Source organism: Phyllostomus discolor, chromosome 1 (assembly GCF_004126475.2).
Source record: "Phyllostomus discolor isolate MPI-MPIP mPhyDis1 chromosome 1, mPhyDis1.pri.v3, whole genome shotgun sequence".
Lineage (NCBI taxonomy): Eukaryota > Metazoa > Chordata > Mammalia > Chiroptera > Phyllostomidae > Phyllostomus > Phyllostomus discolor.
In genome coordinates, this window is record NC_040903.2 from 143857888 (window position 1) to 144002066 (window position 144179).

The following is a 144179-nucleotide window of genomic DNA, read 5'->3' on the forward strand; positions in this document are numbered from 1 at the left end:
AGGGAAGGCATAACAGAAGCTGGACGAATTAGGTCAGGTAGGAAGCTCCTAAAATCCTAGTTTGTAGCATGAGAATGGAAAAAAGAAAAGGTCCACTATTCTGTATTATAACTGGAGCAAAGGCCCTTTCCACACAGAATCCACGGGAAGAGGTATGATCAATAAAACAAAAGGGCTGTGGCTGGTTTGTATCAGCGGACTGAGTGCAGACCTGCAAACCAAAGGGCTCCTGTTGGATTCCCAGTCAGGACACAGGCCTGGGTTGGGGGCCAGGTCAGGTCCCCGGTAGGGGGCTCACGAGAGGCAACCACACACTGATGTTTCTCTCCTTCTTTCTCCCTTCCTTTCCCGTCTAAAATAAATAAAATTTTAACAAAAAACAAACTAAAGGTTTCCCTGGTCTTGGGGGCCAGCTAATGGGTCTGTGGGAGGTATGTCAGGGATACCAATTCCACAGGGACTGTTTGGGGGTTGAGTACCTCCCTAGGAGGGCGGCCCTCTCTCTAACCAACCTCTGGAATTCAATCAGAACCATGGAAACCTCAAGATCAAAATCTTTAGAACATGCAACACCCAAGTCTGGTTCTTCCCATATCAGCCTTCCCAGTGAACGTATCCTCTTGGGCCTCGTGTCTGCTTTAGAAATGATACCAGTTGCTTGTGAAGAAATGGACCTCAGCTTAAGATCTTTTTCATCAAGATCTAAACATTTCATCAAAATGTTTATTAAAATGTGTAACTGCATGCAGACTGAGCCATATATTGGCTTTCCAAGTCTTGAAGGCCAAAGATGAAGGAAACTGCTGCCCCTTCTTCATGTTTGCAAAGCAGTAACTGCCCATAGTTGGGCCAGTCCTATGACCAGCAAAGGGGTTAAGTACTTTGGAGCAAGCTACCCCTGAACTGGAAGGGAGCAGGGGTTAGGGCATTGAACCAACCATTGCAGGAGTGCTCTTATAACCTGTTCTATGTGGCATTCAAGCTCTTTTGCTTTGAAGATGGGTGGGGAATTAAAAGATGGTTGGGATGAGGCATGAATGTGCCAGGCAAGAAAGCCAGAGAGAGGCTGGGAAAGGGAGATAGTTGCTTTTTATTGACTTGGTAGTGGGCTCTGCAGAGAAGCCCCTTTAGGTTTAAGAGCATTTTTCTGCTTCCTTTCTTCTTCCTGCAACTTCTCCTGCTGCCTGAGCTGCCATGCTTGTAATCCAGCATCCATTTCCTGTGACAGCAGTACAACTCGTCTCTGAAACAGACAGGAAAACAGTGTGGGTAACATCTGGGGCTTGAGCTCCGCACCATATATCCTTCCACTCACAGATCAAAGTCAGAGGTTTCAGCTGGAAAATGACACTGCTGACTGGGGAAGGGGTGGGGCCAGGTTCCCTGTCGGGAAGCACCAGGAAGATGGTAAAATGTGTGGCAGAATGTCTTACTACTGGTTCCTGCCCTAGGAGTACCCCACTCTATTCCTCCCTTCTCACAGTACTATTAAAACTTTAGTGTGAGGGGTACGTGTTAAATTAGGTGTCAACACAGCTCAAGACAAATTATGATTTAAACTTTCTCCTTCATATTACATGCAGCTTGCCCTGGCTGGGGCTTTAGCCACTCACTGCAAACTTCTCCCTTTGGGCTTTTCTTCGAAGCTGGCCTTTCATTGGAGGAGCAGGGCGGCCATCTGCAGATAGAAGTGAGAGAAAAGGCAAATATTAGGCATGGCCTGTAGTACTTTGTGAAAGCACTGACAGGAATGAGGGAGGAACTGATACACCCACTGTAAAGTTCTACTAAAACGTGCCCCTCACTTTTGAGGGTTAAGTATGTCAGAACCACCAAGAATAAGCTCCAGTCACGTTCCTACTCCATTTCGCTTACCCCCCCATTAGCCTGGAATTCAAGGTTCTTTGCAATGCTGAATTGCCTGTGTTGCCTTCAGAAACACTCCACTCAAGCACACTGACCACTGTGCTACTACTCACCGTGAGTCTTTGCCAAAGTCCATCTCACTCCATACTGAGCAAAACATTTCTTGCCTTTCCTTCCAGCCAAATTCTCATCCTTAGGCCCACCTCAAGCCCTACCTGTCCCAGAAACCTTCTCTAACCTCTTCAACTCTCTTATGAAAGAAGCACGTATCAATCACTTAATATTCATCTATTTGCCTTGGGACATTTATTGTACTATTGTTTTTAACCTTATTCAGTCATCTCAAGTCCTTTTGGAAACTAGCAGAGCAGTGGAGTATTATTTAATTTTCAAAATGTCCATGCTTCATTTCCCCAGCTAGATTTTGTCTTTTGCGACCAGGGACTGTGTCACTAAGCTTTCACTGTAGTGTAGGCACATGTGCACAGAACAAAAATTTCATAAATACCTGCAGATTTGCTAAGAGAATGCAGTATCTCAGATAGCTTATAAAGGAGTTGAACAGAAAGGGCATTTTCAACAAAGAAACAAATAGAGTGAAACTGTGTCCAAAAGTTTGAAGGCAAGACAGATAAGGGATATTATTTATTAATCAAGGGAGCCAATAGTATGCAGGTGTACATTTGTCATTTCATTGTATCTTTACAAGAACCATATGAGATAGGCGTTCTTTTACAGATGTGGAAACTGAGGTAAACAATTATGTAACTTGTCCAAGACCCACAAAGTTAGCAAGTAGAGAAACCTGGATTAAGAATCAATTCCAGAGTCTTTCTGATATTCCATACTACTTCAAGGAGCTCCTAGGCTTCCTACAGTAAATAACAAATAGAAAAGACCTGCATCATCCTCCTCAGACACTAAATATCTGATAAAGCAAGATTATACTTCTGTAAAATCCAATAGGACTCCTCTCTCTGAGATGCTCATTTAGGCAGCCTTTCAAGAACCTCTCCCTGAACTCGGTACCAAATTCTCAATAATGCACTCATCACACAGATAGGCAGTTCTTCCTAACTTGCTTAGAACTACGTCTCACTTTGAGAAACGTAGTGTCTTTTCACTACCTCCCCCGGGGGCCGCCCCAAGTCCCAACTGTCTTCTGCTTATCTGCACAAGCCAAAAGATCCTGTCTACCTTTATTTTCCACAGGAGTAGTTTAATTTACAAAATAAACTAGGGTTTCTTCCCCCTATAAAGTTCAATAGATTGTTTACCCAGACACAGTCCCACAACCCTGCTCTGTTCAGGCGCGTTCCCTCAGAGTGAAACTCTCCTAAGTAGGGTTAACTGTCAGGTCAGCGCTCACCCGCGTAAGACCAGTCTGGGAGCTCCGTAAGGGGCCCGTAGCCGGAGGGGTTGGCAGCTAGGCCCTGCCTGGGTGGATAAAAACAGTCGGGTTAGGACTCATTAAAGCTTCTGGACTCCCCGCTTCCCTAAACCGGCACTCACTGGAGTCTCCACTGGCTGCCCGCCCGAGCCGCTGCGCTGCAGTGCAGCCTCCGGACACCTGCTGGGAAAACGGGGCAGAGTTGGGAGAGAGTCCGTGCTGCCAGCTCACGGGTCCCACGCCCGCCTCCACCGGCTCCCGAGCCTAGGTACCCTACATCCACTTACTAGAGAGCAGACTACCTAACGCAGCCATGCTGTGGCCGAGGAACCGGAAGTGGGCGTGGCTTCAGGGGCCACGCGACGCTGCAGGGGAAGCAGGAGGCCGCCATCCTGAATCTGGTTTTGAATCACGGGCCCTGCCATCTTGGGTTATTGTACGGAAGAGAGGGACAAAACTGCGGCTTGGTTTTTGGACCGGAACGGTATTTCATCGTATACATCCTTATTGGTGGTTACATCCTCAGTGGAGGTGTCCCCCCAGACTGAACCGTTCTGAACTGTTTCTACGAGTTTCCTGCAGCAGTCTCTAGTCCTTTGAAATTTATCTTTTATCTCAGCAGAGTAACATACACATCACCGCATTCTATATTCTCCCTATTCCTGTAACATTTTTCCCAGCCCAAGAGTCAAACCTAAAGAATCAGAAAGTTTGGGTTTCATTTCTCACTCATTTATCCAACAAAATTGGAGAGCTATGTGACGAGCACTGTATTAAGTCTAGGAGACTGTAGGGAGCAAGATAGACATTAGTCTGATAGAGCTCCCAGTCTAGAGAGAGAAGACAGCAAATAATCACACATTACTGTAACATTACAGCTGAGATAAGGAAGGGAAGTATGTGATGCTTGTGAGCATATAAGGAAACTTGACCTAGAATAGGCTGGGAAAGCTAAGATCTGATTCCATTTTTGTAAGAGCTACCACCATCCATTGCCAAAGAATATAATCTTGGCAACAACTTTGTGAGGTAGATATTAGTAAGTGGCGAATCCACATCTGTGATTCCTTCCTCTTTTTTAATCATTTACTTGCTTTGAGTAAGTCATTTGTCCTTAATTTCTTCATTAAAAAAAGCTTAATAGCCCTAGCTGGTGTGGCTCAGGGGGATGGGCGCTGGCCTGTGAACCTCAAGGCTGGTGGTTCGATTCCCAGTCCGGGCATGTGCCTGGGTTGTGGGCCAGGTTCTGGGTTCTGGGTTGCAGGTGCACGAGAGGCAACTACACATTGATGTTTCTCTCCCTGTCTTTTTTCCTCCCTTCTCCTCTCTCTAAAACTAAATAAAATCTTTTTTTTAAAACAGAAGCGTAATATATAACATTTGCGCAAACATTTTCAGGATGATCATGTAAGTGAAAGTGCTTACAAATGGTGAAGCTCCTACAAAAGTGCCGATTACTATGTGCTAGGCTAGACACTTAAACACGTGCTGACAGAGGGAACCTGAAGGTATAGTGTAATGGCTTATTTGAAGTTTATCATTTCCTTCTGCAAGACTGGGAAGTTTTTCCACAGGAGGTGCCTCTGAGCTGTGCTTTGAAAGAGGGGAAGGGTGGATCCTAGTTTAAGAAGTAAAAGAAGTTATTTTGATAACAATAAGAATGGTAGAGGCTAGGACCAAACCAGAAGAAGGAATGGGAACAAAAGAAACTTGGTGGGTAGTCATGGAGGGGCGGAGGGATGGAGGAAAAAGTACTCATATGTAGACAACAGTGTGGTGATTGCAGTGGGGAGGGGATTATAGGGGGTTAAATGGTAATGGAAAAATACAATAAAATTTTTTTCAAAAGAAAAACTTAACTATAAACCAACAGATGGACCCAAAAAACTAAGCAAGGGAAATAAGACAATAGAGTACTATTATCATCTTACATTCATATGCTTCATTTTCACTTACCAAAAACACTTCTGTATGAATGATTTCATAAAATTTTCATAATAAACCTGTAAAGTAGATGAGACAGTCCAGGAGGCAGTCATTGTATAGATTGCTTGTAGTTTTCAGAGATCAAGAAATTGAACCCAAATGTGGCTGTGGATTTATTGTTTTATAGTTATAATAAGCACTGAGTGACACCTTTCTCAAGCTGGGCTCCATGTGCCTTTGGCTGGTTCTGAGATGGACAGCTGAGGCCGACAGAACTGGAATCCCATTACATAGTTTACACTTGGGGAATCAAGTAGCAGTAGAAGCCAAGGGTTGGAAAAATAACCTCAGTGTCAATATTCAAGATTGGCAGGAAAGATGACACTACCACCAATGCTATGTCTTTTTATTTTTTTAAAAAAGATTATATTTAGTTCTAGAGAGAGGGGAAAAGAGGGAGAAAGGAAGAGAAACATTGATCAGTTGCCTCTTGCATGCCCCCAAACCGGGACCAAGAACCTGGCCTACAACTCAGGTATTTTCCCCAACCTACTGGGAATTGAACCGGTGGTGACCTTTAGGTTTGTGGGTTTATGAGACGAGTCCCAACCCACTGAGCCACACTAGTCAGGGCCCAATGCTCCATCTTTACAGTGTTTATAGAACTGAACCAGCAACATTCCTTTATTCTAGTAGTAACACAGAAGGGGACACCAGGGATCTGCATATTCATAAAAAAGGGAACATGTGTCCTGACTGCTGTGGCTCAGTGGAATGAGTGCTTGTCTGTGAATCAAAGGTTGCTGGTTTTGGTTCCCAGTCAGGGCACATGCCTGGGTTGTGGGCTGGGTCCCTGGTTGAGGGAGTACAAGAGGCAACTAATCCATGTAACTCCTGCACATTGCTGTTTCTCTCCCTCTCTTTCTTCCTCTCTTCCCTTCTCTCTGAAAGTAAATAAATAAAATCTTAAAAAAAAGAACATACATTAAGGTGCACAAATAATGTGGACAATATGAACTCTACCTGCAGAAGTGAACACATGTAATAATTGAATAGCTGTGGGAGTCAAGGAGCTACAGCTGGAGAACTTTGGGGCAAGATGGGAAGTTTGACCATGAAAACCGGGAAATCTGGGAGGGGAAAGGTCTTGGGAAAGAAGACAAGTTCAGCCTTTGACGTGGTTATTTTGATGTGGCAGGGGGCAATCCATGGGGCTGCAAATAGCAGGAAATATGGGTTAGGATTTTGAGAGAGAGACAGAACACTAGTGCTGACAGCTAACATCATCAGCATTCTCAGGGACCTCATGGAACACGTGCAAGGGAGGGGTTTGGCACTTGGAAAGCTCTCCTCGATGACTTCATCAGACTCATAAGCCACAGGAAAGTGGTTTCAGCATCCCAAACTAGATGTCTTTCTACTTCTGGAGTTCATCTGGCAAAGGCTGGAATTAAGAGCAAGGGAAGCATCAGGAATCTGAGCTCCATGTCTCCCCTCTCTTTAACACTTTTGTCCCTCAAGGGCATAATGGCCTGTATTTGGTTTTAACATTTCCTTTAAAGATTTTATTTATTTCTGAACAGAGGGGAAGGGAGGGAAAAAGAGAGGGAGGGAAACATCAATGTGTGGTTGCCTCTCGCACGCCCCCTGCTGAGGACCTGGCCTGCAACCCAGGCAGGCGCCCCGACTGGGAATCCTGACAGGCCAGCGCTCAATTTACTGAGCTGCACCAGCCAGGGCTGGCTTTAACATTTTGTTATCCACGCATGTTTTTTTTTTTTTGTCCAACATGTTTATTTAAATATCCTTCTGCTCGGTTTGTATACAGTAACTTTTGTACAACTGCTTTGCTCTGGGAGGTTAGGTGCTTTCTTAACAGTTGGGATGATTAATGATGAGGCTGGAGAGAGCATAAGTGAAGCTGACTCCTGCCAGCGCCACCTCATTTTGCTTCCTCTTCCCCCTTTTGCATACTTGTGACCAAATTCTAAAATTTGGGAAGTGTCTTATTTCACATTCCTTCATTATCTTCCATCTTACGACAGCTAAAGATCAAATCACTGTCACACCCAGTGAGAAGTGTGAGCACTGATGGCTATAAACCACCCACTCACACAGTGCATTGCTTCGAATATTATTTTCTTATTATCTACATAATTATTGTAACGTATTCCTCTTCTTATCTCGTGGCTGTCAAATCTCTGCTAAATCAATATGACCTTGGGCCACACCGTTTTCTTGTATGGGGTTTTTGGGGTTTTTTTTTTTGCACAACTTTGAAATCTCTTAAGCTGTGGCTTTCCACCACACTGGTCTTGAAGGTCGGTGGCTCTCTGTGAATCTCTGCAGAGTGGTAACATTGGCTTTATAAAATGCCAAAGGGAGACTGACCAAAAGGTATATAAAAAGGAAATGTATGGTTTTACATACATACTATATGATTTACAAGTTATCTTTTAGCCTTAAAACAGGATGAAGCATTTACAGATCCCCCCCCCCCCTTTTTTTTTTAACAAGCCCAGCAAATTCCTTTACTGTTGGGTTGACGCTGCCTCTAAGACTCTTCAGGTGAAAGGTGCTTTGGTGCCTCCAACCTCCCAGGCACCCCCAGCCAGGGCATTTTTTGTTAAGTGCTGCCTCCTGGCGACGGCCCCCCTGAACGACACCTTTCTGGCCTAGAGGAGACCACTTGCCTTAATTTGGGATCTCGAAAATGATGCAACAGCTCCCCCGAGGGGGCGGGGAGTTGAGAACCTCCGGGGAGGAGACGCCCTTCCGGGAGACCCCTCCCCCAGCTCCAAGCGGGCTGCTCCTGCTGCCCTCCCCCACAGAATTTTGCAGTCCTAAACCCCTCCGAATTTCAGCCGAGCGTCTCGCAGCTGGAGGCGGGCCGGGGTGCCAGACCCCGTCGGGCCGCCAGCTCGAGCCGCATTGGGAGGGAGGGAAGAGGAAGCTGAGCGTTGCCGGGGCGGAGGACGCGTCGGAGGGCAGCCGCGGTCATTTTCATTCCCAGAGGCGGCGCAGCGGCGCCTGAGCCAGGAGAAGGCAGAGGAGCGGGTTGCGAGGTTTCTGGGTTCTCGGTCCTCTGTGCCCTTTGCCTACACCCACCACAAGCCCCTCTAACGCTTTCTGGAGCCCGCGAGGGGCTAGAGCTACTTGGCCAGGGGGAGGGACCTGAAGGGACGCCGGGTGGAGCGGGGTCCTGGCCCCCCAAGGCCCGAACCGGTTGGGCCCCCGCAGCCAGACCCGGAGAGCAAGGGCGACCGCACTGTGGAGATGGGCTCTGAGGGCGGGGAGCGGCAGGTTCAGGGTTTGGAAAGGCGAGATCTTAGGGCCGCAGACTCGGAACCTGGCCGAGAGGAAGAGGGAACTAAAGAGAGAAGGCGGGAACGACGTGAAGGCCCCGGCCCGGAAAGTGAGGCTGGGTGGGGAGAGTGGGAGGAAGGGGCGAAGGTGAACCCTGGCGAACCGGCCGGGCGGGGGGTGCGGATTAGGGGCCAGGGTCGCCGGGAAGGGGCGAGAGCGCTGAGGGCGCGGGGAGCGGCGTCTGGGGAGGGTTCACGCTGAGAACCTGAGCGCTCGCCGTTCTCTGCCTTCTCCTCCGCCCTTTCGCCTCTTCGAGACCGTCTCACTTTTCTCTCGCTGCATCCAGAAGTGTCTTCTGAGCCTGGGCGGTGGGACGGAGCACTGAGAGCTTTCCGGATCCGGGAAAGCGCGTTAGATGAGGGGCTTTTTTGTTTTTGCTTTCCCATTAATAAAACAAAAAGTCCATTCAGACTATTCTAGGCCTCCCAGTAAACCTGAACATTATACTTTCTCTTTCCATTAAACCCATTACTATAAAAAAGAATTACTATAAGAAAGAATACATATTTCTAAAGACTCCTTGCTTAGGACCAGAGCAGCAACAGCTGCAGCTGTAGAGGTAGGTCTGAAGGGCGACTACAAGGACATTCCCGGAGCCCAGCCAGCTGGCAAATCAGTCTAGGGGGACAGCGTTGTTCACTCCTCCAGCAAACATTTCTTTACGGTCCACATGTGCCCTTACTGAGAATAGGGGTAAATAAAGCTCTGGTGATACTTGCATTCTAGTGGGGCAGCTGACAACAACTCCAAATTTGGCGTGGTAATGAGTGCCCTTGAAGAAGTCAAACATGGTGAAGAGATGGAGAGGTTGGTGTTTAAGCACAGACCTGAATGGAATGAGTGTAGGGATTAACATCTCTGGGAAGAATGTTGTAGGCAGAGGGAACAGCAATGGCCAAAGCTCTTTCCCTGGAGCATGCTTGTGTGGCAGCAGCAAGGAGGCCCATATGGCTGGAGTGAAGTGAGACCAGGGGTCAGAGCTGAGGGGCAGTTTTAGACTTCTGGTCCTTATTTACAGCTTGGACCTGACCCCAGAGTAGGATTAAGGGGTGGACCAGCTGGGCAGCAGCCTGGGTCTCAAAGGGCACTAAATTATTCTTGGAGTAATTCGGACATTTGGTACCAGTGAACTCTGATTTCTGTCTGTGTCTCTTTGTGAATTGTAAGTTGGCTCCCACCCACTGAGAAATCCTTAAAGACTGCTTACCTGGACCATCTGTCTCCAAAATAATTTTGCAATGTGCAAGTACAGGTATAAGTTGCATGGTTTAGCCCTATGACCAGCTTTTAGTTGATTAAAGGCAGCAGTCACAGCTAGAATTTTGGGAATGTACCTTACACTGTGAAGTGCTACTTCCTGAGTGAGATTTATATCATATCTACATTTTAAATGGTTTAATATGCTTACCAAGAAGTTGCCTGCTTCAGAGAGTTGTATGTAATGAATCCATGTAATAAATTCTAATTTTGAGTAGAAAGAATGAGGCTAACAGTTTTTATTCCCAGAAAATCATATTCCCCTACTTTTATTAAACAGACATTCATCATTTTTAAATACTCCTGGTTTGAAGTGATGCCAACTCATTAGCCCTGTGCCAGGGCTGGCTCGGGCCCCCTTGGCTAGCCTTGGCAACACATGCATCACCTAAACCAGTTGGGGACCTGATCGTGAGTAGGCTTGCTTAGCATTTAGGTATGCACTCAACTGCACCCCCCAAAGTGACATTTCTTGGTATGGATTGACTTACATAGGGGCTGAAATGGTACTGAGACTCTGGAGATGGGACCACAGTGGTCCAAGGCCCTAACCATGGATTCTATGCCTTAAGCAGGACTGATGATAGTACGAGAGTGGGAGATGCAGGGGGAACGGAATTAGTGGGAGGAGTTAGGGCATGAGGGCAGTGTAAGTCACCGGGAGAGCTTCAATACTCAGTAAGTGTTGGGCAACAAGGAAGTTCGGGGGTCTGGGGGGTGTGCTGACGGGTTGCTGAGCTAGGGAAGAGGAGGAGCCTAGAGGCGGGCAGGCGTTGAGGTCCTGTGGGTCCCAGCTCCAGCCCGTCCTTCTGGCCCCTCCCCGCTGCTGCAGCCCGGCCAGAGTCACACATATGTTTTCCTGTTTTCCATTTCGGTCCCATTACCCTCTGCCTTTTCTGCTCCTCAGAGTCAACAGCTGCTGCAGCTCCAGCCATACCCTGGTGCCCCTTCCCAGCACCTTTTCCTCCCCAGACCCCCAGCGTGCTGGTAGCCCCTCCTCCTCGAACCTGCCCAAAGGTCACGGGACTGGTAAGAGGTGGGAGACGGGGGTCAGTGGGTGAGAGGGGAAGTACAGGAGGAGGATGGAGTGAGAGTCCTGAAGACAGACTGAATGGAGGGTCTCAGAGCCTCTTGTTTCCTGGCCCCAGTGCTGACCCTCCCGAGGCAGAGCCCTCCGCCCAGAGACTTCAGCCCTACATTAATGAAACACCTGGCCACAGGAGTAAACAATTTCTTGTTTCACTTTTTTCCTTTTTGGACTGTCTAGCCACAGTGGAATATAGAAAAACAAATAGAGAACTGGGGAGGGAGGAGCTGAGATTCCAGCTTGGGCTGATGGGGTAATCGAGCTGTACCAGAGTGTATTTGTTTTCTCTTTCTGTCGTTAGGGGAGGCAACACAGGCCAGTTGGAGCTAGGAAGGCAGGATAGGGGTCTCTGGGGGAGAAACAATCTGCTCACATTTAGCTCCCTGAGCTTGACTGAGGAGCCAAGACCCTGAACTGTGTGCGGGTTTCTGGAGAAAGGGTGTTTTGCTGTTGCCATTCATGGGTGGAGCTAGGGCAAGGGGCCCCACTGGCTCCTGCACCAGACACTGTGTCCTGGGGGCCCTGCTGACTGCGTTCCCTGAGCCCGAGAATCTGAAACTTCTCTCATAGGCTGTTGGATGAGTGTGTTGTCCTGTAATCTCCTCGTTGTCCTGTAATCTCCTCTAGGTCCTGAATGCACTTTAGGCAGGGGGATAGGACTAGGGGTGCTGGTATTGGGAACACCAGCACCCCTGTCTTGTGGGGTTCTAGACTCTGCAAAATTCTTCTGTAAAGTCTGGTGCACAAGAGCCCTTTTGGAGAGGTCCTGGCAGTCCCACGCTGCCTAACTGATGGAAACATTACCCTGTGAGCCAGGGTCTCAGGGAGGAAAGTGAGCTGCCAGAGACGGTGCCTTTCTGACCATGGTGCTGGTGCTAGATGGTGGTTGACAAGAGAGGTTCTCTTTCTTGTGAAGGACAGCCACTCCTGTCCAGTTTGTGTGGGCAAGTGCAGGCTAGGCTAGGAAGGAGGTTCTACCCTTAGCATTCCTGGTGAGGCCGCTAGGGTGTGCTGTTTGCTGGAGTGCGGGTTCTGTCTCAAGATTCCAAGAGGACTTTTCAGATAACATCAGGCAGGAACCAAACCCAACACACCTCTCTCCCTACTTGCCCTCACACTCTCTCTCCTTCCTTTGTCCCTCCTTCATTTCTTCTTCTTCTTTTCTCAATGTCCCATTAGGACACATGCCCACCCCTTGGTGCCAATGAATTGGGCCTTAAAAGGGCAGGCACGATGATGTATTTTCATGAGCCTTGTTTGCTTTATAAGTGGGCACCCTGGCAGTTGCAGTGCTGCCAAGAGGGCTTGTGTTTGCCCGCAAAGAGATGAGAAAGGGGAGGAACAGCCAGGAAGGAGGTGGATGGGCTTTGTTGGAGGGTCTGGGCTTCAGGCTGAAGGAGGGCGGAGGATTTCTTTTTAATCTAATGACACCCTCTCCTGGGTAAATCATTAGGAAGCCATCTGAAGTGTTTTCCTGTCTGCAGAAGGCCTAGAGGCTGGGCAGATAGGAGGGGGTAGGAGTGTTGGGAGGCAGTGCAGTGCCAGTGAAGAGCGTGGGCTCCGTTGGTTAGCCTGCCCTCACTAGTTTGGCACCCTGGCATGGGACTTAGTGCCTGCCTCAAGGGGCTACAGGGAGGATTAAATGAGGAAGGGCATTTAGGTGCCTAGCAGTGTGTCTGGCTCCAGTAAGTGCTCAGTAAATGACAGATATGATTATTATAGGGGAATTTAGGGGGCACCTGGGGGAAAGGACAATCTCCTCTGGATGGATTTGTGGACATAGGAAATGTTCAAACCTGTAGAGAATTTTTGTAAGAGTTCATTTGAGCCAAACTGACAACATATGCTGGGGGAACAAGATCTCAAATGCTCCTGAGAATAAGTTTTATAGTTTCTTTTATGCATTTGAAATTAAGCGGGAATGTAAGGAAGATTACAGGAAGGTTGGAAAAAGCAAGGTGGGGGGTCGGATTACAGCGTAAATTTATGTGCTCTCTTGAGGGTGGTCATGTATTAGAGGGAGGGCCCTGGGAAGGTGGGCATGTGACCGGACAGGCGCCTGCCGCTGAGCGGGTCTGCCTAGGCCAGCTGTAGTGTGTGGGTTCTTGACTTCATGTAGGAAAGATTTCACAGCACGAGTCCAGGTGACTCTGAGGGCACATTGATCAAAGCTGGAGACAGTAAAACGAGGGAGGGCTTAGCACAGAGGAAGCAACAGGAGAGCCTGGACTGGGCTGCCTGAGCTCACTGGGAAGTCAGAGAAAAGGGGCCTCGGGGACAGGTTTGGGGGTTATCCTGGGACAAGCTGCCTCTGCCCATTGCTCCTCTGGTTGTAGATCTTGTGGGGACCCTTACAAGTTTAGGAGATGTGTGCCTGTGGCAGAAGAAGAGAGGGAAGAAGAGGGGAAAAGGCATGGCCATAGGCTGCTCCCCAGAAGGAGAGCTACATGGAGCTGGGAGAGCTGGGTCCTTTGTCTTGAGGCTTTTATCTCTCTCTTGCGGGTGGGAATCTCAGGGGAGGTCTCAGGGAGGGTTTCAGCAGATATTCATCAGTTCTCCAGGTATGCTCTTTCAGGGTTGTGGTCTCTACTGATTGGTCAGTGCCAGGACAGGGTCATTAGTTGTTGAAGTTGATCCTGGTGTCACCCACCTGGTTTTGCAGCTTTTCTGGGCCTGGACCTGAAATACAATGGAGCCTAGATGTCATCTCTAGGGAGGCGAACTTCTGTGTCTGGCTGAGATTGCTTGGCCAGTTTGTTCAGCTGTCTGTCTCAGTTTCCCTGTTCCACTTGCCAAGGAATTTTCCCAGCTTCTTACTATCCTGTCTCAGTCATACACTAGAAGGATGGGGCATGTCAAAGGTGTGTTAACCTAGATGTACAGAAACAGTGAGCAGGGCTTGCTTAAGTCAAAGATAAGCCTTTTAGTAAAGAAGTTATATGCCTGGGGCATGACTACCCATCACAACCTGCCCAGTTAGGAATTTATAATTAGATCACCCTTCAAAGTTACTCTCCATAGCATCTATTTTTTTAGCTACAGACTTCAGACGTTTGTGAGGGTGACCTGGGAGGAACATGATGTCTGGGAAGGCTAACATCTGTATCTTTCTCTTGGTTTAAAAAAAATTTCAGGGGCTAGGATGAGAGGGAGTAGGGTAAAGACAAATACCTCTGGGATTTTTAGATCATCATTCTCTGGTTGTAGAATAGCCAAAGAGGGCTGTTTTTAAAAAGTTGTGAAAAAGAACAGATACTTGGATTTCAGAATGGATAGAATATATTTCTTTTGGTTAAAGAGACCCAAAATATCTGATTTAAGTAGACTATAAAGGTAGAATAATCTATGATTTCCAAAAAATACTCAACTTTTTCTTTCTGTTCTGTGCCTGTATGTTCAAAGTAGCTCACTGAAACCCTATTTCCCCTAATATTTTTAAGAGATTGTAGTAAACTTGTATTTGGGGAAGATGTTTGTAAGAGTTATGCTTACCCAAAGATCCTGGTATATTTTCTTAAGGATGAAAGGGCACAAGTGGGAGGGTGGGGCAGATGCAGCCAGAGGCTTGAGTATAATTTCTTGACCTTGTTTCCTTGGAAGTAGCTTGAGGCTCAGCCTTGGGGTAATGGCCTGAGTTTAGGGGCAGCCACCCCTCACTCTGTGCGGGAAAGTGTGAAGTGTTCTACTCTAGGACAGCTGATCTACTCACGAGGCACAGGGACTGCACTCACACTTCCTCTAATCTCAGTTTGAGACAAGCCTTTGTGTCACATTGTGCAACCTTTCTGGTTTGGAACGAGAGAAGTGGGCTAGGGTGGGACCCGGAGGGCTAGGAGTTAGGGCTGTGCAGTGTTTCTCAGCCAGCCCTGTCCTCATCAGGGCCAATTTGCAAGCAGACAGTTTCCTCAGGGCTTCAGAGCTGCACCCAGCTGACAGTCCTTTCTTCTGGTTCCTGTCAAAGGAGGTTCCTGAGGGAGTGACTTCTTATCATAGAAAGTGCTGAGCCCAGAGCTCCCAGTTGCCCTTTTTGCAGAGGTGAGGGACCAGTGAACCTTGGACCCAGACACAGTTGCTTAATACTCCTCTCCCCCGCCCTCAGCCCTCCTTGACTTCTTGATTTGATTTAAATCCATATGCCCTTGCCTGGCCATTCCTTTCACTGCTGGCTGAGAAGAAGGAGTGGTCAGAGCACAGCTCCCGACTTCCACTGGCATTGCTGCTGTTGCAGGAACCTGCTCACACCTTTGGCCAGGTAGTGAGTGCTTCCCTCTCTCTCCTTCAGCCCACCCTCTCGCATGACCCCACCCCTCTTTGCTGCTGTGCAGTGTCCACTTCATCTCCCCAGTGCCCTAGCCCTAGTACCTCCCTACTTGCTCGGCCAGCCTTGCACGTTTTTCTCTCAGCTGTCTCCTGCTTTGCGGGGGCCAGCATCAGCTGCCCCACTTCAGTTTTTTCTTGGCTTTGGCTTTCAGTGCTGCATCTCCAGCTGCAGCTCCTGTGTGGGGATCGGTCATCAGCTGACTCTAGTCATTTCTACCTTGGGCTGTACATTGGGATCATCCTTCCCTCATTCATACTGTTTGGGTGATGCAGCTATGCTGATGTGAGGGATTTGACGGCAGGGGATCTGGCATACTAGGGACTGGGAGAGGTCTCTTGGAAAAGAAAAGCAAAGAAAAGAGGACAACAGCCTGTCTTCCTTCAGGATGGGGTGAGGTCATTGGGGCTCTGCTAGGGTTGAGCACTTCATGTAAGCGTAAGCAGGGTGATGGTTGTGGGTTTCCAGCAAGAAATCACTGACGCCTTTAGGTTTGCCAGAGATAGAACCCTTGGGCGAAAAGAGCAGTGTTGTGAGGAGAGCCCACAGATTATGTGCTTGCAAGGTTGGTTCCTCAGGTGGCATCTCAGTACAGGTGACAGGTGAACCTGAATTGGAGGGAAGACAGACTTATTATTTTTTATCCTTATCTGAGGACATGCTTATTGATTTTAGAGAGAGGGGAAGGGAGGTGGAGAGAGAGGGAAAGAAACACTGATGTGAGAGAGAAACATCAATTGGCTGCTTCTCCTATGCTCCCCAACTGGGAATTGAATCCACAACCTAGGCATGTACACTGACTGGGAATTGCACCTATGACCTTTTGGGTTATGGGACAACACACCAACCAACTGAGCCACACTGGCCAGAGCCAGAACTTTTTGGGGTAAGGCTGAAAAATGCTGGCTCAAATTATTTTGGTTACATCTGGGAACTGCCAGATGACTGCCCTAATTCCTGTCCCTTATCACAGCAGGCTCAGGTAGAACCAGGTTTCAGTTTTTAATTTTGTAAATCACATAGGCAGCACCAGTCTCAGCACGGTGAGGGACAGATGCTTCCTGTCTGGGGAATGAATGCCTTTCCTTAAAAATTCAGGTTGGGGTTGTTTTGATGAGCCGGAGCCAGCAGAAGAAAAGGTGAATGGGAGGCGGGGGGCAAGAGAGAGGTCTCAGCTGTGGTGGGCAGGGCGGGTTGCCCATACTGGTCCCTATGGGGGAGTGTACTATGGTACTGCCCAGTATCTGATATATATTATCTTCATCATTCTTCCTTAGAGGGCAATGCCAGGAAGCTGGTGAAGTCTTTCTTTTTCTCCTCCACCATGGTTGACGGCGTTAAGTATGAAGTGGCCTCCCAGCACATGGGGGAGGCCTCCCCTTTGGCAGGGGAGGCCTGCCCAGGGCCCGAGCAGGTGAAGCTGAAGAAGGAGATCTCGCTGCTGAATGGCGTGTGCCTGATTGTGGGGAACATGATTGGCTCCGGCATCTTTGTGTCCCCCAAGGGTGTTCTCATGTACAGTGCCTCCTTTGGCCTCTCCCTGGTCATCTGGGCTGTTGGGGGCCTCTTCTCCGTCTTTGGGGCCCTTTGTTATGCGGAACTGGGCACCACCATTAAGAAGTCTGGGGCCAGCTATGCCTACATCCTCGAGGCCTTTGGGGGACTGCTTGCCTTCATCCGACTCTGGACCTCTCTCCTCATCATTGAGCCTACCAGCCAGGCCATCATCGCCATCACCTTTGCCAACTACATGGTGCAGCCCATCTTCCCGAGCTGTTTCGCCCCCTATGCTGCTGGCCGCCTGCTGGCTGCTGCCTGCATCTGTAAGTGGGGCTGGGGCCGGAGGTGCTGAGTGGAGCGCCAGGGCGGGGTCTGGATGTGAGTCTAGTTGGCTGTTAAGAAGTAGGTGGAAGGAAATGCATGACCCTACAAATGCTTTTATTTTATTAAAAATTAATGTATGCTTTGTGTGAAAATTTGAACAGTACCAAAGTATAAAAAACCTACCGATTTACCTTTCACCCAACCTCCCATAGTAAGCATCATTAGCAGTCCATGTGCCCTTTGTCCTTTTCTTTTTGCTCCTTCAAGGGATGTAGTTTTGTTCTATGGTTTACAAAAATGGGATCATATTCATATATAATGCTACAGTTTGCTTTTCCCCAGGACTTATCAGTGACATTCTTTTCTATTTACAGATCTATGTTTTAATTTAATTTAATTTAATTTTAGTTTAGTTTTATTTTATTTTATTTTTTAGAGAGAGGGTAAGGGAGCGAGAAAAACAGGGAGAGAAACATTGATGTGAGAGGGAAACATCAGTGTTAGAGAGGAACACCAATTGGTTGCCTTTTTGTACGTGCCCCAGGGGACTGAACCCAAAAGCTAGGCATGTGCCTTGAGTGGGAATTGAACCCATGACCTTTTGGTTTGCAGGACAACACTCAACCAACTGAACCACACTGGGCAGGGCTTGGCTAGATTCTTAACACTGTTATAGATGATCTGGTAGGTTGACTTACTGGTGAAACTAACTGGGGTCCCCTCAGATGTAGGTATAGTCACATATTTTGTGTAAGGCAAGGTTTATTCCATCTAAGTAAAATTTCTAAGATGGATGCATCCCTTTAAATGCCAGAATTCTCTCATTTCAACCATCTTTGTTGAAATCTCTTTAAAAGCAATGCTATTTCTACTTGCCTTAATAGCTTGACATTTCTTTTGGTGACCTGGGGTTACCACTGCACATCTTGACTCTTGTATGATTATGGGGCCTTCCCAGGCCAGCGGGGTGGGCATGAATGTTGGCTTCCCCAGTGGCCTCAGACTGTTGGCCTGACTTCAGTGCATCAGGTTTTATTGTTTTCTGGTTTTGGTCCGTGTCATCTCTGACAGCTGTCATTCCTTGATTCTGGCACTGTGCCCATCTCCATCAGTCACCCTTTTTTAATTTGCTGCTTTTAATTTGGGAATAGAGACGGACTCAAACTCTTGTATATCCATGTACACATAAATGCACATGTACTCTTGTATGAATACATGCAAAGTAGCTACAATTATGATTAGTTTGCAGAGCTCCCCAGTGAATAGAATACAGAGTTTTGTGCTGCATGGATTCATGGCATATATTTGAGACAACTCTGGTAGAGTGAAAAGTGCCCCAGATTTGTGTTTGAGGTAGGACTCAGTAACTCCATGGCCTTTGGCAAGGTGCAGTGACTATTTACTTCCAGGTTACTGCAAGAATGAAATCAGATTCAGTGAAAACCATAAATGTACCATATTAATAATTATATATTTAAAATTACTAGATCTCTTCACTGCTTATAGAACTTTTTTCTATCTCTAATAACTTCAGAGGCACATGGAGATCTGGGAGAAGGTTCTGAAGGACAATGAAGATTGTAAGAATTTAGGGACATATGATTCATTCATGAGTTCCTTCCTTCAGTTATTATTTAATGAGCACCCAGGACAAGTCAGATGTTGAGACCTCTGAGGACACTCTGCTCATATACAACCTGCAGTAATATCTCTGTTTAACCATAACCATTCAAGGAGAAAACCAAGAAGTATCCCAGGAGGGAGACATACACAGTAACAAATAATTGTTATGCAAGATAATAGGTGTGGTGATGAAGGCACTATAGGAGCAAGTGGGACAACTTTCTTTTTATGGGGAGGAGAGCTCAGGAAGATGTCACAGACATCACAGTGTCTCAACTGAATTTTGAAAAGACATGTAGCTCTGTTCTAGGACATTCTCATGGGGGTGACTGCATGTAATAATGTGTGGAGATGCAAAAAGGTAGACTGTTCAGAGGATTACAGGTAGTTGGTGGAGCTGGAATGTGGAATAAGAGACAGGGAAGAAGGTAGAGACTGGAAATATGGCCCAGGGTTGGCTCAAGGAGGGTTTTATATGGTACCTAAGCAGGCTAGACTTTATTTTGAAAATAGTGGGGAGCTATTGATTTTAATTGGGGAAGTAAAATCAGATTTGCTTGGAAGAACTCCCTTGGACATGTGGAGAGTGTTTTTGAAAAGGGGCAGAAGGTAGGGAGACAGGTTTAGGGAGCTAAAACCTGAGTCCATACGAAGTGTGGTGAAGGCCTGCCCTCTGGGTGGCCTTTGGAAGTGAGATGAGGGGGTTGATGCTGAAATAGTTATAAGATGGGATTTCCAGGACTTCTGGCTGTGGGGCTGTGTGGGACCTCCCTGAGGTGATACTAAGGATTGAAGCTTGGACAGATGGGAGGTGATAGGGTCACCATCTGGAATAGGGAAGGTGGTGATGGGGTGGAGGGGGCATCTGGGGCTTTGCTGGGCCGCTCGTGTGGCTCCTCCACGGGCAGTGCCTTCCTCAGGTCATCATCACCCAGAGTGGATCATTTTCTCATCAACTGAGTCTCACCGAAAAGGGAGGCTGATGTGTATAAATGACAATGTTTCTGAATGTGCATGGTGGGCAGACAGGTGTAATTTCTAAATACCAGAAGGCATGCGTTCACTTTCATGGCACCCCCTTCCTTATACTGTGGCCACTGGAAAAAAGAATGAGGGAATTGCTTGCAGGAAATGGAATGAGAATGAAGGAAGAATGTTTTGGCTCTTCAAAAATAATTTTCTGATGGTGATGGGGTCTATAAGACATGGAGCTGAAAGGTAGAGCCCCTGCTTGGTGGGAGCTCATAGTGTGGTAGAGACCCTCAAAAACAGTCAAGCATATTGTATATGGTAAGTGCTAGGAGTGGGGTGGCATGTGGCCTATTCAGGACATGATTTCTGCACTTGACACTGGAGGGGAAAAAGGAATCAGGGGTGGGTGAAACACACCCTTAGCATGACCTTCAAGGCCCACTTTGTCTGACTTCTTTGACTCACTTTAGACATCTCACCCTCACCCTCTATTCTCCAGCTACACTGTTTGTTTTGCTTTTCCTTCAACTTGCCTGGCTTGTTCCTGCCTTAGGGGTTTTGTAACCAGGAATGATTACTGAGTGTCTCTTTTGCTGGGAAGGATCTTTCCCTAGATATCCTCAGAGCTTATTACCTCACTCCATTCATATGTTTGCATACATGTTATCTTGTCAGAGACTTATCCTATTTAGAGTGAAATTTTACATAAAAAAGTGGCTGTAAGTCTTCTATCCTGTTTTTTTTTTTTTTTTTTTTTTTTTAATCATGAGAGTAGGTGTTTTGCTCACTGCTGAATCTCTGGCACTTAGAACAGTGCCTGTTTTCTGTTAGGCACTCAATAAATATCTATTGAATGAAGAAGGGGCAAGTACATTCTAGATACAGGGAAGGGCAATATAAAGGCATGAAGGTGAGAAAAAGTATGGGGTGTAGGGTGTGTAGGGAGGGTTGTGGGATGTGAGGGATTGTGGGATGTGAGGAAACAAAGGAAGCCAAGGGGCTGGAGCATGAGGCAAACCTTCCTAGGGGTTTAGATTTTATTTTAAGGCACATGAGGAGCCATTGAAGGGTTCTGAGTAGCTGGGGTTGACAGAAGAAGCAAGGCTGGAGGTGAAACACTGATTAGAAAGCCCGTTGCAGTCCAGGCAGGAAACGACAAAAGCCTGAACTAGGGCAATGGCAGTGGGGGTGCAGCTTATTTAGGAGATGATGTCTCCAGGGAAGGACAGATGGGAGAGCGATTTAAAAGGTACATACGGTCAGTACAACCAATGACATTTACTGTGATGTCTGGTATAAGAAAGAGGTAGATGACATCCAGCAGCCTGTGAGTTCTGTGCCATAGGGGCTGAGCCTGCCTTATGATCCATTGTATCCCCAACAAAGAAACAAAGGGAGGAGCTCAATACATATCCTTTGAATGAAGAAGTGAGGTTTCTGTTTTTGGGAACTGGTAGGTGCTGGCACAATTTACAAGAACGGGGAGGATGCAATCATGTTGAATTTGAGATTTATTTGTAGGGTAGTAGGCAGATGTGCCCATCTGGAGTGCAGGAAAGAGATGGGGCTGGAGACTGAGCATTCAGCAAATATTCCTGAAGCACTTGCCATTTTACTAGCACTGACTATTGTTTTTATGGGCTGTCAGTGTGTCAGTATGTACACAAGTGTATATGCTTGTGGGGGGCTAGGATAGGCAACCCGACACAAGATTACAATGGATTATGATGAGTGTTGTGATTCTTGGGTAAGGAGCTGTAGGAGGGGACCTGAACTAGTCTAGGAGTTTATAAACTCTCCATAAGGAAGTTTAACATGACACCTGAATGATGAAGGAAAATTAACCAAGAGTAGAGAGGGAAGAGGAACATCTCAGGCAGCAAGGACAGAATGTATGAAAACTTGTAGCCAAGAAAGAAGGACATCTTCAGGACACTGGAAGAGGTTCAGGGTAGGCTATAGTGTTGAGTTTAAGATTGGAACAAAATTTTCAAATGTTATTTATTGATTTTTAGAGAGGAGAAGGGAGGGAGAAAGGGAGGGAGAGAAACATTGATGTGCAAGAGATACATCGATTGGTTGACTCTTGGACGCCCCCAACTGGGGACCTGGCTGGTAACCCAGACATGTGCCCTGACTGGGAATCAAACCAGCGACCCTTCTGTTCTCAGGCTGGCTGGCAGTCAATCTACTAAGCCATACCAGCCAGGGCTAAGATAGGAAATGTTGAGAGCTGGATTGCAGAGGTAGATGGAGGTCATAGGAGAGGCTTTTCAGGGCTTTATAAACTCCTCTAGCTATTATTGCTGTGAGACAAATCATGGAAAACTTAGTGGCTTTGAACAGTAGCCAGTTTATTCTTATCTTTCATGGTTTCTGTGGCTCAGGAACTTGAGAAGGCATAAGTGGGCCAGTTCTGGCTCAGGGTCTCACGTGGCTGTTGTCACATGGTGTGGTGGCAGGAGCTGGAACTGGGGTGCTGAAGGTGGTGACTAGCTGGGCATCTTTTTCTCTTCAGGCTGTGTCAGGGCCTCTCCATATGGTCTCTCCATTGGGACTGCATTGAGCTTTTTCACAGAATGGTAGCCTCAGAGCAGTCAGACTGTTTACTTGGCAGCTGAAGGCCTCAAGAATAGGTATCCCAGCAAGCCATGTGGAAGCTGCATTGCCTTTTATGACCTAGCTTGTGAAGTCATATGGTGTCACTCCTGCTGTACTCTAGGGGTTGAAACAGTCACAGAAGATCATCCAGTTTCAAGAAGCACAGACCTTACCTTTTGATGGAGTATCAAAGTATCATTGTATGAAAAGCATGTGGGATGGGAGATATTGTTGAGACATCTTGGGGAAATATAATCTATCACAAGAACCATATTAAGGAGTTTGGTGGGCTTGTGATTTTCAACTAGTGTGCTGTGGCATGCTAGTGTGCTGCAGGGATTTTTAAAACATGTAATACCTGACTATTTAGTCCAGAGCACTGACCTCTTTTACCATAGATTGTTAAATAACAGCAATGACAACAACAAAAAAATGACAGCAGCCAACACAACAGTAGCCATCTGGAGTGAATTAATCAAAATTATACCTATTTTTTGTCACGTCGGCAAAAAATACATTTTTTGGTGTGCCACATAGTTTTAGTACTTAGTTTATGTGTGCCATGGGATTAAAAAAAGTTCAAAAATCACTGTCCTAAGGCAATGAGAAACCTCTTCAGGCATTTGAAGCAGGAGAGTGACATTTGTGACTTAGATTCTAGAATTTGTGGATTTTTAAAAAGATTACTCGTAGTGGTTTGCAGGACTGAAAGCAGGAAACCAGCTATGAAGCAGTTGCCATGATCCCAGTAAGTGATGACGGTGTCTCGGACTAGAGGCATATCTGGGGGATGAAGAAACAGGTTAAGACTTGGATCCTGACTGGATAAGGGCAGAGGTTGCTGATGATGATAAGGTGCCGAGGTTTCTGGGGTGGGCAACTAGGCGGATAGTTATGCCAGTTATTGAAAAGGGAAACACTGGAGGAGCAGTAGGTTGGGAAGAAATTGATGGGATCAGTTGTGGATAGATTGAGTTTGTACCTGGTGATGTCCAGTAGGTAGGTGGTTGGATATTCATATGTATCTGGAATCATGACACTTGTGCTGGTGATGTACTTTTGGGAATCTTCAGTATATAGATAACAGTTGAAATCACAGTAGCAGATGAGGTGATCTTGGGACGGGATGTAGAAAGAGAGGAGAGAAGGGCTTAGGACAGTGTTCTGAAGATACCAACATGAAGGGATAAATATGCTGCAAAAAGGTGGAGAAGAGCATCTAGAGAGAGGTGGAAAATATGAGTGGAAGAGGGCAATTTGAGAAGGAGTCAGTGGTCAACAGTGTCCAGTCTGTTAAAAGGTCAGGCTAGATAAGGAGTGGAGTTGCTTGGATTTATCAACATGGAGGTCACTGGTGACTTCGGAGAGGGGAATTTCAGGGCATTGTGGGTGGAGTCGGATTTCAGAGTTTATTCATCCAGTGAAACCTTAATGTCTGCTATGTGCCTAGTTCTGGGTAGGCCCTGGGGATACAAGGATGACTCTTACTCTGAAGTTCACAGTCAATGGGAGAGACAGGTATGTAAATCATTCTAGTGCCCTGTAGGTTAAATGCAGGGCAGGAAGGAGCCCAGAGGAGGGTCCACACAGCCAACATCATTTGGAGTTGGCAAGTAGGAGGTAAAGGGAAACTGTCAGTCTTTTCAATGGAGTGGTGGAGTGGATGTCAGACACGGGAAGGGCAGGGAGTGTAGCTTAGATATACTTTCCAGAAGACTGACAGTGAAGACAAGGAGGGTGGTCATTAGAGGGAGGGGCTGAGGTCAGGGGAGGAGTTTATGGGAAAGACTTAAGCCTGCTTTAGCTGGGCTTGGGGGTCTATTTCTGGAAAAGCTGGATGAAATATCCTTATTCTACAATAAGGTCTTCTCCATGGTTGGAATGCTGGGGGAGGGGGGGTGCCCTGAGCCAGCATTTCTCTCCCCGGAACAGTGCAGAGGACACCCTCATCCCTTTGGGAGGCAGCAATCCTGGGGTTAAGAGCATGGAATCAGGCAGAGTGAACTTATTAGCCTCAGTTTCTTCATCTCTAGAATGTGGTCTCTGTCTCATAGAGGTATGATCTATAATTCCTGCCATACTTTCATCCTTTTCTATTCAAACGATGACAATTTCAAGAGAGCAGATAAAGGTTTCTGCTTCTGTCGGAGTGGCTCGCTGTCCCTCTATAGGCATAACCTTCCTTTGGGACTGCTGTGACTTACAGCCAGCATTACTGATATTTCTTGAAATCATTTACCAATTATTGCTTAGGGCAGCGATTTCCAACCTTTTTCATCTAATGGAACATGTAAACTAATTACTAAAATTCTGCAGCACACCAGAAGATACATTTTTTGCCAATCTGACAAAAAATTGATGTGATTTTGATTCATTCACACCTGGCGGCTGTTGTTGTGATGGCTGTTGTCATGTTTTAATTTGACAACGTAAGGGAAAAGAGGTCAGTGCCCCTGACTAAATAGTCAGATACTGCATGTTCTAAAAATTCTTGGGTACACTGGTTGAAAATTGCTGGTTGAGGTAAATTTTTTTGTATGCGTGGGTGACTTCACTCACTGCTGATTTCATTGTCAGGGTAATATACATGTTGCCCTCTCTGCTGGGAATTCTTCTTCCTCTCCCCCAACCCCAGCACCAGCCTCTATATACTCAGGCCAGATAACAGCGGTCCTGGTACCCATCAGCACCCCCTTCGCTGCCCCAGACTGGATGGGTTACCTCGTAGTGACTTTCACACTTTCGCTCCTGTAATTGTCCACGTTCACTTTTCTGTGAAGGCTGGGGCCTGGGTCTTAATCACAGAGCCTGTGCAGGGCGTGGAACACAGTCGGTGCTCAATATATGCTTGTTGTGTGGATGATGATTGGATGGATGGATAATCGATTAATTCTGAGCTCGGAAAAAACTTGCTGTCCTGTCCAGGGTACTATAAATGGTCGTTCTTCCCAACCAGAGAGGTGTGCAGATGGCCCTTCCTGAGGCTGATGATTCTGATTTTCCAGAGGTCTTCAAGATTGCTCTAGCTCTCTGCAGCCAGAGCTCCATTACCCCAGGGGAGACAATGCCACTCCCAGTCTCACATCCTTGAATCCAAATAGGAAGGCACATGGGGTGGTGGAATGTATACCAGCTTTGTAGCTGGCCCAGGTGATTTCAGTTTTCTCAATTATAAGATAAAGATAACATACCTACTTTAAAAAAAAATGATTTGAGTGAGAGAGAGAGGAAGGTGGGGAGGGAGGGAGGGAGGGAGAGATTAGACAGATATGGATTTGTTTTTCTACTTTGATGCATCGATGGGTTGCTTCTTGTATGTGCCTTGACCAAAGATTGAACCTACAACCTTGGCATATTGGGATGACACTTTGATGCTTTAGCCCACTGTGCTACCCAGCCAGGGTTATACCTACTTTTAATTTTACAGTAGCTTCGGGGGCTGAGACTCTTTTTCCTCTTTGCAGGAGGTGGAACTTTTCTCTTGGCAGGGTTGGGTCTGGGTGTCCAGAAGTCCAGCTTCACCCAATGGCCCTTTCTTTGGAGCTGCCGTGCTTTGGCCCATTGTTAGCTGTGTTGGGTAATTCTGTTCCTGCATACACTTGCCCACCGTATGATCTGTTTTTTTTTTTTTTTTTTTAGTCTGTTCTTTTGCCTTTTGCTAACAGGATATTTTACCTCCTGTGTCTTCAGTCCGTCTACTATACTAGTCAGCCAGCAGCACATATTCAGGGGCCTCTGTGAACAGACAGACTACTGCAGTCTTTGTGTCCCTGACACTTGACCTTAGTGACTTGTATGTAGTAGGTGCTTCAGTAAATGTTAACTGGATGAATGAATGAACTCAAGATAAGGTTCCAGACTCAGCTTGGCTGAGAAGGGCACTGTGTGTTTTCGGCCCTCAGGGTGGTGGGGGGCTGCGGAGGGCTGCTGAGGGCTGCTGTAGGAATCAGTCCGAGGGGCGGGCACACATTTCCTACTGAGTCTGCTAAAGCTGCTTGTGGACTGTGAAGGACTTCAGATCTCTGTATATTTGTCTGAAAACTTTGGTCACATGCAGTTTTTCCTGGTATTAGAATGACTGACTTTATGAACTTGTGGCTAATGAGGTAGAACAGCCAGATACTGGGCCCCCAAACTGATTTTTGCTCTTTGAACTTTATGCTGGGAAGCTGGTTATCTCTCCTGGAGGGGTTTTCCCAAGAGCCATTTTAAGTTCATGGTGGGGAAACTTTCATTTCATGTCCCACATTCACAGCAACACACAGGCCTCAGTCAGAGCCGTGGGGTCCATGTGAACTTTGGAACAACCTTCATCAGCAGTGAGGGAGGTAGAATTCCGTGCTGCTTTGATCCTCAAGGCTCTTCGGGGGTTCACCCATGGTCTCTTCATTTATCTGTTCTTTTTCTCTCTGCTTCGGAAGAGCCTAGAGGAAGTGGGGGAAGGAGCCAGGGACAGTGAGTCCCATCCCTAGATGTACACTGAAATTACACAGGAGGTTTAAAAAATACTCACAGTGCCCTGGTCGGGTAGCTCAGTTGGTTGGAGTGCCGTCCCGTACACCCACAGGTTGCTGGTTCGATTCCTGGTTAGGCCACATGCCTGGGTTGTGGGTTCAATCCCTGGTCAGGGTGTGGTTGGGGCATCTGTGGAATAGACTGATGGGCATTTCTCTACCCTGCCCCCCCAAATCAATAAATAACACATCCTCTGGTAAGGATTAAAAAAAGCTACTCATGGCCTCTTCTTCTCCTTCCTTGTTCCCCCAACCAAATAAGTCTGTACCACTGGGTAGAAGAAGAGTGGGAATGGCTTGGAGAATGTGCATTGAAGAGGCAGAAACTTGCTGCTGAGGAGAGCTGATGGGGACTTGGGGAAGAGAGCTTCTGAGTTGTCACTGTGCTTTAGGATCACCTGGGGAGCTTTGAAAACTTACTGATGCCTTGGTTCCACCCCAGTTTCCAACTTCATTGCCTGGGTGGGGGCTGCTAAGCACTGGACTTTGTTAAAGTTTGTCAAGTGAGGCCAATGTTCAGGCAGGATAGAGAAGCGCTGAAGTAAGTGGCGGGTTTAGGGTTGTTCTGTGATTACTGAAGGCAGCACGCCCATAGCCGGCAGGTCATCGGACTTCCCTGGGAAACCCTGCCACAGACTGCCTGCATCAGGACTTCTGAGGTAGAACCCCAAAGCTGTAGGTGGTTCTGATGCTCACTCAGGCTTGGGGTCCTGTTTCTGAGGACCTGAAGTGGACCTAGCTGAGCAAACCAGAAAGGATCCAGTGAACAAGGACCAGCCAGCTTTGGGAAGGAAGGGAGCAGATGGAGGGGCTGAATACGAGACCCTCCTGGTACGCACTGCCTGCTTGCTCCCTGATGGTGCAGAACCGCGGTGACTAAAGTGCTGACTGAGTGTCAGGAGGCAGAGTACAAGGATCTGATTCAGTGACCCCTAAGGATTTGCTTGGTGTGTCTTGCCACATGCTCTCACCCATGATGCCTGAGTAAGCAAAATGCTTCTCTAGCCTGAAGAGGTAAGAGTCTGAGCACCATCTGCTCTCTGAGAGTTGTAACAGCACCTCGGAAAGGATGGGAGAAATAACACCTGAAGGAAGCCAAGAGGAGAAAGTGTATTTCACCATTTTAAGGTGTGTAGAGTTAGGCATCCCAAACAAAACAGGCAGTAGAGAAAAGGAGGAAAAACTCGAACTGTCTGGCTCAAACAGCTCTGAGGCTTGTTCAGAATGTACATCTGTCCTTCTGAGGAAACCGCAGTGGTAGAGTGTTCTGGACATAGATGGGTGTGAGCACGCCGGAGCATCCCAGTTAGGGAGCTTGGCTGCCCCCGAGTGAGGTGACTCTGAGTATATTATATGACGATCAGCCTAATGCAGAGACACGTGGTTTTTCTCGGGCAACATAGGACGAAAAGCTTGTTCACACCCGTTAAGTCCCACAGATCGCCATTTTTCTGCCAGCGCTGTGGGATGAGTGGCATCCCTGGTCAGAAGACACCTGAGATGTATTACTGATGACTTCAAAATTCAAGGCGGTGAAGTGAGTGGCAGGTGGAATTTCCATCTCACTGTCATTTGAAAGCTGTGTATGCGAAGGAAAAAAACACAGAGTATCTGGCTGTAAATGCCAGGGTACCGGAAAGACAGACTCTGGCAAGGGAAAGAGCAGATTTCCTTGGGCTAGAAGAGATGTGTTTAATAAGGCTTTAAATTGAAATTTTAAAGGAAAGGAAAAAGGCTCTGATAAGATGATAGGAAGAATAAAGATGGAAAGGTTGCTCAGTAATACACTTGGAGAAAATAGAAAAGAAGATTGGGAATGATGTTTTTGGGCTCCTATCTATAAACACTGAAGACTAAACATATTTATTTGATTTTTTATTTTTACTACAAGGAGGAAACTGTTTCATATTTGATTAGAATATGACACAAAAGAGTATATTTTGTTAAAAAATGATGGATTTGCCAAAAGACCTGAGATTAATGTAGTATAGCAGAAAGAGATGGGTTTGTATGACGACCTGCTGTAATAAGAGATGCCTGCTCCTCTGAGCAAGGTCATGTTTTGACTCTTTTGACTGTGGTGAGAGGGAAATTTCGGGATACTGAGATGCAGACCTGTCGAAGGATTTTACTTCCCAGTGAGTGTAACGAACAGTCCCACCCAGCGCCACTTCCAGCTCTGCCTGCAGGTCAGTTTCTTAGAGCTGAACGGAAGTTACAGGTATGTGCCCATCTCTTAGAAAGTACACAAGGACACAGCCTCTGTTAATCCTAGCTGCTTACCTTGGGAAGAGGAATTATTACATGGTGTAATAAGGAATTTTGGAGGTCTCTCCTAGTACTAGTGCATAGAAATAAATTCTAATCCTAAGCAAGAAGCATGGTGAAGAGAACAAGAGGATAAAAGCAAAAAGAGCCAGGAATGATGTCCCTGGGGACATAGACAGCACACTATCGGATCAGGGGGAATACTTTGCTTTCCTAATAAAGATGATAAAGTTTGTACAAAGGGAAAAATATGGTGGTGATGGAAGCCTCAAGTCCCTGAGCATCTTTTACTAAAGTCAGTTGCATTCCATTAAAAGCAGTACCTGTACACATTTTAAAAAGATGATTTATTATGGAAAATTTCAAACATATCTGAGAGTGAATAATATGATGAATTTCCAGGATTCATGAATGACAATCAGCATTGTTTTATCAACACTGCAACTACCCCACCCTCGCCCTCAGTAGAGGTTATTTAACATAACCAGGGGAAATGTAGAATCCTTGTGAGGATGTGACTATGCTTGTTCCTAGAAAAAGAAATGCTAGGTTCCACTCTGCATTTTACACTCTGAAATACACTCTAAATTTTAGGCAAAGAGGTTGCAGAAAAGTTCAGGGCGAAGAATTAACCTGGGATTAAAAAATAAAAAGACCAAGAGCTTCTTTAAAATGAAATTATTATTATTTTTATTATGTACTTGTTTTTAGAGAGAGGGGAGCGAGGGGGAAAGACAGGGAGAGAAATATCAATGCGTGAGAAGATACATCGATCTGTTGCCTCTCTCACGCCCCCAACTGGGGAACCAGGCCTGCACCCCAGGCATGTGCCCTGACCAGGAATCAAACCAGCAACCGTTCAGTTTGAAGGCTGGCACTCCATCCACTGAGCCACACCAGCCAGGGCTAAAATGAAATTCTGATAAAATAGTTGAAAATGATCTTACTTAGGAAGAAAAGGAGAGTCATCTGAAGAAACCAAAGTGATTGAACACATTGCTTTTTGATGGGCTTATATTTTTAAACACAAGATATACAAGAGCTGGTGAAGGTGACATTACTAAGACAAAATAAAAGGGTGACCCAGAACTGCAAGAAGAGTGTCCTGAAGCGTGATGCCCAGAATGAACTAAGATCTGAAGGACAGACTGAGGGCAATCAAAGGTTCTAGCAGGGGTGTCCAATCCACCACCTGTGGGCCACATCTGGCCCAGGATGGCTATGAATGCAGCTTAACACAGAATCATACATTTATTTAAAACTTTTTTTTTTTTTTGCTGATCAGTATTTGTTAGTGTTCGTGTATTTAACATGTGGTCCAAGACAACTCTTCTTCCAGTGTGGCCCAGAGATGCCAAAAGGTTGGACACCTCTGCCAGAGCAATGTTCAGAGTGAGAGTAGCAAGGGCATGGAATTTAGGTCTATGAAAGTAGATGGTGGTGAGAAAGAAGAAGGCCAGTTCTATTTTTCTTCCATTTTTTCCTAACAGAGGATTGCTAATCTAGAAAGGGCTTAATAAAAAAACCAACAGGCTGTCCTGGCTGGGTCATTCAGTTGGTTAGAGCGTCTCCTGATACACTGGGGTTTCGAGTTCGTTCCCCTCAGGGCACACCCACGGTCAACCAGTGAATGGATAAGTAAGTGGAGCAGCAAATTAATGTTTCTCTCCTCTCTGTCTCTCTCAAATCAGTTAAAGTTTAAAAGAAAACCAATAGGCCAACATATCTAGGCCAACAAAAAGGAAGACCAAGAGAGTTAAGGAAATAGTGATACATGTCATTTCTTTAAATGTTTTGAGCTGTCCACTTGCAGACAAATGGAAAGGGTTTATAATGATCTGAGATGACAGAATCACTACCATGCATCTCCAGGATCTTGGAGAACAGGAAGGGTGTAAAAGGAAGCTGTTGAGTGACATATTCGTTTTCTATTGCTACTGTAAAAAATACCACCAATTACTGGCTTGAAACAACACAAATTTACATTTTAACTGCTGCACAGGTCAGAAGTCTGAAATGGGTTTCGCTGGGCCGAAGTCAATGTGTCAGCTGTGCTGAGGGGAGAAGCCATTTTCTTGCCTTTTGTGGCTTTTAGATGCTGCCCACGTTCCTTAGCACATGGCCCCCTTCCATCTTCAAAGCCAGCTGTAGCTAGTCAGGTCTTTCTTGCATCATGTCACTCTGACACTGACTCTTCTGCCTCCCAGGGCCCTTGTTCTGTCCACCACAAAGGGTAACCTGTGATAACTTTCTTCCCCAAAAAGAAAGAAAGGTGGATTCTGAGCATTTTGCACTGATATTTTGAAGTTGATTTCTGCCCGAATTCTAGGCTTACTTGATTAGCAAAGTATAAGAAGAAAGGAGCATCTCTAGGAACCTGTATGGATTCTCTAAAAAGAAGCCATGCTCAGCTAACTGTACTGTTAGCTGAGCATGGTTTCAACTCTAATTTTTATTTAAATGTAATATACACCAAGGAACAGTACATATTATAAGTGTACAGCTTGATGAATTTCACAAATTGAACCCATATGTAACCAGTGTCTGCATCAAGAAAAGCAGCCCTCAAACCCTTCTTGTGTGACTCCCAGTCACTCCCTTCTGCCCCACCCCCTTCCCCCGCAAATGCACATGAAATCACTGTTCTGATATCCAGTAGCGTAGATTAGTTTCACCTGTTTTTATACAAATAGATATAAAGGGTATGTACTCTTCTGTGTCTGGCTTGTTCACTAGTTATAGGTGGCTCATTCTCACTGCTGTTTAGTATTCCTTTGTACTGATTTAGCTACTGTTGATGGACATTTGGTTTGTTTCTAATTTTTGACTATTGCAATGGTCATGAACATTCTAGTATAGATAGGTATTAATTTTATTTATTTGATAGCATCGTTAGGTTGTTAGAATGGAGACATGTGTGCAGATTTCAGAGAGGTTCTTGGCAAACTTTCATGGTATTCTTTTCTTTTTCATTTAAATTTTTAAATTTATTTTTTGAGGGAAAGAAACATCAATTTACTGTTCCATTTTTTAATGCATTCATTGGTTGCCTCTTGTATGTGCCTGACCAGAGATCAAATCCGCAACTTTGGTGCATCGGGACAACACTCCGAGCAACTACGCTACCCGGCCGGGGCTCTCATGGTGTTCTTGCTGACCAGGTGGAGAAAAGTGGACTAGATAAAAGGGTAGTTTGGTGGATTCTTGATTTACGTTCTAGAATAATTCCAGCATAGAGGAAGGTCTGCAGTGATAGATGATAGGGCTCTGCCAATCCTGGGCAACATTTTTATCAGTGACTTCCAGTGAAGTTAGTTCAAATGCCGTCAGTTTTGTATTGGAACTTGAAGGCATTAGAACTGACAAAATTAAGGTGGAAAAAAATCCATTTCTAGCTGATGGGAATGATTCCTAACAATTCACAAAGGAATGTAAAGTGCGATGTTTGTTTTTTTTTTTTTTTTTTAAATCACTTTTCTAGTCCCAAAAAGGGGGAGAGGGAAAAGCCCATCAGTCCGAGGTGGGGCAAAAAGGAGCTGTTGTTGGCGGTGAGTTCAAACTGCAATCCCACAGTCTGTAAAATGTCTGTGGTGTCCAGGGAGACACTGGCAGTGTGAAGTGCCGTGAGTGCATAGGAGAGGACTGCGAGGGTGAGTTGTCTAGAAGCCGCATTTGTCACGCTAGAGGCTGAAGAGACTGGGCTTTTAGCCTGAAAGAGGGAAGACTCAATGGGACAGGATGTCCATGTCTCATGATGAGAAGGGCCTCATGGAGAAGCGGCTTCCTTGATTCTGTGTAGCTCCAGAGGAGAGGCCTGGAATTACTGGATAGAAGTTGCGAGGAAGACATTTTGGCTCACTGGAAAGAAGAGCTATTGATTTCTTTAAAAATGGAATGAGTTGTCTACTAAAGTATTGAGGTTTTATAGTCCCTGGGCATTTGAAACAGAAAATGGGTTCAGTAGCATCCTGTTTTGTGTTACACTGTATGTATTTAAAACTAGTGGTGCTGGGAGAATTGTAGGTTTACCATTCTTTTTCAGGGACTTCTTCGTTTGGGCATCTAAACTGTAATAAATCTGGGCATCTGATCCTGAGTGGATCTGCAAGCTTCATTCTGTTCTGGATCAACCTAGGTGGTTGCTCTCCTGGCTTTTAGTTCCAGAGGTGATGCTGGGGCTTAGTGCTAGAACCAGCCTCCTACTCCAGGAGCCTAGGGAGGCTGGGTTGGATGACTCATTCAGGAGCATCTCTTTAGATGCTTATAGGAATGACTTCTTCGTAGCTTCTCCTTTCTCTAAAGTAGGTGTCAAAGCAGGAATGAAACTGACCCTTGGCCAAGGGTCCACAGTGATTTCAGGCTATTTCCTGTGGACTTGGGCCAGTGTTGGGTGGAGACCGAATTGTACCTGGAGGGAGGAGGATAGGGCATCTCTGTCCTTGAAGTTAACTTGCAGCTGCCTTTATATTCTAACTCCATGTTCCCCTCCTTTCCCTGCCTCTGAAGCAGGAGGTTGGGCTCCACCTCAATAGCAGTGTCCTTGGCTGGGCTCTGGTCAGCTGTATCTGCTGGGGGTGGGGACGAAGAGCCCAGTCAGCACTGTCACTTCCCATACTCATTTCCTGTGTCATGGCCAAGAGGCCCTTGAGGAAGCAGGGTGTGGGAGAAGGTGAGGGCTTCTCTTCGGGCAGTTCTTCTGCTTTTTTGTTTCTTTCTTCTTCTTTCAAACCAACACCCCCGACCCCTGCCCCATGCTCAATACAGAGAGCAGATTGCGGCAAGATGGGGGACTGAGAAATAAGGTTGGGTGTGGGGGGCTGGTGGGTAAAAGGAGGAATACAAGTGGATGGATATGGGTGTAGAAAAGCAGTAGGGATTAAAATGTGAACAATCTATGTGTTTTCATTTCAGAATTTGTTATAGTAAAAGATGATGAGCTGGCTTTTGCCTGCCCACTTGCCTGGCACAGGGCTGCAGACTGACTGAACCAAAATGAGTCCCTTAGTCTCTCCCAGTTTGGTATTGTGACCCACGGTTACTCTGAGGGCAAACTGTGAATTTTAATTAGGGGATCCCATTCCTTTGTGGCTGTGGCACCTCAGTTGTCCCTGCTGTTTGTTCTACTTGCAGGACAGAAGCAGAGCTCCAGGGGTTAGAGATAAGGGTTACAGGAGGAAGAGAAGGGGCACCAGGGCTGCTGAGTGGCTGGAGGAAGAAGTCCATTGGGGAGTAAAGGATGGGTGACTGGCTGAGGAGGAGCGACAGATCTGAAAGATTTGGGGAGGATGAGATACAGGTACTTTAGCCATTTTGTAGGGTGCTTGTGGAGAGTGTATACTTGTGTCTTTAATTATTAACTAAGCACTGGGATGGCCTGGAGTTATGGGTGCATTTTTGCCCAGCTCTATGATAAGATTTGATTATTTATTGTCTTGTTTATTAGGCAGAAAAGCACGTGCTTGTATGAGACAGGAATGTCCCTTTCTGGGAAGAGCAGAAAAGAATTTGGGCAGGGAGTAGAAAAGGAAGGGTATAAGAACACAGAGAAACAGACAGAAGAAAGGACTGCCATCCTGAGAGGCTGGTCTTTCCTGCTTCTCAGGATGAAGTAGCCTCAGGTGAGTATAATGCGGCCAGGACACAAGAAAATGGGAGAACTAGAGACAGTGAAGGACACACCACTGCCAGAACTGAGACAGCAAGTACTTCCTGATTATGTTGATGACCTGAAGCAAGCAAACCCAGCACTGGCCTCACTTTCTCCACTGATAAGGCAGGCTGACTCTGACCTTGCCCTGGGAACCCTTGGGAGAAGAACTGTTAAGCCATCTTTCCTGTGCTCCAGGTGCTGAGCTGGGAAGGAGGGAGCAGTGGCCGACATTCACTCTGCCACAGTGGGGAAGCTGTGGTGTGCATGCTTCCTGCTTGTTTAAGAGGCTGGTGGGGGACTGAGGAACATCCTGCTGAATTTCAGAATTGTTTCTTTTGACTTTATTCCCTGCCACATCCTGGAATTCTTATCGGTCAACCTCATAGCATGTGCGGGCTTCCCATCTTGAATTTCTTCTGAGGTGGATTGTAACTTTTTGTGGGAGGTAATAGATTTCTCTGAGGTTGTGACAAAAGTTGTGGACTTTTTTTAAAAAAAAGATTTTATTTATTTTTTAGAGAGAGGGGAAGGGAGAGAGAAAGAAGGAGAGAAACATCAGTGTGCTGGAGAAACACTGATCGGTTGCCTCTTGCATGCCCCAAACTGGGGACCTGGCCTGCAATCCAGGCATGTGCCTTAGTGGGGAATTGAACTGGTGACCTTTGGTTTGCAGCCCAACCCACTGAGCCATGCCAGCCAGGGCTGGACCTTTCTTTAGAAAAAGGCATATACTTTGGATGTATCTACATAACACTTTATAAAGAACATCAGGCCTAGGTTAAGAACTCTGGCTCTGAAGGGATTGCCTCTATGTCAGGGGAAGGACTTGAAGAATGTCTGTGGCTCTTGGGTTTTCATTGTCTGGTCAGGAAAAATGCCCTGTCCCCATTTTGTAGGAATCTTGGTTCCAACAATCTTTCCAAACACAAAAACAAGCAGCTGAGCTGGCAGGCAGTAGCAGGAAGTCTGGCCTCCATCCTAATCCTTGGCCGCATGTCCTGACCTGCTAGCCCAGACACTGGATAAGTCGTAACAGCACTCGTCAAGGTTAATAGAAATACCACAGCACTGTGCTACTGGGTCCTGGAGCCCAGATCGGAGGTAGGGGGTGGGAAGGGAGGAGAAACCGTGACTTTTCAGAGACAACAGCCTTAACACACCCTAATTCCCTAGAGCTAAGTTGCCTCCCCTTGCTGTGAGCAATTTTGTATGTAAGGAAATCCAATCACTTTGTGTCACCTGTTTGTCATCCCGCTGAGGGTCTGTGTGTCTGTGTGTGCCGCTATGTACACAGGTGCTCAGCAAGTTCCTTTACATGCTGCTGGTGAGGATGTCCTGGGCAGAGGTTTCCAGTGCAGCTCAGGTCTGACCCAACACTTGTCTTTGGCCACAGATCTATTTAGTGACTGGTACTGGAAAAATTGCTTGGAAGTCAAAGGCCTTCCGGATAGTACAGCCGGTTATCAATTGGTATTATTTTTCTTTCAGGTCTCTTAACTTTCATTAACTGTGCCTATGTCAAGTGGGGAACAATGGTACAAGATGTTTTCACCTATGCTAAAGTATTGGCTCTGATCGCCGTCATCATCGCAGGCATCGTGAGACTTGGCCAGGGTGAGAAATAGTAACATCATCATATATCTGTCAAGCATTTTCTACAAGTCGCCTTCCTCTAAGTGCCATTTGTGCATTATCTAATTTGGTAGATCCTATTATTCCTGTTTTATAGATGAGAAAACTAAATCTACAGAAATAAGTATCTTGCCTAAGACCCTAGCTGTTAAGTAGTGGAGCTGAAATCTGTACCCAGTTACTGACCCTAAAGCCCGTCCTTCACCTTCTATGTGTGCTGCTTCCCGGAGGGGGATGATCATGGCAAAAGGGCTGCCAGCCATTCACTGGGGGATAGCTTTTGCTGGCTGTGAAGCTCAATGCTGTGGCTATGGTAGAAATGAACTCCTTGTACCCAGTCCTCGTTTCCATATCTGAACACCTACTCTACAACTACTCTGTTGACCTGGGCATATTGAGTCTGGCCTTCCCTCTACCCTGTGTCAGCTCAGTTTGGTGTTAGAAAGGGAGAACAGAACTGCATCACTCCTATTCTCCAGCCCTTCTACTCCTAGGAAGCCACATTGGGGCCTTCCTGTCAAGACCCCCATGCCATACCCTGCAATCTGCCCATCCCTGCTCCTTCACTGACCCCTTGCTGCCAAAGGTGTTCTAAGCCACTTACCTCCTGTTAGCCATATTCTTCCACTCCTTTTCTGGATCACTTTGAAGTTGGGGAGTAGGTTACTAGTCCTGCCTTCCCATGTTCTCTGGGTTCCAGGAGCCTCAACTCACTTTGAGAATTCCTTTGAGGGTTCATCATATGCAATGGGTGACATTGCCCTGGCACTGTACTCAGCTCTGTTCTCCTACTCTGGCTGGGACACCCTCAACTATGTCACTGAAGAGATCAAGAATCCTGAGAGGTAGGTACCTCACCAACTTCCCTCAGGCAATGATAGACATCATTTACTGTGCTTCCACTGCATGCCAGACAGCATACCACAACCACTGAGTGAGGTTTTCATCAGCCCCATTTTACAGATGGGAGGCCTGAGGTCCAGAAATGTAACTTGTCTGTGATCACAGTAATCGCTGAGAAGTGAACTTTGTGTATGTTTAAAAAAATTTTTAAGAGGCCTTTTCCAAAATTAAAAAGGGCCTTTTTACATTTGCTTATTCATCCCTATATTAAGGCAGGTTGTACCATGTGATCGTGTGTGCTTCTAATACAGAGATTTTCCTTGATAGGTCTTTCACACACCCTTATCCCCACATGGACAACTTAAGTTCATAGATTCCCAGAAACCTTCCCTTTCTTTCTCAGATTCATGGCATAGTTTTCTTTTTTTCATTCAAAGGTATCACCTCACCATTGTTACTCTAAATTACCTTCTAGTTCTGCACAGTGAAGAGCAGTGGATGGGGATTCAAAGGGTCTGGAGCCTCTCTTTCCACTGTTTTGTTGGATGACCTTGAGGAAGTCCATCTGTCTGCTTTTTTATCTCTAATACAGTGGGTTGAATTATATGATCTCTAAAGCCTCTCCTGGCTCTGAAATTCAATGATTCTGGGAATTGAGACTTACGAGGGAGTGGGATTTCTATAAATTTTTAGCTAAAAGAATAATAAGTATTTTTCGGCTTTGAGAAACAAATACTCCTGGTACTCTTCCAGTGTTGCAACCCTGGGGGTGGGGGGGAGATAATAGAAGCAAGATGGGGCCTGGGTGGTGTTTCCACCTATCAGACAGAAGCTGAATGACTTGCGAGTGTTTCTTCCACCTCCTCCCCACAGTCTCACTGTGAAGTGTTACAAAGATCATGGCTTCATTTGGGGCAGGGGTGTCCAATCTTACTGTGTCTCTCTGTGCCACACTGGAAGAGTTGTCTTGGGCCACATATTACATTGTGACACATAATCACACAACGTGTCATGTTTTAAGTAAATTTATAATTTTGTGTTGGGCCACATTCACAGCCATTCTGGGCTGCATGCAGCCTGCAGGCCCCAAGTTGGACACCCGTTGCTAGAGAGACCTTAAGAGGTCTTTGCATCTTTCTCTTGGTCAGGGGTCAGGATGGTACTCAAGCTTCTCAAACTGAGTAGGGGTTGGGGTGGGCATATTTCTCAGGTTGCTTGTTCAGGTACAGATTGTTCTTCCTATTAAGGGACTATCTTATTCTATGGTGACATGAGACTTTACAATTTGCCTCCGTAATTTCTTATACAATATTTCTCAACTGTAAGACAAATTTGTCAATATTTACATTTTTTTTTCAATGTTCACAATTTCAAAGAAAGAATCCTTGCTTGGATGTAAAAAAAACCCAACCAAGCAACCCCACCCCCCAACCTCCCATCTTCCTTTGCTACTATGATGTGACACACTTTTTTGCATAGTAGCCCTTTCTCCAAATGTGACATTCCTCTCCCTTGATGCCCTTTAATTATTAAGAGTTCAAAGCTTAAGTCACTATCCTAGGTGGCAAAGGCACTGGGGAAATGATGCAAGTGTGACAGGGTCTAAGGATTAAAGAAGAGATGGGGATGCAACTGTGGGACTAATGTATCTATTATTCTATTTGGCTGTAGGAATCTGCCCCTCTCCATTGCCATTTCCATGCCCATTGTCACCATCATCTACATCTTGACCAATGTGGCCTATTACACCGTGCTAGACATGAGGGACATCCTGGCCAGTGATGCTGTTGCTGTGGTAAACAATCTGCACTAGCAGAAGGCTGGGGATGTTTGTGGGCTTCTAGGTATAGTGCTGCTCTTCAAAGTCCCAGAAAAGGGAGAGTCCTTAAGAGGATACTGGGATACAGGACCTGTAAGGAGGTCCTATTACCACTGTTGTGGAAGGGCTGGGTTCCAAGTAGTGGGAATCTGGGGACATGCTTGTCTATGCCTTTCACCCCTAATGACTCTTTTCCTTAGACTTTTGCAGATCAGATTTTTGGAATATTCAACTGGACAATTCCACTGGCAGTTGCATTATCCTGCTTTGGTGGCCTCAATGCTTCCATTGTGGCTGCTTCTAGGTATGAGTGGTATCTTTCACTGGTACTTTGAAAGCTATGGCAGGGGAAGGTAAGGCTTATAGGACCCAGACTTTAGTCACTGTGCTCCCCAAATGTCATTTACAACCTCTGTGCTCGTTTCCATCAGCAGCATCTAGTTCTTACTAATCTCAATACTGAACTTCATCTCATATTATCCAAACTCTTTTGGGGGGATGACAGAGAGGGAGATGTGTGTCTCATAAACTAGGCCGTACCCATTGCCCCACAAGTTTCTCAGCTTCTTCTATCTTACTCAAAATAGGCTTTTCTTTGTGGGCTCAAGAGAAGGCCATCTCCCTGATGCCATCAGCATGGTTCATGTTGAGCGGTTCACCCCAGTGCCTGCTCTGCTCTTCAACGTAAGTGATCCCCAGGATAAGGCTGAAAGCCACATGATGGGGGAAACAAGTAACAGCAGATGCAACTGTCCTAGCTTCCTGAAAGCTCTCAAAGACATTCTAATGGAAAAACTACTGACGAACACCTACTGTGGGCAAGACACTGTACTAACTGCTGCAGCAGTGCTTAGGAGAGAATTTACCTTCCCTAAGGAACGGTAACCTCCTTTGGTTCAGAATAAGGCATAAAACACATCGGATACATTGTAATGATATTGAGTGATGTAGTGTTTAAGCAAAGAAAATATCATTTACTTCCGTGGGGGTAGAGGGTGAATGAGAAAAGACTTTGATTAAATGTATTCAAAGTAGGTTTTTAAGGTTAGGGTTGTAAACAGGAGAGACAGGTTTCAGGTTAAGGCAAACAGCATCAGAAGCTTCTGAGGTAAAGCAGTGTGGAGTTAAATGCAGGTTGGAACCATTATGGGGAGGCTCATAGACAAAAGATTTTTGAGGAACTGTTTTGAGCTCTGCTTTATAGGGGGTTAACTTGGCAAAGGCTTTAAGAATGCACAGAAACCCCCTCCCCCCAAGGCTATTGACTTAATATGGGTTGGCCAAAAAGTTCATTTAATTTTTTCTGTATGATGGCTCTAGTAGTGCTTAGGTATATTTAACTTTATTCAAAACAATTTTGTTAAGATTGTACTTTGACAGCTGTCGTATCAGTGTGCATTTAAAAAGAAACATCAAAATTGGTGAATTTTTGTGTAGCCATTTTAATATTGAAGATGGAAGATGATGCACATTTTTTTTGGCACATTATGCTTTATTATTTCAAGAATGGTACAAATGCAACTGAAACACACAAAAAAGATTTGTGCAGTGTATGGAAAAGTTGTTGTGACTGATTGAACACGTCAAAAGTGGTTTGCAAAGTTTCTTGGTAGTATTGACATTTTACCCAAGTAATTCTTTGCTATGGGGCCGTTTTATGTATTGGAAGATGTTTAGCAGCACTCCTGGCCTCTACCCACCAGAAGCCAATAGTGGGAGATAGTGGACATACTCAAAATATCAAAGTTAATAAAGTGATTGGTGAAAATGAAAAATGCATTTTACTTTACAGAAAAAACTAAAGACTTTTTGACCAACCCAAGAGAAAAGGAGTGAGGTATTGAAACTCAGGTGCTAAATAGGGTGGGAACAGAAAAACACAGATGGGGAGACTGAGGACTTAAGAAGAGGGATTTGGTAACAGGGAGTGAAAATCCTTAAGTAACAAAGGGCCTGAGGAGCTGACTTGTGCTTACAGGGTATCATGGCATTGGTCTACTTGTGTGTAGAGGACATCTTCCAGCTCATTAACTACTATAGCTTCAGCTACTGGTTCTTTGTGGGGCTCTCAATTGTGGGTCAGCTTTATCTGCGATGGAAGGAGCCTGATCGACCTCGTTCCCTCAAGGTAACTCAACCTCTAACCTACCTGCTCCATCTGTTCTGAAGATGCTTACGAGATGGTTTATTCAGATTTTTGGTGGCAGTGTGCTGAGATGGAAGAAATGGGAAGGCAGCTCAGTGCTCTGATCTTCACCTGAGGTGGGGTTATTTTGGCTGTCAGTCCTGACCTGTTTAACTTCTAGTTGTTTCTTCTGTGCCCTTAGCTCAGCCTTTTCTTCCCCATTGTCTTCTGTTGCTGCACCATCTTCCTGGTGGCCGTTCCACTTTACAGTGATACCATCAACTCCCTCATTGGCATTGGCATTGCTCTCTCAGGCTTGCCCTTTTACTTCTTCATCATCAGAGTGCCAGAACAAAAACGACCTCATTGCCTCCGAAGGATTGTGGGTAAGACTTGGATCTTCAGGTTGACTTGGCTAATGCCCCCCCCACCCCATTTTTGTCTTTTCTGCAAATCCTGTCCCAAGTCACCTTTGCCATAGCCCCTTCCTGTTGTTAACTTTAAGGTTTAACTGAATTGTTGTCTCCTCTGGCCCAACCTCATTCCCTGCCACTTTAACTCACTCCAGTTGACCTCTTCTGAGTTTTGATTCAAACTTCTCTTTGTAGCATCTGCCACATGGCACCTCCAGGTCCTATGTATGTCAGTTGCTGCAGAGATGGATTTGGAAGATGAAGGACAGATGCCCAAGCAACAAGATCCCAAGTCTAACTAACACCCAGAATCCTGAGTAGTGAAAAGCAAGGGCCTTTTGTCTTCTACTGGCCAGAGCCAAGGAAGTGGAAAAGGAAAGCCTGCTTCTTTGGGGGCAGCTGTCTAGAAGCCTGGTCTAGGCAGCTTCACCATTTGAACTTGTTTTTTGAGGGATGGACTGTAATTTATTTGTTTTGCTACATATTGTTCCAGATTTTTAAAAAGGGATGATAAAGCAGACCGTGGTAGGATCATGTCAGGTGTGGGCTTTTTTGTTCCAGGAGCACATTCCCATGTGTTAAACTATCCATTCACCCCTGGGTGTGCCTACCCACTCATTTCCTTTAAAAGAGCCAATAATGCTCCAAACTTCCTGTCTCCTTTACAGAGACATGCAACTGTATAGGTGCTGGACAATAAAAGGGTTTTATGTTCCTAAGGTTTGAGTCACTTCATTTTATATAGTCTCTGGGGCAGTTCTTATTAGCCTGGCAGGAAGGCTAAAAACAATCTAATGCTTGAAAGTATCCAAGTATTTCTTCCCTCTCAAGCTAGTTACTAAAGGCTGATGCAACCAATCTCTATACCTAAGCTGCTGCAGTGAAATGTTAAGGTTGTTAAGTGATAGAAACTACCACTCTGAATTTGAGCACATCTTTGAAGGACATTTTAGAAGTAATGTTGGGGTAAATGAACATGGTTACTCACTTAGATATAATCTCAACTCATCAGGCATCCCTCTATGACTGGCAAGGTAAATGTGGCTGAACACACATGTACAGGTGGGACTCTAAGCTATTGACACCAGGCCACTACACTGAGACACTTCCAAAGAGCATGGGCCATCAAGAGCAATCACCACTGACCTGTTCTTTATCTCACTGGAGTACACAATCCAGCTCTCCATTTAATAAGTACCAGGAAGCAACATATAGTACAGAGGTTGACTAATTCCATGGATGGAAGCTCACTTGGCTCCCCAGTACTCTTTAACTTGGATGAAAGAGTTTATAGTGGAATCCACGTTTAAAATGAACATCTCCATGCCCCAGTTTCTCAGTCTGGGGCAAGGGCCCAACATCGAATCTTGTTCTAAGACCAAGTCTTTAGAAAGGCAGAGTTAACATCAGAACGAGCAGGTAACAGAATTCAGCCAAGTGTGTCTCGCCAGGGCTGCTTTGGCTTTGGTTTGTCACTGCTGCTATTAGAGGTGTTGGGAGGGGGATTTTTCCCGTGTTGTAGCAAAGGGTTGTGGGTGAAGGTCTGTCGTAAGGGACCTGGGGGAAGAAGAGAAGCTCAATGAATAAAGGAAAGGGAGAAACAATGACAGAATTTAGCCTGAAAGGATTATTTACCCCTGGCTGCTAGCTCCAAGTGATTCTGCATGCGCCGTTCACGCTCTTGTAGCTGATGAGTAATTTCAGCATTCTTCCAGCCTACATAACAAAGAGTAAGATAGTTGACCTCATGCTTGTTTTTAGACCACTTTCCCCTGGTCCTAATTCCCAGAGGACAGGCCCTTACCTTTTCTGAAGCTCTTTAGGAAGTTTTCTCGTGGAGGTAATTTGCTGGAGTCATGTACAACACGCTGGGGGATTTTAAGTGCAGTGCGTACAGCTGGAATCCGGAGGCAAGCCACCTGGACCAGGGAAAACATATTCGAGGAGAACCAATACACGAACACTGCCTGGAAGAGAAGGAAGAGAAGGTGCATCCCTGGTCAGCTTGCTGGGCTAGCTGGAAGGACTTGGAGCCAGCCTGGAAATCATTACCCACCGAGGGAAAATGCACTGTTATGGGCAAGACTGCCAGGGGCATCACTCTCATAACATTTCTCATCCACTGAAGGTCAGCACTTTGCACACCAGTCTCAGCACCTAGCTGGGGAAAAAAAAAAAAAAAAAAGGCAGAGGAAGAGCAGCAATTTTAGTGACTATGGCTCATATTTATTACTTGACTCTTACTTCTCTAGGGAGAAACCATTATAGCCCTAATCCCAGTTCACTTCGCAGACCTGGCACTTGGCCAAACTGGGCTTACCTCAAGAACACCCCACATTGTAGCAGTGACTACCAGTGGCAATATGTAGGTGGGGTCAGATAGTGTGAGATCCTGGAACCACCAGAGGCCACCTGTTTGTAGGCTGGGCACAGGAAGGTTGGCCATTTCTCTCAAGGCAATGAAGAAGGAGATGAAGATCGGTGCCTATTACACAGGATAAACAGTGTCAGGACCTCTTATCAGAGTGGACAAGTTCGTTACTCCATTATTGAAAACCATGTATAATATTACCACCACTTGCTTTTTGGGGGTCTAGGGCATGGGAAACAGAAGGTAATCTGAAACAGAAGGTTCAGGATAAAATAAGAATGTAAATGTTTTTGCTTACCTGAGTCAGAGGTAGAATGAGAGGTCTGAAGAGTTTAATATCATGCTTTTTCTGATACGACACCATCTCTGCGGAGGCCCTGTAAACTGTAAAGCGAGGGAAATTAGTGGCTGGGCAGACAGTTACATTGGTGGAGGTGACCATCCTCCTCAACTGGCCCATGACATTTCTAACTGACCCTGGCCAGTCACTGGAAGCACACCAGGGATAGTCACCTAATGGCCCAAGAAGCAGGCAAATCTTTAGGATGTGCCCCACAGTAGCAACTCCTGACTTAGATGATCAGCAGAATGTCAGGAAAAGTGTAAATGTGCCCCTCTCCCACACTCGTTCTGTAATTGACTCACACTCAGCATGGTCTCCCCCCAACTTGGCCTCTCTGACTCGAGTGGAAAACTTCTGGATCTCTGGCAAGTGGTTGTGGATTTTGGCCGCCTCTCGTTGGCCCTTCACAATGAGAGGAAACACCAGGCAGCGGGCGAAGACTGTACCTGGAAAATACACACTAGGATTGGAGTAAAATTAAAGCAGTTCAGCAGCTAGAAGGTTGAAGATTTTTAGGTTTTCTCTTATTCTAGTTTTTCCCACACTGTGACTCATACCCAAGGGGCCCAAAACAAAGGGTAGGAGTATGAGTTAGTTCCTTCAAAGCTCAGTCCTCTGCTTTACCATCACAACAGTCTAATATTAATTTCTCTAAGCAATTAACCAGGAGTCTCATTTGTTTCCTTGAACAAAAGGTGATAGAAGTTACTTTTCTAGATCAATGGTTTGCAAACTTTTCTATCATCAATGGAACATTTCTTGTCCCCCAAACTCTTAAGTGTAGTCCTAATATACTTATATTTTAATGGATAAAAATAACCTGGCTATAGGATTAAGTTCTGGCCTTTGCTCTGCTCAGAGGTACCCTTATAGAACTCTTGGGTTCCCAAGTATAAAGTTTGAAAGCTCCTGACTCAGAAACCTCTAAACCAGGAGGTAATATGATGTCCTACTGCTTAAGCTCCTCCTTATTTCTTTCCCACCCCCTAAAATTTTCATTTTTAGAGAGAGGGAAAGGAAGAGAGGGAGAGAAACATTAATGTGTAGTTGCCTCTTGCACGCCCCCTACTGGGGACCTGGCCCATAACCCAGGCATGTGCCCTGACTGGGAATTGAACCTTTTGTTCACAGGCCAGTGCTCAATTCACTGTGCACACCAGCCATGGCTCTTTCCTATTTCTTTTATTACACTTCACATTTCCTGATCATCCCAACAAATATTTAACTATGGTATCTATAGACAAGTGGGTGTAGGCTAAAAAGAGATGGGGGCTGAGGGGAGATACAGGTTTAGGCTTTACTAACATTATGATGGATGGTATGCAGTGGAAAGAGGGGAGCAAAAGATGGAACCCAGAATACCAGCACTGGTATTCTGGAGTAGGTAGGGTACTGGGCAATGGAGATGGGAAAAGTGTGGTCAGAAAGACAGGAAGAGCCCTGGCTGGTGTGGCTCAGTTGGTTGGAGCATCATCCTGTAACCAAAAGGTTATGGGTTTGATTCCCAGTCATGGCACATGCCTAGGATGTGGGTATGATCCCCAGTATAGGCACATACCAGAGGCAATCAATCAAGGTGTCTTAAAAAAAAAAAAAAAAAAAAAAAAAAGACAGGAAGAAAATCAGAAGACTGTCATAAAAGCCAAGAAATATATCTCAAAATCTAAAGTGTCTAACAGAAAGATGAAGTATAAAAAGAAAAGTGGATTTAGCAATGATGTGACTGGCAGAATAAAGTGGTACTAGTAAAAGTTAGATTGCTGAGGGTCAAAGAGTAGAAAGAAAGACGCAAGTCCATTGGATACAGAATACTCCTTTAAACAACAGGTATGAGTCATGGCTGGTTTGGCCTAGTTGGTTGGGGCATCATCCCTTAGCTTAACCAAAAAGTTGCAGGTTTGATTCCTGGTCAGGGCACATATGCAGGTTGTGGGTTTGAACTCTGGTCTGGGCACATACAACCCCATGTCTGGGTGTGTGTGGGAGGCAACCAATTGATGTTTCTCTCTCTCCCTTCCTCTCTTTCTAAAAGCAATGGAAAAGTATCCTCTGGTGAGAATTAAAAAAACAAAAACAAAAACCAACCAACCAAACAAACAAACCCAACAACACCACAGCTGTGAAAGGAGGGAGAGACAGAAGAATAGTTAAAGATGAACTAAGGATAAAGGGAAAAAGATTTTCCTGCAAGCACATGATATGCTTGAGCATGTCTGTATGTTCAGACTAGGGCAGTAAAAGGGAGAAGCTGAAGACACAGGGAGATAAGGGATGATTGCAGGAGCAAGGTGTAGGAAGATACAGAATTTGAAGCACAGTTTCAGCCTACAAGAGGAGCAATGCAAGAGAGTGTCTTCCCAATTTTGGGTTGAGGTGCTTGACCAGACTTTCTCTCCTAATCCAGGGAAGCTTCATCATTGCTAACAAGGTCCCCTTATTCTAACCCCATGCTCACATTCAAATATTTACATTTTTTGAATTACAGATGTTCTAGTGATTTTACAAGTCCTTTAGGAAATACAGGTAGAGTGCATATATGTATAATGACTGTTTATCCCTCATTTGAATCATTTTTTCTCTGACCCCTTAATCTTCTGCAACTATTTCCTGATATCCTCACAAAATTGCATTCTTTAAAGTTCTATCTCCAGTTCCCCATTTCCTCCACCCTTGTCCAGGATGCATTCCTCTTACATGCAGCAATGGCCCCCCACCAAGGTAGGCCTATGTTAACATGCATAAATTCCAGGAGGTTCTGGATCAATCCCACTGGAGTGTATGACCCCAGCCCTAGTTCACTGAAGGTCTGTTCTGCAGCAGCTTGGACTACATCTGCAGTCTCTCCAGAAGCCACTTCAGTTATTGCTGTGGGTGAGGGAGTTGCAGGAATGACTGGAGGGGCCTGAACCTGTGTAGCAAAAGGAAGCAATGTGTAATATTCAGTATGGAACACAGAAATTGAGGGTCTCCTTACAATACCCAGTACTAGGTTGTTCCCTTGACTCCCTACTTCTCATTCTCCCAGGTTAGCCTACATATCCACAGAACTCAGCTCTTAAAAAGGACATTTTATTTTGCCCCTAAGGGAGGAAAATAACTCACTTGTTTATAGTAAGACTTCATTAAAGTTATTTCTTGTATCAGTGTTTTCCAAACTTCAGTCATGTGAGTGTCACTGGCATGCACATACTCAAACTGTTATACTCATAATTTTCCTTAAAACAACTCAGTTTTGAAGACAAAATATCTACTTGGCCTAATCTTAAGAAATGTCAATAGCCATGAAATCAGGTAAATGATGTGGAATTTACATTTTTTCTAATACACACACACACACCTGGAATCACACTTCATATCACCATCAGTGGCTTGGCCCCACTCTGGGAAACAATGGTATGTATGTAACATAATTCTCTCCTCAATCATTCCAACTGATCTGAAAATCTATTCCAAGCAGAAATGCTAGCATTCTGGGGAACTGTATGGAGTGCGGATAAGAACTCTCCCCCACATCCTATTTCCCCATAGTCAAAACAGAAAAAAAATCAACCAAGAAGCACGGCTTCTAACACTGCAGGGACGAAAGGCGTCTTACCTGGGCTTCTGCAAACGAGATCGCTGAGATACTGAAGCCGCGCGGGCTCGGGGCCGCGAGGAGGGCATAGCGTGGGCGCCCGCAGCACCGGCCGACTGGGAATAGGACCCCAACTGTCCGCGGTTTCCGGGGCAACTGAGAGGGCCCTGCGATGCTATGAAACTGCGCGCAGAAAAGGAGGATGAAGCTCTTTCATCGAGAGTATAAGTCGCGTATTACGCCCATTCTTCCCGCCCCCTCCTCCGCAAGAAGCAGGCATCCCGCTACTACAGGTGAGGACACTGTAACTCTCCACGCGCAGAAGGCTGGCCCGAAGGCATGCTGACCTACCGCAGGCCCACCCCGGGGCCCAAAAGTGGAGGCTGAGGTTCCCTTGGCAGGGGTGAAGCCTGTTCCAGGAACAGACAGATACGAGGCCGCGGAGCCCGCGGGGTCGAAGAAGGTAACCCTTCTGTGTCCTCACGGGACCCGAGGTCATGGGAAGGTTTCGGTGAGCAGGTAAGCGTCTGCTCACGACTCCAGAACGAGGGGACCCTGGCTGGGGTGACAGGAACACGGCAGCATCTCGACGTTAGCCCTGGCGCAGCCTTACCTGACGCTGGGGCCGTAGCAGGCGGAGAAGCTCCCTGCGCCCGCACAGGAATACCACCGCCATTTTGACGGGACGAGGACTTTCCTTTGCGTCTGCGCACTCAGAACCGCAGTCTCGCGGGAGGAGGCCCTTTTGGAAATGGGCATGAAGCCTGCGCTGTCGTCTAGACCTGATCAAGGTGGTAAAGGAGGCTTGGAAGCCATGTTTGAAGTGGGTAAGAAGACGCTAAGGTCCGTATTTACAAGATCCTGCAGAGAGAGAGTGTTTTTAAGAGATTTAAGCGAAGAGCCACCTAAGTGGCCACAAACTGGAGAGTTTTGTTACGTGTCTAAAGCCTCAGGACAGTCTTGGCTATGCTTGGCGTGGGCTTCTTTTTTCTTGCCCAGTGATACTTGATTCTTATTGCTAGATAATACTGTAGTGGCAGGTCCAGTGCAATTTGAGGGTAGTCCGGAGTCTGACAGGAATTGAAGAAAGGCAGCTTCTAGTAAAAAATTACCTTTCAGGTGAAAGACAGTGCTTTAAGGGAGGTCCATCTTCTCTTTTTCCTTCCTTAGTGGAGTTGCGTGAGGAGCATCTTATGACTAAGGTGACAAATCTAAAGATGAAAAGCTAATGTGTTGCAGGTGGTTGTATGGAAAGATAAAAAACCCCTGCATACTTGATGATGTGATGTCATTGAGCTGCTGCATCAAGCTGGAAACCACCTATCTCTAGACCTTGTTGTGTAAAATAATTAAAAGTCTTTACTCTTATGTCTCTGTTGCTTGGGTGTTTTGTTTCTTGAAGTTGATAGCATTCCTAAAGATATATGAGGGGAAGTTACTTTCCTCCAAAGAAGAAAGTACAGCTCAGAAAGGTGAAAGTTGATTATATTTGAACCCCTACAAAGTTTTTCAACTACAAAGCGCATTTTGAATGACAAAGTACAGAACATTTTGGGAAAGATACAATAGCTTGAAATGATTTCAATCATTGCTATTTTAGAATGGTTATGAATGTAGCTGACAAATAAAAATAATAGGCAAAGAAATAGACTATAGATTTAGTAATAATTAGGAGTGCGACCTATTACATGTTGGAAACTATTTTAAATAAGCTTTTTTGGTTACTTGAAAAGACAAATACATAGGTATAGGACACTTGGGAAAAATGTAACTATTCTGTGGTAGTTACTTTGGTGGCCCCCAATAAACCATATCTCCCAGTGTTTGTACCCTTGTACAGCCTTGTAAATAGAAATAGAAATAGAGTATTTAAAACCTTGTAAATAGAAATAGAAATAGAGTATTTAAAAAACTGGAAGTAGAGTTACCACATGATCCAGCAATTTCACTTCTGGGAATATGGATTTAATTTTCTTCCAAGAAAAAAAGCACCATATTTATGAGATATCTATATACCTGTGTTCACAGCATCACTATCTACGATAGCTAAGACATGGAAACAATCTAAGTAGCCATCCATGGTAAGTGAGTAAGAAATGTGGTATATATATTGCCCTGACCGGTATGGCACAGTTGGTGGGTGTCATCCCCTAAAGTGAAAGGTTGCTGGTACAATCCTGGTCAGGGCAAATGGCTGGGTTGTGGGTTCCCTCCTGGTTGGGGTGTGTATGAGAAGCAACCAGTCAATGTTTCTTACATCTATGTTTCTCTCCCTGACTTTATCCTTTCCTTCCCCTCTCTTTAAAATAAATAAATAAAATATTAAAAAAAAGAGAGATACAATTCAACTATAAAAAGATGGAAGTCCTGCCATTTGCGATAACATGGGTGGACCTGGATAGTGTTGTGCTAAGTGAAGTAAGAGAAAGAAAATCACTGTATGATCTCACTTACATGTGGTCTCTAAAAAAAATTACCAAACTCACATAAAAAGAGATCAGATTTGTGGTTATCACAGGGGTTGGGAGTAGGGGAATTGGTTGAAGGTGGTTGAAAGGTACAAATTGCCAATAACTCAAGATGGATAAATGACTTAAATATAAGTCGTGATACCATAAAAGTCCTAGTGGAAAACATAGGCAATAAAATTTCAGACATTCCATGTAGCAATATTTTTACAGATACATTTCTTAGGGCAGGGAAATAAAGGAACAAATAAACAAATGGGACTATATAAAATTTAAAAGTTTTGGCATGGCTAAAGAAACCATCTTCAAAGTGAAAAGGGAACTGACTGTATGGGGGAACATATTTGCCAATGAGACATCAGACAAGGATTTAACTTCCAAAATATCTAAAGAACTCATATGACTCAACACCAGGAAGACAAACAATCCAATTAAAAATTGGGCGAAGGATCTGAATTGACACTTTTTCAAGGAGGATGTAGAGATGGTGCATAGACATGAAAAAATGCTCCACATCACTAGCCATCAGAGATATGCAAATTGAAACCACAATGAGATATCACCTCACACCTATCAAAATGGCTGTCATCAATAAATCAGTAAACAACAAGTGCTGGCAAGGGAACAACAAGTGGAGAAAAGGGAACCATGGTACACTGTTGGTGGGAATGCAGACTGATGCAGCTGCTGTGGAAAACAGTATGGAATTTCCTTGAAAAATAAAAAAATGGAACTGCCTTATGACCAAGTGATACCGTAAGAACCCTGAAACACCAAAAGAACTTATGCACCCCTATGTTCATATTGGCACTATTTACAATAGCCAAATGTTGGAAACAGCCTAAGTGCCCATCAGTAGATGAATGGATCAAAAAACTGTGGTACGTTTACCCAATGGATTATTATGCAGCAGAAAGAAAGAAGGAACTCCTACCTTTTGTAACAGCATGGATGGAACTGGAGACTATTATGGTAAGTGAAATAAGCCAGTTGGCAAAAGACAAATACTGTATGATCTCACTTATAACTGGAATCTAATAACAAAATAAACTAAGGAGAAAAATAGAACCAGAGACATGGAACAGACTGATAGTTGCAGAAGGGAGGAGGATGGATTAGTCAAAGAACATGTATGAATAACTCATGGATATGGACAACAGAGAGGGGATTGAAGGTGGGAGAGGGGAGTGGGTTGGGTGGAGGAAAGCAAAAGGGAAAAAAAGTTGGGACAACTGTAATAGAATAAAAAAAAAAGAAAAGTACAGACTTCAGTTGCACTTAAATAAGTACTGGGGATGTGATGTACACTACGATGACTATAGTTAACACTGCTGTATGGTATATTTGAAAGTTGTTAAGAGAGTAAATCCTAAGAGTTATTACAAAGAAAAAAAATTTTGGTATCTATATGAGCTGATGGACATTAACTAAAACTTATGTGATAATCATTTCATGATATATGTAAGTCAAGTCATTACGCTGTACACCTTAAACTTATGCAGTACCATATGTCAATTTGTGTGGATGTAGATGTGAACAAAACTAACTCCATCTCTGCATCCTAAATTTCTTTCATGCTGTAATCTTTGACCAGCCTCACTGTACTTAGCAAGCATATCAAAGCCTTCTTTGTTGATGATTATCTGTGTTCCATAAAATACAGCCATAAGTATTTTTGTTAGTAATGGCTGGAATGGCATGACAATGGTGATAAATATCAAATGACAGTAATGATTATAAACAATCTGCCACAAAACCACCAGGAGGTATGGCATGTGGTATGTACGAATACTGCATTTTTGTCCCATTGTCTTGTCAATAATTGGTAACTGAGTTGCACTATAAAAATAGTAAAGTACTGTGATGGAGGCTGGGTGAAAAAAATGAGGGGATTAAGCAAAGAAAAAAAAACCCTTATAGACGCAGACAACAGTATGGTGATTACTAGAGGGGAAAGGATGTGGGGGAAGATAGAAAGGGTAAAGGTAGGATACATGATGATGGAGACCTGACTTGGGGTGGTGAACACACAACACCATTTATAGCTGATGTACTATAAAATTGTGCACTTGAAACCTATATAAAATTTTATTAACAATGTCACCCCAATAAATTCAGTAAAAATAAAAAAAATACTGCAACAAGGGTCTGTTAGTAGAGAATGGTTTGCACAGAACTGTTGGGCCATCTGTCTGCTCTGACCCTACATCCCTGTAAGTAAATTACCCTTTAATACATTCTGATATATTCTGTGGAGTTGTTGGCATTGTTCTTTAGTCTGAAGATACCTTCTTATTATGCTGACCATCAAGCCTTTGCCCCACCACTGGACACAATTACATCTTAATAAAACTGGGAAAAGTTCTCAATACACAGACACACACACACACACACACACACACACTGTAATAATGTGAGGTAGATGATGGATGTGTTAAGTAACCTTATTGTAGTAATTATTTTGCAATAGTCATGTACGGGATGGGGCAAAAATAGGTTTACAGTTGTCCATATGGAAAATAATACAATAATTAACATATGCCTTAAACTTACTAATTATATATGTCAACTATATGTCAATGAAGTTGGGGGAAAAGTTCTGAGGAGTACACAAAAAATTCTACTAGAATATGTAAATTTAGCAAGGTTATAGGATACAAGGTCAGCATACAAAAATCAACTATATTTCTATACACTAACAATGAACAACTGGAAAATTAAAAAACTATTTACAAGAGCATCAAAACCAAGAAATATTTAATAGTAAATTTGACAAAATATACATGAGACTTGTACACTGAAAGCTCTCAAACATTACTGAGAGAAAACATAAAAGACCTAATTAAATGGAGAGATACACCTTATTCATGGATTGTAAAACTCAATATTGTTCAGATGTTAGTTCTTCTAAAAATGATTTACAGCAATTTCAATAAAAATCCTGGCATTTTAATAGAAATTGACAAGTAATTAATACATTTACCATATTTTTAGGACCATAAGATGCACCTAGGTTTTAGAGGAAGATAATTGGGAAAAAAATTTGAAGCAAAAATGTGGTAAAATATTTAATAACCTGTGACCCTGCTCTACCACCCGCTCCCCAGTGAACCAGGCAAGCTACATTCAGATTATAAGATGCACCCCCATTTCCCTCCCAGATTTAGGGAGTATGCCTTATAGTCCGAAAAATATGGAATACGAAAAATGTAAGAGATCTAGAACAGACAAAATGTTTTTGAAAAAGAAGAACAAAACTGGAAGACTTACAGTACCTGATTTCAAGATTTTCTATAAAGCAATAACAATCAAGACAGTGTTACTGACGTAAGAATAGACATTTAGGTCAAAGGAACAGAATGGTTTCCAGAAATAAATCCACACAAAGATAATTTATTTCAATAAAAGTGTTGAGGGAGTTCAAAGGGAAAGTAAAAGGAAATAAATGGTGCTGGAATAACTAGATATCGCTATAAAAAATTCAACCCTCAACTCTTAGCTTATATTATGTATAAAAACTTGGAATGAATCATAATCTTCAACTTAAAGCTAAAACTATAATTTTTTTTGTAGAAGAAAACACAAAAGAAAACCTTAGGAATAGGCAAAAGTTTCCTAGACAAGACAGAAAACATCACTAGTCATAAAAGAAAAATATGATAAATAGGACTTCATCAAAATTAAAAACCTATTGTTCTTTCAAATACACTATTAGGAAATTTAGTAAAAGGCAATCACTGACTGGGAGAAAAATAATCACAATATATATCTGACAAATGATTTGTGTCTAGAATATATAAATGAATTTTCTTACAACTCAATAATTAAAAACAAACCTACCCAATGAAAATGGGCAAATGTTATAAACAGGCATTTCACAAAAGTAGATGCCAGAAGAAATAGCCAAACATCACATAAAGAGAGGCTCACTATCATTAGTCATCAAGAAAATGCAAAATAAAACCACAATGATTTACCCCTACACATCTGCCAGGACTGTGGAAATTACCGGGTAATGGATTGGCAATACTAAGTATTGGTGAGTAGGTGCATAATTTAGTTGTAATTTTGATGTATAGCCTTGTAGGAATGAAGAATAGTACAATTCTTTGGAAGATTCCTATAAAATTAAATGTACATGATATAACCAAGCAATCCCCCTCTTAGGTATTTATTCAAGAGAAATGAAAGTATATGTTCTCAAAAAGACATACATGAGTGTTCACAACAGCTTTATTCTTAAGAACATGGAATTGAAACAACTCAAATATTCAGCAGTATGTAAATAGATAAATTCTAGTATATTCATACAATGGAATACTACTCAGCAATAAAAGTAATGAATCACTGATACACACAACAACATGGGCGAATGTCAAAAACACTATGTTGACTGAAAGAAGCCAGGCACAAAGAATACACGGTCCAATTCCATTTACACAAAATTCTAGAACGGTAAAGCTAACATATAGTGACAGAAAGCAGATCAGTGATTTGGGCTGCAAGTGAGTGGGTGAGGGCAGAATAGACTGCAGAGGGGCATGGGGGTAAATATTCTATATCTTTTTTAAAAATAGTTTTTAAAAATTTATTGATTTGTATTTAAAGGAAAATGTTGACAAAGGTGCAGCAGAAATAATCCGAACGAGTGGGAAAATAGAGTTAACAATACTGAAACGCTATGAAAGTAATTCCAGGACATAGAGTTTATCTGACATAACAATATCTCTTAGATGCTGTCACTGATACTAAAACTGAATGTTTTTTACTCATAAACACACAGTGGTATAATTGGCAATATTCAATCACTTATTTCCTGAATATGTAAAAAGTAAAATACTAATGATAGAAGTAATATATCTTCTCTTTAAATGTTTCTTATAGATTCAATTTAAATATTTTCATTCAATAGTGGTGTGATTTAAGAGATTTTTCATTCGCAAGTCAAATAACAATCCACCCAAAGGGAACCGATAGTCTTTAGGCTCATAGTGCAAATAAAGAGTTCAGGAACCCAGCAATTGACATTTCTAAAACACAAAGCAGATAAAATTCTTAGAAGATACATACAATTAGCTGACCATAGAACTAGAACATTTGATAACTTTACTGGGGATTTTAAAAACGATTTTATTTATTTATTTTTAGAGAAGGGGAAGGGAAGGAGAAAGAGAGGAGAGAAACATCAATGTGCAAGAGATACATGGCTCTGTTGCCTCTCACAGACTTCCAACTGGGGACCTGGCCCCAAACCCAGGCATATGCCCTAACTGGGAATCGAACTGGCAACATTTTGGTTTACAGGCTGGTACTCAGTCCACTGAGCCACACCAGCGAGGGCACAATTTACTGGGCTTCCAGGTGTTTTCAAACCCAACTTGAACTCTTGACGTAGGCTTTGTATTTTGCTTTTCCAGTTTCACTAATAACACAAACATGATTGAAACCTCTGAAGTATTCATTATAACCAAGGGCATATCCTACAACAAACTTGTCTGGAATTTGAAATCCAACAAAGTCTGGTCTATATCCAATACTTGGAGGGGTTCTTTCTACTAGCAAGCTTGAGACCTTGACCATCTTCAGATTATGTTGCTTGATCAAGAAAAGCAAGGTTTGCATTGTTTCACCAGTGTTACTTACATCTTCAACAATCAACACATTCTTTCCAGTTTAAGTGCAGAGAAAATCTCCACCAGTCACTTTTATGTCCCTGTTGACTGTTCATTGCAGTAGGTCTTCAGTCTGGTAAAATCTATAGTCATAGGAATGGATCTATCACTATTTTGGTTCTGTGCTTGGATGTAATCCAGTAGGTCAGCAAAGAATTTACAGCACCCCCCTGAACATGCAGAGGGCTACCAAGTGGTGGCCTAATATCTCTTCCATCACATCTAGAGCAAGCTGTTGGGTCCTGTCTAAAATTAGTCCATGAGGAATAAACACCTTTTCAAAATCTTCAATGTAATGATTAGGTATCCTAAGTAAATATAAGTCATACCCTGGTTCATCATCACTAATCAGGACACTGGGGTTGCAGGTAGGCTTGTGGGCTGAAGGCAGTCTGAGGAGAAAAAAGCCAGGTGTGGGGTCAAGGAGGGTGGGGTGAAGGTACAGCAGGAAGAACCCCAGTGGGAAAGCAGAGAGGTTTTGCAATATTCTGTATCTTGGCTGTAGTGGTGGTTATATAGGTAAATACATTTATCAAAATTCAATAAACTGTTCACTTAAATGGGCACATTTTATGTGTTATACATCAATAAATTTGACTTATAAGTGGAACATTTTATAGATCACTTTTGAAATAGTATACTTGCTTCAGTTTTCTGTATATTTCAAGAGAAAAAGCTTAAAAAGCTTAGTTTTCTGGATAATCTTTTACTTTTTAACTTAAGCATGAATATTCATTCTTTGGTGCCTTATGAGAGATGCAACTAAAGTGCTTTGGGAGTTCTGAGGAGAGAGACATTGTTTCTAACTAAGAGAACTCTAGAGAACATGGAGGAAAACATTTTTAATCTTGGCCTTTGTTAATAGATACAGAGATAGATAAAGAAAATGGTATGGCATTACAGGCAGAGTGAACAATAAAGCAAAACAATATTGCTTTTTTGCAAAAAACTTTATTTGGAGAGACTCCAAATCTGCATTTCATTGTTTATTATATCATGTTTCTATATTAAATGCCTATGTGTAATTTTTAAAATATACTTTATTGATTATGCTATTACAGTTGTCCCATTACCCCTCCTTCATTCCCCTCCACCCTGCACACTCCCTCCCACGCACATTCCCCCTCTTTAGTTCATGCCCATGGGTCATAAGTTCTTTGGTTTCTACATTTTCCATACTATTCTTACCCTCCCCCTGTCTATTTTCTACCTACCACCTATGCTACTTATTCTGCATACCTTTCCCCCCTCTCTCCTCCTCCCACTCCCCTGTTGCTAACCATCCATGTGATCTCCATTTCTGTGGTTCTGTTTCTGTTCTAGTTGTTTGCATAGTTTGCTTTTGTTTTAGGTGTGGTTGTTAATAATTGTGAGTTTGCTGTCATTTTACTATACATGTTTTTTTTATCTTCTTTTTGTTTTAGGTAACTCCCTTTAACATTTCATATAACAAGGGCTTGGTGATGATGACTCCTTTAACTTGACCTTATCTGAGAAGCACTTTATCTGCCCCTCCATTCTAAATGAAAGCTTTGCTGGATAGAGCAATCTTGGATGTAGGTCCTTGCCTTTCATGACCTGGAATACTTCTTTCCAGCCCCTTCTTGCCTGTAAGGTCTCTTTTGAGAAATCAGCTGACAGTCTGATGGGAACTCCTTTGTAGGTAACCGTCTCCTTATCTCTTGCTGCTTCTAGGATTCTCTCCTTCATTTTTATCTTGGCTAATGTAATTGTGATGTGCCTTGGTGTGTTCCTCCTTGGGTCCAACTTCTTTGGGATTCTCTGAGCTTCCTGGACTTCCTGGAAGACTATTCCCTTTGCCAGATTGGGGAAGTTCTCCTTTATTATTTGTTCAGATAACTTTTCTACTTGTTGCTCTTCTTCTTCTCCTTCTGGTACCCCTGTAATTTGGATGTTGGAATGTTTAAAGATGTCCTGGAGGTTCCTAAACCTCTCCTCATTTTTTTGAATTCTTATTTCTTCATTCTTTTCTGTTTGGTTGTTTCTTTCTTCCTTCTGCTCCAAACCATTGATTTGAGTCCCAATTTTTTTCCCATCATTGTTGGTTCTTTGTGCATTTTCCTCCAATTCACTTAGCATAGCCTTCATTTTTTCATCTAATTTGCAACCAAATTGAACGAATTCTGTGAGCATTCTGATCACCAGTGCTTTGAACTGTGCACCTGATAGGTTGGCTATCTCTTGGTCGCTTAGTTGCATTTGCTGTAGAGCTTTGATCTGTTCTTCCATTTGGGCCATTTTTTTTGTCTTGTCACTCCTGTTATGTATGAGGGGAAGAGCCTTAGGTGTTCACCAGGGTGGGGCAACTCAATCGCTAGGTTGTGATGCTGTATGTGAGGGCAGAGTCCGAGAGGGAACAATGGCGCTCGCTCCATTCTCTGTCAGATTTCAATCTCTTCCACTGCTTCTCCCATGCAGACTGGGCCTTTCTGGTGCTGATTCCCATGTGGGTGGGCTTGTGCATGTTCTAGAATCCTGTGGGTCTCTCCAGTGAACTCTCCCGTGAGGCTAGGAGTCTCTCCCTGTTGCCTCAACCCCACAGGTGTCCCCAGTTGGTGCCTTGAGGCTTTATTTTCTGGTGCTGGGACCCTGGGTTGCATGGTCTGTCTCACTCCCCAGCCTCGTCTGGTTTATCTGTGTGTGAATGTGGGACTGCCCAGTCAGGCAGCTGCCTTGCACACAGTGCCTCGCTTCATAGTCGCCGCCTTGCTGGGTCTGCCCATAGCCATCCTGTGCCCGGGGTCTGCCAGCCGCTGCCTGAGCTTCCAGGGTCTGCCCGCTTCCATCTTGTGTGCCTGGTGCCACAGTTTCTTTTGCTGCGACTCCTCTCCGTCCTGCCGCCCAACTCTGCCCCACCTACTGGTCTGGATGAATGTGTCTATTTTAACTCCTTGGTTGTCGGACTTCCATACAGATCAATTTTCTGTCATTTCTGGTTGTTGTTTTTAAATTGTTGTTGTCCTTATTTTGGTCATGTGGGGAGGCAGAGTGTGTCTACCTATGCCTCCATCTTGGCCGGAAGTCTGTAATTTATTTTTTATTTTATTTTATTTTAATTGTTTTTTGAGTACAGTTTTCTGTCTTTTACTCCCATCTCAGCCCATCCACCCATCCCTCCCCACCTCCCTGCCATTTCTACCCCTCCTAGTTTTTGCCTATGTGTCCTTTATATCTATATGTAATTTTGTCACCTTAAATTATACATGGGTGATTTCTCCCTATGCAAAATGCTTAATCATGATTAGTTACGAAATCTTTTAAAAAATGTAGTCTGCAGGAATTTATTAACTTAAAAATCAGACTTAACTATGTTGTTAATAAATAATTCCTGCCACAGAACCATGCGAAAGGCCATATATTCATTCAACATTTATTCAACAAAACATTCGCTGAGGGTGTGTTATGTACCTGGCACTGTTCTAGGCAATAAAAACCACTCTGTAATGAATGAAAAGCCACTTTGGATAGACAGTGTGATTTCAATAATCTTATTTAGCCTTCCTTTCAAAAGATACATTATTTTAGAGTGTTTCCAGTCAAGATGGCAGAATAGGTAAAGGCTGTACTTTCCTCCTCCCACAATCACATCAAAATTACAACTAAATTATAGAAAAACCACCATTGAGAACCACCCAAAGACTAGTTGAACAAAACTCCTATAACTACAGGTATAAAAAAGAGGCCATGTTGAGACTGGTAAAACAAGCAGAGATGCAAAATAGGCTGGTTAAGAATCAGGAGGGATGCCCTGGTCAGCGTGTCTCAGTTGGTTGGAGCATCATCCCACAGACCTAAAGGTCATTGTGTGTTCCATTCCTGGTCAGGGCACATACTCAGTAGGCATGTTTGATCCCAGTTGGAGCACATATGAGAAGGCAACCAATCAATGTTCCTCTCTCACACTGATGTTTCTCTCTCTCTCTCTCCCTTCTTTCTATCTAAAAGCAATAAAAAAAAAGTCCAGAAAAGTGTCCTTGGGTGAGATAAAGAAACAAGAATCAAGAGAGGTATCTTGACTGCAGAGGTCTCCCCTGAGGAGAGAGGGGTCTCAGCCCCACGCAAGGCTGTCCAGCCCACAGCAAGAGTGCCAGGAAGAGGAGCTGCTCCTATAGCATCTGACTGTGAAATTCAGCTGAGATTTTGTCTGGGTGAGATAAATGGCTGCTATAGAACAAGGCATCTTCTTAAAGGGCCCCAGCACAGAATCACTCTCACAATATTTGCCCTAAGCTCCAGTAAAGGGACAGCAGCTTGAAAAGCACCAGAACATATGGGGAGGGACTGAATTGTCTGGCTTCAGAGCAAGGACTTGAGGGGCAGCTCTCCCTGTGAAACAAGTGCTGGTAGGTACCATTGCTCCTTTGTTGAGGCCTCCCCCCATCCAAATCACAGTCTCCATCAGCCTGGCTAACACTGCTTGCTCCCACCCTGGTGATTTCCTGAGACCCTGTCACACTGGTTTGAACTACTTTCAGCTGCTGTTTCTTACAAACAGCCAGCCTTGGCCCAGCTGCAGACCTTCCTAAGATCTCCTAAAGGTCCTCCAACCCCAAACAAGCAGTGGATGGCCTTGGCACGTCTTGTACCTCTTGCTAAGTGGCCCCATGCCTGGCACTAGTGGTAGCTAGCCTCAGTTTGCAGCATAGTGTCTTCCAAGCACCTCTAAGCCCAGCACAGGTAGCTACTAACTGCAGATCACTTTATAATTCCTACCAGGTGGCTCAAGGCTAGACACAGACAGTGGCTGACCTTGGCCTGCACTGGAGCCCCTCCCAAGAGGCCCCAGAACCAACACATCAGGATCAAGTAGTCTGCACCAGTGGGTCCCATAGGACTCCTAACACATAAGGCCACTCCACAAGACAGAAAGTCAAACAGATCAATCTCTTACTTCTGGTCAAAATGGGGGCATTGGCAGACATAGTTCACCTCTTTGCACAACTACATCAAAATTACAACTAAAATATTGAAAGACGATCACTCAGAATGGTCAGAAATTGAGTTGAATGGAAGTCTGACAACTATAGAATTAAAGAAACCACATCCATCCAGAATGCTAGGAGGGTTGCAGATGCAGAATGGACTGGTCCCACACCCACATGTGGTGGATAAAAATTCTGGAGGGATATCACAGGAGCAAGGAGTCCCAGCCCCCCACCAAGCCCCCCAGCCCAGGGTTCCAGTGGTAGGAAGTTAAGTCCCCACAACTTCTGGCTGCAAAAACCAGTGGTGATTTGGTGGAAGAAAGTGCTAGAGCCCTAGCAGTTTAAGTCCTCTTAAAGAACCCACACATGGACTCAACTACTCAGACTTACTCCCTTTGAGCTCTAGCACCAGGGTAGTAGCTTGAAAGTCACCAGTGGTATATGGGGAGGAATTGAAGTGTCTGGCATCAAGGTGAGCAGAGGCCTTCTCCCACAGACTTGGCAAGCTGGTACCATATCTGAGACTCCATCAACCTGGCTAAAACTGTTTGACATGTCTTGGTGATCTTCAGAGACTCTCCACCCAACTTATGAGCTCACTCAAGTGACTTTTCCATATGAATGGCTGGTCTTAGCTCATGCTTCACGACTTCCTAAATCCTCTCAAACAGGCAAGAGCTGACTTCAGTGCCAGGCCTGGCACTAACAGGAGCCAGCCAAGATTCATAGCTTGGTTTCACTGGGAATCTCCAAGCACAGCACAAGTAGCAGCCATCTCAGATTGCTTTATAGCTTAGGCAGGATACCTTGGGAAAAACATAGGTGGGGCCAGACCTTGGCCTGCACCACCTTGGAAACCCCAGTGGACAGCTACAGACCATGTTGGAGCACTGCCACCCTGCCCCTGCACAGCTGATCCCTCATGGAAGGTGGAGCTTGGTGGTCAGTGGTCATAGCTACTGCTCACAGCTAATTGGCCTGGGTAAATCCCTCCCATTAATCTGCTAACAGTAACCAAGTTTCAACTACAAGAGAGGGTGGACTCAGCTTACATGAAGGCTGAATTTTGAGTACCCAGCTGGATGATAGGGGAGGCTGCACCACTGAACCCTACAGGACACCTACTACATTAGGCCACACTACCAAGACACGGAATCAAATTAGTTCTACAAAGTACATAGAAACAAACACAGGGCGGCTGCCAAAATGAGGAGATGAAGAAACATGGCCCAAATGAAAGAACAGAACAAAACTCCAGAAAAAGAACTAAACAAAATGGCAATAAGCATTCTATCAGATGCAGAGTTCAAAACACCAGTTATAAGGATGCTCAAGGAACTGAGTGATGACTTTGACAGCATAAGAAAGATTGAGCCAGAAACAGAGGATACACTAATTGAAATAAGAATATTTTACAGGGAAACAATATAATGGATGAAGTGAGAATCAAATCAATGATTTGGAACATAAAGAAGCAAAAAGCAACCAATCAGAACAACAAAAAGAAAAAGGATCCCCCCCCCAAACGAGGATAGTATAAGCAGCTTCTGGGACAACTTCAAGAAGTCCAACATTTGCATCATGGAGGTGCCAGAAGGAGAAGAGAAAGAGAAAGAAATTGGAAATCTATTTGAAAAACAGTGAAAGAAAACTTCCCTAATTTGGTGAAGGAAACAGACATGCAAGTCTAGGAAGCACAGAGAGTCCCAAACAAGATGGATGTAAAGAGGCCCACTCCAAGACACATCACAATTAAAATGCCAAAGTTTAAAGATAGAGAGAGAATCTTAAAAGCAGGAAGAGAAAAAGTTAGTTACCTTCAGGGGAGTTCCCATAAGACTGTCAGCTATTTCTCAAAATAAACTTTGCAGGCTAGAAGGGATTGATGAGAAATATTTAAAGTCATGAAGAGTTGGGACCTACAGCCAAGATTGCTCTACCCAGCAAAGATGTCATTTAGAATTGAAGGGCTGATAAATAGCTTCCCAAACAAGAAAAAAACGAAAGGATTTCATCATCACCAAACCATTATTATATGAAATGTTAAAAGGACTTATTTAAGAAAAAGATCAAAACTGTGAGCAATGAAATGGCAATAAATACACATCTAGCAACAATTGAATCTAAAAAACAAACTAAGCAATAAGAAGAACAGAGATAGAATCATGGAGACAGAGAATGTTTTGATTGTTGCGATATGTAAGGGGGTTGGAGTAGAATGGGTGAAGAGGTGAGGGGATTAAGAAGTACAAATAGGTAGTTACAGAATAGCCATGGGGATTTAAAGTATGGTATAGGAAATGGAGTAGTCAAAGAACTCATACACATGAGTCATGAACATGAACATTATGGGATAATTGCCTGAGGGAGTGGGGGGTTCTGGGTGGAGGGGAGCAAAGGGGGAAAATGAAGATAGCTGTAATAGCATAATCAATAAAATATAATTTTAAAAAAGCAAATCAATCTAATACATAGGGAAAAACACAAGAGACAACTAAAATAGGGTGACAAAGAATCAACTACAAAACAAGAAAATTTTTATTACTTAAATGAACCGGGGATCTCCCTGTAACATACCAATTATTTTTTTTGTATCTCACCAATTTATTCAAACATCCTCTGGGTTCCTACTTCGTGTCAGGGCCCATTACATGTGTAGTTTACTGTCCCCAGTCTTCCAAGCTATTCTCTCCTTTACTCCCAGCTGGATGCCCCTCAGCACCTGTGCCTCCCTCTGCTTTCCTTCTACTTTCCGGATAAAAGGAAGAAAAGACTATGTGAGATGAACCTTTAATCCATTCCAAAATAATTCTGTATCTGTTTCGTTCTCTCTCCCTATCTGAGATGATAGACTGAATTCTTTTGAAGTGTAAACTGCGGTATGCTTGTGCTCTCAGTCCTCTTTGTTTTCTCCCTTCTGGTTGCTATAAGCATCTAGAATTAAAGATTTTCTCCTTTAATTATCTGTGTTTAGCTTAAACATTTTTAATGTTCTCTTCTCCCCTATGCCTGCAGATGTAATCTTCCATGTGCTGAAAACAACACAACACAAGACAAAACAAAAACCACCAAAACTCCCCAAACTTTCATTTGACCTTGGTGCAACTCAGCCTATTTTTTTTTTTTTACTTTTTTTTTTTATTTCAATCATTGTTCAAGTACAGTTTTCTGCCCCCTACTCCCGTTTCAGCCCCTCCACCCAACCCTCCCCCCTTCCCCCCATTACCCCCCACCCTTAGTTTTTGTCCATGTGTCCTCCAAATTTGTTCCTGTAATCCCTACCCATTCCCCCCTGAAATTCCCTCTTCTCTCCCCTCTGGCCACTGTCAGACTATCCCCTATTTCAGTGTCTTTGGTTATATTTTGCTAGTTTTTTGTTTTGTTTTGTTTTGTTGTTTACATTCCTGTTAAAGGTGATATCATGTGGTATTTGTCTTTCACTGCCTGGCTTGTTTCACTTAGCATAATGCTTTCCAGCTCCATCCATGCTGTTGCAAAGGGTATGAGCTCCTTCTTTCTTTCTGCTGTATAGAATTCCATTGTGTAAATGTACCATAGTTTTTTGATCCATTCATTTACTGATGGGCATCTAGGTTGCTTCCAGCACCTAGCTATTGTAAATTGTGCTGCTATGAACATCGGGGTGCAAAGGTTCTTTTGTATTGGTGTTTTAGTGTTCTTAGGATAGAGTCCCAGCAATGGAATTGCTGGGTCAAAAGGCAGATCCATTTTTAGTTTTCTGAGGAAGTTCCAAACTGCTTTCCATAATGGTTGTACCAGTCTGCAGTCCCACCATATATGAGAAACCTACAGCCAACATTATACTCAATGGGCAAAAATTAAAATCTTTTCCACTAAGAACAGGAACAAGACAAGGATGTCCACTTTCACCACTTCTATTCAATATAGTACTGGAGGTTCTAGCCACAGCAATCAGACAAGAAAAAGAAATAAAAGGAATCCAAATCGGAAAGGAGGAAACAAAACTGTCACTGTTTGCAGATGACATGATAGTGTACATAGAAAATCCTATAGACTCCACCAAAAAACTGCTTGACCTAATAAATGAATTTGGTAAAACAGCGGGATACAAAGTCAATATCCAGAAATCAAAGGCATTTCTGTACACCAACAATGAAACAGCAGAAGCAGAAATCAAGAAAAAAATCCCATTTGAAATAGCAAAAAGGAAAATAAAATACCTAGGAATAAACCTAACCAAAGAGGTAAAAGACCTGTATTCAGAAAACTACATAACACTGAGGAGAGAAATCAAGGAGGACACAAACAAATGGAAACATATACCGTGTTCATGGATTGGAAGAATTAATATCATTAAAATGTCCATACTACCAAAAGCAATCTACACATTCAATGCAATACCGATTAAAGTACCAATGGCATATTTCACAGACATAGAACAAACACTTCAACAATTTATATGGAACCATAAACGACCCCGAATAGCTGCTGCAATTTTGAGAAAGAAGAGTAAAGTAGGAGGAATCACAATACCTGACATTAAACTATACTACAAGGCCACTGTAATCAAAACAGCCTGGTACTGGCATAAAAACAGGCACATGGACCAATGGAACAGAACAGAGAGCCCAGAAATAAACCCAAGCCTCTACGGTCAATTAATATTTGACAAAGGAAGCAGCAACATAAAATGGAATAAAAATAGCCTCTTCAACAAATGGTGTTGGGAGAACTGGACAGCTACGTGCAAAAAAATGAAACTCGAGCACCAACTTACACCTTATACAACTCAGCCTATTTTTTTTCATCGTTTTGTTGTTACATGTTTAAGGACAAAAATCCATTTTCTCAATGTCCAGTCACTCCTAGTTCTGCTCTCTTGACTCCTGCTGTTCCCTTAGCTCCAGTCCCTGTCATTCAAACTGTTCACTGACAGGCAGTCCTGGCTTCCTAATAGCAAGGCTCAGTGGATTTTTCTCAGCCCTCATTCTCTTAGACTTCTAGATGGCATTTAACACTGTTGATTACCCCTCTCTCTAAAACTCTCCTCTCAATGTTTTCATAGTAAAACATATGATTTTCGTCTCATTTTTTTGCTCAAACCTTTTCAAAACAGGTTAGATGGATACCTATACTGAGCTTAATTCCCAACATGTGTATTGCAGTTTGAAGTGGGCAGGAGGAAATTTTTGGGTGTCACCAAAAGTTGATTGCTGCTCAGACAGGCTTGGTAGGATGTTGTCCAGCGATATTAAAATCTTCTTCCACTTGGAAGGTCTCAATATTTGATTGTGTCTGAGGCTGGTTAAAGTAACCAATCTTATGAGAGACAAATGCTTCCTATGTAGTTTTTTCCTCTGCCTAGTTAAGCCCTGACAAATCTTGCCTTTTCAATTCTCTTTATTTTTCTAAGTTTCAACTTTTCCATTTTTAATTCCTTAGATATATTAATTCTGTCATTTAGGCATGGTCAGCCTCTCTCTTCTGACTTTTTACTTTTTCTTTCCTGATGGTATGTGTTGATTTGTCATATTTTTAGAATTCTGGAATGTTTACTGTCAACCTTAAGTGTAACTTGCAGTGCTCTGTATAAGAATAAGCCCTACTTTAGTGGACAGACATTTCTCTCTTCTTAAACGTAGAAGTTATTTAACGTGATTTGTTTATTTGTTTATTATTTTTAAAAATATATTTAAAATTTTTTTCAAGTTATTTTTAGACAGAGAGAAAGGGAGGGAGAAAGAAAAGGAGAGAAGCATCAATGTGTGGTTGTCTCTCGAGTGCCCTCTAGTGTGGACTTGGCCTGTAACCCAGGCGTGTGTCCTAACTGGGAATTGAACCAGCAACCCTTTGGTTCACAGGCTGGTGCTCAATCCACTGAGCAACACTAGCCAAGGCTTAACATGATTTAGCTTATGAAAAGTAAAATGTTTCTGGGAGATTTTATGTTTGTTACTCAAGATGTAGAAAATAGAGTTTATTGTTATATGAGAAGAATTGTCTCTCTGCAAATAAGAAGTGTGTATTTGAAAAACATTATCATCTTACTGAGACTGGATAAGAACAAGTTTTAGGTGAATTTTTAGTTCTTATTGTTGTTAGTTGATAATTTTCACAGAATCTTAGGCAAAATATAAAATAAAATAAATAAAATAAAATAAGGAAGTATTGTGAGTTGATGGAAAAAGGAAATTCTATAACAAATTAAAAAAAAAAAAGAAGAGTAAAGTTAATTCTCTGTGAACTTTAACTGTGATTTATTCCTGATTTCAAACATGGCAGATTTTATTAGAGCCTTAAAATTAGATCCTGCTGCTGTAATTTACTGTGAGTTAACCATTTATTTAACCATTAATCTGACACTAAAAATACAGATTAGGGAGATTTCTCTGTTTAAAGTTTACAGCCTTTCTCTAATTTCCCTTCTTTCTTCTCTTAGTTTGTTACTGCACTTCTGCTCTAAATTTGTTGAACCTGGGTACATTGTGAAGTGCAAAGTCACAATCAATTTTTACTTTGGTATGAAGGAATTTCAGAGTATAAGGTCACTTGGCTAGTGATAAGTAACTTAGGGCAAAAATTCATCCTGAATCTACCAGTAGCAAAACAGGGACAATTTGAGCTTCAAAATTAATCATGATAGAAACATAATAATCCACTAACTAAAATGGGAATCTAGGAATCCATACTGATATACACAAGTGAATGACTGAATAAATATATAAAAGGTAGAGAAAGGAAAGTCTTCTTCAAGCACAATGTCAACCAATAAATGTGATAAATGAGGAAGGAATGATGGGAGTTAGACAATCACTGTTTGACAACTACCATTTCATAATTGCTTCTGACAAGAATCATCAATGGAAGATAAAGTTATTGTAGAACTAATGGAAGATAAAGTAAGTCTCAGAACACAACATTAACATACAAATTACTTTCCCCAAGATTATCTAATGATTACAAAGGAAAAATAGTAACTTTATAGTGCTGCAATCTGGTAGACACTGCTTTAATCAAATAATCAAAGTTAATACAGCCAGTAATGGGACCAAGTAGCATCATGTAACTCTGATGTGCTGCTTTGACAAGGACACAACATTATTTTTATGCTGTTCTGCCAAAAATGCATAAACTGAATCCAAACTGAGGAATTGTCTATAAATAACTGGAATGTAGTCTTTAAAAGAGTCAAGATAATGAAAAACTGGACTTCCAGCCAAGGTGGAGGTGTACGTAGACACACTGTGCTTCTTTGTACAACCAAAAGAAGGACAACAACAAATTTAAAAACAAAAGCCAACCAGAACTGACAGAAAATTGAACTGTATGGAAGTCCAACAACCAAGGAGTTAAAAGAAACATTCATCCAGACAGGTAAGAGGGGCAGAGATGGGTAGCCAGACAGAGAGGACTCATGGCAAAATGGTGGCTGGTGGACTGGGTGGTCCCATAGTCGCATGCAGATAAACTGGGAGGAACAACTGTGGATCGAGACAGACCACGAAACTCGGGGTTCCAGTGCAGGGAAATAAAGCCTCAAACCTCTGATTGAAAACACCACTGGGGGTTGAGGCAGCAGTGGGAGAAACTCCCAGCCTCACAGGAGAGTTCACTGGAGAGACCCACAGGGTCCTAGAATGTACACAAGCCCACCCAACCAGAAATCAGCACCACAAGGACCCAATTTGACTGTGGGTAGCGGGGGAAGTGACTGAAAACTGGCAGAGAGTGGAGCAAACAGCATTGTTCCCTCTTGAACCCCTCCCTCACATACAGCGTCACGACACAGCAATGTGGATTGCCCTGTCCTGGTGAACACCTAAGGCTCAGCCCCTCACATGTAACAGGAGTGCCGAGACCAAAAAAAAAAAAAAAAAAAAAAGGCCCAAATGAAAGAACAGATCAAAGCTCCAGAAAAAATACAACTAAGCGACGAAGAGAGAGCTAACTTATCAGATGTATATTTCAAAACACTGCTGATCAGGATGCTCAGAGAATTGGTTGAATATGGTTGCAAATTAAATGAAAAAATGGAGGCTAAGCTAAGTGAAATAAAGGAAAGTACACAGGGAACCAATAGTTATGGGAAGGAAACTGGGGCTCAAATCAGTGGAGTGGACCAGAAGGAAGAAAGAAACATTCAACCAGAACAGAATGAAGAAACAAGAATTCAAAAAGAAAAATGAGGAGAGGCTTAGGAACCTCCAGAACATCTTTAAATGTTCCAACATCTGAATTATAGGGGTACCAGAAGGAGAAGAGGAAGAGCAAGAAATTGAAAACTTATTTGGACAAATAATGAAGAGAACTTCCCCAATCCGGCAAAGGAAATAGACTTCCAGGAAGTCCAGGAAGCTCAGAGAGTCCCAAAGAAGTTGGACCCAAGGAGAAACACACTAAGGCACATCACAATTACATTAGCCAAGTTTAAAGATAAGAAGAGAATCTTAAAAGCAGCAAGAGAAAAGGAGACAGTTACCTACAAACAAGTGCCCATCAGACTGTCAGCTGATTTCTCAAAAGAGACCTTACAGGCAAGAAGGGGCTGGAAAGAAGTATTCCAGGTCATGAAAGGCAAGGATCTACATCCAAGGTTGCTCTATTCAGCAAAGCTTTCATTTAGAATGGAAGGGCAGATAAAATGCTTCCCAGATAAGGTCAAGTTAAAGGAGTTCATCATCACCAAGCCCTTATTATATGAAACATTAAAGGGACTTATCTAAGAAAAAGAAGATAAAAAAATATGAACAGTAAAATGACAACAAACTTACAGTTATTAACGACCACACCTAAAACAAAAACAAACTAAGCAAACAACTAGAACAGAAACAGAACCACAGAAATGGAGATCACATGCAGGGTTATCAACAGGGGAGTGGGATGGGGAGAGAGGGGGAAAAGGTACAGAGAATAAGTAGCATAAATGGTAGGTAGAAAATAGACAGGGGGATGTTAAGAATAATATAGGAAATGTAGAAGCCAAAGAATTTATATGTATGACCCATGGACATGAACTAAAGGGGGGGAATATGGGTGGGAGGGGGTGCACAGGGCAGAGGGGAATAAAGGGGGAGGGAATGGGACACCTGTAATAGCATAATCAATAAAACATATTTAAAAAAGATAATGAAAAACTGATTAACTGCCCCAGATTAAAGGACACTAGATACATGACAATTAAATGCAACATGTAATGCTGGATTTGAGACTGAATTTCAGAAAAAAAGAGGCATTGTTAAAACAATTGATGGGCCCTGGGTAGTGTGGCTAAATGGATTGAGGGCCAGCCTGCAAACCAATCCTTGCCTTTCATGATCCTTTTGGGTCTTGGGTTGGATTCCCAGTCTGGGCATGAGCCTGGGTTGTGGGTCAGGTCCCCAGCAGGGGGTGCATGAGAGACAACCACACAGTGATGTTTCTCATTCTCTTTTTCTCCCTCCCTTCCCCTTTCTCTAAAAATAAATAAATAAAATATTTTTAAAAAAGTGATTGTTTCTCCAAGGAGGACATATAGAAAATCCAAAGACACATGAAACAATGTTCAATATCCCTAGCAATCAGAGAGATGCAAATTAAAACCACAATGAGATACCACTTCACACCAGACAGAATGGCCATCATAAACAAAGCAACAAACAACAAGTGTTTGAGAGGCTGTGGAGAAAGGGGGTCCCTAGTGCACTGTTGGTGGGACTGCAGGCTGGTACAACCACTATGGAAAGCAGTATGGAACTTCCTCAGAAAACTAGAAATGGATCTGCCTTTTGACCCTGCAATTCCACTGCTGGGACTCTATCCTAAGAATACTAAAACACCAATTCAAAAGAACCTATGCATCCCAATGTTCATAGCAGCACAATTTACAATAGCTACATGCTGGAAGCAACCAAGATGCCCATCAGTAAATGAATGGATCAAAAAACTATGGTACATTTACACAATGGAATTCTATGCAGCAGAAAGAAAGAAGGAGCTCCTACCCTTCGCAACAGCATGGATGGAGCTGGAAAGCATTATGCTAAGTGAAACAAGCCAGGCAGTGAAAGACAAATACCATATGATCTCACCTTTAACAGGAACCTAAATAACAAAACAAAGAAACAAAATGTAACCAAAGACACTGAAATAGAGGACAGACTGACAGTGACCACAGGGGAGAGAAGAGGGAACTTAAGGGGACAGTGGGAAGGGTTCACAGGAACAAACTTAAAGGACACATGGTCATAAACTAAGGGGAGGGTGGTAATGGGAGGGAAGTGGGGAGGGTTGGGAGCGGGGACTGGATTGGGAGTAAAAAGGAGAAAACTGTGTTTGAACAATGATTAAAAATAAATTTAAAAAAGTGATTGTATTTTCCTATGGACTGTGGATTAGACAATGGTATAGCATTGATGCTAAATTACCTGATTTTGATTATTGTGCTGTAATTACATAAAAGATTGTCATTGTTCATAAGAAATGAACATTGGGGGCAGGGCTGTGGGGTGTTGTGGGCGGCGGAGCTGCAGCACCTCACCAGGTTGGGCTCTCAGGTGAAGAAGCAGCAGAGGATGGAGAATGCTTTGGACCAGCTCAAGTAGTTCACCACCGTGGTGGCCAGCAGGGGCCACTTCCACGCTGCCGACGAGCACAAGTCCCAGGATACCACCACCAACCGGTCCCTGACCCTGGAGGACGCACAGATGTCTGCCTACCAGGAGCTGGTGGAGGAGGCCCTAGCCCACAGCAGGAGGCTGGACGGGCCACGAGAGGAACAGACCCCAAATGCCATTGATAAGCTTTACGCGCTGATGGGGCAGAAATACTGAAGAAGATTCCGGGCCGCGTGTCCACGGAGGTAAATGCGAGGCTCTTCTTCGACAAGGACGCCATGGTGGCCCCGGGCCAGGTGTCTCATCGAGCTCTACGAGGATGCCGGGGTCGCAAGGACCAGGTTCTGATCAAGCTCTCGTCCACCTGGGAGGGAATCCAGGCTGTAAAGGAGCTGGAGGAGCAGCACGGCATCCACTGCAACACGACGCTGCTCTTCCCCTCCACCCAGGCTGTGGCCTGTGCCCAAGCAGGGGTGACGCTCATCTCCCCCTTCGTGGGGCGCATCCTTGATTGGCGTGTGGCCAACACAGACAAGCAAGTGCAAGAGCCCCTGGAGGACCCTGGGGTAAGAAGTGTCACCAAGATCTACATACAAGAAGTTTGGCTACGAGACCATCGTCATGGACGCTTCTTCCGCGACGCAGATGGAGTCAAGGTGCTGCCAGGCCGCAACTTCCTCACCATCTTCCCCAAGCTCCTGGGGAAGCTGATCAAGGACGGCAGCAACCTGGTGCCTGTGTTCTCAGTTAAGGCAGCCCAGGCCAGTGACCGGGAGAAGACCCACCTGGATGAGGAGGCCTTTCGCTGGCTGCACAATGAGGACCAAATGGCTGTGGAGAGAAGCCCTGAGACGGGATCCGAGAGTTTGCTGCCGATGCCGTGAAGCTGGAGCGAGTGCTGGCGGAGTGGATGTTCAGCGCAGAGAACGGGAAATACCCTGAAGTCGGGTAACAGATGAGCGTGGGCTTTGAGTCTGGGTCTGATTTACACACGCCTGGTGATGAATCTTGCTTTTTTTTTTTTTTTTACCTATTGGAGCAGGGGCAGATCATAGATTTCTGATTTTATGGAAAACATTTGCCTAATGCATTAAACAGTCACTTTTTAAAAAAGAAATGCACATGAAATATTTCAGGGCAAATAATGATGGTTGCAACTTAATTTCAAGTGGTTCAGAAAAAACGTGTACATGTACACACATGCAAAGAGAATGATAACAAATTGTGCAAAATGTAAACACTTGGTGAATCTGGGGAAAGAGTAGACAGGAATGCTTTACGTGGTTCTTGCAACTTTTCTGTAAATTTGAAATTATCTGAAAATAAAAGTTACCAAATAAACATAATCCTGATTTGGGGGTGTGAAGTTTTCAAGTAAAAATTTTTATTGAACTATAGTATGTATACAGAAGAGTGCACACATGAAAGGCATCCAATTCAACACATTTTTATAAAATAAACCCCCATGTAATCATAATCTGGGTCAGGATCTAGAGCATTACCAACATTCTGGGAGCACCCTTTCCAGTCATTAGCCATCCTTTCTCTGCAAAGGTAACCTTTATCTGACTTCTGTTATCATAGTTTTGTTTTGCCTGTTTTTGAAAGTTGTATACATAGAATCATACCATATGATTCTTTTTGTGAGTGTTTTTTCCAACATAATATTTTAAGAGTCATTTCTTGCTGCAAGTAGCTGTAGTTCATTTGTTTTCTTGTTCTTCAATATTGCATTGTATAAACAAATCATGATGTTTGCCCTTTCTACCATTGTTGGACATTTGGGTTGCATGGCAGGCCATCTCTTATGTGGCCCCCAATGATCCTTGCCTTCTGCCTTCCATGAGCTTGTGTAATATTCTCTCCTTGAGTGTGAACTGGACCTTGTGACTAGCTTCTAATGAACAGACTAAGGCAAAAGGGATAGAATTTCACTTCTAAGACTAGGTTACAAAAAGACTGTGGCTTCCATTCTGATTGATTCTCTTGGGAAACCAGTGCTACATCATGAGGTGGCCCTTTGGAGAGGTCCAGGTGGTGAGAGGCTGAGGCCCCAGTCAGACCTTGAGAAGATTGCAGCCCTGGCCGATGGCTTGACTACAACGTCATGACAGACTGTGAGGGAGAGTCTTGAAGCTAAGCCACACTGCATTGCTGACTCATGGAATCAGTGAGATACACATGTTTGTGTTATTAGCTGTTAACTTTTGGGGTAATTTTTTTTGTTGTTGCAGCAGTTGATGAGTAATACAGACTGTTTGCCTAGTTTTGACTCTCACAAGCAGTATTGCCCAAATCTTATATGTATAGTGTACTTATGTGGTTATTTCTTTTGAGGTGTATATCTAGGAATAGTATGGCTGGCTCATAGGGTATATTTATGTCAGCTTACAAATACTGCCTTAGAGTTTTCCAAAGTAGCCATATCATTTTATACCCGTACCAACAGTATGAGAGAGTTTCTGTTCTTCCATATCCTTGACAATACTAGGCATTATCAGTTTTTTAAATTTTAGATATTCTAATATCTCATCTTTAAAATATTTTACTTTGAAAAAATTCCAAACTTAGAGAGAAGTTGCAAGAATACTACACAAAACTTTCATATTCTCTTTACTTAGGTTCCTTAATTGTTAACCTTTTATCACATTTCTCTCTTCCTCTAATGTATATGATGATTCTTTGTCTGAGAATAAGTTAAGAACAAGCTGCAAACATGATGACCCATTCCTTAAGTATGGCAGTGTATTTTTCTCCTGTAAGAGCACTTTCCTGAGCAATTATAATGATCCCAATCAGAAAATCAACATTGCTATAACACTATTATTCAACCCACAGATCCTGTTAAAATTTTGCCAACTGTCCCATTCTCTCTCTCCTTTCTGGCCTAGAATCTAATTCACTATCATTTAGTTGTTATGCATTTTAGTTGTTTTGTCTCTTTAGTCTTCTGCAATCTAGAAAATAGTTCTTACATAGTTCCTTAATGTTTCCCTATCTTCCATGACCTTGGCAGTTTTAGAGTGTACACTTTTCCTTCTTGATTGGGGTTTGTCTAGACTCAGGCCATGAATTCTTGGTAGAAGTACCCCCCAAGGACACTGTGCTCTCCTCAGTGCATCACTTCAGGAGACATCCAAAGTCAACCAGTTCCATTGCTAGTAAGGTTAACCAAGATCCCCTTGTTAAGTTGGTATGTGCCAAATTTTCCACTGTGAAGTCATCATTTTTCCATTTGTGATTGAATAGTATTTTGTGAGGAAATAGTCCAAGATTATCCCTACGTCCTGTTCCTCAGCAAGCCTTTCTCATCGATCTTGGTAACCATTGATGACTCCTGCCACCATGATTGTTGCCACATGGTTGTTTTCAAAGTCCATCGTTTCTTCTACATTATTAGATGACATACTGCTGTAAGGAGGAGTTTTCGTTTCTTCCTTATTCAGTCATTCTTTCACTCATTTATTCACATTAGTATGGATTTATGGTCAGTGGATTAGTACCTGTTACAATCATTAGTATGATAATCAGACTATCCCAGTTTGGGCCAGCAGGAACCCTCTCAAGCTCAGCCCCACGTCCTTTGGCCACATGCCCATCATTCTTTGAGCACTTCCTTATTTTCTGCTGCAGTTGAGTGTTCTAAGCTCATCTTATGCTTCAGTACTGGAATCAGTCATTTCTCTGAGGAGCCCTGGTTCCTTTTAGTAAAAGATGGTGTTTTGAAACCAAGATATGGATGTTTAGCATGTTCATTGTACCTATGTGTTACATGTATACATTGATATCTATATATCTATCATCTGTTTATCATATGTCTATATCTTTATCATCTATCTATCTTCATCCTTCAAGTAATCCATCACATCAATACCTCCAATTCTAATCCAATACCTCAGGTTTTTTTCCTGGTCTTTCCCCATTCCACCTATGTGTAAATCCCTCTTTAGGCCTGAGAAACCTCAATGTATTTACTTATTTCTCAATCTTCATGTATGTAGTCAATCTTCCTCTATGTAGCCAGTCTCCAGACCACAAAGACTCCCTCCTTGGCTAACCTTCTTCTTGGCCCTGCCAACTTCTCAGTCTCAGCCATTTCCTTGGCCAGTTTCCACCTTGGTTTGCTGCCTCCTTGTGGCTGCCTCTTTGGTGGCCACACCGCCGCCTTCAAGGGATAGGCAAGGAAGGCTGTGGAATAAAAAGAGGAAGAGCCACCCTGATATTTTGATTTTTAGGCCAGTGTTTTATTTATTGGGTTTCTTAGGGAGAATCCAACACTCTTCAGGAATTTATGCACACTGAGAATTTGGCCTCTTAAGATATCCCAGTATGCTGGGTATTTTATGACTTCAAATGACTAATATTAGCAGGATTCAGCATTGCTTAATGAGGATAGGGGGATGAGAAACAGCGGGAACAGATGTGAAAGAAAATGTGGGGAAGATAAACAATCACTTCAGCTGAGTGTAGACAGAGCTCAACTCCAGTCTTAGTTTCACAGTAAGAATGGATCTCTCAGTGCTCCTGCCCCAGACCAGGAGCTCTCCACAGAAAGGCTGGTTTGGGTTAAAGTGGTGATGGAAGGTGTGTCTTCAGATCCATCCTAGGGAGGAATGCACATTTTAGATTGTTTTGAAATCAACTTGACCTTCCCAGATGCCCTGTGGTCAAGCTAGACCTATTAGGCACCTTCAGGCTAACCAGGCACCTGACCTCAGGCTGGGGTCAAAATGGCCTCTCTCAGGCAAAGAAATCCACGTGACTCTCCTCAGCTCTAATCCAATCCAATCTGATTGGACCTAATCTGATCTGATCAATCTAATTTAATCTAATCTCTTCCATTGCTATATTATTTGCTAATAAGCTTTTTGATCCACTTGACAGAACAACTCGCCTCCATATTTTGTCAAATAAACTAGACAGAATAAGTTTGACGGTCTGGAATTGAACTCTGAAAAGTTAAGTGGCATTTATCTGATGTTATAAAGTTACATATTGTTACTGGTTCAAAGTCTGCATGCCTGATGCTCTGAAATGCCAAAACACAAAATGTCAGTTTGGAGTAAAAAGGAAAGGTTTATGCACTGAGAAGGCCCAGCTCAAGAAGGTGGGGGTGTCTTATTATAGCTCCTGCAAATCCATTTTAAGAGAGCCTAGAATTCAGGCATCTTTTATATCAAAGCAAGGGAGGAGTGGCGAGGCAAGAGGTGGATGAAAGCTGCAGACAGCTAGGTACCAAGGCAGGGATCCACAGAAGAGCACAAAATTTCTAAATCCCTTTGTTCCTGGCGGGTCCATAGACCCACTCTGATATGAGTTGGGTCTAGAGACTCTTGCTACATAATTTTCATCTCTTGGGAAAGGTGTCTTTTGACAAGGGGCTGTCTTTGCAAAATTTCAAGCCTCCAGCAAAATTCCTCTAGCTAATTAGCATTTGTATAGCATGAGCTATTAGCCCAAAGTCCTAGGGAGAAGTGCAGTCTACAATTAGGATAGTTACAGAGAGCAAACATTTCACTCTGCTACAACATGACACATTTTGGTTAATATCTGTCAACATGTTACTGGATAGGGGCCTGGCGCTGAGTGGGTCTGCCTAGGGCCAGCCGGTAGTGTGTGGGTTCTTGACTTCATGTAGGAAAGATTTCACAACATGAGTCCAGGTGACTCTGAGGGCACATTGATCAAAGCTGGGGACAGTAAAACAAGGGAGGTCTTAGCACAGAGGAAGCAACAGGAGAGCCTGGGCTGGGTTGCCTGAGCTAACTGGGAAGTCAGAGAAAAGGGGCCTTGGGGACAGGTGCAGGGGATCAGCCTGGGATGAGCTTCCGCAGCCCATTGCCTTAGAGTTTAGGAGACACATGTCTGTGGGGCTAAGAGGTGGGGGAAGAAGGGAAAGGAGTGGCTTGGGCTTCTCCCCAGAAAGAGAGTGCACATGCTGGGTCCTTTGTGTTGAGGCTTTTATCTCTCTCTTGCAGGTGGGACTCTAAGGGAGGGTTTCAGTAGATATTCACCAGTTTTCCAGGTGTGCTCTTTCAGGTGGCCTCCACTGATTGGTCAGTGCCAGGACAGGGTCATTAGTTGTTGAAGTTGATTCTGGTGTCACCCACCTGGTTTTGCTGCTTTTCTGGGCCTGGAGCTGAAACACAACTGAGGCCTAGATGTCATCTCCAGGGTGGGGAAGGCCAGGGAAAAAAGGTTACCCTAGGTTATCGTCCTTGTTTTCCTGGTTTTGCCCCCTGCCAGGGCTTTCTGCCTTGGGGACTACCTGCACCTGGCTGTAAACTGCTTGGCCATTGTGTTCAGCTATATCTCTGTTTCCCTATTCCACTTGCCAGAGAATTTTCCCAGCTTCATGCTATCCTGCCTCAAGCAGAAATACCAATTAGCAAATTCATGAATTAGGGTAATGTGAAGGACAATGATTTGTTTGATATAGTCATTATCCACAGTCTGCAAGACTAGTTGTTTGGGTAATAACTGCCCAGGTCCCATTTATCTGGCTGTCTAGAACTGAGGCTAAGAGTTTGTATCCTGATGACACTCTTAGGAGGTGTGTGTCTTTAGGCTTGTCAGCTAACTTTCCTGTGCTTCCGGTCCCTCCTCTATGAAAGTGCACGTGGGGAAACTGTGTGGTCTCACTGAGGTAACACACACAATTTTCAGAGGGGTGCTTGGCACACAAGAAGCACCCAATAAGTATCAGTTAGTGATGATGGTTGTTATTAACATTTTAAGCTGCAAATTCATCCTTAGTAAAAAAAATTCTGCAACAAATCTAATCAGCTTTCTTGCCTTGGTGCTCCCATAGACATCGTGAGTTTATTATTTTTTACTAATAAAAATGTATAGAGAGCACCTCCATTTGCCTCTCTGCTAGTTTGAAATAGATGAGATTGAGTTGGTTCATTCTGGAAAAATAGCTGGTTGGGTCCAGCTACAGTTCTCTTCAGATCCATCAATGTTTTCAGTGTTACCTCACTGGGAAGTTGAAACTGCTCTTTACAGATAGGAGCATTCCACTAGTGGGACCCAGTGTCTATTGAAAACTTTTCATTCATTGTGGTCTGTTTAGTTGCTTCAACTCCAGAAGAGTTTCCCTGCCAAGCAAAAGAGAACTGAGCAATTTCAAACTTATACTTAACTCCCATTTTAAAAAAGCCTTCTGTCAATGGATACAGGCAATGTGATGTTGGGTGGAGCTCTGGAATGGGAGTCAGAGGGGCTCCCACTTCCAACACTGCATCTATTTGCAAATATCTATCGTGCACCTTCCAAGTACCCAGCAACATGCCTGCTGGACATTGAGGGGATGCAAAGAAAGAGTTCAGACAAGTGGACCTTCTTCTCAGAGAACTTGCAGCCTGGCCAGAGTGAAAAGCAGCTGTAATACGAGGCCGAATGAAGTAAATGTGGAATCTAGCATCCCATGGTATGCTGAGGGGAAGAAGTTGTAATAAGCGGCAGGGAAAAGGAGTCCTGGGCAACCAGCGCCCCCTCCATCATTGTGTGCTCGCCTTTGTACAGGTATGCTGTGTTTAATTGTTTTGTTCTATTGTACTTTGCTTTATTCTGCTTCACAGATACTGTATTTTTTACAAATTGAAGGTAAAACCCTCCACCAGGAAAAATAGGACTTGCTGAAAGGTTAGCATTTTTTTTTAGCAATAAAGTATTTTTAAATCAAGGTATGAACATTTTTAGACATAATGCTAGTATTGCATATTTTAAAAAATTCTTTTAATTTTTTAACTTTTTGTTTTATTGTTGCTCAAGTACAGTTGTCTCCACTTTCCCCTCACCACTGCCCCGCACCCTAGTCATCCTCACCTCCCATTCTTGATCTTACCCCGCTTTGGCTTTGTCCATGTGTCCTTTCTACATGTTTCTTGATGACCCTTTCCCATTTTCCCCCCATTACCCGCCCCCACCTCCCCTCTGGTTACTGCCAGTTTGTCCTTAATTTTAATGTCTCTTATTATTGCATACTTAATAGACTACAGTATAGTGTAAACATAATTAAAGTTTTTTTTTAAATTCTCACCTGAGGAAATGTTTATTGATTTTAAAGAGAGAGAAATACCCATCAGTTGACTCCCATATGTGTGCCCACCAGGGATTGGACCGCAACCTAGATATGCGCCCTGACAGGGAATTCAACCCCTAGCCTTTTGGTGTACGGGATGATGCTCAAACTAACTTGTCAGGATGGGCGGGGTAGGACAAAAGGGCGGCTGGACTACAATTCATTATGGCGGCCGAAACAAACGTGGCACCTGAACTACGACCTGGAAGAGACGGCTGACGTCAAACCAGGGTGTGAGGAGAACCACCAATGATATGTTGCTGCTTTGTGCGGAGGGGACCAATCCGCAGCTCCCACGAAGAGAGCCTACCGCGATAAAACCCCGCCATATTCCCTGCTTGGTGCACCGTGGGGATCGGGGGACTTCGCCCAGGAGCACAAACCCCCAAAATAAACCTCTATCCTGCCTGATTTTGTGGCTAATTGGCTTTTATTCCTCGGGAGAATCTAAGGAAACCTTACACAACTGAGCCATCTGGGTAGGGCTAAACATAACTTTCATATGCACTGGGAAACCAAAACATTTCTGTGACTCACTTTATTATGCTGATATGGAACCAAACCTGCAATATTTCAAAGGTTTGTCTGTATTATAAGGTCTGGAAGCCTGGGAATAGTATTCCCCAGACTCCTTTGCTTTCAGGGTTCTTGTTGTAGTCTATATTCTGTCAGTTTGGCTTGATTTGGAAAGTAGAAGAGAAGAAGTAATTTTTCCCTCTCTTCTGACAGCATTGGTAGGTGGATGTGTGGGCTTCCTGGACACCAGCTTTTGCAGAGGCCCTGGGGCCATTTCATTGGACTTGGGCTGTCTGCATGGCTTCTAGGAGCTTCCTGACTGCATGGAAGCAGCTCCCCTCTCTCAGTGTGTACTGGCTGATGAAAGTAGGTCTTCTGCAATGCCACGCTCTTTTTCACCTCTGAGCCTTTACTTATCTGTTTCCTCCTCTCTGTCACCTAATTTGTCTTCCCTCCCATCTCTTTTGTATTTTACTCATCTTTATGTCCCAGCAATTAGTCAGCAACTCTTGCATATCAATTTTTTTTAAAGACATTTAAAAAAATTTTATGTATTTATTTTTAGGGAGGGAAGGGAGGGAGATAGAGATAGAGAGAAACATCAATGTGCGGTTGCTGGGGGTTATGGCCTGCAACCCAGGAATGTACCCTGGCTGGGAATCGAACCTGGGACACTTTGGTTCCCAGCCCGTGCTCAATCCACTGAGCTATGCCAGCCAGGGCTTCAATTAATCAATCAAATTTTGGAGGCAGGTTAGATGGAGGAATGACTGAAAGAAAGGAGAGGTTACAGGCTTAGGCAGATCTATAAATGGCTTAGGGATGGTGACTATAGTGGAGAGGGTAAGTTATGAATAGTGACAAAGCAGAATAACGATTAGAGGGGTTAGGACAAGACACAGATAAATAGAAATACAGTCCTTCGTTGCAGTAATATCATTGTGTTTCTAATAATCTAAAATATATGAAAAAGGCAAGCACCATGGGTTGCCAACTATATGAATATTTGTTGAAGGATGAAGGCTAAATATGGAATGAGTGGGGAAATGGGTCTGCCATGTCTTGAGGGTATGGAGAATGAACTGTCTGGTGGCCAACCAGGGTGGAGATGACCTCTAGAGGAACACATCAGCAGAGAAGACACACAGGAGAGTGGGTTCTAGATGGGAATGGTGGGAAGGACACCCCAGGCTTAAGTAGAGAGATCATGATATTTGTACAAGCATTTTTCAGGTACATTATCCCATTTTAGCCTCACAGCAACCCTGTGAAAAAGTATATACTATTAGTAATAAAAATAAGTTCTTTTGTTTGGAAAAGCAATTCGTTTACTGTGGAAAACCAGCATATCTAGGTATACAAAGGAAAAGAATAAAAACCACTTTCAAGGCCATGATCTTGTCAACATCTTGATGCTGGCTTCTCAGAGCTTTCGTATGCATATTTATTTATTTCTAAATTAATAAATTAGGATCACATTGCATATTTTAGCTTGTGATTTTACTTAAGACATTGTGACCATATTTTCATGTCATTAAATGTTCTTCTATACATGAAATCAATGGCTCCATAATATCTCATTGTCTGGCCAATTTGTACCAAAACTTATTTAACCAATCATTCATTGCCGCATTTAATTGACTTCAGTTTTTACCTTTATAAACCATGTTGAGATGAATGTCTACTTATAGTTAAGTCTGTGAACATATCTTCAATTGCATTCTTAGGACAACTGGCTAAAGTGGAATTACTGAATCAGTGTGCTTGCATGTTTTAAAGCTTTTTTTCCCACAGTCCCAGTCTGTGCTCCCAAGTGTTCACACTAGCTTTTAGAGAGCATACATTTCTTTGAACATTCTAAAGAGAGATTATTCTAAAATTTTTTGACATTTTAAAATGTTGAAATAAACATTATTTTCATTTTTACAAACAAATTGAGGTTGAAGGAGGCTATAGGGGGAACAGAGCGGGGGGCAGAGTCTCCCTACAGAGTGGGTGGCCCTGGCTGAAGCCAGGCCAGCTCTTGCTTCAGTTCTGAGATCCCTGTATCTCCCCTCCCAGGAGGGCACTGCCCCTGGAGGGCCTTATTTCTTCCCCCAAAGAAAATAGGTATCAGGTCACCAGTATTACGTCATTAAAAACTCCAACATGATCATAGATTCCATTATTAGAATGTGATTAGTAGGGGTTATGGAGTAATTCTGTTTCCTAAGGTTTGGTCACAGCCTTCTTCATGCATTGGGTTTGAAGCTATATAATTAAAACAGACTTTTGAAATAGTCCATTGATAGGTCTTAAAAATGATCAAAGAACTAGACAAGAGGATATAGGAATGTAAGACACTGAGTATTAAATTATTTAGACAGGTGAAGAAAGGGTAGACGGAGCTCTGATCTTTGAAGATTTGTGGTCTGAGCTCTCAGTATGTAGTGATTAGTTGACAGAGGGAAGTATATTTTGTAAGTGAGACACTGGGGAAGGGTGTGTTATATTTCGTGGAAGTTTCAAAGGAAAGGAAGATCTTTGCACTGTTCACCACCCCAGTACTTCTCTACCATGAGGATTGCTTCAGAGGCAGGGGGAGAAGAGGTGGCTTGTTGGACTTTGTGTATGTGTAACTGGAAAAGACACCAGCGTTCGGGCTGCCTGTCACTACCAAATCCAATAAGCAATGACAGCTATTGAATCTTTTATGGGCACTTTATTCAGATGGCCGGAGATCCCAGAAGATGGCGGGTTCATACCCTAACAAGCCATCTTGCCTTCTCTTGCCTGGCCAGATCTTTTATAGGGGGTTGGGGGAGGACAAACAAGGTGCAGTGAGGGCTTTGAAATTCAGGGAGGATTAGGTAAGCAAAGCTGCAGCATTCCTGTTCTCAGGCAGTTAGCTGTTCCCAATGGGGGGGGGGGGGTGGTCACACAGAAGGCTCGGATGCTCCAACTTGTCCCCAGGTGGTAATCTCTAGCCAGTGCCCAGGGAGGTCAGCTGCTTTTCCCAGGAGCCAGGATGGGCCTTATCGGTAGTTTCTGAAACAAAAGCTTACCATACACACTACTTGCTAGACTTATAACTTTTTACCTTAAGCTAAAATTTTCCAAGTCTTGAGTCCCCTATCATATGTAAGAGAGTCATGGTACACCTTGATGTGGGCATGGCGAGGCCACTCTCATGCTACTGGTGCCTTCTGGACCTTTTTAGCAGCAGCCCTCATTCTTTCATGTTTTTAATTACTCAGGAGGGGCCACAAAAGGTGTGTGAATGGAAAGGTAGGTGGGTTGAGGGGGATACAAGAAAAGGAAGGGCCTGGAAAGAGCTGGAACAAGGGTGCTTCTCAACTCCCTGACTACCTCCTGGTTTCACATCTCTTTGGCCAAAGGCACTTCTTTGGTCTTTATGGGATGAAGGTAAAAATCTAAAAAGTTTGAAATAAAACTCTGAAAGGCCTTAATTTAAGGTAGTGGGTTAGAGAGAGCACTGCCTTCAAAGCGGTGGGTTTGTTTCCAACTCAGTCCTTCACTACCTGTGTGGCCTTGGGCCTACCCCTTTACCTTCTTTAGAAGTCTCCGGCACCCCCCACCCCCAACTATAACAATGCACTTACTGAACCAAGCACTATAAAATGAAGGGACCAGAACAGGTCAGGGACCTTAATTTGGTGTTCCTGAATATGTTTCAGGGGGGTTGTAAACTTGTTAAGCATTTTTCTGGGAAAAGAGTTAAAATGTTCATCACATTTTATGGGAGAAAATCCAGAAAAAGTTAAAGAAGCATTGGGCTAGATGAGCTCTAAGTTCCTCCCAGCCTCAACCCATGGGTCTTCTCTTCTAGAACAAGTGGAGTTGCACCTGGTACCTCCCTTCACCTGCCTGCTCTTAGGAAAGGTTGGATATATGCTGGTTGTAGGCACAGAATTATGTGGATAAATGTGGCAGAACCTGGTCTTTACACTAACTGGGTTTGAACTCTACTTTGTCACTTGCTAAATAGGTAACTTTAAGCAAATTAAATCTTCCTGAGCTTCAGTTTCCTCATTTTAAAAATGTGGATAATACTATATACCTTCTCCTGATGTTAATCCGTGCACAGTGTTTACAGGAGTACCTGGCAAATAGCAAGCATTATTTAACTACTATCACTGTTGAAGATGAATGTATGTATGAGTGTAAGTGAAAATGTTTGGAAGAGATTGTGTGTGTGAGAAGGGGTATGGGGGGCAGAGGATATGAGACTGTACTTGAGTAGCAGGATATGAATTCCCAAATCACTTTTTGTGTGAAAATTTGAATTCGTTCTTTGACTGTCTCTCTCTCTCTTTCTTTGCATCAGGAATCCTTTGAAAGAAAGGTTTGTTCTGCCTTGGCAGAGTAGAACTCCACTTCCCATCACTATCTTGCTCCCAGGATTGGCAAGAGTAGGACTGACAGCCTGGGACCTGATCCTGGTGTCTGACAGTGACTTGCCCATCCTGAAGGTACTGAGAAAGGCCCACTGAGGACAATCTTCCTGTGGGTATCATGATTTCAGGACCCCATGGCTGGACTGGATCAGGGACCTCATCAGCTGATCCTTGGGTCCTGGCCTGAGTGGGAGGCTGGCATCACCTGTAGTCACATTCCTGCAGCCAGCCAGCCAGCACTATGAGCAGAAACAATGTCTGCCCCGTCTCAGGTGTATGCTATAAAGACACTATTTGACTTTTGTGGGATAAAGGGCATCTCCTAGAAGCTTGGTGGAATGGGGGAAGCCATGCCTATGACTGTCCCTTGGGGTTGCCCTGAATGGTTGGAACACTCAGGAACACGCAGCTGGGACCAGTGGGCAGACTCTGTGGGTCCATTGTCTAAACCACATGGACAGTCTTTCCTTTGTTCCTTTTAGAAATGGAGAGGAAGTATCTTTGTCTTTGATCTTATTCTTTATTCCTCTGAATATTCTGTGATTGGGCAGGGGCATTTCTTTGTGCAGAATACATTTTCCCAGTGATTTCCTGAAAATTATTGAGGGACCCTGTCCCAGTTCAAAATACCACAGGTTGAGTTGCTTGAAAACAGCAGAAATTTATTTCTTATAGGTCTGGAGACTGGAAGTCTGGGATCAGGGTGCCAGCATGGTTGGGTGAGGGCCCTCTCCAGGGCCACAGAGTTCTCATTGCATCCTCACATGGTGGAAGGGGCTAGAAAGCTCTGTGGGATCTTATATAAAAGCACTAATCCCATTTATGAGGGTTCTGCTCTCATGGCCTAACAGCCTCCCAAAGGCCCAACCTAGTAATACCATCACCTTCTGAGGTTAGGATTTTAATACATGAATTTGGCTGGGGTGGGATGGGGGGTTGGGGAACACAAACATTCAGACCATAATGGACCATTTTTTTTCCTTTGGTGAGAAATTCTTTTAAGCACGTTGGAGCCATTGTGACTCCAGACCCATTATTCACATTCCAGTGAATAATGGGTCTGGAATGAGAAGCTTTGCCCTCTTAAGGATCCCACAGTGAAGAAGAGAGCTAAAAAGAAAACCATGAGAGAAGAATTAGATTTCATATTGAGATATACTGATACTTTAGACAGTAAAATGCACTCCTTTAAAATATATAGTTGAATGAATTTTGAGAAATATGTATGTTGTGCTATGATAACAACAATTAAGATACAGAAGAGTTTTCCCTTAATTTTTCCTCCTTCAGTTGGTTCTCTTTTCTTGTCCTCAGCTGCTGGTAACTGCTGATCTGATTTCTGACCCTTTTGCCTTTTCCAGACTTGTCACGACAATGGAATCACGCAGCCTTTAGTGTCTGGCTTATTCGCCTAGTATGTGCTTCTGAGGTTTATCCACATTGTTGATTGTACCATTAGTTTGTTCCTTTTTGTTGCTAAGTAGAATTTCATGATATGGATATTCCACAATTTGTTTATCTATTTATCAGTTGATGGACATTTGTGTTGTTTCCAGTTTCAGGCTATTTTGAATAAAGCTGCTATGAACATTGCAAATAAGTCTTTGAGCAGCTATATATTTTCATTTCCTTTGAGTAAATATCTAAAAGTGAGATTGCAGGGTTTTATGAGGAATCTACGTTCCACTTCATAAGGGAATGTCACACTGTTTTCCAAAGTGGTGGTATCATTTGGCCTGAAGTTCAGTTGTCCACAGACTCCTCACAAGGTCTTTCACAGACACACACTCTACTTTCTCCACGACAATGGGTCATTTTGGGAGGGTCCTTTTTACTATGAAAGCTCCAGAAAAGGTGTCATAGTCTGTTTCAGTTACCCATTCTAATGGTTAGCATAACAGACTCTGCTGTTGGGAAACTGTCCTGTTTAGAAATGGAACCCCAGTCCTCTTTACTTCTGACAGTTCTTCAGTCTTTTTATTTCATCCCCTCTATTAGGATGATAAAAATGGACAACCTCAGCCAGTTAACCAACTTTATCTGAATGATTTAAAACAAAGAGTAAAATACATTCCTGGGTTTTTCCTGCTTACTTTTAAGTTTTTCTTTATCTGTTCTGATTTTAGTTTGTAGACAAAAGCATTTCCTGGTGATTTGTCTTGCCCTGAAGTCTGATTCCTGTTAGAAGCCCTTCCTCTTCTTCCATCCTCATCAGTGTATCTCTCAGGCATCCCCTGTATTCTCTGCCTTTGGGACTGGTAATGGTGTCTGCCTGCATTGGCTCATTATTTGGGGACAGCAAGGCCTTGGTTTATTCTCAGACCTCCCTGCATGCAGAGCTCTTGCGTCCCCTTTCCATGCTGTAGAAGGCAAAGAGAGAATTACATGATGCTCTGACTCTATGTGTCCAGGAAAGGCCCTGTGATCATGAAAGCCTTGGGTTTTTATTATCCAACCAGAGGGAGGTATTCATTTCCACTTGAATAGAGGCACAAGCTGTGTTTTAGACTGGGGCTGGCTATTTTGCATAAAACAAAGAAGTTATACATTAGCATGGGGTAACTGGCTCTTCTCAGTAGCTGTCTAGCAATGACTAGAGACAATGGCTTAATTATAAGCTACCACAGCTAAAAGACTCATAACCCACACTCAATATCTTAACAAAATTTCACCATTCCTTTCGTGAGAGAATTAAATTGGTTTGCAGATCTAAAGAACAGCTTACTTTTGTCCTTTTCATTTCCTCATTGCTTCCAAAGCACTTCGTTTATTTCAGCCTCCGACCTTTGCCAAAGCTGTTCCCACACCCTGAGTGCCTTCCCTCTTTTCTTTTGCTTAGCTCTTATTTACTTCTTTCTCAAAGCTCATTTCAGGCAATTCATCTTTTAAGTAGGGTTTATTTCTTTCTTCTCTTTTTTCCTTTTTTACAACTTCAGTCCAGCTTGAGCTCTACTATCTGTGAGCATTCATTTCTAGTATACATAATTTAACTCATTATTCTTCACTTGTATGTATTGGTGATATTGTCTTCTTTACAGAAATGAGCTATTTGAGAGTAGAGACCACATCCTACTCAGTTCCAGCACCTAACACAGATCCTGGCAACATACATTTTTGTTGAATCAATGATTGAATGAATATTAGGCATATGGCAGTTACTCAGTAAATAACTGTTGATTGATTGTCGGACCACTGTAGGAAATGCTGCATAACATTGTTCACTGTATCACCATTTTAATGCTGGTCAGGATGGCTTGCAGAAATTCACTTAGAAACCATGTTTTCTTCCAGCACTGACTCCTTGTCTCTCCCCTCTCTCTTCCAGTGATTTGGACAGCAAAGGGGTAAATGACCGAAAAGATGAAAGGATAGACAAGATTAGGAGGGAAAAACACAACTGGAAAGTATTTAGAAATATTGTATAATCTTACTTATGAATTGCATTCAGCTCCACAGGTTGGGAATTATATTCCATATTGGTTATATAAAAAGTATGGGACAAATTCTGCCTGTGCAGACAAGGTTTTGTCACATTTAGTTGGTAGAAAACACTGAATACAGTCTGTGTCTACTTCTAAGGATGGCAGGGCATTTGGAAGTGAAGTTTCCACACAGCCCTCTGGAGGCAGGGACACTTCACCCAAAGGGAAGTTTCCATCTAGATGACATCCACAGAGCCCAGAGTCAAGGATGCACTCAGGGAGACAACCCCGATTAGCATCTTTGTGTGCCTTTGAAACGGCCAGTTCTCTCTCTCCCATCAGTGACATCAGAGGGAGGAAGCAGCCACTCTGCACCCCTTGGGATCCTCCCTCTAGCAGGGAAAGAGCCTTTCAGACTGAGGAGCTAACAGGATCTTCACTTGAGATTTCTTCTCCAAGTTTTTCAGGTGATTAAAGCAGAAGTACAATCATAAGTCAACTTTGTTCTCTGGGAACAAGTGAAGAATGATTCCACTCACTTAAAACTTTGTAATGTGATTCGACAGAATAGAACCTTAAGGGATGAAGTAGACAGTGGCAGATAAATACTGATGAAAGCGACCTTGTTGCCCTGTCTGTAGGCAGCAAGAGCATGGTGAAATAAAAACAACTTATTGAATGAATAAAAGTGTAGCATGATGCTTCACTACTCATTAAACATTTACTGAGCACCAACTATATGTGCTAGAACCAAAACATGTCTTTGTCTTCTGGAAGATGACGACAAAGTGGGGGAGAAAGAATACATTTTAAACAGATGTTGAGGTTGAAAATAATGGGACAAGAGGGCCTATATAAAGAGGATGGTCATGGAAGACTCCCTTGGAGAGTGACATTTAAGCTGATACTTGAAGAATGAACTGAGCTCATCACAGGCAGAGAGCTGGAGAAAAAGCAATGGCACAGAAAAGAGCATGTGCCAAGGCCTTTAGCAAGGGTAGAGCTGGCATGTCCCAGGATCAGAAAGGAGGCCAGAGTTTTACAGGGTGGTGCATGAAGGGTGAGGGCAGCTAGACCTGGGCCAGACAAAACACCTTGGAATCAGTTGGGAGGTCTCTCAGAAAATAATTTAGATTTTATTTGAAGATTAAAAGGAAGCTACTAATGAGTTTTAGACAGGGAAGGCACCTAACCTGATTTGCATTTATAAAGACCACTCTGGCTGCTGTGTGGAAGAGGGGTTGGACATGACTACGACGGCATGGCTGGAGGTGGGTGAGAAGACCATCACAGTCACCCATGACAGATGCTGAGTGAGACTTGAACAAGGTGGGAGTAGTTGAGACGGGGGAGAAGAGGTCGGTAGTGAGATTTATTTTCAAGAGAAACTGTTAGGGGTTAAATGTTTACATTTGTTTTCAACAGTGACAGAGGTGCTGTAAAGTGAAAAGTCTCCCTCACTGTAAGAATCACTGAAAGCAGGCTCCTTTTCTATTACTTTCTATTACTTTTCTCCTTCCTGCAGGAGGACCCATGGACACTTCAGATTCAGCCTGGGAATCTCCTTTAGAAAGACAAATGACCATGGACTCACTAAAGGACAGTTCCTTCAGAAGGCTCCTTTTGAAGGTATCCTCTCTAAAGGAGTGCTGGTGAGTGACAGCTCCTGGTGCTGTAAATAGGCTGAGCAGCTCCTGTGGCCAGAGAAAGCCATCAGATCTCTTCCAGATGCAATGTTGGAAGTCACTGGTGTGCACTGAAACGGTGAAAGGCCAAGTGGACTCTGTGTGTGTGTGTGTGTGTGTGTGTGTGTGTGTGTGTGTGTGACCAACAGGTCTTCTTTACCTTCTTTCTATATAAGGATAGAAATTCTGGGAACATTGGTGGTGGGGACAGGAAGATCCAATAAGGAGATACTGGAATTGCTGTTATTAGAGAAGGTGGGGACTAGCATAATTAATTAAATAAAAAGGGAGATGACCACATGTAGCCCACATATCACCATGTGTTTGTGGAGCATTTGATATTGGTTACAAATAGAGGGATGGTGAATGAATGTATAAATAAATGAATTTATTTCACAGCTTGGTTTGTGGTCTGAACAAAGTTGAATACTAAATGCATATATCTGTAATTTACCTTCTAGTACAGAAGGCCTTAGACCACAGGCATGTCCAATGTGAAGTTTTTGTGATTCCTAAAATGGCACAATACTGGTGTGTGTTGGGAACCGTCCTGCCTGGTTTCAGAAGCTGTGACCGCCCCCCATGGCTAAGGCTGAGTGAGAGACTTTGGGACCCTAAGCCACTAAGGAGACAAAGTTTATCCCCCTGGCAGGAGCACCACTTCTGCCCACTTTACTTCACCCTGCCTGGCTCCCAGTGCACGACTGGTTAGCCAATGACAGGTAAGATTCCTCAAGGGAGGGGTGATCTAAGACAAGCATGGTCACAAGGGCACCCTCAGGGAAGGACTTGGGGGGCTATGGAGAAAGGGGGTGATGGACCCTCCCCCCTCAGCTTTGACATAGCCTGATTCCTCATTCTGTCTGCAAGGAGTCTCCTAATCTCTTGGCTGCCTTACTTCTGCTCAACCTAAGCCTGAAACAATGCTGGAGGTGGGTGTGGCCCTGTGCTGGAAAGGGAGGGTTTCCTGGGGTGATCAGGCCTAAGAAAGAAAGCATAAAATCCTATGAAACCTACTTTGCTAATACCCTCAATTTGAATTGTAAGGGTCCAAGCATGATATAAGTTTGTTTCTCAAAGTTTTATGGCTCTTTAGCTATCTGACCCTGACTCAAAATAGGCCCTCAGAGTTCTTTGAATGTTATCTGTTTGATCATTACTGCCTGACAATGATCGATGAGCTTTCCATATACTTCCTGTATTCCTATGCAAATTAAAGCCAGCAAAAGCTTGTCAAGGCATGGGTCCGAGCACTCTCCTCTTGAGAGAGTGGGTGAAGTGCTCTGTGGCTCTCTGAGGCACTCTCCCCTTGAGAGAGAGGTCATGTCTTCCCTTTTCTCCACAGGACTTGGTTCCGTGTGAATTTGTCTCACCTCAGCTATAACGCCATGAACACTGTGAGCTGGAGTACGAGTTAGTGTGTCTTTTTTCATCTTCTGCCAGTTTCTTTTTAGTTCTTATGATTTAGTTTTATCTCCTATACACAGCTTAGAGTTTAATTTTAAGTTAAACAATTCAATCTAAAAATCTATTTACAATTATTTTCCTACTAGTATAGTTGGCTTTATTTCAGCCTCCTTATTTCATTTATGTTTTGTTTTTTCTGTTTTTTTTTTAATTGCCTCCTTTCTTTTCTTCTTTTGGAGTGAGTAAAATTTTATCCCCTCATTCTTTTTCCTCCCTCTCTACTGTTATAAACTCTATTTCTTTTATTTTAGAGGTTTCCCCAGAATTTTCAGTATCTACAATTAACAAAGTCTAATCTCATCAATATCTTTATTTTCTTACTGTATAATGTATGAACCTTAGAGTACTTGTTTTTGATTCTACAAATTAAACATTATTCTTTAATGTCATCAGCACCTTTTGTTCACCGTTTGTCTTTTGTATCTTAGTTCTTTATTCTGGGACTATTTTTTCTATTTAAGTAATTTATTTTAGAGAGGATCTCTTAATGACTTGCTCAGGTTCTGTCTGACTTAAAATGTCAGTAGTTTGCTGTTGTTCTTAAGATAGATTTGCTGAGTATGAGCTTCTAGGTTAATAATTATTTTATCTTATTACATTCTACTGCCTTCTGTTTTTTTGATGCTGGTTTTAGTTGGCAGATAGTCTAATTGTTCTTTTACAGGAGATATATCTTTTCCTTTCTTGGTAGCTTTGAAAATGTTCTCTTTACTTTTGGTTTTCTAAAGTTTCATGAGAATGTGTCTGGTATGTGGGTTTTGCTGAATGCGAGGACCGATGTCTTTCTCTAATGTAGAAACTTTTCAGATAATATCTCTTTGAATATGGAGTCTCTCTCATTCTCTCTCTATAGTCTTTTCATAACTTTGGTTAATTTATATTATACTATCTTATACTAATCACCATTTCTCTTTAAGTCTTATTTATTTAGTCAATGTTCATTACGTTTTACTTAATTATAATTAACATATTTTATTTTTAATTATATTTTGTTGTTTATGCCATTACTGTTGTCCCAGATTTTCCCTCTTTGTCCCCCTCCACCCAGCCCCACACTCCCTCAGGCGGTCCCCCACACCTTTGTTCATGTTGATGGGTCATCTGTATTAGTTCTTTGAGTACTCCATCTCCTATACTGTACTTTACATCCCCATGGCTATTCTGTAACTACCTATTTGTACTTCTTAATCCCCTCACCTCTCCACCCATTCCCCCCCACACCCCTCATCTGACAACCATCAAAATGCTCTTTGTATCCATGCTTCTGTCTCTGTTCCTCTTGTTTGCTTAGTTTGTGTGTTAGATTCAATTGTTGATAGATATGTATTTATTGTCATTTTATTGTTCATAGTTTTGATCTTCTCCTTTTTCTTAAATAAGTCCCTTTAACATTTCATATAATAATGGTTTGGTGATGAACTTCCTTAGTTCTTTCTTGCCTGGGAAACTCTTCTACCACCCTTTGATTCTAAGTGATATCTTTGCTGGGTAGAGCAATATCAGCTGTAGGTCCCTGCTTTTCATGACTTTGAATATTTCTTGCCAATCCCTTCTATCCTCCAAAGTTTCTTTTGAGAAATCAGCTAGAAGTCTTATGGGGACATCCCTGTAGGTAACTAACTTCTTTTCTCTTGCTGCTTTTAAGATTCTCTTTTTAACTTAAACATTTGGCATTTGTGTGTGATGTGTCTTGGAGTGGGCTTCTTTGCATCCATTTTGTTTTGGACTCTCTTCCTGGACTTATATGTCTATTTCTTTCACTACATTAGGGAAGTTTTCTTTCATTATCCTTTCAAAAAGATTTCCAATTTCTTCCTCTTTCTGTTCTCCTTCTGACACCACTATGACATGAATGTTGGACTTCTTGAAGTTGTCCCAGAGGTTGCTTATACTATCCTTATTTTTTGGATTCTTTTTTTCTGGTTGTTTCTCTGATTATTTTTTTCATTCCTTATGTTTGAAATAACTGATTTGATTTTTGGCTTCATCTATTCTACTATTGTTTCCCTGTAAATTGTTCTTTATTTCAATTAGTGTATCCTTTATTTATTATTAGATCTCTATGCTGGGGCATCCTTACTAAGTTTCTTGACCCTCCTTATAACCAATATTTTGAACTTTGCTTCTGGTAGATTGCTTATCTCCATTTTGTTTAGCCCCTTTTCTGGAGTTTTGATCTGTTCTTTCATTTGAGTCATGCTTCTTTGTATCTTCATTTTGGCAGCCTCCCCATATTTGTTTCTATGTATTAGGTAGAGCTACTTTGACTCTGTGTCTTGGTAGTGTGGCCTAATGTAGTAGGTGTCCTGTAGGGTCCAGTGTCACAGCCTCCCTTATCATCCAATCTGGGTACTTGAAGTGTGCCCTTTGTGTGGGCTGAGTATACCCTCCTCTTGTAGTTGAGCCTTGGCTGTTCTTGGCAGATCAATGGGAAGGAGTTACCCAGGCCAGTCAGCTGCAAGGACTGGCTGTGACCACTTACTACCAACTTCTGCCCATTGTAGAGGATCAGCTGGGTAAGGGCAGGGTGGTGGTGATATGATGTGGTCTATAGCTGTCCACTGGGTATGCTGGCCCTGGGGTTTCCCAGGTGGTGCAGGTGAAGGTCGTCCCCTACCTGTGTTTTGCCCAGGGGCACCCTGCCTGAACTATAAAGCAATCTGAGATGGCTTCTAGTTGTGCTGGGCCTGGAGATTTCCTTGGGAAGCCAAATTGTGAATCTAGGCAGGCTGCTGCTGGTGCCTGGCCTGGGGCTTACTGAAGTCAGCTGTTGCATGTTTGAGAGGATCTAGGAAGTTGCGAAGCATGAGCCAAGATCAGCCACTCATATGGAAAAGCATCTTGGGTGGGCCTGTAAGTTGGGTGGGGTGGAGTCTCTGGGTGTTGGGAACTGCTCTGCTTGGTTTCAGAAGCTGTAACCCCCACCATGGCTAAGGCTGAGTAAAAGGACCTTGGGAACATAAGCCACTAAGGAGACAAAGCTTATCTTCCTGGCAGAGGTTCCCCTGCCCCCTTCACTTCACCTTGCTTGGCCCTGGGCAGATGACTGGTTAGCCAATGACAGGTAAGATTCCTCAAGTGGGGGACAACCTAAGACATCACAATCGTGATGGGAACATTAGGGAAGGACTTGGGGGATTATAGTAAAAGGGGGTGGTGGACTCTCACCCCTCGGCTCTGACATAGCCTGAGTCCTCATTCTGTCTGCAAGAAGTCTCTTAATTTCTTGGCTGCCTTAATTCCCTCACCTGACTTAAGCCTGAAACAGTTCTAGAGGGTAGTGTAGCCCTGGGCAAGAGCGGGCGGGTTCCCTGGAGTGATCAGGCCTAAGAAAGAATGCATAAAATCCTGTGAAACCTGTTTTGCTAAGAATGCCCTCAATTTTCTGATAAGGGTCCAAACATAAAATGAGTTTGTTTGCCAAAGTTTTATGGCCCTTTAGCTACCTGACCTTGACTCAGCATAAGCCCTCATAGTTCTTTGAATGTTATCTATTGTTTGATCATTACTGCCTGACAATGATTGATGAACTTTACCTGTATTCCTGTGCAAACTGAACACGATAAAAGCCCATTGAGGAACAGGCTCAAGGTCTTTCTTTTTGAAAGATTGGCCATCTTTCCTCCCCAAGCAGATCAGGTAGGTCTTGGTAGACTTACTTTCATCTGTGGCAGCCATGGGGGCTCTGTGGGTGGAGCCCCCCCTCCCCACATCTGGGGATCTCCAAGGTGGGTCAAACTGTTAGCCAGGTGGATGGAGTCTCAGGTATGCCACCAGCTTGCTGGCTCTGTGGTCAGTCTGGATGGTTGTGGTTTCCTTAATTCCATAATTATCAGACTTCCATTCAACTTTATTTCTGATGGTTGTGAGTGATGGTTGTCCTATATTTTAGTTGTAATTTTGATGTGGTTGCACAAAAAGGTGAGCCATGTCTCCCTACACCTCCATCTTAACTGGAAGTCCTATTTTTAATTTTTTGAGGAACCTCAATACTGTTTTCCACAGTGGCTGTAGCAATTTGTAATCCCACCAGCAGTGCACCAATTTCCCTTTTCTCTGCATCCTTGCCAACACTTGTTTGTTAATTTATTGATGATAGCCATTCTGATGTGAGGTAATATCTCATTGTGGTTTTAATTTGCATTTGTCTGATGATTAGCAAATATGTTGAGCATATTTTCATATATCTATTGGTCATCTCTATGTCCTCCTTGGGAAAGTGTCTATTGAAGTCCTCTGCCCATTTTTTTAATTTCTTTGTTTGGTTTTCTGGTGTTGACTTATATAGATTTTTAAAAATAAAATTTGGGTACTAACCCTTTATTGGTTGTTCATTGTCAAATATGTAGTCCTATTTGATAGGTTGTCTTTTCATTTTGTTTATGGTTTCCTTTGCTGTACAAAAACTTCTTAGTTTGATGTAGTCCCATTTGTTTATCTTTTCATTTCCCCCTCCCAAGGAGATATACTAGAAAAAAATATTGCCAAGAGAAATGTATTGAGATATTATTGCATATGTTTTCTTCTAGGAGTTTTATTATTTTTAGTGTTACAATTAAGTCTTTAATTCATTTTGAGTTTATTCTTGTGTATGGTTTAAGAAGGTGGTCTAGTTTCTTTTTTTTTGCACATATCTGTCTGATTTTCCCAACACCATTTATTGAATAGACTGTCTTGCCTCCTTTGTCAAATATTAATGGACCTTAAGGTGTGGGTTTATTTCTGGGCTCTCTATTCTTTTCCATTGATCTAGACGTCTGTTTTATGCCAGTACCCTGCTGTTTTGATTACCATGGCCTTGTAATCAGGGTAATGTGGTTCCTCTAACATTGTTCTTTTTTTCTCAGGGTTACTGTGGCTCTTTGCTATTTGGGGTTCTTTTGTGGTTCTATGTAAATTTTTGGAACATTTGTTCTAGCTCTGTGAAATGTGTCATTACTATTTTAATAGGGATTGCATTAAATCTATAAATTGCTTTGGGTAGTATGGGCATTTTAACCATGTTAATTCCTCCTATCTGTGAGCATGGTATATGCTTCCATTTATTCATATGTTCTATTTCTTTCCTCAGTGTCTTATAATTTTCCAAATACAAGCCTTTTACCTCCTTGGTTAAATGTCTTTTTAGGTGGGGTGTTTTTTTTTTAATGTAATTGTAAATGGGATTGTTTTCTTTTTTAAAAAATATTTTATTTATTTATTTTTACAGAGAGGGGAAGAGAAGGAGAAAGAGGATGAGAAACATCAATGTGTGGTTGCCTCTTGCATACTCCCTACTGAGGACCTGACCTGAAACCCAGGCTTGTGGCCTGACTGGGAATCGAACCAGCAACCCTTTGGTTTGCAGTCTAGCACTCAACCCACTGGGCTACACCAGCCAGGACAGGATTGTTTTCTTAATTTCCCTTTTGATTGGTGTATAAAGTAAAACCATTTTCTATATGTTAATTTTGTATACTATTACTTTACTGAGTTCATTTTATCAGTTCTAGTAGTTTTCTGTGTGTGGAGTCATTAGGGTTCTCTACACATAGTATCATGCTATCTGCAAATAATAACAGTTTTATTTCTTCCTTCCTAATTCAGATACCTTTTATTTCTCTTTCTTATCTGATTGCTGTGGTAGGTCTTCCAATACATTTTTTAATAAAAGTGGTAAAAGTGAACATTTTTATCTTGTTCCTGGTCCTAAGGAAAACTACTAGAGTTTTTCCCATTGAGTATGATATAGATGTGGGTTTGTCATATATGGCCTTTACTATGTTGAGGTATATACCCTCTAATCTACTTTGCTGAGATTAGTAATTTTTTTATTATAAACAGATGCTGGATTTTGTCAAATGGTTTTTTCTACACCTATAGATGTGATCATATAATTTTTAACCTTCATTTTGTTTATGTAAAGTGGCATGTTCATTAACTTGAGGATGTTGAATCAACCTTTTATCCCAGGAATAAATCCCAATTGATCATGGTATATGATCTTTTTAAAGTGTTATTGAATTCAGTTTGATAATATTTTGTTGAGGATTTTTGCATTATGTTAATCAGAAATATTGGCCTGTAATTAATTTTTTGTAATGCCTTTGGTTTTGGAATTAAGATAATGGTGGCCTTGTAAAATGTGCTTGAGAGCCTTCCCTCATCTTAAATTTTTTGGAATAGTTTGAGAAGGATAGGTGTTAATTCTTCTTTAATATTCAGTAAAATTCACCTGTGAAGCCATTTGTTTGCTCAGGCTTTTTTGATTACTGGTTTTAGTTCATTGGTGTTAATCTTTCTGTTTAGATTTTCTGTTTCTTCTTGATTCAGTTTGGAAAAATTGTATGTATCTAAGAGTTTATCCATTTTTTGCAGATTGTCCAATTTGTTGCATATAATTATTTGTAGTATTTTCTTATAATCTTTTGTATTTCTATGGTGCCATTTGTCACTTCTGTTTCATTTTTGATTTTATTTATTTGGGTTCTTTTTTTTTTTTTTTTGATGAGTCTGATGAAAGGTTTATTAATCTTTTTTTTTATATTTTCAAAGAAACAGCCTCTGGTTTTATTGATGTTTCACACTGTATTTCATTTATTTCTGCTTTGATCTTTATTTCTTTCCTTGTACTCACTTTGAGCATTGTTAGTTGTTCTTTTTCTAGTTCCTTTAGGTGTAGGTTAGATTGTTTATTTGATACTTTTCTTGTTTCTTGATGGTAGGCTTTTTTTTTGCTGTGAATTTCCCTCTTAAAAACTGTGCTGGCTGTGTCCTACAGATTTTGAGTCATTGTGTTTTCATTTTTATTTATTTCAAAGTATCTTTGATTTACTTGATTTTGTTGCTAACCCATTCTTTGTTTAGTAGCATGTTATTTAGCCTCTATATTTTTGTGTACTTTTCAGTTTTATTTTTGTAATTGATTTCTAGTTTCATACTATTGTGGTCAGAGAAGATTCTTGATACTATTCTTAATATTTAAGGAACAAATATTATTTGTTCCTTGAAGAAGCCACAGTTACTTTTGTCTCATATTATTAACACATGCTATACTCCCTGCTTGGAGTGTCTGTTTCCATGATTTTCTTGTGTCTGGCTTGTTGCCACTCTCTGGACCCTTGCTTTAATGTCACCTTCTCAGAGAGGCCTTCTCTTACAAGCCAGTTTTGGTGTTTGTTGTTTTATGCTTGATATGATTTTCAGTCTTCTTAAAGTTGTTTATACTTATTTTGTGGTCTATCATGTGGTCTATCCTGGATAATGTTTTATATGCACTTGAAAAAAACATATATTCTGCTGCTTTGAAGTGAAGTGTTCTAAAAATATCAATTGAATCCATCTGGTCTAATGTGTCATTTAAGGCCACTGTTTCCTTTTTGATTTTCTGTATGGAACATCCATTGATACCAATGGGATGTTAAAGTCCCCTACTATGACTGTATTACTGTCAATCTCTTCCTTTATATCCATCAGTATTTGATGTATATATGTAGGCACCCTGTGTTGGGTGTATGAATGTCTATAAGAGTTATATCCTCTTGTTGGATTGAACCCTTTTTCATTATGTAATATCCTTCTTTGTGTTTGTAGCCTTTGTTTAGAGTCTATTTTGTCTGATATAAATATTGCTCCCTCAACTTTTTATTCATTTCCATTTGCATGAGATGTCTAATATTTCATAGTTTTTAAATAGGGAATTTGTATATGTTTTGTAAAATTTATTTAGGTACCTAATATTTTTGATGTTATTGAATGTAATATTAAAATGTTAATTTTCTCTTTTTAAAAAAATCCTTACCTGAGGATGTTCTAATTGATTTTAGAGAGGAAATGAGAAAAAGAGAGAGAGAGAGACAGACAGACATTGATGCTGATGTTGGAGAAAAACATTGATAAGTTGCCTACCATATGCGCCCCAACAGTGGACCAAACCCTCAACCTAGGTATGTGCCTTGACTGGGGATCAAACCCACAATATTTTGGTGTGTAGGATGATGCTTCAAACAAGTGAACCACCTGGCTAGGCCCAAAATGTTAATTTTCTAAACATTTATTGCTGGTACTTACTCTGTACCAGGACTTGTGCTGAGCATTCTAACAAGTATTAATGCACTGACGTTTATAAGGATTCTCTGAGATAATACTACTATTATTATCTCCATATATTTGTAACTGAGACACAATGGAGTCTTGCTTGCTCAAGATTAAATGGTTAATATGTAGCTTGGATCTGAACCCAGGTAGTAGGCTTCTAGAATCTGAACTCAATCTGTGTGCTATACTGCCTCTCAGAAGAATGATGTCCACAGCATGCTTTGCATTACTACCTTTGCAGTTAGTAGGCTTCTGTTGTGTCCATGAGTATTTTTGTTTCCACTGGTTGGCTTGTACCAAGAGTCAGTTGTTTGTTTCCAAATCTCTCTTTGATAATTGAACTTGTTATTGTCATTACATATTTTAACTAAATAAACCAAGTGTGAAAACAAAGTTGTTTCTATAAAAACTAAGTTGATTCTCTGTAATAGATTCTATAAAGCCATATAAAAATTATTTTTTTTTGGTGAATCAGGGTAGGTGAGAACAGTGAAAACTGGCAAACAGACAAGCCAAAAGTAAAAAGCCTAGAATTTTGCTCACAGGTAGTTTCTCAAGCATCTTTAAGTTTTCTGTACTACTGAAACAAATCCTGAAAATTACAGAGGATACACTGTAAAAGTTGTTTAAATGAGAGAGACTACAACAATAATCAGATTCATTCCAAAGAAAAGGATATTTATAGATTAGTGAATAAATTTTCATTTATTGGTTTTAATTTAAAATAAAACCTATATATTAAAGTATTAAAGACACACCAAATTTTTCAAACTGTAAGACACACCGGACCATAAGACACACCTAGGTTTCAGAGGAGGAAAATAAGGAAAAAATTCTGAAGCACAAAATGTGGTAAAATATTTAATAACATAAATAATATAGGCTGCCCTCCCCCACCCCCTGGCAGTGAGCCAGGTAAGCTACATTTGGACTATAAGATGCACCCCCATTTTCCTCCCAAATTTTCTTGGGGGAAGTGCGTCTTATAGTCTGAAAAATATGGTATATAACTTACAAATTGTTCTTCTGCTTTAACCCCTCTCACTCTCCAAATAACCAACCAATTACTAGACCCCTTTCTCTTTGTAAGGCAGTCTTCCATTGTGATCAGTCAATAGTTGTGGCATCATTTGTTGAATTGACCTTCTTTTCTTTACTGATTACAAAGTCTACTTTTATATCCTTACACATACTGCATCATCTTTGCAGGTGATCTATCTAGTTCCATTGTTCTATTTGTTAGTTCTTGACTTAGTGTTTTAATATCTGATAGATTTTTTTGTTCAACATTTCTTGGCTATCAACATCATTAATTTCTCCATACATATAATATTTCTGAAATCTATCATAAATATATTCTTTTTAAAAATATTTTACTTATTTATAGACAGATGGGAAGGAAGGGAGAAAGTGAGAGAGAGAAACATCAATGAGTGGTTGGCTCTCATGCAACCCGCACTGGGGAACCTGGCCCACATCCCAGGCATGTGCCCTGACTCGGAGTTGAACTGGTGACCCTTTGCTTTGCAGTTCAGTGCTCAATCCACTGAACCACACCAGCCAGGTCTATCATAAATATATTCTTATTGGGGATATTTTTACCAATTTTGAAAGACTCTGGAAAAGGAATGCTAAACTTATAATTACAACTTAAAAATAAGGGAAGATTGGGTCCTTTGCCCATTTTTTAATTGGACTGTTTGTCTTCCTGGTGTGGAGTCATGTGAGTTCTTTATATATTTTGGAGATCAAACCATTGTCTGAGGTATCATTGGCAAATGTGTCTTCCCATATCACTAGTTCCCTTTCCATTTTGCTGATGTTTTCTTTAGCTGTGTGGAAGCTTTTTTTAGTTTGATGTAGTTCCATTTGTTTATTCTTTCCTTTTTATCCCTTGTGCTAAGGGACAGACATCAGTGAAAATATTGCTTCATGGAACATCTGAAATTTTCCTGCCTATGTATTCTCTAGGACTTTTATGGTGTCACAACTTATATTTAAGTCTTTTATCCATTTTGAGTTTATTTTGGGGTATATATGGTGTAAGTTGGAGGTTTAGTCGCATTTTTTTTGCACACACTTTTCCAGATGCAATGGGCCTGAACAGACACTACTCCAAGGTGGATATACAGAGGGCCCATAGACATATGAAAAATGCTCAAAATCATTAGTCATTAGAGAGATGCAAATTAAAACCACAACGAGATACCACTTCACACCAGTCAGAATGGCCTTTATTAATAAATCAACAAAAAATAAGTGCTGGTGAGGTTGTGAAGAAAAGGGAACCCTAGGGCACTCTTGGTGGAAATGCAGACTGGTACAGCCACTGTTGAAAACAGTATGGAATTTCCTTAAAAAACTAAGGATGGAGCTGCCTTTTGATCCAGTAATCCCATTGCTGGGACTATACCCTAAGAATCCTAAATCACCAATTCAAAAGAACCTATGCACCCCAATGTTCATAGCAGAATTATTTACAATAACCAAGTGCCAGAAACAGCCTAAGTGTCCATCACTAAATGAGTGGGTCAAAAAACTGTGATACATTTACACAATGGAATACTATGCAGCAGAGAGAAAGAAGGAACTCTTACACTTCATGACAGCATGGGTGGACCTGGAGAGCATTATGCTAAGTAAAATAAGCCAGTTAGTGAAAGACAGATACCATATGATTTCACCTATAAGTGGAACCTAATCAACAAAACAAATAAAAGAGAAAAATAGAACCAGAGACTTGGAAATAAAGAACAAACTGACAGTGACCAGAGGGGAGGGAGAGGGGGATAATGGGGGAAAGAAAAGGGTGGGGCAAGCAAAGGAGTATGAATAGAGGACTCATGGGCATAGAAAATGGGGATGATTGACTATGGGAGTGGGGGCAACAGGGTAGGGAAGAGCATGGGGAAAAAGGTGAGACAACTGTAACTGTACATCAATAAATAAAAAAAAATAAAAAATGAGGGAAGATTGAGAAATTCAAAGGCCAGCCTCAGAAACGTTAAGACATAGGAGACATAGTAATGGTAAACTGGCTTTTCTGTACTCTGACAAGATAACATGAGTCACTAATGAAACATGTGAGAAAGTATTGTAGATTAGAGCACACGGTAAGAGACTGTCTAGGAGGGGATAGTTCATGGAGATCAGACAGGAACTGCATTTACAGAGGCAGATAATTTTCCCTGTTCCATGGGTCCAGCTCATCTTTTTAAGAGGAGCTTGCTCATTTTGTCACTAAACACCTGCTTCACCTGTTTGTTCCTCAGAGTGTAAATGAAGGGGTTAATCATTGGGGTCACTACAGTATTGAGTAAGGCCACCACCTTGTTCCTGTCCTCCCCCTCACCACCCTTGCCCGACCGGATATACATGAAGATGCAACTGCCATAGAAGAGAGACACAACAATGATGTGAGAAGAGCATGTTGAGAAGGCTTTCTGTCTCTCCTTGGCTGAGGGGATGCGCAGGATGGTGTAGAATATGTGGCCATAGCAGGTGGCTGTCACAGACAGAGTGCCCAGTAAGCTGAAATTGGCCGCAATAAGACTCAGAAGCTCTATCAGACTTGTGTCTGCACATATGAGTTCCAGGAGTGGAAAGCTGTCACAGAAGAAATGGTTAATGACATTGGGGCCACAGAATGGCAGCTGAACTGCCATGAAAGTTGGAATCATCATGAGAAGGAATCCTATTGTCCATGAAGAAAGAACCAATTGGACACAGACCCTGTTGCTCATGATGGTGGCATAACGCAAGGGATTGCATATGGCCACATACCTGTCAAAGGACATCACTGCCAGGAGGAAGAACTCTGTGGTGCCCAGCGAGAAATAGAGAAAAAGCTGGAGAAAGCAACCTGAGAGGGAGATGGTCTTGTATCCAGTCAGGGTGTTGGTCAGCATCTTGGGGAAGATGACAGAGGTTAGCCAGACTTCCAAGACAGCAAAGTTGCGAAGGAAGTAGTACATGGGGGTGTGGAGGCGCCTGTCCATGAGGGTGATAACCACGATGAGGAGATTCCCCAGTAGAGTGAGGAGGTAGGTCAGGAGGAGCCCCAGGAAGATGAGCATCTGCAGCTCACAGGCATCTGAGAGCCCCAGCAGGACAAACTCAGTGACAGTGGTGTGGTTCCCCATGGCTCTTCTGACCTCTGCTGGGATGACCAATCAGAGGTGTGCAGTATCATGAGTCATGATGTTCTGGAGCTATGAGGACTGAGCTATGAGGAGCTATGAGGAGCTCTTGGAACTGAAAGGAAAGATGGATGAGTGTTGCTCTCTGAGCTGAAGGATTTTTTATTTCTGTGAAGGACATGTCTTCCTACCACCCAGGTTTGTTTTGCAGAGCCCCGTCTTACGTGTGGTCCCTGGTGTGTCTGTGTGTTAGAGGAGAGAGTGGTGATCTGCAGGGTGACTTAAGTAAGACCCCAGTAAAAAATTATCCTTGCTTACTTCTCTTAATTAAACTTTTATCACTGATTCCTTTGTCCCTAACATTATAACCTATTTTCAAAATTTCTTTAATTTTTAAATTTAGTATTATTTTTTATCTTTACTCCAATATTGGGCATTCATCAATATAGTATGAGTAGTTCATATATGAGGGTGGTAAGATATCTGCTTTAATTAGCCATTCACAATACAGATCCATATCCATGGGTAAATTTAGAATGCATAGTCACTCTACTGCTGTTTCAAGATTGCCTGAGCTTTGGTGCTTTTCACTAGTATTTTGGTTAATACAAAGGGAAGAGGAAATCTGTGAAAAAAAAAAAAAGCCCAACTTTCACAAACCAAAAAAAAAAAAAGAAAAAGAAAAATTCAAGTAATATATTGTTGGGAACTGCCCTGACTGGTATCAGAAGCTGAAATCCCCGCCTAGGCTAAGGCTAAGGGAACGCTCTTGGAACTGCTCTTGGAACCGTAAGCCAGCAAGGAGACAAAAGCTTATCTCCCTGGCAGGAATGCTGCTTCTGCTGCTTTATTCATAACTGAACCCCAAAAAGCTTGTTTGGTTAGCCAAAGACGGGTAAGATTCCCCAAGGGGGGAACAACCTAAGACAGGCACGATCACTTTGGGAGGCCCCCCAAAAGAAGGACTTGGGGGGCTGCAGCAAAAGGGGGTGATGGACACTCGCTCCTCGGCTTTGACATAGCCTGAGTTCTCACTGTCTGGGAGAAAATCTCGTTATCTCTTGGTTGCCTTAGTTCCCTTGCTCCACCTAAGCCTGAAACAATGACAGGGTGGTGTAGCTCTGTGCTGAAAAGGGCGGATTCCTCGGGTGATCAGGCCTAAGAAAGAATATGTAAATTACTGTGAAACCTTCTTTGTTTAGAGTGCTCTCAGTTGAATGAGAGGGGTCCAAGGAGGAAGTTAGTTTGTTCCTCAAAGTCTTACAGCTCTTTGACCCCGACTCAAAATAGACCAGCAGAGTTCCTTGTTTTCTATAGTTCCTTACTTCCCCCTAATGAGTACTGTACTTTACCTGAATTATTATGCAAAATGAGCCCAATAAAAGCAGGTATGGATGGTAAATCGGCTCGCTCCTTACTAGGAGGGGGTGGCCATTTCATCCCTACTTCCCTGCAGAAACTGGTTTGTCTCTGTGCATGTTTTTTCTCGCGTGTTTTTGGCGAGCCATCCGCAGCATTCCGTGGTCACTGCTGGCCCGTGACCCACGCAACTATATATATATATATATATATACATAAAAATTCTTTAGTAAGAGTTTTGGATTCAAGGTTCTTAATATTGTTTCCAAATGATATACCCAGGTGTTCCTCTCATTGCATCCTCCAATGGGTTCTAGATAAAATACACTCTGTGATTATTTGATTCTTTATACATTTCATGCACTTGTGCTTTTGCATGTGGTATTCATAATGCTTGGAATCATCTGACATTGAAATCTTATTTATCCTTAAAGTCTCTCCTCAATATATGCTGTTTCTTTCTGATGGTGCTTTCTCTTCTGAATTATTGAGTTATCCCTCCATATCCCTCGTAATGTTATTATATCTCATTTAATTTTCATTGTACTTTTGAAGTCGTTTTTCATTTGTTGCTCATGAGTCAAACATTTCTTTATTGATCTTTGTATTTTATATAGCCCTTAAACACTTTCTTAAAATAATCAGATTTAATAAACATTTATTAAATGAGTGAATAATACCTTAAATGTGCAAGAGGTGGATTTGGTGGTGTTTGACACACAAGAGGCTGAGGACATATCACTTACGTAATATTTTTGAGGGGACAACAAATTTGTAGAGTCATATATCTCACATTGGTCCCTATGAAGAGAGTCTGCTTCTCCTAATAAGAAGGTGGAGATGTCTCCTCACAAACATTCTCTAAAGGGAGACTCTCCATCTTTGTGATGGTTAGAGTTTGAGCTAGTAAACAGTGGTCTGGTAAGATCTCCCGTTAAAAGTCGTCATCCTTGGCGCTTGCTTCAGCAGCACATATACTGAAATTGAATGATACAGAAATGATTAGCATGGCTCCTGAGCAAGGATGACACACAAATTCATGAAGTGTTCCATATTTTTATATCTGGTGAATACTCACCCCTACCTCATGCCTCACTGAGAACATACCTCTTGCAACTCGAATACTGCCAGAGGCTCTTTCAGTGGCTAAACCTAACAGGCAGCCAATAAGCCTAGGCACATGGAGGTGGATCTCTGGGTTCCTTGGAACTTTGAAGGAAATGACCTGGCCCTGTTGACCTGACCTTGGACCCGGTACATAAAAGCTGACCTTGCTGTGTTGCTGGATCCTTCAAACACACACCCAGGCCAGCAGAGGCAGCCACAAACTTGGATCACTTTGTAGCTCCAAACAGGTGGCCTAGGGCCAGTCACAGTCAATGTCCAACATTGTTCTGCACCAGAGTCCCTCCCAAGAGGCCCCTGAACCAACACACCCAGTGGTCAGCTTCAGACAGTATCAGAATAGGATCTAATTAGCTTTATAACCAGCATACCCAAAGGGACATCTTGGCATATGCCAGACCCTACCAAGGCAAATTCTGCTCTATGTGGTCTACACCTGCACAGTGGCTTGTACACCATGGTCAGGGTGGATCCTCACAGTCAGACAGCTTGAGGGTCCTCCCCACACATGAGTGGGCTAATAGCAATCAAGACTAAATTATGTGCCCTGACTGTTGTGGTTCATATGGTGGGACATTGTCCTGCAAAGTTAAAGGTCACCAGTTTGATTCCCACAGGGCACATGCCTGGGTTGTGAGTTCAGTCCCCAGTTCAGCCACATGCTGGAGTCAGCTGGTCAATGTTTCTCTCTCACGTCATTGTTTCTCTCCCACTCTTTCTCCCTCTCTTCCCCTCTCTCTAAAAATAAATAAATAAAATCTTAAAAAAAGACTAAATTATAAGAGGAGGGCCCACACAACCCACACAAGGGATATTCCAGGAGTACCCAACACAGGTGATCAAGGAGGCTGCACCACTGGACCATACAGGACATCCTCAACATGAGGCCACACTACCAAGATTGGGAGTCACAGAAGATCTACCTAATACATAGAAATAAATACAAAGAGGCAGCCAAAATGGGGAAATGAATAAACATGCCCCAAATGAAAGAACAGGAGAAATTCTCAGAAAATGAAATGGAGGCCAGCAATTTACCAGATATAGAGTTCAAAAGAATGCTTGTAAGAATGCTTAAGGAAGCTAGTGAGAACTACAGTAGTATGAAAAAGGACACAGAAACCATAAAGAAACCTGTCAGAAGTGAAGAATACACTACTAGGAATAAACAGTAGGTTGGATAAAGCAGAGGATCAAATCATGATTTGGAAGACAAGGTAGAAGAACACAGCATATCAGAGCAGAAAAAAATGAATAAATGAAAATTAAACAATGAGGATAGTTTAAGAACCTTTGGAACAACATAATGCATACCAACATCTGCAACATAGGGGCACCAGAAGGAGAAGAGAGTGAGCAAGGAGTTGAGAACCTATTTGAGAAAAAAATTACTGAAAACTTCCCTAACTTGGTGAAGGAAATGACACACAAGTCTGGGAAACACAGAAAGTCCCAAATAGGATGCATGCAAAGAGGCCCACTCCAAGATACATCATAATTAAAATTCTAAAGATTAAAGATAAAGAGAGACTCTTAGAGGCAGCAAGAGAAAAGAAGTTAGTTACCTACAGGGGAGTTCCCATAAGACTCTCAGCTGATTTCTCAAAAGAAACTTTGCAGACTACAAGGAATTGACAAGAAATATTCAAAGTCAGGAAAAGCAAGGCCCTCCAGCCAAGATTGCTCTACCCAGAAAAGATATCATTCAGAATTGAAGGGCAGATAAAGAGTTTCTCAGACAAGAAAAAAAACTAAAGGATTTCATCATCACCAAATCATTATTACATGAAATGTTGAAGGGACTTATTTAAGAAAAAGAAGATCAAAACTGTGAGCAATAAAATGGCAATAAATACATATCTATCAACAACTGAATCTAAAAAACAAACTAAGTAAATTAGATGAACAGAGACAAATCATGCATATGAAGAGCATTTTGATGGTTGCCAGATGGGAAGGGAGTGTGGGTGAATGGGTGAAGAGGTGAGGGAGTTAAGAAATACTAATACGTAGTTACAAAATAGCCACAGGACTGTAAAGTACAGTATAGAAAGTGGAGTAGTCAAAGAATGTATACACATGACCCATGGACATGAACAATTCTGTGGGGATTGCCTGAGGGAGTAGAGGTTACTAGGTGGAGGGGAACAAAGGCAGAAAATCAGGAAAGCTGGGGTAGTGAAATCAGTAAGATATAATATAAAAAAAAGATATAAAAGATTGACAAAACTTTAACCAAACTTATCAAGAAATTAAGAGAGAGAGAACTCAAATAAATAAAATCAGAAATAAAAGAGGAGAAATATCAACTGACTCCATAGAAATACAAGGGATTATAAGAAAACATTATAACTATATACAAAGAAATTGGACAATCAGGAAGAAATGGATAAATTCCTAGAAACATACAATCTTCCAAAACTGGATTAGGAAGAATTAGAGAATCTGAGTAGGCAGATTACAATTAGTGAAATTGAAGCAGTAATTTGAAAACTCCCAACAAACAAAAGTCCTGGACCAGATGGCTTCACAGGTAAACTTTATCAAATATCAAAGAAGAACTAAAAGCCTACACTTCTCAAACTATTACAAAATATTCAAGAGAAGGCAATACTCCCAAGCTCATTTTACAAGGCCAGCTTACCTTTATTCCAAAACCAGGTAAAGAAACTGCAAAAAAAAAAAAAAAAAATTATAGGCCAATACCCTTGATGAACATAGATGCTAAAATCCTCAACAAAATATTAGCAAACCAAATCCAGCAATACATTAAAAACATCATACAACATGATCTAGTGAAATTTATTACTTGGATGCAAGGTTGATGTAATATTTACAAATCAATATATATGATATACCACATAAACAAAATGAAGGATAAAAGTCACAAGATCATATCAACAGATGCAGGAAAGCATTTAAAAATCTCACAAAGTGGGAAGAGAGGGGGCATACCTAACATAGTAAAGGCCACATATGACAAACACACAGTCAACATCATACTCAATGGGCAAAAATAAAATGTTTCTATTAAGATAGGGAACAACACAGGATGTTTACTTTCACCACTCTTATTCAACATAGTATTGGAAGTCCTAGTCCTAGCAATCAGACAAAGAGAAGAAATAAAAGGTATCCATATTAGAAAGGAAGAAATAAAACTGTCATTATATGCAGATGACATGATACTATGTATAGAGAAACCTAAAGATTCCACCAAAAAACTACTAGAACTGATCACTGAATTTGGTAAATTAGCAGGATACAAAAAAAATATTCAGAAACAGTTGTATTTCTATACACCAATAATGAACTATCTGAAAGGGAAACTAAGAAAACAATCCCATTTACAATTGCATTAAAAATAAAATACCGATCTAAGATGGCGTCGGAGTAGGAAGGAACAGATTTGGCTTTCCTCTGCTCAGGGGAGAGAGTCCTGACCGATCTTTGGAGTGGGAAGGCAAGCAACCAACATATTTCAGCATTTTTGAGAACGGAGGACCAAGGATTGTGGCAGAACCGAAAGAACAAAGAACAGATTGCTGCATCAAGGTAGGCTCCCGGGACAGGCGTGTGGTACCGGGGCTGCAGCCCCAGGCCCGGGGGCCGCGGCTGGGTTTGCCCTAGGGTTAGTGGGAGAGTGCCAGGTCGGCGGCTCCCTCCCCAGCCGAGCAAGGTCTGGGCGGCTCTGGGAGGAGTCCAGGTGCTGGCGGGCACACCGGGTGGCGAGCAGCTTTGGAGGCGGTGAACGCCAGAGCCGAGTCGCGCTGCGGACCCGGACTCCCAGGGTCACCGTTCTGGCTGGAGCTTTGGCGGTGAGAGAAACCGGGCCATTGGAAAGCAGCGGGCTCGATCGGGAGGAATTTCCCAAGAGGAAGGAGTGGATGGACACAGACGCTGTTTGGGGAATTCTCCTGAAGTGACCAGTGGCTCTGGCCTGTTTGCTCCCCAGCTGTGAGCGCGCAGGCTGCGGACAGGCCGCGCCCGCCCGCCCGCGGGGGCACCGGCGTGCGGCAGACGGCCGTGCAGGCGCCCGCTCACCGGAGCGCGGGGAGCGAGGGTCGCGCTGGTCACGCCGGGCAGCGGCCGGGCCGCGGAGCCAGTGCGAACCCCACGGGCCTAGGAAGAAAAGCCAAACAAGTCAACCTTCAGACTGCCTCAGCCAGCAAGAGCAGAAAAACCGGTTTGGCCACTTTGAAATCAAGAGACTTTTAATTTGATTCTATTTTTTTAACAATTTTTAATTTTTAAGTTTTATTGTTTTTATTCTCTTTTGATTTCTTTTTCCTCTCTTACCTGATTTCTTGTTTTATTCCTTCCTCCTTCCTGTCCTCCAATTTTATCTCTTCTTCCTGCCTTCGTCTGCCTTTTCTATTTTTTTTTCTTTTTTAAATTTTTTCCTAAATACCTACAAGTGAGACAAAAGCCTGGAACGGTGAAAAGACCAAAGTTGAACCCAAAGAAGGGGCATCACAACAGCTGGGACAGTGAGATAAATGTCACTCTGCTATTACAAAGAACCTGCAAGTTATTGCAAATTTGTATTATTATTATTTCTCCAGTGTTCCTACATCCTTTTTTTTTTTTTTTTTTAAACAATATTTTTATATCCCTCTTATTTTTGTATAGCCTGCTTTGCTAGGCTGGTTTTATTGTATGACCTCACAGCTTTCCCCTGATATCTCTTTCTATACCGTATTACTAATCTACTGTCCATTAACTCACCTGTGTCCTATAAGCATACTACTCAATGTTTGGTACTTCATATCCTTATTACCTAAATTTCATAGACTCTGCCATATGAATGTTGCCATAATATTATTGTAAATAACTGCTGTTCCATGCAAGTGTAATTACTTCACAACACCCCCCCCCAAGATCGTAGCCCATTTCACAGTTTCCTGAACTCTATTACTGTAGTGGTTAACTCTATTCTCTCACACACTACACCTATTTACTACCCTTTACTGTCACCTTACCCCAGAATCTGACCGCCCACAACCTCTCTGCTTTATAGATCCAACGCACAATCCTTCCTCCCCCAACAAGAGTCTTATCTTCTTTCCATCCTTTCTAAAAATCAGCTAGCTGGGTGGAAGACCACGGTTAACACTATACATAGTGAAAGGATCTCCTATATCTTCCCTACTTGCTACTACTGTAAATAGCATAGAATTCTCGGTAGCTGTCTTAAACCATTTTGCCCTCCCCTCCATCTGATGACAAAAAAGAATAGGTGGAGGAGGTGAACACCAGGATACCCACTGGAAGAGGAAACCCAACAACTAAGGAACCACTAACAGATAACAGCAGAAGAAGGTGAAGGAGGGAGTAGTAACCACACAAACCTCAATCCAGGGCTTATCTGGAAATACAACTAAACAGTAGAGACAGTACCCAATACAAACAACTGAACAAGATTTCTTTAAACCTTGTACACACAGAAGAACCAGCCTCAACACAACCTGCCCTCACCAGCACAACAAAATATAGAAGGTGGTGGACAGAGTGACCCACATTTAACCAGCTGGAGGGAAGGAACCATCAAAGAAAGACTCAACAACAATCAGAACCCAAAGGCAAACACAAAGCCAACTTAAACAACAGCCCAAGACCAGCGAGCTTGGGGGGTCAAGGAAACAGTACCACTGAAACTCACTGCTACTCTACTAAAGAAGTTCACATCATAAACCGAGGGAGCCAGAACAGATCAATATAAGAAGCTGAGGTGAACAAGAAGAGTCTCACAAACAATGGGAAGACAAAGAAATACTCCCCAAATGAAAGGAAAGGAGGAAGCCTCAAAAAGAATGCTAAATGAAACAGAGGCAATTCAACTATCAGATATTGAATTCAAAGCAGTGATTGTCAGGAAGCTCAATGAGCTCACAATGAGCTACGAGAAGCTACAGGGAAGCTACAATGAACTCAATGAAAACTACATCAGCATAAAAAAGGAAATAGAAACTCTCAACAAGGGCCAAGAGGAAATGAAGAATACAATCTCTGAAATGAAGAACACAGTAGAAGGAATGAAAAGCAGGATCGATGAGGCAGAAGATCGGATCAGCGAGCTAGAGGACAAAATAGAAGAAAACACCCAGAAAGAGCAAGAAAGGGAAAAGAGGCTCAGAAAGAATGAAGAGGGATTAAGAGAAATGCAAGACAATATGAAACGTAATAATATCCGTATAATAGGGATACCAGAAGGAGAAGAAGAAGAACAAGGGATAGAAAACCTAGTTGAACAAGTGATGATGGAAAACTTCCCTAATTTGATGAGACAAAAAGTCACACAAATACAGGAAACACAGAGAGTCCCAATCAAGAGGAACCCAAGGAGGCCCACCTCAAGACACATCATAATTAAAATGGCAAAATTTCAAGACAAAGAGAGAATCTTAAAGGCAGCAAGGGAGAAGAAGGAAGTAACATACAAGGGGGCTCCAATAAGGCTAACAGCTGACTTCTCAATGGAAACACTCCAAGCCAGAAGAGAATGGCAAGAAATAATCCAAGTAATGAGAACCAGAGGCCTGCAACCACGACTACTTTACCCAGCAAGGCTCTCAATTAAGATAGAAGGCCAAATAAGAAGCTTCTCAGACAAAAGAAGTCTAAAAGAATACACCTCCACTAAACCAACTCTGCAAGAGATGCTGAAGGGACTGCTTTAAGGAAAGAAAGGAAAAGAGAGAGTGAGAGAGGATCACACGTACATAAAAGGCAATGAATAAGTACCTATCAATAATAACCTTAAATGTAAATGGACTAAACGCTCCAATCAAAAGACATAGAATAGCTGATTGGATAAGAAAACATGACCCACACATATGCTGTCTACAAGAGACCCACCTCAGGATAAAAGATCTGCACAGGTTGAAAGTGAAGGGCTGGAAACAAATTTTCCAAGCAAATGGACAGGAGAAAAAAGCCGGGGTAGCAATACTCATATCTGACAAAATAGACTTCCAAAGAAGATCCATAAAGAGAGACCCAGAAGGTCATTTCATAATACTCAAGGGAAGAATTCACCAAGAAGACATAAACATAGTAAATATATATGCACCCAACATAGGAGCACCTAAATACATAAAGAAAATCTTAGAGGACTTCAAGAAAGATATGGACAGCAACACAATTATTGTGGGGGATTTTAACACCCCTCTATCAAAATGGACAGATCTTCCAAACAAAACATCAACAAAGATATTGTGGCATTGAACAATACCCTAGACGAGCTGGGCTTTACTGATATTTACAGAACCCTCCATCCCAAAGAAGCTAAATACACATTTTTTTCAAATGTACATGGAACATTTTCAAAGATTGACCACATGATAGGACACAAAACAAGCCTCAACAATTTCAAAAAAATTGAAATCATACCAAGCAATTTCTCGGATCACAAGGGACTGAAACTAGAAACCAACCCCAAGGAAAAAAACCCAAAACACTCAAATTCGTGGAGATTAAACAGCATGCTATTAAACAATGAATGGGTCAAGAATGATATTAGGGAAGAAATCAAACGGTTTTTGGAAACAAATGAAAACGAACTCACAACAACCCAAAACTTATGGGACACAGCCAAGGCAGTCCTGAGAGGGAAGATCATAGCGATACAGGCCCACCTAAAAAAGTTAGAAACATTTCAAACAAACAACCTAACCCTACGTCTACAAGAACTCGAGGAACAACAACAAAGACAGCCCAGAGCAAGCAGAAGGAAGGAAATAACCAAGATCAGAGCAGAATTAAATGACATAGAGGCTAAAAGCACAATTCTAAAGATCAATGAATCCAAGAGTTGGTTCTTTGAAAAGATAAACAAAATCGACAAGCCTTTAAGCAGACTCATCAAGAAAAAAAGAGAGAAAACCCAAATAAACACAATCAGAAATGAAAGAGGAGAGATTACAACAGATACCACAGAAATACAAAGGATTGTAACAAATTACTACAAAGAGCTGTATGCCAAGAAATTTGAAAACCTAGATGAAATGGACAAATTTCTAGAAAAATATAACCTTCCAAAACTCAATAAAATGGAAGCAGAAAGCCTCAACAAACCAATAACAGCAAAAGAAATCGAAGCAGTAATCCAAAAACTCCCAACACACAAAAGCCCTGGACCAGATGGTTTCACAGGAGAATTCTACAAAGCATTTAAGGAAGAACTAACACCTATCCTTCACAGACTATTTCAAAAAATCCAAAAAGATGGAAGACTACCAAACTCTTTTTATGAGGCCAACATCATCTTAATCCCAAAACCAGATAAAGACACAACAAAGAAAGAAAACTACAGGCCAATATCGCTGATGAACATTGACGCTAAAATCCTCAACAAGATACTGGCAAACCGCATCCAACAGTACATTAAGAACATCATACACCATGACCAAGTTGGATTCATCCCAGGTATGCAAGGATGGTACAATATACGCAAATCAGTAAATGTAATACATCACATAAACAAAAGCAAAGACAAAAACCACATGATCATATCGATAGATGCAGAAAAAGCATTTGATAAGGTACAGCACCCATTTATGATAAAAACACTCAGTAAAGTGGGAATAGAGGGAGCATTCCTCAACATAATAAAGGCCATATATGAGAAACCTACAGCCAACATTATACTCAATGGGCAAAAATTAAAATCTTTTCCACTAAGAACAGGAACAAGACAAGGATGTCCACTTTCACCACTTCTATTCAATATAGTACTGGAGGTTCTAGCCACAGCAATCAGACAAGAAAAAGAAATAAAAGGAATCCAAATCGGAAAGGAGGAAACAAAACTGTCACTGTTTGCAGATGACATGATAGTGTACATAGAAAATCCTATAGACTCCACCAAAAAACTGCTTGACCTCATAAATGAATTTGGTAAAACAGCGGGATACAAAGTCAATATCCAGAAATCAAAGGCATTTCTGTACACCAACAATGAAACAGCAGAAGCAGAAATCAAGAAAAAAATCCCATTTGAAATAGCAAAAAGGAAAATAAAATACCTAGGAATAAACCTAACCAAAGAGGTAAAAGACTTGTATGCAGAAAACTACATAACACTGAGGAGAGAAATCAAGGAGGACACAAACAAATGGAAACATATACCGTGTTCATGGATTGGAAGAATTAATATCATTAAAATGTCCATACTACCAAAAGCAATCTACACATTCAATGCAATACCGATTAAAGTACCAATGGCATATTTCACAGACATAGAACAAACACTTCAACAATTTATATGGAACCATAAACGACCCCGAATAGCTGCTGCAATTTTGAGAAAGAAGAGTAAAGTAGGAGGAATCACAATACCTGACATTAAACTATACTACAAGGCCACTGTAATCAAAACAGCCTGGTACTGGCATAAAAACAGGCACATGGACCAATGGAACAGAACAGACAGCCCAGAAATAAACCCAAGCCTCTACGGTCAATTAATATTTGACAAAGGAAGCAGCAACATAAAATGGAATAAAAATAGCCTCTTCAACAAATGGTGTTGGGAGAACTGGACAGCTACGTGCAAAAAAATGAAACTCGAGCACCAACTTACACCTTATACAAAAATAGATTCAAGGTGGATAAAAGACTTAAATATAAAGCGTGACACCATTAAAGTCCTAGAAGAGAACGTAGGTAGGAAAATCTCAGATATTTCACGCAGAAACTTTTTTACTGACTTGTCTCCTAGAGCAAGGGACATAAAGGAAAGAATAAACAAATGGGACCTCATCAAAATTAAAAGCTTTTGCACAGCTAAGGAAAACAGTATCAAAATAAAAAGAGAACCAACTGTATGGGAAAACATATTTGCTAATGATACCTCAGACAAGGGTTTAATCTCCAAAATATATAAAGAACTTATGCGACTCCACTCTAAGAAGACAAGTAACCCAATTAAAAAATGGGCAAAGGACTTGAACAGACACTTCTCCAAGGAGGACATACAGAAAATCCAAAGACACATGAAGCGATGTTCAATATCGCTAGCCATCAGAGAGATGCAGATTAAAACCACAATGAGATACCACTTCACACCAGTCAGAATGGCCATCATAAACAAAGCAACAAATAACAAGTGTTGGAGAGGATGTGGAGAAACGGGGTCCCTAGTGCACTGTTGGTGGGACTGCAGACTGGTACAACCATTATGGAAAGCAGTCTGGAACTTCCTCAGAAAACTAAAAATGGATCTGCCTTTTGACCCAGCAATTCCATTGCTGGGACTCTATCCTAAGAACACTAAAACACCAATACAAAAGAACCTTTGCACCCCGATGTTCATAGCAGCACAATTTACAATAGCTAGGTGCTGGAAGCAACCTAGATGCCCATCAGTAAATGAATGGATCAAAAAACTATGGTACATTTACACAATGGAATTCTATACAGCAGAAAGAAAGAAGGAGCTCATACCCTTTGCAACAGCATGGATGGAGCTGGAAAGCATTATGCTAAGTGAAACAAGCCAGGCAGTGAAAGACAAATACCACATGATATCACCTTTAACAGGAATCTAAACAACAAAACAAAACAAAACAAAAAACTAGCAAAATATAACCAAAGACACTGAAATAGGGGGTAGTCTGACAGTGGCCAGAGGGGAGAGAAGAGGGAATTTCAGGGGGGAATGGGTAGGGATTACAGGAACAAATTTGGAGGACACATGGACAAAAACTAAGGGTGGGGGGTAATGGGGGGAAGGGAGGAGGGTTGGGTGGAGGGGCTGAAACGGGAGTAGGGGGCAGAAAACTGTACTTGAACAATGATTGAAATAAAAAAAAAAAAAAAAAAAAAAAAAAAAAAAAAAAAAAAAAAAAAGAAAGAAAGAGAAAAAAAAAAAAAAAAAAAATAAAATACCTAGGAATAAATTTAACCAAGGATGTAAAAAGCCTATACTTAGAAAACTGTAAAATACTGAAGAAAAAAATTGAAGATACAACTAAGTGGAAGCACATACCATGTTACTGGATAGGAAGAATTAAAATCATTAAAATTTCCATACTACCCAAAGCAATGTACAGATTCAACAAAATTCCTTTCAAAATGCCAATGGTGTATTTCACAGAACTAAAACAAATATTCCAAAAATTTATATGGAATCGAAAAGGACCTTGAATAGACAAAACAATCTTGAGAAAGAAGAACAAAATTGGAGGAATCACAATACCTGATATCAAACTATACTACAAGTCCATAGTAAGCAAAACAGTATGCATAAAAACAGACATATAGATCAGTGAAACAGAATAGAGAGCCCAGAAACAAACTCATGCCTTCATAATCGATTAATATTTGACAAAGGGCAAGAACATACAATGGAGTAGATAGTCTATTCAATAAATAGTGTTGGGAAAATTGAACAGACACGTACAAAAAAAAAAAGAAAAAGAGAAAGAAAGAAAGAAACAAGACCACCTTATTACACCATACACAACAATAAACTCAAAATGGATCAAAGACTTACATGTTAGACTCAAAACCATAGACACATGAAAAAATGCTCAACATCACTAGCCATTAGAGAGACACAAATTTAAACTACAGTGAGATACCACTTCACACCAGTCAGAATGGCCATCATTAATAAATCAACAAAAAATAAGTGCTGGTAAGGTTGTGAAGAAAAGGGAACCCTAGTACACTCTTGGTGGAAATGCAGACTGGTACAGCCACTGTTGAAAACAGTATGGAATTTCCTTAAAAAACTAAAGATGGAGCTGCCTTTCGATCCAGCGATCCCACTGCTGGAACTATACCCTAAGAATCCTACATCACCAATTAAAAAGAACCTATGCACCCCAATGTTCATAGCAGCATTATTTACAATAACCAAGTGCCAGAAACAGCCTAAGTGCCCATCAGTAAATGAGTGGGTCAAAAAACTGTGGTACGTTTACACAATGGAATACTATGCAGCAGAAAGAAAGAAGGAACTCTTACCCTTCATGATAGCATGCATGGACCTGGAGAGCATTATGCTAAGTGAAATAAGTCAGTCAGTGAAAGACAGATACTATATGATCTCACCTATAAAGTGGAACCTAATCAGCACAGCAGTGAACAAAATAGAACCAGAGACTTGGAAATAAAGAACAAACTGACAGTGACCAGAGGGGAGGGAGAGGGGGATAACAGGGGTTAGAAGGGAAGGGACAAGCAAATGAACACAAATACAGGACTTATGGGCATGGACATTGTGGGAGGTTTGACTGTGGGATTGCAAAGGGGATGGGGCAGGGGAGAACAATGGGGAAAAAGATGGGGCAACTGTAACTGAACAACAATAAAAAAATTATAGAAGAAAAGATAGGCAGTAAAATCTTGGACTTTTCTTGTAGCCCTATTTTTTTCTGATATATCTCCTCTGGCAAGGGAAACAAAAGATGAAATAAACAATGGAACTGCATCAAACTAAAAAGTTTTGCACAGTGCAGGAAACCACTAATAAAGTGAAAAGACAACCCAGTGAATGGGAGAATGTATTCCCCAAGGATATATCTGATTTTTGTTACTATCCAAAATTTGTAAAGAACTCACACAATTCAACACCAAAAACCCAAACAATTCAGTTAATAAATGGACAAAGGACCTGAATAGACATTTTTCCAAAGAGGAGAAACAGACGGCCAGTAGATGTATGAAAAGGTGCTCGACATCACTACTTATCAGAGAAATACAAATAAAAAGATGAGATATCACCACACACCTGTCAGAATGGCTATCATCAATAAATCAGCAAATAGTTGGAGAGAATTTGGAGAAAGGGAAACCCCCATGCACTGTTGTGGGAATGAAGGTAGGTGCAGCCATTGTGGAAAGCAGTATAGATTTACCTCAAAAAATTAAAAATGGAATGGTTTATGACCCAGTGATTTCATTTCTGAGAATATATACAAAGAACCTCAAAATACTGATTTGAAAGAATATATGCACCCCTATGTTCAATGCAGAATTATATACAATAGTCAAGATTTGGAAGCAGCCCAAGTGCCATCAGTAGGTGAGTGGATTAGAACAGCTGTGGTACATTTACACAATGCAGTACTACTCAGTCATAAAAAAGAAGGAAGTCTTACCTTTTGCTATAGCTAGGATGGACCTGGAAAATATTATGTTGCGTGAAATAAGCCAGTCAGAAAAAGAGTAAGTACCATACGATTTCATTTATATGTGGAATCTAATGAACAAAATAAACAAACAAAATAGAAACAGACTCATAGAGACAGAGAACAGGCTGACAACTGTCAGAGGGGAGTGGGTACAGATGCTGGGTGAAAAAGGTGAAGGCATTAAGCAAGCAAGCAAACAAACAAACAAAACTCATAGACACAGACAACAGTTTGGTGATTACCAGAGGGAAAAGGGAGATGAGGGAGGTAGAAGAGAGTAAAGGGGGAACAAATGGTGATAGGAAACTTGACTTACAGTGGTGAACACAAAATACAATATACAGATGATGTATTATAGAATTGTACGCCAGAAACCTATATAATTTTATTAACCAATGTCACCCCGATAAATTCAATGTAAAAAGTCAGCGTCCTTGGAAGTTCCTTTTTTTAAGTAATAACCACTACTATAATTATCAGGCAGAGCTGTAGGAATTATTTGCCAGCCACTAGAGAATAAGATTGAGACCCAGTTTAGGTACTTTGGATGAAGGAAATGCTAGGGGATATGAGTAATGAGGATGACATAGTAAACTGTATAAACTTTTCCTTTTTGTGGTTTTGCCTTTTTAGCACAGTCTACACTATTCAACGTTATTCTACAAACTACCATTATAACTAACAGCTATTGACAGTTATTAAAGAACACAAAATAATCAATCAGCCTCTGAGGATATAGCTAGGGCTATTCTCCACTGGTTATTTCAGGCTCAACATTGTCTAGATTTATTAGCAGTTTGAAAAGGAAGCCACTGCAGCTTAATAATTTGGTTCAAAGGTGACCCCAGGTGGCCAAGAAACTTATCCAGCTCTTTTCAGAACAAAGCAAGATCCAACACAAATGTCATACTCAGAAACATCATCAAGAGTTAATAGAATGGGCATTATTTAGGCGAAGTCCTGGGTAGGACACATGGAGAGGAAGATGAGAATAGAGACTAAGATGAGGAGGAAGAGTTAGATGTGAATGGGTGAGGAGGAGAAAGCTCTAGGTTCACATTGAATCATGAATTTAGCACAGATAAACTATGAAAAGACAGTGTGACCAGCCCAAGTACATAGCACATAGACAGGACTGCTGATTAACTTCAGGGTTGGCTTTATTTATTTATTTATTTATTTTACCTATTTTAAGCCAGAGATCAGCAGCTAGGCGGCCTTCCAGGTACAAAGGGGAAAAGGCCATTTCATGAATTCCAGGCATTTTCCCCTTTATCCTACCTGCTTGATGAAAAAAAGGAGAGACTTGCTGGGCATCCTGAGAGCCAGACACGGCTGCACCATCCACTGACCATTCATTGTTTTAAGGGTCTGTCACACAGTGCCAGGCCCCAGTGGGAAAGACTCTACAGATGCCCTGGAAATTTATCCTGCCACGGCTGGAACTGCATGGTCTTCTGAACAGTTCTAGCACACCTAGAAAGAGGGTGAGATCTTCTCCCTCTAAGGAGGAGCATTAACAGTTTCACTCAGGCTCAACGTTGTCCAGAGCTTTGGGTTTTTCTTTTTTTTTTTTAAAAGTGCTATTTAAAAAAATTTTTTGAAGATTTTATTTATTTATTTTTAGAGAGGGAAGGGGGAGAGAGAGAGAGAGGGAGAGAGAAAGAGAGAAACATCAATGTGCGGTTGCTGGGGGTTATGGCCTGCAACCCAGGAATGTACCCTGGCTGGGAATCAAACCTGGGACACTTTGGTTCCCAGCCCGTGCTCAATCCACTGAGCTACACCGGCCAGACAGCTTTGGGTTTTTCAAGGGGATAGTTTCACAGAGCACATGGTGGAACAGGCGAAGTTCCCCAACATGAGTAACTTAGTGGCTCTGAAGGATGAACTTTCACTTGCCTAACATTGACCTGGATGGTGGGGCTAAAGTTACAAATGAAACCAGTGCATATGCTCAATGTGCCACATCTTAGAAAGGAAAGTGAGAAATGAGTGCTAGGAAGAGCGGGGTTTGAGGAAGCCAGCGCTGCTCAGCCGTCCTTGGCAGCACCAAGGCGGAGATTACTCCGCAGACCCAAGGTCAGGTGTCTAGCAGGCCTCTGGGGAAGTCCCAGTCAGGCCATCCCAAATACACCACTTAGAGGATTGAAGAAAATACCTGGTTCCCAGGGGTAATTCCTGAGGTTACAATTGTTGTCTGTGGCTCTAAATGCAGATCTCATACTGCTGGTGTGAGATCTCCATTTCTAATGAATTTGATGGTATTCTCTAAGGACATCTGTCCTTTTCCAAAGTGTCCTCAGTGGTCAGCTGCCTTCCATGGGTAGGAGAGTGGTTTCCTTGGACTTTGTCATCATTCAGCTCACAGGATCTGATGAGTTCAAGAATGTTTCAAAATCTTCGATTTTCAGCAAGTTCGTCCTAGGAACCACCTTGGAAAAGGACAGCCATTTGATGCAATCTTCCTTCATCCTCCCCTTAAAGTAATGGGGGTGATTTTGATGATAAAGGCTTTTATTCCGTCCTCACATTGGCCCACTCTCTGAGAGAGAATATTTCTTCTGTGGGCAATCAGGCTCCAGGAGACAGTGGGTGAACTACTTCTGGAATAAACACATTTCTTTGTGGAGGTGACATCAGGATTGAAAGATTTTGGTTGCTGCTTTGTTTTCTTAAGGGATCTACTCTTCTCCCAAGCTTGATGGGCTTTATGATCCCCAGAGAATTATTATAATAAGCCTCATGCAACCTCTTCCCAACTCTCTTGGCTGTTACTACAACTTTGCAAACAAAAGTTTCTGTTGTTTGTTGAGATCAACAGTTACTTTTAGTTAAAGTAATAAATCTAATTATGCCTCTAAAATAAGGGGCTCCTGTCTAATATTAGGCAGTCCTGTTGGTACAGGGATGTAAGGAATCATCACAAGTAATACAGCACCTTGGCTAATCCTGTGCTGACCCCTGCCTCACTGGGGCTGAAAGATGGCCAAAGGTGGGGTCCTGGGGGAAGGGCCAAAAGCAAAGATAATGAAACAGCTAAGATTATTTTTTTCCCCAGCTTCATCGAGGTATAATATCGAGGTATAATTGACTAATAAATTGGTATATGTTTAAAATGTACAATGAAATGATATTTATATAAGTGATTACTACAATGAAGTTAACACATCTGTCACCTCACATAGTTGCCATTCATGTGTGTGTTTTTGTGTGTTGAAGTGTTGTGATGTACAGGGCAGCCTTTATTTGGAAGAAATATGTCCCAAACCAGGGCAAAGTGCTTTGTGGTTCCCTTGCTTGCTTCAAGATTATGAAAATGTGTTGGATCAGAACTTGCACTAAAGTGTTGGTGCCCATGGTTTTCCTCTTTGTTTTCTCACTGTTACATCTGTTGTTCTGACGAGGTCAATGTAAACTTCCTTATCAAGGTGTGCAGGACTATCCTTTGTGACTGGAAAAGTTACTGATTCTCAGATGTTACAGAATTTAGCAGCAGTAACTTTGCTTTCCCAAAGTGATTTGAAATGAACATCCCAGACAATGAACTTTGCTTTGACAAACTCAGTTGTGATGATTGAGATTCTTCTTTCCTTAGTCCAGAAATCAATGTCACAGCTGTGCATATGGGGCAAATGATGTTCTTTTTAGCTGCCTTCAGCTATGAAACTGTGTTCTTTTTATCACTGTGGTTGAAGGACATCTTTGTACCTAAACATTTTGTTCTTTTTTTTTTTTCTGTTCAGTTGGTCTTTTATTTTTATTCACTCATGTATCCATTGATTCAGTTATCATTTATTTATATCCTTGTTGCATTTTTAATTCATTCCAGTTTTTTTAGATTTTATTTATTTAGTTTTAGAGAGAAGGGAAGGGAGGGAGAAAAAGGAGGGAGAGAACATCAGCGTGTGGTTGCTTCTCATGCACCCCCAACTGGGAACCTGGCCCCCAACCCAGACATGTGCCTTGACTGGGAATTGAACCAGTGACTCTTTGGTTTGCAGTCCAGTACTCAATCCACTGAGCCACAACAGCCAGGGCTGTTGTTGTTGTTGTTGTTGTTGTTGTTGTGTGAGGAATATAATTTTGTTTATATTTTTTGGTACCTGTTCAAAAGCTTTCTGGGTCTCTTGTATCCAGGAGTAGAAGTTCATTACCGTAGGACCTGAGCAATCTCAATCTCACTGAAATTGCTCTTCAAAACGGCTGCATCAGTTTATGTTCCCATCAGCAGTGCTCACCCACATTCTCACCAGCATGAAATATTGCCCATGTTTTTCAGGTTTGCTAAGCTGAAATTTATGTTGCCTCTGCACATCATTTTCTTCCTTTTTCAAAGGAGATGCTTTCATATTGTTTATATTCCAGTTATAAATCCATTAGTGGTTATCTTTGTTGCAAATATCTTCTACTAGTTGTCAAATTGGTCTTGCTTTCTGTCCCGGATGTTAACTCTGCTTATGTTGTATAAATTTGAACAGAAATTGTTAATATTTAATTAGTTGCTTGTGCTGGGCTTCCAAAAATGAGGAGGCATTAATTATTAACATGAGCAGAACCGTGAAGTAGTGGTCCAGACTGCTGCTTTAGGGGGGTCTGAGTAGTTTGCCATGGGTAAGGCAGAGATTACAAAAAAAAGACAATGGTATGTGTAACAGAGAGACCGTGGAGAGGAGGGCAGTACCTGAACTCTTTGATTTGAGGGTGATGTCAAACACATTTGGACTCAAGTAAATATTCAGTTGGGCCAAGAATTACAAATAGAATCTTGTGACCTTGTTTCAATCAGAAGAAATGTGGAATTAATTTTTAAAAATATATTAGGATAACGTTTTTGCTTTACTTTTACTACAAAATAATTTATGTTGCCTTGGCTGGTGTAGCTCAGTGGAGTGGGCACGGGCCTGCAAACCAAAGAGTTGCTGGTTGGGTTCCCAGTCAGGGCACATGCCTGGGTTTCGGGCCAGGTCCCCAGGTCCCCAGGTCCCCAGGTCCCCAGGTCCCAGGTTCCCAGTAGGGAGCGCTTGAGAGGCAACCACAAATTGATGTTTCTCTCCCTTTCTTTCTCCTTCCCTTCCCCTCTCTCTAAAAATAAAGAAATAAAATCTTTAAAAAATAATTTATGTTCCTTATAGGGCATTTTAGAAAACACAAGCAAAGAGAAAAATAAAAATCACCTGCATTCTTATCACCTGGATGTAGTAATTATTCACATTTTAGAATTAGTATTTTGTGCATACATACATTTGTATACAGCACAGATTTAAAAAAATGGATTCTAATGTACATGTTACTTAGAATCTGGGTTTTTTTAAAATAAAAAGTTTAATATAGTGTGGGATGCTTTCCATGGTCAGTAACTACATAAAATCAAAGTAAATTATTTTAATCAGTCTGCTATTTGTCTGTCTAGGTATTTAGATTATTTCCAGTTTCCACAATTATAAATAACATTGTAAAGAATATTTTTGTGCACATATTTAAAAATTACAGAAATGTACATAAATAAAAATTCAAACATTATAGAAGGTTATAAAATTAAAAAAATTTGTTTTGTCTTTCCCTAGTTCAGTTTACCATAAACATTACCACTGACAATACTTTCTGACTGGGATTGTTCTCATAATTATTATTTTATCTTTAGTTAATATTCTTTAGTTAATGATATCCTTAATTAATATTTCTGTCTTTAGTAACATTTCTGCCTTTCCTTGCTGTGTCATCTTTGACAGTGTTTATGGCTGAAAAATGAGGTATTTATTGTTTCTATGGTACCTCCTGCTTCTCTGACTCCTTCATGTAATTAACAATATATAATAGAATTGAAACTCTATTATTTTTAAAATATATTTTATTGATTATGCTATTACAGTTGTCCCATTTTTTTCTCACCTTTATTCCCCTCCCCTCTGTAGCCCTCTCCCACCAGCATTCCCCCACTTTAGTTCATGTCCATAGGTTGTACACATAAGTTCTTTGGCTTCTCCATTTCCTATACCATTCTTAATGTCCCCCTGTTTATTTTGTGCCTACCAATTATGCTTCTTATTCCTTGTACCTTTTCCCCCATTCTCCTCCTTTCCCCTCCCCACCAATAACCTCCATGTGATCTCTATTTATGTGAGTCTGTTTCTGTTCTAGTTATTTGCTTAGTTCATTTTTGTTTTTAAATTTTGGTTGTTGATAGTTGTGAGTTTGTTGTCATTTTATTGTTCATATTTTTTATCTTCTTCTATTTCTTAGATAAGTCCCTTTAACATTTCATAATAAGGGCTTGATGATGATGAACTCCTTTGACTTCACCTTATCTGGGAAGCACTTTATTTGCCCTTCCATTCTGAATGATAGCTTTGCTGGATAGAGTAATTTTGGATGTAGGTTCTTGCCTTTCATGACTCTGAGTACTTCTTTCTAGACCCTTCTTGCCTGTAAGATTTCTTTTGAGGAATCAATCAGCTGATAGTCTTATGGGAACTCCTTTGTAGGTCACTGTCTCCTTTTTCTTGCTGCTTTTAAGCGTCTCTCCTTCTCTTTAATTTTGGGTAATGTAATTATGATGTTCCTTGGTATGTGCTTCCTTGGGTCCAAATTCTTTGGGACTCTCTGAGCTTCCTGAACTTCCTGGAAGTCTATTTCCTTCACTAGATTGGGGAAGCTCTACTTCATTATGTTTTCAAATAAGTTTTCAATTTCTTGCTCTTCCTCTTTTCCTTCTGGCACCCCTATGATTTAGATGTTGGAATGCTTAAAGTTGTCCCAGAGGTTCCTAAGCCTCTACTCATTTTTTTTTCAAATTCTTGTTTCTTCATTCTGTTCTTGTTGAATGTTTATTTCTTCCTTCTGGTCCAAATCATTGATTTGAGTCCTGGTTTCCTTCCCATCACTGTTGGTGCCCTGTACATTTTCCTTTATTTCACTTTGCATAGCCTTTACTTTTTCCTCTATTTTGTGACCACACTCAACCATTTCTGTGAGCATCCTGATTACCAGTGTTTTGAACTGGGCATCTGATAGGTTGGCTATCTCTTCATTGTTAGTTGTATTTTTTCTGGACCTTTGATCTGTTCTTTCATTTGGTCATATTCCTTTGTCTCAGCATACCTGTTACATAGTAGGGAGCACAGCCTTAGGTGTTCACCAGGGCAGGGCAACTCACATCACTATGTTATGGTGCTGTATGTGGGGGAGGGGTCCTAGAGGGAACAACGCCACTTGCTCAGCTCTCTGCTGACTTTCAGTCACTTCCCCCGCTACCCACAAACAAAGTTCGCCCTTCTGGTGCTGATTCCCGAGTGGGTGATTTTGTGTATGTTCTAGGACGCTGTGGGTCTCTCCAATGAACTCTCCTATGAGGCTGGGAGTTTCTCTTGCCACTGCAATTCACACAGCTTTTTACAGTTAGAGGTTTTGAGGCTTTATTTCCATGCACTGGAACCCTGGGTTGTGTGGTCTGTCTTGCTCCCCAGTTGTTCCTTCTGGTTTATCTGCACACAAATGTGGGACCACCTGCTCTGCCAGCTTCAGCCTCACCTGTCTGGGTCCTCTAGCTGCCACCTTCCTGAGAGTTCTCTCCACCCTGGTTACCCATCTCTGCCCCTCCTACTGGTCTGGGTGAATGTTTCTTCTTTAACTCCTTGGTTGTCAAACTTCCGTGCAGTTTGATTTTCTGCCAGTTCTGGTTACTTTTTGTTTTTAAATTGGTTATTGTCCTTCTTTTGGTTGTGTGAAGAGGCAGTGTATCTACCTATGCCTCCATCTTGGCCAGAAGCCAGAAACTGTATTCTTATCATCAACTCTGGATGGTGTTCCAAGATATCCATTTATCAAAGATTAAGAAATTATCCTTTCATCTCTCTTCCCATGTCCCAATAGTTTTAGCTCTATTATAATTTTATATTGCCAAGATTTATAACACTCCTATTTTGTTCTAGAATTCCAATTAAATATTTGTATCTGGTTTACAAGTTAATTTTAGAAATAGAAAATCAATAAACATTATTTATCATATTATTAGATAAATATTATTATATTTTGGACCCAAGAAAAGAAATGTAATTCATGTCATTAAAATCTTGTTGCTTGAAGGAAAATTTTTCAAGTATTAATCAAGGACAGCTCCAAGTGTTGTAGATCTTGAATCTTATACAATTTGGGGGTCCATCATCAAGAGATAAACTACAAAATCACATGCACACACTTTTAGGGCCCATCCCTTATCTTTGGAAAAGTCTCAAGTGAATGGGGTCCCTGAAGCCTTTCTTCATTAAATTCACAAGAAGTCTGCCTAACAAAGCCCCTCAGCTTCTTTGACTCCTAGATGATGCACTCAGCTGCTGCCATGTATCCTGTGTGCTCATTCGCAGAAGCTCCTTTGGTCCTCTGTACTCTGGGTGCCATGTGTCACATATGCATTTACATTGCCCAAACTTGATTGTTTGACTTGACTTGGCTGGATTGTTTAGAAACCTAAGTTCAAAATCATTTTCCCAACTTACAGAATAAACAAGAAACTAATTGAAATGGTTATTACCTTTGGAGGGAGGTGAGTGAAGAATGAGATGAATGGGTAGGAGTGAGACTCTAAATACTTTTTAATGTAGTTTCATTCTTTTACTAAGTAACAGTATTATTTAAAATAAATAAATAAATAAATAAAAATACACAAATATTGTGCCACCCTCAAAAGTTTGAATACATTGTTCTGTTGTTTTTGAGCATTAAGTGTTGTTGATGAGAAGTTTGCCGTCTTTTTTAAAAAATGATTTTATTTATTTACTTCTAGAGAAAGGGTAAGGGACGGTGAAAGAGATTGAAACATTAATGTATTAGAGGAACATCCATTGGCTGCCTCTTGTATACCCCCAAATGGGGACATGGCCTGAAACCTAGGCATGAGCACTGGTGAAAAATCAAACAGGCGACCCTTCAGCTAGCAGGATCATGCCCAACCCACTGAGCCACACCATTCAGGGCAGTTTGATGCCATATTATCCTTGTTTCTTCTGGTAACTTATTTTCCCAGTCCCTCCTCAGGGGTTGTCAGGGTTTTGTCTACCTTTAGAGTGCTAAAATTTCATTAGATTGCATTGGAGAGTAGGTCTTTTAAAAATCAATTTTGTTTTTCTCTCCATAAATCATTTTACAGTGAAGACTCATTGAGTTTGGGGAGATTTTCTTCAGCTACTTCTTTGAATATTTCTTAATTTTTTTTATTTGTTGATTTTTAGAGAGAGAGAGGGAGAGAGAGAGAGAGAGAGAGAGAGGGAGATTAATTTGTCATTCCACTTATTTATGCATTCATTGGTCAATTCCTGTATGTGCCCTGACTGGGGATTGAACCTACAACTTTGGCGTATTGGGACAATGCTCTAACCAACTGAGCTACAAGGCTATGACTCTGAATATTTCTTTCCTGTCATTGTCTCATTTTGGAACTTCTTTAAGACAGATCTCTGACTTGTGTATCCATCTTCCATATGTCTTAAATATTTTCATATTTTTAAAATTATTTACTTTCTAGTCTTCATTATAGGAGATTAAATTTAATTCAAATTTCTAATTAAGTCCTCACATTCATTTTATTATTCAGACAGTCCAGTGCAATTTTTTGACATTTGTATTTTTAGTATCCAAGGACATTTTTGTACTCTGCTCTTTCTTCCTCACAAGCTGTATGCTTTTATGGGCACTATATCCACTCAATCATTTTGAGCATTACATAAAGTAAAAATAAATTTTAGTTTCCTAATCATTTTAGATTTATCCAATATTAGTTGGCTGTTTGTTTATCTTTGTACCTCTGTCTTCATGCTGTTAATTTTTATTCAAATATCTGTTGGTACTTGAGTATCCAGATATATTTATGAATAAACGCTTTGTTAAATAAAGGTAGCTGGTGTGGATTTTTCTCCCAAGCTGGGTAGGTCTATTTCCATAAAAGGACTCTCCCATAATTGAGAAGGCCAGCCTTTGGCTCTGTGTGCATGGCTGGGTTTGTCCAGAAGTAGACTTACTTCTCTCCAGGATGGGAGGGTATGTAGTGACCCATACATTACATTTGCCAAAGTGCAGATGCCTTTACTCTGGTGGTGATAGACTGCAATGTATTTCACCCTCTGAGTGGAGCTGCCTCTCTGTTTTCTTAACATTTTATTCTGTTTGGCACTCACTGCTTTTCTCCCTCAGTTCTCAATATCTTCTCTAGGAGTCTACTCTAGATCATCCATAGGTGATCCATAGACTTCATCCATAGAGAGCAGGTCTCCAGCTTTAGTCTAAGGGCAAAAGCCCCAGCTATTACCTACTCTGTTCATTGAGCAGGTAAAGGGAGAAACTAGCTGTTCCAACTATTCCCGAAGCCCTGTTTGGGCTTCAGGGGCTGGTGGGCTGTAGTTCCCGTACAACAGTGTGTGTTTGAGTGGCATTGATTGACATTTCTAGTACAGCCAGTGAGAGGAAATATTTTAGATTCTTTTATTGACCACTTCTATTTGTTTGTAAATTACTTATAGTTGATCATTGCCCATATTTATTACAGTTTCATCTTTTTGAAAATATTTTTTAATTTGTAAGAACTTTCTATATGAGACTAGAAATCTGAATTGAGACATAATTAACAATTCAAATGAATTTAAAAGAACTATAAGCGCTTACAAGAAAACTGTAGCAGAAACATAAAATCATTTTTTTAAAAAAGATGTTTTTTGGTGGAGGGGCTGGAACGGGAGTAGGGGGGAGAAAACTGTACTTGAACAATGATTGAAATAAAAAAAAAAAGATGTTTTTTTCTTGCACAATATAAATGACGAATAATGGACATCAAGATGTGGCAACCAGAATAGATTAATTAAATACTGGAGACTGGACAGACAGAAAGGGACAAGGACCATATGTTTGCACTCATATGTAGGATATAAAACAGACAGCAACAAATAAACAAACAAAGCAAACAAACAAACTCATAGACACAGATAAAGAAGGGTGGATACCAGAGGGGTGGGGTGAAGATGAAGAGGGTAAAAGTGGTCAAATGTAGAGTGATGGAGGGAGACTAAACCTTGGGTGATGAATACACAACACAGTATACAAATGATATATTATAAAATTGTACATCTGAAACTTATATAAGGTTATTAATGAATGTCACCTCAATAAATGTAACAAAAAATACTGGAGGCTGGAAAGGTGCAAAGAGTTATTTGATCAGGAAAAGGGGGCAGAGCCAGTTAGATTCACATCTATATTTTGTCTAATATTTCAGAACCAGATCATTTCAATGTTATTTAAACTATTTTAGGTTGTAGAAAAAGATGGAAAGCTTCATGATTCATTTTGTGAAGCCAAGATAACTTTAACCTGAAACCTAAAAAGACAAGAAAAAGATATAGAACAATCTTGCTGTAGAATTCAGGAGGAAAATTCCTTAATTAAATACTAGTAAGTAAAATATAGTATTTGTCAAAAGGATAATAAATCATGATCTAGAAAATTATATTCCAGGAATACAACTGTGTTCAGTATCAGGAAATCTAGCAACACAATCTACAACAATAACAAATTAAATTAAAAAACAATATGATCATATCAGTAGATGCTGGAAAGTTGTTTGATAAAATTTAGCAGCCATTCTTTTTAAAGTATTTTTTATTGATTATGCTATTACAGTTTCCCCATTTTTTCTCCCTTTATCCCCCCTCTACCTTGTCCCCCCAACCCTCCAGCATTCCTCCCCCTTAGTTCATGTCCATGGGTTGTACATATAAGTTCTTTGAGTCCTCTGTTTCTTATACCATTTTTTATCTCCCTGTCTATTTTATGCCTACCAATTAAGCTTCTTCTTCCCTGTACCTTTCCTCCCCTATTCCTCCCTTCCCACTCTCCACTGAAGTCCCTCCATGTGATCTCCATTTCTCTGATTCTGTTCCTGTGCTGGTTGTTTGCTTAGTTTTTGTCTTTGTTGTTTTTCTTTTCTTTTAGGTTCATTTGTTGATAGTTGTCAGTTTGTTGTCATTTTACTATTCATAGTTTTGATTCTCTTCTATTTCTTACATAAGTCCCTTTAACATTTCATATAATAAAGTCTTGGTGATGATGAACTCCTTTAACTTGACCTTGTCTGGGAAGCACTTTATCTTCCCTTGCATTCTGAATGAAAGCTTTGCTGTATAGAGTAATCTTGAATGTAGGTTCTTGTAGGGCCTTTCATGACTTCCAATACTTCTTTCCAGACCCTTCTTGCCTGCAAAGTTTCTTTTGAGAAATCAGATGATAGCTTAATGGGCACTCATATGTAGGTAACTGTCTCCTTTCCCCTTGCTTCTTTTAGGATTTTCTCTTTATATTTGATCTTGGGTAACTTAATGATGATGTGCTTTGGTGTGTTCCTCCTTGGGCCCAACTTCTTTGGGACTCTCTGGGCTTCCTGAAAGTCTACTTCCTTCACCAGATTGGGGAAGTTTTCCTTGTTATTTATTCAAATAAATTTTCAATTTCCTGCTGTTGTTCTTCTCCTTCTGGCACCCCTATAATTCAGATATGGGAATGTTTCAGGTTGTCCCAGAGGTTTGTAAGACTCTCTTTATTTTTTTGAATTCTTGTTTCTTCATTCTGTTCCTGTTGGATGTTTATTTTTCCCTTTTGTTCCAAATCATTGCCCTGAGTCCTGGTTTCCTTCCTGTCACTGTTGGTTCCCTGAATGTTTTGCTTTATTTCATTTTGGGTATCTTTCATTCATTTTTCATTTTTAGACCAAGCTCAATGAGATCCGTGAGCATTTTTATTACCAGGGCTTTAAATTCTCCATCAGATAGGTTGGCTATGTCCTTATCATTTAGTTCTCTTTCGGAGGTTATGCTCTGTTCTTTCATTTGGGCCGTATTTCTTTGTCTTGGCACACTGCTTTAGTTGTTCTGGTTGATTTTTCTTTAATTCCTTGGTTGTTGGAGTTCCATGCAGTTTGGTTTTCTGGCATTTCTGGTTGTTTATTGATTTTAGATTGGTTGTTATCCTCCTTTTGATTGTGCGAGGAAGTGAAAGGTTTCTACCTACTCCTCTATCTTGGTGGGAACTCTAGCAGCCATTCTTAATTGAAAACCTTTACTAAAATAGTGAGAAAGGCAAACTTCTTAAATATTAAAAAAAATCCAGTTACCAAACAAACTAGTAAAGCTAACTGAAATATGGTTTCAATTAAAATTAGAAACCAGATAAATGATGCTTGCTGTCAACATTGTTATTTGATATTATCTTGTAGGCTTTCTAGCCAACACAATCACACAAAATGAAACAGCTGGTTGAGACATTGGAAAGGAGGAGAATGGCTCATTTCTTCAAGTTGGTAATATTGTTGCATAAAACCCCAGAGATTTCAGTAAAATATCACTGAGTTAATAAGTAATAAGCAAATGGGGAAAACAATGTGTTCACAAGAACTACAGCAATAAGAATTACAAAATAATTTTTTAAAACAAGAAAAGTAACGTCTTTATGAAGAAAACCCTTTTACACAGAACCTGAACAAATGGATCTTATTATGTATGAGAACTTAAAATAGATGAAAAATTGTATTTCAAGCAAATGAGAAAATGAAGAGGCATTTAACAAGTGGCGGTGGCACTGCTGGCTATGTACCTGGAGGCCTCCTTTGCATAAACAGAGCCTTTGTGACTCTAGAGACAATTTCCTTCTGTCTTGGTTATTTTGTTTTTAATTGAGACTGGTGGAAATGAGGCACAGTTTTATTTTCTTAAGCTTTTTCTTTTGACATACTTCAGATTTATAGACAAATTATAAGGATAGTGCTGAGTTTCCATACATCTTTCACCCAAATTCTCCATGTGTTAACATTGACCACATTTACTTCATCTGTTTTTCTCTTGACATATTTCTCTCACTATAAAAGACTTCCATGTTTTTAATTCCAAAATATGTTTTATTAAACATAAATGGGATTGTACTATCCACACTATTTGGCAACTAATATTTTCAATCAGTTCACTTATAATATGTATATATATACTTTCTTTTTCAATATCACAAGCATATATTTATTTTTAAATGAAAATTATTACATGAAATGATACATGAATCTTGTGGCTGATAAAACCTTTGTCTTATTGATAATGCTAAAAGTTTGCTTGACTACCACCTCCATTCCCAGACTCTAAAAGACTTTTCATGTAAATATATATTTATCAAATTCATTGTTTTTAAGTCTCATAGTATTTCATAGAATGATGTAACATAGTTTATCCAATCCCATTCAATGAACATATAGTCTATTTCCATAAAAAAATTATAATGTTGCAACACATCTGAGTATATCTATTTTTGAGTACCTATGAAGGTATCTCTATATTTTAGAAAGATTACTAGACATAGAACAATGGGATCAAAGTTTTATACATTTTATTCTTTTTAATTTTTAAATGTAATACATATGTATGGTGTCTGACAGGGGGACAAATATGTAATGGTCATCCTAACAAGAAGGTATCTTTAGACTGAAGAATGATGTAGGCATCTCCTTAGAATATATCAGATGTATTAAAGGGTAATTTACAGGGATGTAGGGTCAGAGTAGACAGACGACCCTTAGTTCTACATAAACTATTCTTTGCTAACAGACCCTTGTTACACGATTTTTAAAATATTGGGTTGGCCAAAAAGTTCATTTGGGTTTTTCTGTAAGATGGCTCTAGTAGCACCTAATTGTCTTTAGCTTCATTTGAAACAATTCTGTTAGATTGTATGGTGACAGCTGTCATATCAGTGTGCATTAAAGAAAACTTATCAAAATTGATGAATTTTTGTGTAGCCATTTTAATATTGAAGATGGAAGAAAATATGCAATATTGTTAGCATATTGTGCTTTACTATTTCAAGAAAGATAAAAACAGAACTAAAACACACAAAAAAAGATTTGTGCAGTGTATGCAGAAGATGCTGTGACTGATTGAATGTGTCAAAAGTGGTTTGCGAAGTTTCATGCTGGAGATTTCTCACTCATTGGAGCTCCACAGTCGGGTAGACCAGCTGAAGTTGATAGCAATCAAACTGAGACAATAATTGAGGACAATCAATATTCTACTATGCAGGAGATAGTCGACATACTCAAAATATCCAAACAATAAAGTTATTGGTGAAAATGAAAAACATGTCTTTTATTTTACAGAAAAAACTAAACAGATTTTTGGCCAGCCCAGTAGTATAACTCAGGTACTAATGATTGACAAGACAATGGGACAGAGAACGCAGTAGTGCCAGAGGCCATACCTGGTAGTCTTGTGATAGATGACTGCTTATAATTGATACTATCGCCAACTGGAGACTTATCTTGGCTGTCATGCCATTCTAGTCATTACTAACAAAAATGCTTATGGCTATATTTTATGGAAGACAGATAATCATTAACTAGAAGGCTTTGCTATGCTTGTTAGGTACAGTGAGGTTGGTTAAAGGTCACAGCATGGAAGTAACCTGGGACAAAGAGGTGGAGTTAGTTTTGTTCACATCTATGTTGACACATGTGGTAAAATATCCAAGCAATATAAAAAAGTAAGCAGTGTGCATTTAAAAAAACTTATCAAAATTGAGAAGAAAGTGCACTTATCAGTCCTGATAATGGTCACCCAGAATACAGCTGTTAAAATATCTGTAACTCCTTTCAGAAATACTCTGAGAATAGACAAGCATTTTACACCATTGGGCCCATATTATGCTTGTTCCTCTGCACCTTTCTTTTTTTTCACTTACTAATACATATAGCATATCTCTAATATACTCTCATATACTAATATACTTACTCTAGTAATAGTGAATACATTGTACTACCGATATACAAAGATCAACATCATATTTAACAGCTGCATGTTATTTTATTGATCTACATCAAAATTTATTTAACCAGTTTTTTTATTGATACTACTTGGCAATATGTAGAGTTGGAATTTTTGAATGGCATGGTAAGTGTATGTTTAACTTTATAAAAACTGACACATTGTTTTCCAGAGTGTTTGTACCAGTTTATATTTTTATAAGCAATGTACATTTCAGGTTTTTCACACCTTCCTCAACATTTAAGTATTATCTATTTCTTTTTTAATTTTAGCTGTACCAGTGAGTTGTAGTAATCGCTCATTGTGACTTTAATTTGTATTTCCTGATGACTTGTTTGTTCAGATTGTTTGTCCACTTTAAATATTAAGTTATTTGTCCTTTTATTATTGAGCTCTAAGAACTCTTTATATATTCCAAAAAAGCAAAAGTTTTAAATTTTGACAAGGTACAATTATCAATTTTTTCTTTTAATACTTTTCAGGTTCTTTCTAAGAAATCTTTGCCTAACATAGATCACAATAATTTTCTTCTAATCTTCTTTCAGAAGTGTTTATGCTTTTATGCCTTTAAGTGCTTATGGTTTATACTTTTATGTTTGGGTCTATGACCCATTTTGTTAATATTTCAGTATGGTGTGAGGTAATAGTTAAGGCTCAGTTTTTGAAAATACTAATATCAAATTGTTCCAACACCATTTGTTGAAAAGATTATTCTTCCCACATTAAGTTACCTTTGCATCTTTGTGGAAAACCAATGGGTCATATAAATGTATTTCTAGACTCTCCATTCTTTTCCATTGGCAAAGTGTCTTCATTACTGTGGCTTTATAGTAAATCTTGAAATCAAATTGTGTAAGTCCTGAAACTTTCAAACATGCATATCCTCGAAGTAGCAGCAAAATTGAATGTTATGTTTGGTTTTACAAATTATTAGTAGAGCTTTTATTTTCAACTTATGCTTGTTTAGCTGGTAACACCTTATGTAACAGAAAATTTCTCATATACAAAAGTAGAAAAAATAGTATAATGAATGCTCACATACCCATTACTAACCTTCAAAAGTGATATGTTTTTGATTAAACTTGCTCCATCTCTATGTTCTCTTCCACTGGATTATTTCGATGCATATACCAGACATCATTTAATTCTATGTATAAATCTTTAATGTGTGTCTCTAAAAGCTAAAAACTGTTTTTAAAAAACCACAACTGTAACACCACTATGACATCTGAGATTTAATAATAATTTCTTAATAGTATTTATAATAATAATCTTATACAGTAATATATGATAATAACATAATATATCATAATATAGTACTATAATAAATAGCCTCTGATATTTCATATCCATATTTCCCTGGTTATGTTCAACACTTTGTAACAGTTTGGATCAAGATCTAAACATGAACCATGTTTTGCCACTTGCTGAGGTTCCCCACTCTGTTCTTTTCTCTCTCTTTCCCTTACAATGTATGTGTTGAGTGAACCGGATCTTGTCCTGTAGCATGCCCTCAGTCTCTGCTTGCTGTTTGCATCCTCATGGAACTCTGTATTCCCTGAGGACTGGCTCTGCAGTGTCCAGGCTTGGTCAGATTCAGGTTTGATCTCTTGGCAAAGATATTGCATATGGTCATATTCTAATTCTCTCACACCTTCTTTATTTAGTAGCTGGAGCAGTTCTATAAGAAGAATATTCATCAACTATTTGTTCATCCTCTCAATATTGTTTTAAACTTTGCAGAAAGAAGTCAATGAATTCTGGTATCCTGTTCAACAATTAATAGCTGTTTGGGATTTTTATGGCTTATGAAGAACCTGGTCTGGACTCCATGTAAGAATCTTCAGGGAGTTAGTTCATTAGAAGCTTAGATTTACCGGAGCCCATTCACAAATGCCATTCATGAATATTATTGTCCCTTCACTTAACTCTGCCCCATGACTTCTCATATTTAACTAAAGCCTTTCATGACTCTTGATGAACTTGAAGACATTCGTTTAAAATATGTAATGGGATAATTTAACAGCAAGGGGATCACATTTACTTATTTTTTAATTTTTACACCGAATAGCAGGAAAACAACAGAGAACTCTCCCTTTTGTTTGTGAGCACAGTTAAATTTATTCTCATTTGAATCTTCCACCATGTTCTACTTATCAGCTGTGTTTAATTTGAAAGCTTATAAAATTAAGTTTCTTAATGGTAGAACAAGGCAGTGAATTTAAAAGTTCTTTTAGTTCCGAGGAGATTATTTTTATAGTGTCGTTTCATTAGAGCTTACTTCCCATAGCTAAAAACTACATTTCCAAGATGTACTGTAAGTAGTAATCTGGATAAAATTTAGATTTTGTATGTGTAGGAAACTGAATCTGTAACTATTACAGAGTGTGTGTGTGTGGGGGGGGGGGGAGTGGCCAGGCGTGATAGGGACCTGTCCCCACACAGTCCACGGCAGGCCATGTGACAGTGGGGCCGGCCCCTCCGGGACCAAGCAGCTGGTTGCAGCACAAGGGGCAGCGTGCGTTCCGAGCAATCACAGCAGAGGTGCTCCTACTGAGGGCTCCTGGAAGTTCTTCTCAGACCTTGTTTTTCTAGCCCTTCCAGTGACTTCATAAAACACAAAAAATCACCCTCTTTTTATACCACTTTGAATGATTTCCATTATTTGCAATCTATCTCTCACTAATAAGATGATTGATTTTTTTGGTATATTTTTCATTCAGCCATCTTACTCAATTTATTTGCTGTAATAGTTTTCCATATATTTTTTTTTGTGGAAGGATCTAATAAAAATTGTATAATTTTTATCTCTCTCTCTTTTTTCTTACTTTTTAAAAAATTGTTGTGCAAGTACAGTTGGCTCCATTTCCCCCCAGCGCTCTAATTTTTATTTGTTTGTTGGTAATTTCTTCCTACTGTCTCTTGACTGTTGGCACTTCACAGTGCACATGGCAGTGAACATTTTTGCAGCTAGAAACAGCAAATACTGTAATTCTTTGAGGTATTTAAAAATACATAAAGAATGTTATACAGTATTTAATACTGTATTTATTAAAGTATTTAATACTTTAACTCTTTAAATTCTAATTTAATGAAGGAGCTTCTAGCCTTTTCCCACAGAGTAATTCTGGCTTGAGAAATTACAGAAATGTAATGTTAAGAAGGTATTCATCTATTCTCATTTTTATCAATAATTTTTTCAAAAATTAAGAATGGAAGTTGTTTTTTAAGAATTTTTTTCAATATTCATGGAAATTATAAGATGTTTCTCTCTATATATCCATATGGTGAATTGTATTAACAAATTTTCTAATATTCAATCATCTTGCCATCCCACAGAAAACCCCACTGGGTTATGGCATATAATTTTTTTAATGCTTTACTGCATTCTCATGGCTATTATGTTATGATCTTTGCATTGATATTCATAAATGGGTAGTTCTTTGGTACTATTTTTGCTGTGTTTCTATTGATATAGCACTTGCTTTATGAGAAAATCAGAAATTTTATTTATTTATTTATTTATTTCCTGTGTGCTGCCCTTAGTTCTGAGACATCATCTGGGTCTGGTGCCTGGGGCAGGGGGTGTAGAAGGTAACTCTGACAATGTCCATGCTAGGGTTGTGCTACTTGGTATATTTGTTTTTCACCCTTTCTAGGGTCAGTTTTCAAATGTATTTGAATAGATGTGAGCATAAGAGAAATACATATATAAGTAATTTCTGCTGTGTCCAGATACTTTTCTTCCTATTTGGTGTGTTTGTTCTTTCTCCTTTTAAAACAAAGGAGAATATAGCCTTGCTAATAATTAATCTATTTAGCTAATTTAAAAAAATCAGTTCTTATATTTGTTGTTTCTACTTACAAAAACTTATTACCTTCCTCTTTATTAATTCCTCCCCCTTAATTTCCATAGGTTTATCTTTTTTCTTCCTAATTTATTGTTTTGTGTCTTCAATTCATTTGCTTATAAAATTCTTTCTTCTTTGTTGGTATGAGCAGTTTAGGCTGTGAATTTTCCCATAGCATTTATTTAGCTGTATATTCCCTATTGAGGTCATAAGAGTAACAGTGGTAAACAAATCAAACTCCTGTGAAAATGGAGTTTACAATTTTAAGTAAAAACAAACTTCTGAAAATAAACATTTTAAATACATGTGGTTTCTTATAACAAGTATTTTTAGTTTCAAGGCTATAAGACATCTATTCTTGGAACTATTTTTAAAAGATCTTTCAATAATGTAGGAAAGCTGTTTTAGTTGGTTTAGACAAATGCTCATTTCTGTAAGCACAAGATACAAAAATATAGATTAACTAAATTTTTGAGTAACAGACATGTAGCTGTTTTCTTGTCTGTCTAGTCAGGTGAAGTGGTTGGCGTTTGTAGACGTTGCTGTCAACGACCTCTCTTTCCTTCACAGCACTTAGACTGTTAACTAAGATTCACCGCTTTTGTCTTCAGTACCATTTCTAACAAGGTCAAATTCATGAATATAAATCTTATGTTTTTCTGATTTCAAAGTTAGAATTATTTTAACATTTCACCATTAAGGATAATCATTAGGTTTTTTTGTGAATATCTGAATTTTTTTCCTATTCTTAGATATTTCACCTATCTATCCATAGAAGCATAGATGCTTACTAAGAGATTAAAAAATTGGATTAGGTGGTAGGTTTTGGGTGTTCATTGTATTATTCTTTATGCTTTTCTCTATATTTGAATATTTTTATAATAAAAAGTTGGAAAAAAGCAGATCTATTTATATAACTATCAGAGACATCTAGGAATGCTACAAAAATGATGTGAGAAGAGCCAGCCATAGGAAGGGACATAGGAGCTGTTTGAATGGTAAACAGAGTCACTCCCCTCTGTTTTTTCTCATGGAGGGCAGAAATGCTCTGGTGTGTGGCAGGAGATATTTAGGTTGGATACAACCAAGATGGCCATCTTTAAGAGACCACACAGTTGCTTTGCCTTAAGTAACTTCAACTCCATAGATGCTCTCTGTCTAATATTCGAGATCACCTATATCTAGCCCTTTGATTAGAGAGAGGAGACATCAGAATGGTCCTTCAAAGAGACCCACGGGCAGCTGAAGCTCACATGACTGTGTAGAGTGAACACGATGGTGTCCTGCTGCCCTGAAAATAGTGGGATGGTGCCAGGCAGGGATGTAGATTAGGTTCTGCCTGTGGTGGACCACTGAGCTCCACAGGTTCCCTCTGTAGATTAGCCTCTGCCTTGTCTCACCAGAGTGATTTCATCAGAACTTTGAGCACAAGGTGGGGAGCACCCCTGGAGTTCACAAAGCCCAGCTCTTTGTTCTCCTGGGAATGACCAGTTCATACCAACCTGGCGCTTACGAAAGCATGGGATTTTACAAAAGAAATGATCTTCATGACATTGGCCAGGCAAATTTCCTTGACACTAAAAAGTCATTCATGCAAAACATTAGTTGGTGCCCACTCTATCCAGAGCCATATTGAGAATATTCAGGCTACTGGAGAGTTTCCAGGGTGCCATGCACATAATACCTGGGGTACAGGTTCTGGATTCTGACCTGGATATAAGTCCTGACCCTCCCGGTGACTAGCTATGTAACTTTGGAAGCAAGTGCCTTATTAATCTCTGTGACTTCCGCCTCCTCCTTGGTGGACTGGGAATCATAAAAACAACCCCTACCTCACAGGTCTGCTTGGAGGATTGGAGAGAACATGTGAAATGTACTTGGAATGGCACATAGTAAGTGCTCAGTAAATATTAACTATTATTATTTAGCACAGTTGAGTTGTATCCTTTTTGACAAGCCCCAAGCTCCTCATTTTCCAACTACTCAGCTACCTTACACAGGCCCCAAGTTACCTCAGGCCCGAGAAACAGTTACTCTTGGATCTTCCTGGTCACCCAGCTGGAGTGGGTTTCCCAGTTCACAGGAGCTTCTTGACCTTCTAGTATAATCAAAACATTAAATTCTCAGGTGACAGGACTCTGACCCTTACTATTGGATTTATGGGTGAGGGAGCAAGTAAATCATCCTACAGACATGACCTTGGAGTCTCTCTTTCTGTCCATTCCTCCTGAACTAAATATGTATCTGTGGGTAATAAGATTCATTTAGCTCAACCACCAAGAGTCCCAGGGGCTCTGCTGGATTGTTCTTCATCTATATCCAGGATTAACACTCCTAACAAGACCTTGGCATAAGCCATTTTTGGGAAACTTTGTGACTTTATGACCATCTATTACAGGCTTAAATGGTGTATTTAGGTTATTTCCTGGTTTCTATCAAACTTTGAAATTCGGAGCCCCAAGTATTGATCCCTGAGGGAAGCTATCCCTTCTCTGGAGTGAAGTTGTGGGGCTTCTCTGGAGACTCATCACAACACTGTAATAATGAGGCCCCAGCCACTTCAAATCCCTCGGCTGTTGATTGCTCTAACTTTAAAACTAGAAGTTTGTTCTTTTCCTTTCAATTGCAGAGCATAGTAACTTTGAAAAAGTTTAATGAGCCTGGCAGAAGGAGTGTGGGGATAATGGCAGGCAAGGCCTTTGCAAAGGGCTGGATCAGTGGGGTATGACCATGGCGCTGTGTGGTTGTAGTGGGTGGGAGTGGACTATGTTCCAGGAGCTGCAGGATAATTCCTCCTCTGCCCCTTTCCTAGGAGTCTTTGTCCCTTGACCTCTTCATCCCCCATCTTGCTGACCTTGCTCCAGCCATGGTGGCCTTCTATTTCTTTAGCCATACCAACTCATGTCCATGTCAGGGCCTGGGCTCCACCCCTGTGGCTTCTGCTTAGTATTCCTCTTATTCTGTCCATCTGAGATAAAATAGAATCCATCCATGTTATTCTTTGTCTCTTTATTCTATTTATTTACTTTTATTCATAACATTACTTCACATTTTATTTACAGATTCTATTTGTTTGTCTTTCCCACTAGAATGAAAACTTTGTGAGAGCAGAGATGGATCTGCTCATTGCTGTCTCCCCCTCTATGTTTAGAACAGGTGTGACACAGAGTGTGTGTTAAATAAGTATTTTCTGATGAAAGCGAGAAAGCAACACATCTCTTGCCCAGAGGAATCCTTGTGTGGAGCAGAGTAATTGTGAGGTAGGGGCATAAGGGGAGACATGAGCACTTCTTGAAGCATTTTGCAGGGGTTTGGGGTATAAGATGCAGGAGTGCCTTCTAAGAGGGGGGTATGAGACTTGAGAAAACCGAGGGTAAATCACTTAGACCAATTCCTGTCCTTTTGGAATGATGGACCTCTCTCTGAGAACTAGCACCAGTTAACTCAAAATGTCTTCAGCACCTTTGATTCCTCTGCTGAGACCAGCTTGGTATGTTTTATCACTGGGACTCAAGAATGGGACCTAAAGTGATATGAGATAGGGAGGATGGACACCAAAAAATATAGACTAGCTTCCAGTCAGACAGGACCATTTCCTTGTTCAAAATACACTTTACACTTTGACACTTTCCTGCTTTGGCTCCTAACATTTCTTCTAAAAGGAGTACTCTCCCTCCTCTTCTCACTTTCCAATTGCTAACGCCTCTTCAAGATCTAGTTAAAATTCTTCTTTTGTGAAGCCTTCCTAGACATTGTGGGGAAGAGCAACCTTTCCATCCTCCAATCTCTTTTGAGTCTTACCACTCACACATTCATGACATTTGGGCATGAATGATTTGGGGGCAGTTGAGGTAACTAACTAACTAACTAACTATGAAGCTTCTGGCTTCTATGGCCTTCAAAGGTCATGCTTCCCTCTGGTGCTTAAAAATCACAAGAATCCAAGCCTAGATCCTGATTGGCCACTGAGAATTTAGTAGTTTATTAAATCTGCTCCCATGTAATTCCCAGAAGAATGTTTACGTTTTCTGTCAATCTCTGTTGGTTCTGAAGGTCTGTTGATGTTCTTGTCACCTGTGACCTGCTTCTCCAGCTGCTACGGCTCTCCCCACACCTCCTTAGCCCAAGTGCAGACATAAGAACCCTCTATTATCTGACCAAGTACACCTGAGGCCGGCCATAACACCTACCAAAAGATCTTTGTCCAAAAGCCTTGGGATAATAAAGAGAATTCTAGTGTAGAAAAAAAGGTGAGAAAAACCTATAGCACAAGGTACTAGAAATTATTCTTCTTAGAGTCCCAAGCCATATATACAAATACTTTAAAAAAAATTTACACTTTCCTGGTCCTTCCTTATGTTGCCACATTGCTTTCTGCCATGTAATGCCCTTTCTACCTCTCTCTCTGCTCTGGTTGCCCTGGTTGCAGGACCCTGGTCTCTGAGACCCAACGAAAAGGGAAAACCCCATTTGGCCCTAGGCTCACTTCCTAAGACACATTCTATTCCTCAGAGTTGGATCTCTTTCCACAGCGCGAGTGATTTCAATGTCAGGAAGGAGAGCAATGTAGGCATGGTCTTAAGCCACTGAGAATACTATTGTGGCTTTACAGAAGTAAAGGTTTATCCAAAACAAACACAGTTTGCAGATGACATGATACTATAAATAGAGAACCCTAGCAATTCCACCAAAAAGCTAGTAGAATTGAATTCAGAAAAGTAGCAGGATACAAAGTAAATAATCAGAAATCAGTTACATTTTATACACCATAAATGAACTATCAGAAAGGGAAACTAAGAAAACAATCCCATTCACAATTGCATCAAAAAAATAAATACCCAGGAATAAATTTAACTGAGGATATAAAAGACCTGTACTGGGAAAATTGTAATACACTGAAGAAAGAAACTGAATAAGGTGCAAATAAGTGGAAGCTCATACTATGTCCCTGGATAGGGAGAATTAACATAATTAAAATGTTCATACTACCCCAAACAATCTATAGATTCAACACAATTCCTATAAAAATATCAATGATGTATTTCACAGAACTAGAACAAATATTCCAAAAATTTATACAGAACTACAAAAGAACCCAAATGGCCACAGCAATCTTGAGAAAGAAGAACAAAGTTGAAGGAATCATAATACCTGCTTATAAGGCCATAGTAATCATACAGCAAGGAACTGGCACAAAAACAGACATACAAATCAATGGACCATAATAGAGAGCCCAGAAATAAACTTGCACCTTTATGGTCAATTAATATTTGACAAACAGGCAAGAACATACAGTAGGGTAAAGATAGTCTAGCCAATAAATGGTGTGGGGAAAATTGGACAGATGTGTGCAAAAAAATGAAACTAGATCACCTTCTTACACCATACAAAAGATTAACTCAAAATGGATTAAAGACTTAAATGTTAAACTCAAAACCATAATAGTATAGGAAATGGAACTGGCCAAGATGGAGGTGTAGGTGGATACAATTTGCCTCCTCACACAACAAAAAGGACAACAACAAATTAAAGAACAAAAAAATAACAAGAACTGCCAGGAAATCAAACTGTACGGAAGTCTGACAACCAAGGAGTTAACAGTCCCACAGCTGTGTGCAGATAAACCAGGAGGAACA

At 41.5% G+C, this 144179-nt stretch overlaps 4 protein-coding genes, 1 non-coding gene and 2 pseudogenes across 10 annotated transcripts; 3 read left to right on the plus strand and 4 right to left on the minus strand.

Moving 5' to 3' along the window:
• Positions 1-709: 709 nt before the first annotated feature.
• Positions 710-3627, minus strand: MRPL52 (mitochondrial ribosomal protein L52). 4 transcript variants are annotated; one of them, XM_028506786.2, is made up of 5 exons: positions 3544-3622; positions 3379-3439; positions 3236-3303; positions 1614-1678; positions 710-1243 (listed from the first exon to the last, which is right to left on the minus strand). In XM_028506786.2, exons 1-5 carry the CDS (start codon positions 3569-3571, stop codon positions 1091-1093), a joined length of 375 nt encoding a protein of 124 aa, XP_028362587.1. In that variant the 5' UTR covers positions 3572-3622; the 3' UTR covers positions 710-1090. The 4 variants fall into 4 exon arrangements, with proteins under 4 accessions (XP_028362587.1, XP_028362588.1, XP_028362589.1 ...); XM_028506787.2 differs by having other exon boundaries at positions 3379-3436; positions 3544-3608; XM_028506788.2 differs by having other exon boundaries at positions 1134-1243; positions 1607-1678; positions 3379-3436; positions 3544-3618.
• Positions 3628-10657: 7030 nt separating this feature from the next.
• Positions 10658-42213, plus strand: SLC7A7 (solute carrier family 7 member 7). Of its 3 annotated transcripts, none has more exons than XM_028507509.2 (10): positions 10658-10834; positions 16488-17033; positions 36151-36276; positions 36995-37139; positions 38809-38932; positions 39157-39260; positions 39544-39640; positions 40935-41084; positions 41284-41467; positions 41690-42213. In XM_028507509.2, the coding sequence occupies exons 2-10, from the start codon at positions 16535-16537 to the stop codon at positions 41794-41796; spliced, it is 1536 nt and encodes a 511-aa protein (XP_028363310.2). In that variant the 5' UTR covers positions 10658-10834; positions 16488-16534; the 3' UTR covers positions 41797-42213. The 3 variants fall into 3 exon arrangements, with proteins under 3 accessions (XP_028363310.2, XP_035886274.1, XP_035886283.1); XM_036030381.1 differs by lacking the exon at positions 10658-10834 and adding an exon at positions 14983-15144; XM_036030390.1 differs by lacking the exon at positions 10658-10834 and adding an exon at positions 15794-15812.
• Positions 42214-42641: 428 nt separating this feature from the next.
• OXA1L (OXA1L mitochondrial inner membrane protein) lies at positions 42642-48491 on the minus strand. The gene is made up of 10 exons (XM_028507392.2): positions 48396-48491; positions 47804-47965; positions 46903-47116; positions 44511-44654; positions 44164-44249; positions 43815-43979; positions 43551-43655; positions 43299-43461; positions 43130-43210; positions 42642-43051 (listed from the first exon to the last, which is right to left on the minus strand). Exons 1-10 carry the CDS (start codon positions 48456-48458, stop codon positions 42924-42926), a joined length of 1311 nt encoding a protein of 436 aa, XP_028363193.1. The 5' UTR covers positions 48459-48491; the 3' UTR covers positions 42642-42923.
• A 7091-nt stretch (positions 48492-55582) lies between these two features.
• On the minus strand, positions 55583-60549 carry LOC114492088 (annotated as a pseudogene).
• A 2537-nt stretch (positions 60550-63086) lies between these two features.
• Positions 63087-72555, plus strand: LOC114492089 (annotated as a pseudogene).
• A 29476-nt stretch (positions 72556-102031) lies between these two features.
• LOC114491533 (olfactory receptor 49-like) lies at positions 102032-103303 on the minus strand. Its single transcript, XM_028505560.2, has one exon. It carries the CDS (start codon positions 103231-103233, stop codon positions 102298-102300), a length of 936 nt encoding a protein of 311 aa, XP_028361361.1. The 5' UTR covers positions 103234-103303; the 3' UTR covers positions 102032-102297.
• Positions 103304-105542: 2239 nt separating this feature from the next.
• LOC114493574 lies at positions 105543-105648 on the plus strand. Its single transcript, XR_003684208.1, has one exon. It is a non-coding gene; the product is annotated as a U6 spliceosomal RNA (small nuclear RNA).
• Positions 105649-144179: the final 38531 nt, after the last annotated feature.

Coding starts and splice junctions, on each gene's coding strand:
- SLC7A7 (XM_028507509.2), top strand. CDS start 16,535: ATGGTTGACGGCGTTAAGTATGAAGTGGCCTCCCAGCACATGGGGGAG. Junction 17,034..36,150: donor GCTGGCTGCTGCCTGCATCT/GTAAGTGGGGCT, acceptor TTTTTCTTTCAG/GTCTCTTAACTTTCATTAAC. Junction 39,261..39,543: donor TCCATTGTGGCTGCTTCTAG/GTATGAGTGGTA, acceptor TACTCAAAATAG/GCTTTTCTTTGTGGGCTCAA.
- OXA1L (XM_028507392.2), bottom strand. CDS start 48,458: ATGGCGGTGGTATTCCTGTGCGGGCGCAGGGAGCTTCTCCGCCTGCTA. Junction 47,117..47,803: donor TCTCGTTTGCAGAAGCCCAG/GTAAGACGCCTT, acceptor TTTGCTACACAG/GTTCAGGCCCCTCCAGTCAT. Junction 43,656..43,814: donor CAATGTGGGGTGTTCTTGAG/GTAAGCCCAGTT, acceptor TTTTTTCCCCAG/CTAGGTGCTGAGACTGGTGT.
- LOC114491533 (XM_028505560.2), bottom strand. CDS start 103,233: ATGGGGAACCACACCACTGTCACTGAGTTTGTCCTGCTGGGGCTCTCA.
- MRPL52 (XM_028506786.2), bottom strand. CDS start 3,571: ATGGCTGCGTTAGGTAGTCTGCTCTCTA. Junction 1,679..3,235: donor CCCAGACTGGTCTTACGCGG/GTGAGCGCTGAC, acceptor TTCTATCTGCAG/ATGGCCGCCCTGCTCCTCCA. Junction 1,244..1,613: donor CCCAAAGGGAGAAGTTTGCA/GTGAGTGGCTAA, acceptor TGTCTGTTTCAG/AGACGAGTTGTACTGCTGTC.